This window comes from Schistocerca serialis, chromosome 12 (genome assembly GCF_023864345.2).
Source record: "Schistocerca serialis cubense isolate TAMUIC-IGC-003099 chromosome 12, iqSchSeri2.2, whole genome shotgun sequence".
Taxonomy (NCBI): domain Eukaryota; kingdom Metazoa; phylum Arthropoda; class Insecta; order Orthoptera; family Acrididae; genus Schistocerca; species Schistocerca serialis.
The window spans coordinates 102,930,504-103,074,682 of record NC_064649.1 but is presented as its reverse complement, the minus strand read 5'-3'; the positions used below and the strand labels follow the sequence as shown (position 1 = coordinate 103,074,682).

The 144,179-nt window shown below is 42.4% G+C and overlaps 1 protein-coding gene and 1 long non-coding RNA gene across 2 annotated transcripts; both read left to right on the top strand.

Moving 5' to 3' along the window:
• Positions 1-38,487: 38,487 nt before the first annotated feature.
• LOC126428182 (uncharacterized) lies at positions 38,488-39,231 on the top strand. Its single transcript, XR_007576788.1, has 3 exons — positions 38,488-38,689; positions 38,848-38,954; positions 39,131-39,231. It is a non-coding gene; the product is annotated as an uncharacterized LOC126428182 (long non-coding RNA).
• A 2,063-nt stretch (positions 39,232-41,294) lies between these two features.
• Positions 41,295-136,951, top strand: LOC126428181 (uncharacterized). Its single transcript, XM_050090096.1, has 6 exons — positions 41,295-41,436; positions 126,900-126,980; positions 130,085-130,319; positions 132,062-132,295; positions 133,236-133,924; positions 134,947-136,951. Exons 1-6 carry the CDS (start codon positions 41,353-41,355, stop codon positions 135,775-135,777), a joined length of 2,154 nt encoding a protein of 717 aa, XP_049946053.1. The 5' UTR covers positions 41,295-41,352; the 3' UTR covers positions 135,778-136,951.
• Positions 136,952-144,179: the final 7,228 nt, after the last annotated feature.

Genomic DNA, 144,179 nt, shown 5'->3' with positions numbered 1-144,179 from the left:
TTAGTTCAGTAGAAGCAATCCATCAGATGCACCCAGCAATGTTAAGCAGGTGCAGACGCCAACAAGTGACTTCATTTCAGGAAACAGTTCATCAGTTGCACCCAGCAATGTTGAGTGCAGGTGCAGACACCAACAAGTGACACCATTTCAGTAGGAGTAGTCCATCAGTTGCACCCAGCAATGTTGAGTGCAGGTGCAGACACCAACAAGTGACACCATTTCAGTAGGAGTAGTCCATCAGTTGCACCCAGCAATGTTGAGCAGGTGCAGACAGCAACAAGTGACACCATTTCAGTAGAAGCAGTCCATCAGAGGCACCCAGCAATGTTGAGTAGGTGCAGACAGCAACCAGTGACTTCATTTCAGTAAAAACAGTTCATCAGTTGCATCCAGCAATGTTGAGTAGGTGCAAACACCAACAAGTGACACCATTTCAGTAAAAACAGTCCATTAGTGGCATCAGCAATGTTGATCAGGTGCACACAGCAACAGGGGACATCTTTTCAGTAGAAGCAGTTCCATCAAATTCATTAGCACTGATCACTCTGTTCATCAGCAGAAATTGAACACGACCAAATGTCACACATCATGTTGAAAAGTGCAGGTAACAGTTCAGAATATTTATCTTCACTAATCAGACAGTTCAGGTATGAACAATAGTTTGAATGCACATACAGATGCTTTTACAGTAACATACAAATCACAACAAACACACAAATGATATCAGATAATTATCCTATTAACTATTACAATACACAAATACCAGTAAACCTATATTATTCATGGGTGTCAGTGCAAGCCACTACAAACAAATAAAATAATATTTAGGAGATAGGTGGGTAGGATTAGGAAAGGAAAACACACAAAACACACTCACGCATCTCTCATCCACATTAAATACTACTGTGTAATTGAATAGTGTTAATTGTGTAACTGAAATTCTGTCTAAATCTGATGTTCATCATGTGTATCAAGTAGTACTGGCAGCAATGTATAACAGTCAATAATAGTTAAGTCAACGTCATAGTCATCATGTCAAGACCAATGTTTGCCAAGCCAGATCAAAATGTACTGTTGTTGAACAACTGTCAGTGAGCCAAGATATGCAATTACTTCCTCTCTCCAAAAAAAGTATATACTGCTTAGTTATTTAACAAAGTGTGTGTATAGACCATCTTCCTTCTATTTTAGTGTTCTAGTCTGCTCTCTTCATCCTCCTTGTTCCATAAGACCAACCAAAAAAATATGCTCCTCACTTACTTTACCTCTTATACACCAAAACTTCGATAATCATCAGCATCACATAATCTCAATACGTCACTAATACTTCTTCAATACGTCGATACATATAACTCTTATCATCAACATCATTTACCTTACCTCTTGTCCACAAACAACTTCATATACTCTCAATACCTATAATAATACGTCGATAAATATAAACCTCAGCACCAATATCATTTCACTTCCATAACAACTCTTTCCTCTAGTCAGTCTCCTCGAACAAGTACAGATAAAATCCTAATGCAAACCTCAATTCAGCATCCCATACAATTCGAAGACACAGTGTCCACACACAACCTCTGTGTAATCCATCTGACCCAATCTTCTACTCATTATAAATTATAAGATACATTTTGGTTCCTTGTCCATCATTAAATAAAAGAAATGCATACCTGACCTCTAACAGACTTAGTTTGAATAACTCTCAGTAATTAAGTACGATTACGGAGTGTGAATGATCATAATATTTCACAGTGTGTACACCACTTCAAGAATCATAGCAGAAGCAAACATGTGGACTATTTTTTGTGTCAAGTGTCACTTCCTATTTCAATTGCTCACGAAAAATGCAGTGTAATAATTGTCAATGGTCTAAACCTAGTATTGGTATGTCATGTCGTTAGCTTCCTTCCTATTAGCATAAATTTATACAGCTTCCATAAAACCTCAGCTCATGTGACTTCAATGACTTTCTTGTACTAATGTCGTTCGTCGAATTATAGCAGTGAATTTTCTTATCTTAAAAATATAAGGCACTGAGCGTAAGCAAAACAAGCAATAGCGAGTAAATAGACCAGTAAAGAACAGAATGTCAACAAGTGGATGCAGCACAATTCCTACAACGAGGCTCTGCCAAGCGAACAATCTATAATTAATACAGTAATGTGACCTAAACTCTATGTTCATACACAGTATATCAGCATTTCTATATACCAAATTAAAGAGCAGTTATGGCAACAAAACAGAAATGTGTAAATATGCAATCCATGCAAAAAGCAGCAAACATATATCTTAAGTAATAAACAGGTTATTAGCAACATATCAGCATAAGCAAATAAATGTTCATATGTCATCTTAATAAGTAAACATGGAGGCGCAAGCAGATAAATCACAAAGTATAACTTACATACCTAACCACATCAGCACAATAAATCAGGTTACCATTACAATTTAAATAAATAAGCACTACAGACACATAATAAGAAAATATGACATCAGTGAAAAAGCATAGCGGCTAAGCGATGCATAATATATACAAGTCACAACACAGTTCATTAATCAATAATTGTCAAAATCAGTAAATGTATACAAGCACGTCGCTTCACACGTAAATTCATAGAACATGAAATTTAGCACAAAGTATGAATCACGTAATCGCGAGCAGCAAATTACGTCTCAAGTACGTACCTAAGTGGAAATAGGTTACCTGTAAATGAACTCAATGAATAGTTACCCTTTTTTAGTTTATTAGTTTCTTCTTCGAAATTACATTCTTCCTGAAAATTTCTCGATAGCAGGTCGTCTTAACGTCGGACACGCACAGAATTTACCTGAAGGTCTTAAATATTTTATACAACCGTATCCTGCAAAATACTGAATGTTAATAACACAATTCAACAAGTCCTTATAGCTTTATACAGAATTTAGTCGGAGAAATTAGACTGTGTATTTGTTTACGGCTGTCAGTGCATTCGCACTGAGCGCTCGATCAGCTGTAGGCGCGTGACGTAGGAAGCAATTGTTTGCGGTCAACGACTGCCTTGTGCGGCGCGCAGACTTCACTGTTGCTTTGAGTATGTGCCGCCGCCAAAACACGGCGCGGTATCCTTGTACTCTCCGCATGTTTACATCTAGCTGTTAGTTTCTCACAAGTATGTCATTCCACAAAAATCTTTACGTTTGATATATGATGTATTCCTTTAGAGCGTCGTGATTTAAGAGTTTCTACTTCGACAGTGTTATCATGTATAATTTTGCGAATTCTATATGGACCGTTATAAAGCAGAAAAAATTTGCGACACAAGCCTTTTCCTTTGTGAGACAAACGGTGGGACTTAATTAATACCTTCTGACCAACTGACAAATTTTTTAAACGACCAGGACGTTTCGCCGATTTCTTTCTTCTAGCAGCCGCGGATGCAATATTTCGTAGAGCCATGTTCACAACTTCAGAATGCCGTAGTTTCCGTGAAGGTGGAAAAGGAACTATTTCAGAAATGCGATTTGTCGGTGCTTTATTTTTTAATATCAATAGAGGCGGTAAAGAAGTTGAATCATTAGGGAGTTCATTCAGAATGTTTTGAAAAATATGAAGATACTGATCCCAAGTTCTGTGATTCTGATGACAATAAAGACGGCACAATTTATTGATTTCCTTCATCCATCTCTCTGAAGCGTTAGATTGAGGGTGAAAAAGTGAAATGAAGATTGGTTTAATTTTACGACGCTGAAGAGTACGAAGCCAAATTTTAGAACGAAACTGTGATCCATTATCTGATATAACTTTGTCAACATGACCAACTTCTTTAAGAAAATGTTTGATAAAAGCGTTAGATACTGAACGAGCTGTTGCTTTGCGTAACGGTGTAAAACACACATATTTTGATGTCAGTTCCACTGCTACGAAAATGTACGCAAAACCATTAGTAGAACGAACCACTGGACCAAACAAATCGACTGCAGCCATCTCCTTTAATTTCGCTGGAATGATGGGAAACAACGGTGCTCTGTGAGAAATCGTTGGAGGCTTAGCCATTTGACATAATTTGCATTTGGCAAGAACAGATCGAATACGTTTTTCCATATTACTGAAATAGCAATTTTCTCGTAATTTGTGAAAGCATTTTCGGGGACCAAAGTGTGCATAACTGAGATGCGTATACCAAATCAATTTATTGACCCACTCATCAGGAATACAAACTAACCAAACGGAGTTGTCGACCGATTTTCGTTTAAAAAGAATGTCATTGCGAACTAGATAATGCTGTCTAATCGCCACGCTCTCCTTTCTCCTCCACTTCTCCTTAATGTCCTTCCAGATTGGATCCTTATTTTGCTCCTTAGCGATGTCCTGGAGCGAAGACGAAATAAAGTTCTCAAAAGCAACACCTTGAATATACATCAAACAAAAATTGTTTTCTTTGCAGTCCTCTTCAGCACTTTGTTTCAAACCCATAGGTGCACGTGATAAAGCATCAGCAACAGTATTTGAAGAACCCTGTATGTAAACAATACTAAAGTCAAATTCCTGTAGGTACAACGCCCATCGTGACAATCTGCCGTGAGTTAATTTTGTTGACATAAGAAATTCCAGAGCTCGATGATCGGTGTAAACCTTAGTATGTCTGCCAAACAAAAATGTGCGAAATTTTGTGAAAGCCCATACAACAGCCAAAGCTTCAAGTTCCGTAATCGAATAATTCTTTTCTGATTTAGAGAGAACACGACTTCCAAATGCAATAGTCTTCTGTACTACAACGCCGTTTTCTTCTATCTCTTGAAATAAGTGTGCCCCTAGGCCTTTATATGATGAATCCGTTGCCAAACAAAATTCCTTAGATAAATCCGGATGTGAAAGAAGTGGAGCAGCAACTAAAGCATCACGAAGTTGTTCAAATTCTGACTGAGCTTCCTCATCCCAACACCAATTAGATTTCTTTCCAGATAGTTCACATAAACGTGGTGTGGCCAAATCGTCCAATTTAACAAAGCGTCGAAGAAAATTACAGACACCAAGGAAACTACGAACATCACGTTTTGTAGTAGGAACAGCATAATTACGAATAGCATCTAATTTTTCTGGATCAGGAAGAATACCTTCTGTAGAAATAATGTGACCGAGAAATTTCACCTGAGAACGACCAAATTCTGATTTTTCCAAGTTCACTGTCATGCCAACTCGTGCAAAAATACGTAACAATGAATCCAAAATTTTGTTGTGCTCACTCCAAGAACGTTTAGCAATAAGAATGTCGTCAACATAAGAAGTAATATTGTCACGAAGATAAACAGGTAAAATTTCATTTAAGCTACGAATGAATGCTGCTGAAGACACAGTAAGTCCAAACGGTAATTTCCGAAATTGGTAACAGTTACCAAAAGCTAAAAAGGCAGTATATTTTCTACAATCAGGGTGGAGTTCTATTTGCCAAAAACTTGCGCGCATGTCAATCGTGGACAAAACTTTAATTCCATGGAAATGTTGAAGAAGTTCATCTAAATTTTGTGGGCGGTCAGTTTCAGGAATAATGATATTGTTTATCTGTCTGGAATCCAGAACCAGACGAATTGATCCATCCTTTTTAAGAACAACGTGTAATGGGCTAGTATAAGGACTGACTGCAGGCTCAATAATGCCCTGATCTAACATGTACTGAAGTTCATTCTTAACCTTGTCTCTGTAAGCCAAAGGAATAGCGTACGTTTTCCCGCGAAATGGTGTGTGTTCTTTCACTTTAAATAAATATTGTAGGCCTTGTATAGTTCCTGTGTGATGACTAAACACTGTAGCATGTGAAGTCAAAATGTGGTGCAGCTCTTCTCTTGCAACGTCATCTGGCACTTCAGCTTTCTTAACCTTCTCTTTAATTAACTCTTCGCTATTAATTATCTCATCCATCGCGTCTCTGTATCTATTGTCATTATCATGAATAAACACATTGTCGTCATAATGCTCAACGAAAACACCAGAAGTAAGAAACCTTAAACATTTTGTATCTGACTCAGATCTTGTTAAACACTCGAAAAATTTTAAACATTTCGGCATTCCAGCAACAGTCAAATTTACACTTCCTTCTTTAAAGTTCAAAATTGCCTTATGTGCGTTAAGAAACTCCATACCTAATATAATTTGTGTACTGAGTAATGGAACAATAATAAAATTAGCAGAAAATTCGTATCCTTGACAAACGAAATTTAAATTGGTCTGTTGTTTGACCTCCACACTTTTTCCAGAAATCGCACCTCGAATTGTAGTTTTAGAAATAGGTAACACAGGACAGGCAATAGTTCTTTCACATATACGAAAAACTGATTCACTAATGACATTCAGTGGGCTCCCAGAATCTAATACTGCAGTGAACTTATTCTTACCCACACATATTTCAATAACAGGGTGTAAAAATGCGTCTACATTATTTTCCTTTTCGCCTAATAAAATATCTCTCATGTCTTCCAGGCGTACGTAGTGTAAAGTCGTAGTGTCATTACTTTCTGAACCGTCTATATTGCTGCCAGAAGCCGAAGCTATAAGTCATTGTCGATTGTTTGCGTCACGTCTTTGAGTATTCGCGTCATTTCGCGGATCCATTTCTACGATTTGCACTTGTCTCTCTGAAATTCTGTCACGTGGAGGATGCCAATTAGGTCCCTCCTGTCTGTTAGATACAAATTCTTGGTTGTGTCTGTTATTAAAATTTCTGTTTTCCTGTCTGTCTGCATAACTACTTCTTGTGTAATTTCGACTGTCATTTCTGAAATTATTGTTGTATCTACTACCCTGACTATTTCTGTAGTAAGAATTTCTATTACTGTATGAATGATTTCTGTCCTGATGATACCGATTACTATTTCCGTATGATTGATCATTCCGGTACGAATTACCGCTATTGTCTGTGTAATTTCTGTTAGAACGTCTGTTATTGTCATAGGGCTGGTATCTATTGTCGTGTCTGTTACGTCTATCGTTCTCAAAGTTACTCACATAACGCCCGTTCCGATCACTATCTCTTTTCTCTGGAAATCTATTGTAAATACTGTTACTGAAAAATTTACAAGAGGTCCCGTCGTCGTTGTCATACTCAAGTTCTTGCAACAAAGTCTTAAAAGTCTCGATGTCGTCCTTACATCTTCCAGCTAAAGCAATTTGTCTTATGGATTGTGGCAACTTAGTTAAACAAATGCGAATTAATTCAGTCGGGCTATAAGGGTTGGACAGGAACTGATTCTTTCGAATCATGTCTTCAAAGTACTCTGCCGGCGTGCGGAACTCAGACTGTTTAAAATTACGCTGCATAATCAGACTATGTTTGACTCTGTCTTGTGTGTTTTCGGACCAATATGCCGATAGAAATGCATGATAAAAATCATTTAAATTATTGCAATCTCTAATGAGTGCGCGCATCCGCGTCGCCGGTTCGTTTTCTAAATATCCACACATAAATTCTAGTTTGTGACTTAGTGGCCAATTTGGTGGAAGTGCGTACATAAATTGATCTAGCCATGCACATGGATGTATGTCATTCTTAGAATTGCGGAAGATCTTAAATTTCCGGACAGTCAAAAAGTGTTTATAATCAAAGTTTTCGCCTCGTGGCGACAAAGACCTACCGCGTCTGTCCCGGTCCGAATGTCGATTATTGTAAAGTTCGCGCGCCTGGCGCTCTCTTGTTGCATCCCGTAAATGAAACAAATTATTTTCTTCAAACCCCTCTGCTACCTGTGATTCTAAATTTCTTCTGCTATCTTTTCCTACAATTTCCCCTTCGATCAGCTTGACTTGCTTTCGTAATGCCTCAAATTCCCTTTTCACGCGTTCATTAAATTTTCCCTGATTTTCAACATGCTTATTTATGTTCTGGTATTCTTCGGTTTCTGAAAATGGTAATGGAGCTGTATCATCCGAATCTCTGTCCCCATGTAAACTAAGATTTGTCAGTTTATCTGAAATTTCCTCCACTCTTTCCGATAAGTCACCAAATTGTTCTTTCTGTTTATTTACGTCTTCCGTAAGTGTCGCGACTCGGGTTTCAGTATTGTCACATTTGGTAGCTAGCTGTTCATATTGTTGTGTTAGATTATTTATTCTGTCATTTGGTACGGATTCCTCGATTCTTTCAAATATTTCTTCCTTATCCTTTGCACGCTGTAAATTTAACTCTGAAAAATTCTGTACTATCACGCGATCTCTTTCTTCCTGTTCTCTATCCTGTTCCCTTTGTCTGATTTCCACTGCAATTAATCTATTATTGTGAGAATTCAGAATCGGTTGTACTTCTTCCCTGATTTCTTTCTTTAATTCATCTTTCATATTTTTGAAACATGTCCCTATTCGTGAATCTATCCGTGTTTCCAAAGTTCCCATCTCTGTTTTAAATTCAGATCCTAACCGAGTTTCCATTGTTCCCATATCAGTTTTTAATTCAGCCCGTAAAGTTCCCATCTCTGTTTTTAATTCAGATCGTAACTGTGATCCCAAATTTAATATTGCACTCATCAACTGCTCCGTACTAACTTTTTCGAAATTCCTTTCGCCCCTAACATTTCCCACAAAACTAACTTCCTTCTGCATAGCCATAAAGCTATCTGTGTTCGATACTATTTCAGGATCTTCTATCGCTAATCTCGTATTCTGTGAATTTTCTGATTGAGAAAAATTTTGAAATGGTTCTGGACTATTTTCCCGACTTATTACATTGTTTTCAACTCCATCATCCACCATACTGTTTTCCTGTGTTGGCGAGTTCGCCATGTCAACAATTTCGTTATTCTCACTATTCATCATTTTCGCCTTTTTCATAGATCGCGTAATCATTTACAAAATATACGAAAGATTCGTCACTGTACGAAAATTACACACAATGACTCTTTATCTCCAACAATACTATTCACACTAGATGTCTCCCTCAAACACGATTAACGAACAATTGAAATAATTGCACAAAATTGTCAAACGCGTATACAAGGCAATAAAAATTAAATTTTGAAAAATACCATTAGAAGAATGCCAATTACCAAATCTACACACTCAATACAGACTACAATCACTAAACTCAAAATTACTACAACAATACTACAGTCTACAATTTTCACAATCAGAAAAATTCCAAGGGACGATCCTGGCAGGGTCGCCACGTGCATGGGGGCTTAATTTAATATATATAATTGAAAATGATTTTAGTAGCTGTCTGTCCGATTACGTAAGTCTCGTAATCGGTTGGCCCTGACTAGAATTGTTACGCTATCTGACTGCAGAGAACAATGTAAGAAAATTTTCGTAAATACAGTTAATTAATTAAGACCCCAGCAACTATAAAAATCTACGAAACCAATGAGCACAAGAGTAACTGTTCTGTATGTGGGAGTGTGACTCAACGCCCACATCTGGCACGGTTCTTTTCCAACAAGACAAGAATTTTGATACCAATTATACTGACGTGACAAAAGAAATTTAGAAAAACTATAATTACGCAAGAAAACCAAAATTCACTCTAATACAAGAACTCGAGCCAGATGCTTTGTTGACTGAACCTGTAGTGACACATTATTTCAGATACACAACTAATAAAAAAAAAAAACATTGTAATTTTTACCTTCATATATATTGACGAAATGCACTCATTACAATAACATCTGCTATCTCTCCCATCAAATAACTGCATAAAACATGGAACAACGCTCTTTACTACTACATCTCGCTCCAACTTCACGACAACCACGAGCTCTGCCCACGCACACACTGTCTCTATGAGTTCTTAACACACACTGTCCTCTCCGATGTCACAACAAGCACTGACTGCCACGAACTCTAAACAGGCACTGTGGAGGCGGCTTAATAGTACTCTTTGGCGCACTCTCTGGCGCAGTGTAGCCACCTTTCATATGCCCCTCCTCCACAGGCCAGAATTTGATGGTATTTTTGCCAGCATTGGTGGTGAAAATACCACCAAATTCGTCCACAATAATACAGACAAAAATAAAGATAATATTAATACCTAAACATCACATAATTAGTTAAAATTTTGGCTTTGCACTGACCTTTTACTAACCTAATATATGAAATACAGTAAGCAATACAACTTCTTTTCATACATGTGACTTTACATAATAGTTTACACAATATACAAAAAATCAGTTTATACAAATGTTCACATAAAATGCTTTCAATGATTAGTTTATACAAAAAAAAGATACTAACAGGTGACATCTTTTCAGTAAAAGCAGTCCATCAGTTGCACCCAGTAAAGTTTAGCAGGTACACCCAGCAACAAGTCACATTAGTTCAGTAGAAGCAATCCATCAGATGCACCCAGCAATGTTAAGCAGGTGCAGACGCCAACAAGTGACTTCATTTCAGGAAACAGTTCATCAGTTGCACCCAGCAATGTTGAGTGCAGGTGCAGACACCAACAAGTGACACCATTTCAGTAGGAGTAGTCCATCAGTTGCACCCAGCAATGTTGAGTGCAGGTGCAGACACCAACAAGTGACACCATTTCAGTAGGAGTAGTCCATCAGTTGCACCCAGCAATGTTGAGCAGGTGCAGACAGCAACAAGTGACACCATTTCAGTAGAAGCAGTCCATCAGAGGCACCCAGCAATGTTGAGTAGGTGCAGACAGCAACCAGTGACTTCATTTCAGTAAAAACAGTTCATCAGTTGCATCCAGCAATGTTGAGTAGGTGCAAACACCAACAAGTGACACCATTTCAGTAAAAACAGTCCATTAGTGGCATCAGCAATGTTGGTCAGGTGCACACAGCAACAGGGGACATCTTTTCAGTAGAAGCAGTTCCATCAAATTCATTAGCACTGATCACTCTGTTCATCAGCAGAAATTGAACACGACCAAATGTCACACATCATGTTGAAAAGTGCAGGTAACAGTTCAGAATATTTATCTTCACTAATCAGACAGTTCAGGCATGAACAATAGTTTGAATGCACATACAGATGCTTTTACAGTAACATACAAATCACAACAAACACACAAATGATATCAGATAATTATCCTATTAACTATTACAATACACAAATACCAGTAAACCTATATTATTCATGGGTGTCAGTGCAAGCCACTACAAACAAATAAAATAATATTTAGGAGATAGGTGGGTAGGATTAGGAAAGGAAAACACACAAAACACACTCACGCATCTCTCATCCACATTAAATACTACTGTGTAATTGAATAGTGTTCATTGTGTAACTGAAATTCTGTCTAAATCTGATGTTCATCATGTGTATCAAGTAGTACTGGCAGCAATGTATAACAGTCAATAATAGTTAAGTCAACGTCATAGTCATCATGTCAAGACCAATGTTTGCCAAGCCAGATCAAAATGTACTGTTGTTGAACAACTGTCAGTGAGCCAAGATATGCAATTACTTCCTCTCTCCAAAAAAAGTATATACTGCTTAGTTATTTAACAAAGTGTGTGTATAGACCATCTTCCTTCTATTTTAGTGTTCTAGTCTGCTCTCTTCATCCTCCTTGTTCCATAAGACCAACCAAAAAAATATGCTCCTCACTTACTTTACCTCTTATACACCAAAACTTCGATAATCATCAGCATCACATAATCTCAATACGTCACTAATACTTCTTCAATACGTCGATACATATAACTCTTATCATCAACATCATTTACCTTACCTCTTGTCCACAAACAACTTCATATACTCTCAATACCTATAATAATACGTCGATAAATATAAACCTCAGCACCAATATCATTTCACTTCCATAACAACTCTTTCCTCTAGTCAGTCTCCTCGAACAAGTACAGATAAAATCCTAATGCAAACCTCAATTCAGCATCCCATACAATTCGAAGACACAGTGTCCACACACAACCTCTGTGTAATCCATCTGACCCAATCTTCTACTCATTATAAATTATAAGATACATTTTGGTTCCTTGTCCATCATTAAATAAAAGAAATGCATACCTGACCTCTAACAGACTTAGTTTGAATAACTCTCAGTAATTAAGTACGATTACGGAGTGTGAATGATCATAATATTTCACAGTGTGTACACCACTTCAAGAATCATAGCAGAAGCAAACATGTGGACTATTTTTTGTGTCAAGTGTCACTTCCTATTTCAATTGCTCACGAAAAATGCAGTGTAATAATTGTCAATGGTCTAAACCTAGTATTGGTATGTCATGTCGTTAGCTTCCTTCCTATTAGCATAAATTTATACAGCTTCCATAAAACCTCAGCTCATGTGACTTCAATGACTTTCTTGTACTAATGTCGTTCGTCGAATTATAGCAGTGAATTTTCTTATCTTAAAAATATAAGGCACTGAGCGTAAGCAAAACAAGCAATAGCGAGTAAATAGACCAGTAAAGAACAGAATGTCAACAAGTGGATGCAGCACAATTCCTACAACGAGGCTCTGCCAAGCGAACAATCTATAATTAATACAGTAATGTGACCTAAACTCTATGTTCATACACAGTATATCAGCATTTCTATATACCAAATTAAAGAGCAGTTATGGCAACAAAACAGAAATGTGTAAATATGCAATCCATGCAAAAAGCAGCAAACATATATCTTAAGTAATAAACAGGTTATTAGCAACATATCAGCATAAGCAAATAAATGTTCATATGTCATCTTAATAAGTAAACATGGAGGCGCAAGCAGATAAATCACAAAGTATAACTTACATACCTAACCACATCAGCACAATAAATCAGGTTACCATTACAATTTAAATAAATAAGCACTACAGACACATAATAAGAAAATATGACATCAGTGAAAAAGCATAGCGGCTAAGCGATGCATAATATATACAAGTCACAACACAGTTCATTAATCAATAATTGTCAAAATCAGTAAATGTATACAAGCACGTCGCTTCACACGTAAATTCATAGAACATGAAATTTAGCACAAAGTATGAATCACGTAATCGCGAGCAGCAAATTACGTCTCAAGTACGTACCTAAGTGGAAATAGGTTACCTGTAAATGAACTCAATGAATAGTTACCCTTTTTTAGTTTATTAGTTTCTTCTTCGAAATTACATTCTTCCTGAAAATTTCTCGATAGCAGGTCGTCTTAACGTCGGACACGCACAGAATTTACCTGAAGGTCTTAAATATTTTATACAACCGTATCCTGCAAAATACTGAATGTTAATAACACAATTCAACAAGTCCTTATAGCTTTATACAGAATTTAGTCGGAGAAATTAGACTGTGTATTTGTTTACGGCTGTCAGTGCATTCGCACTGAGCGCTCGATCAGCTGTAGGCGCGTGACGTAGGAAGCAATTGTTTGCGGTCAACGACTGCCTTGTGCGGCGCGCAGACTTCACTGTTGCTTTGAGTATGTGCCGCCGCCAAAACACGGCGCGGTATCCTTGTACTCTCCGCATGTTTACATCTAGCTGTTAGTTTCTCACAAGTATGTCATTCCACAAAAATCTTTACGTTTGATATATGATGTATTCCTTTAGAGCGTCGTGATTTAAGAGTTTCTACTTCGACAGTGTTATCATGTATAATTTTGCGAATTCTATATGGACCGTTATAAAGCAGAAAAAATTTGCGACACAAGCCTTTTCCTTTGTGAGACAAACGGTGGGACTTAATTAATACCTTCTGACCAACTGACAAATTTTTTAAACGACCAGGACGTTTCGCCGATTTCTTTCTTCTAGCAGCCGCGGATGCAATATTTCGTAGAGCCATGTTCACAACTTCAGAATGCCGTAGTTTCCGTGAAGGTGGAAAAGGAACTATTTCAGAAATGCGATTTGTCGGTGCTTTATTTTTTAATATCAATAGAGGCGGTAAAGAAGTTGAATCATTAGGGAGTTCATTCAGAATGTTTTGAAAAATATGAAGATACTGATCCCAAGTTCTGTGATTCTGATGACAATAAAGACGGCACAATTTATTGATTTCCTTCATCCATCTCTCTGAAGCGTTAGATTGAGGGTGAAAAAGTGAAATGAAGATTGGTTTAATTTTACGACGCTGAAGAGTACGAAGCCAAATTTTAGAACGAAACTGTGATCCATTATCTGATATAACTTTGTCAACATGACCAACTTCTTTAAGAAAATGTTTGATAAAAGCGTTAGATACTGAACGAGCTGTTGCTTTGCGTAACGGTGTAAAACACACATATTTTGATGTCAGTTCCACTGCTACGAAAATGTACGCAAAACCATTAGTAGAACGAACCACTGGACCAAACAAATCGACTGCAGCCATCTCCTTTAATTTCGCTGGAATGATGGGAAACAACGGTGCTCTGTGAGAAATCGTTGGAGGCTTAGCCATTTGACATAATTTGCATTTGGCAAGAACAGATCGAATACGTTTTTCCATATTACTGAAATAGCAATTTTCTCGTAATTTGTGAAAGCATTTTCGGGGACCAAAGTGTGCATAACTGAGATGCGTATACCAAATCAATTTATTGACCCACTCATCAGGAATACAAACTAACCAAACGGAGTTGTCGACCGATTTTCGTTTAAAAAGAATGTCATTGCGAACTAGATAATGCTGTCTAATCGCCACGCTCTCCTTTCTCCTCCACTTCTCCTTAATGTCCTTCCAGATTGGATCCTTATTTTGCTCCTTAGCAATGTCCTGGAGCGAAGACGAAATAAAGTTCTCAAAAGCAACACCTTGAATATACATCAAACAAAAATTGTTTTCTTTGCAGTCCTCTTCAGCACTTTGTTTCAAACCCATAGGTGCACGTGATAAAGCATCAGCAACAGTATTTGAAGAACCCTGTATGTAAACAATACTAAAGTCAAATTCCTGTAGGTACAACGCCCATCGTGACAATCTGCCGTGAGTTAATTTTGTTGACATAAGAAATTCCAGAGCTCGATGATCGGTGTAAACCTTAGTATGTCTGCCAAACAAAAATGTGCGAAATTTTGTGAAAGCCCATACAACAGCCAAAGCTTCAAGTTCCGTAATCGAATAATTCTTTTCTGATTTAGAGAGAACACGACTTCCAAATGCAATAGTCTTCTGTACTACAACGCCGTTTTCTTCTATCTCTTGAAATAAGTGTGCCCCTAGGCCTTTATATGATGAATCCGTTGCCAAACAAAATTCCTTAGATAAATCCGGATGTGAAAGAAGTGGAGCAGCAACTAAAGCATCACGAAGTTGTTCAAATTCTGACTGAGCTTCCTCATCCCAACACCAATTAGATTTCTTTCCAGATAGTTCACATAAACGTGGTGTGGCCAAATCGTCCAATTTAACAAAGCGTCGAAGAAAATTACAGACACCAAGGAAACTACGAACATCACGTTTTGTAGTAGGAACAGCATAATTACGAATAGCATCTAATTTTTCTGGATCAGGAAGAATACCTTCTGTAGAAATAATGTGACCGAGAAATTTCACCTGAGAACGACCAAATTCTGATTTTTCCAAGTTCACTGTCATGCCAACTCGTGCAAAAATACGTAACAATGAATCCAAAATTTTGTTGTGCTCACTCCAAGAACGTTTAGCAATAAGAATGTCGTCAACATAAGAAGTAATATTGTCACGAAGATAAACAGGTAAAATTTCATTTAAGCTACGAATGAATGCTGCTGAAGACACAGTAAGTCCAAACGGTAATTTCCGAAATTGGTAACAGTTACCAAAAGCTAAAAAGGCAGTATATTTTCTACAATCAGGGTGGAGTTCTATTTGCCAAAAACTTGCGCGCATGTCAATCGTGGACAAAACTTTAATTCCATGGAAATGTTGAAGAAGTTCATCTAAATTTTGTGGGCGGTCAGTTTCAGGAATAATGATATTGTTTATCTGTCTGGAATCCAGAACCAGACGAATTGATCCATCCTTTTTAAGAACAACGTGTAATGGGCTAGTATAAGGACTGACTGCAGGCTCAATAATGCCCTGATCTAACATGTACTGAAGTTCATTCTTAACCTTGTCTCTGTAAGCCAAAGGAATAGCGTACGTTTTCCCGCGAAATGGTGTGTGTTCTTTCACTTTAAATAAATATTGTAGGCCTTGTATAGTTCCTGTGTGATGACTAAACACTGTAGCATGTGAAGTCAAAATGTGGTGCAGCTCTTCTCTTGCAACGTCATCTGGCACTTCAGCTTTCTTAACCTTCTCTTTAATTAACTCTTCGCTATTAATTATCTCATCCATCGCGTCTCTGTATCTATTGTCATTATCATGAATAAACACATTGTCGTCATAATGCTCAACGAAAACACCAGAAGTAAGAAACCTTAAACATTTTGTATCTGACTCAGATCTTGTTAAACACTCGAAAAATTTTAAACATTTCGGCATTCCAGCAACAGTCAAATTTACACTTCCTTCTTTAAAGTTCAAAATTGCCTTATGTGCGTTAAGAAACTCCATACCTAATATAATTTGTGTACTGAGTAATGGAACAATAATAAAATTAGCAGAAAATTCGTATCCTTGACAAACGAAATTTAAATTGGTCTGTTGTTTGACCTCCACACTTTTTCCAGAAATCGCACCTCGAATTGTAGTTTTAGAAATAGGTAACACAGGACAGGCAATAGTTCTTTCACATATACGAAAAACTGATTCACTAATGACATTCAGTGGGCTCCCAGAATCTAATACTGCAGTGAACTTATTCTTACCCACACATATTTCAATAACAGGGTGTAAAAATGCGTCTACATTATTTTCCTTTTCGCCTAATAAAATATCTCTCATGTCTTCCAGGCGTACGTAGTGTAAAGTCGTAGTGTCATTACTTTCTGAACCGTCTATATTGCTGCCAGAAGCCGAAGCTATAAGTCATTGTCGATTGTTTGCGTCACGTCTTTGAGTATTCGCGTCATTTCGCGGATCCATTTCTACGATTTGCACTTGTCTCTCTGAAATTCTGTCACGTGGAGGATGCCAATTAGGTCCCTCCTGTCTGTTAGATACAAATTCTTGGTTGTGTCTGTTATTAAAATTTCTGTTTTCCTGTCTGTCTGCATAACTACTTCTTGTGTAATTTCGACTGTCATTTCTGAAATTATTGTTGTATCTACTACCCTGACTATTTCTGTAGTAAGAATTTCTATTACTGTATGAATGATTTCTGTCCTGATGATACCGATTACTATTTCCGTATGATTGATCATTCCGGTACGAATTACCGCTATTGTCTGTGTAATTTCTGTTAGAACGTCTGTTATTGTCATAGGGCTGGTATCTATTGTCGTGTCTGTTACGTCTATCGTTCTCAAAGTTACTCACATAACGCCCGTTCCGATCACTATCTCTTTTCTCTGGAAATCTATTGTAAATACTGTTACTGAAAAATTTACAAGAGGTCCCGTCGTCGTTGTCATACTCAAGTTCTTGCAACAAAGTCTTAAAAGTCTCGATGTCGTCCTTACATCTTCCAGCTAAAGCAATTTGTCTTATGGATTGTGGCAACTTAGTTAAACAAATGCGAATTAATTCAGTCGGGCTATAAGGGTTGGACAGGAACTGATTCTTTCGAATCATGTCTTCAAAGTACTCTGCCGGCGTGCGGAACTCAGACTGTTTAAAATTACGCTGCATAATCAGACTATGTTTGACTCTGTCTTGTGTGTTTTCGGACCAATATGCCGATAGAAATGCATGATAAAAATCATTTAAATTATTGCAATCTCTAATGAGTGCGCGCATCCGCGTCGCCGGTTCGTTTTCTAAATATCCACACATAAATTCTAGTTTGTGACTTAGTGGCCAATTTGGTGGAAGTGCGTACATAAATTGATCTAGCCATGCACATGGATGTATGTCATTCTTAGAATTGCGGAAGATCTTAAATTTCCGGACAGTCAAAAAGTGTTTATAATCAAAGTTTTCGCCTCGTGGCGACAAAGACCTACCGCGTCTGTCCCGGTCCGAATGTCGATTATTGTAAAGTTCGCGCGCCTGGCGCTCTCTTGTTGCATCCCGTAAATGAAACAAATTATTTTCTTCAAACCCCTCTGCTACCTGTGATTCTAAATTTCTTCTGCTATCTTTTCCTACAATTTCCCCTTCGATCAGCTTGACTTGCTTTCGTAATGCCTCAAATTCCCTTTTCACGCGTTCATTAAATTTTCCCTGATTTTCAACATGCTTATTTATGTTCTGGTATTCTTCGGTTTCTGAAAATGGTAATGGAGCTGTATCATCCGAATCTCTGTCCCCATGTAAACTAAGATTTGTCAGTTTATCTGAAATTTCCTCCACTCTTTCCGATAAGTCACCAAATTGTTCTTTCTGTTTATTTACGTCTTCCGTAAGTGTCGCGACTCGGGTTTCAGTATTGTCACATTTGGTAGCTAGCTGTTCATATTGTTGTGTTAGATTATTTATTCTGTCATTTGGTACGGATTCCTCGATTCTTTCAAATATTTCTTCCTTATCCTTTGCACGCTGTAAATTTAACTCTGAAAAATTCTGTACTATCACGCGATCTCTTTCTTCCTGTTCTCTATCCTGTTCCCTTTGTCTGATTTCCACTGCAATTAATCTATTATTGTGAGAATTCAGAATCGGTTGTACTTCTTCCCTGATTTCTTTCTTTAATTCATCTTTCATATTTTTGAAACATGTCCCTATTCGTGAATCTATCCGTGTTTCCAAAGTTCCCATCTCTGTTTTAAATTCAGATCCTAACCGAGTTTCCATTGTTCCCATATCAGTTTTTAATTCAGCCCGTAAAGTTCCCATCTCTGTTTTTAATTCAGATCGTAACTGTGATCCCAAATTTAATATTGCACTCATCAACTGCTCCGTACTAACTTTTTCGAAATTCCTTTCGCCCCTAACATTTCCCACAAAACTAACTTCCTTCTGCATAGCCATAAAGCTATCTGTGTTCGATACTATTTCAGGATCTTCTATCGCTAATCTCGTATTCTGTGAATTTTCTGATTGAGAAAAATTTTGAAATGGTTCTGGACTATTTTCCCGACTTATTACATTGTTTTCAACTCCATCATCCACCATACTGTTTTCCTGTGTTGGCGAGTTCGCCATGTCAACAATTTCGTTATTCTCACTATTCATCATTTTCGCCTTTTTCATAGATCGCGTAATCATTTACAAAATATACGAAAGATTCGTCACTGTACGAAAATTACACACAATGACTCTTTATCTCCAACAATACTATTCACACTAGATGTCTCCCTCAAACACGATTAACGAACAATTGAAATAATTGCACAAAATTGTCAAACGCGTATACAAGGCAATAAAAATTAAATTTTGAAAAATACCATTAGAAGAATGCAATTACCAAATCTACACACTCAATACAGACTACAATCACTAAACTCAAAATTACTACAACAATACTACAGTCCTACAATTTTCACAATCAGAAAAATTCCAAGGGACGATCCTGGCAGGGTCGCCACGTGCATGGGGCTTAATTTAATATATATAATTGAAAATGATTTTAGTAGCTGTCTGTCCGATTACGTAAGTCTCGTAATCGGTTGGCCCTGACTAGAATTGTTACGCTATCTGACTGCAGAGAACAATGTAAGAAAATTTCGTAAATACAGTTAATTAATTAAGACCCCAGCAACTATAAAAATCTACGAAACCCCAATGAGCACAAGAGTAACTGTTCTGTATGTGGGAGTGTGACTCAACGCCCACATCTGGCACGGTTCTTTTCCAACAAGACAAGAATTTTGATACCAATTATACTGACGTGACAAAAGAAATTTAGAAAAACTATAATTACGCAAGAAAACCAAAATTCACTCTAATACAAGAACTCGAGCCAGATGCTTTGTTGACTGAACCTGTAGTGACACATTATTTCAGATACACAACTAATAAAAAAAAAAAACATTGTAATTTTTACCTTCATATATATTGACGAAATGCACTCATTACAATAACATCTGCTATCTCTCCCATCAAATAACTGCATAAAACATGGAACAACGCTCTTTACTACTACATCTCGCTCCAACTTCACGACAACCACGAGCTCTGCCCACGCACACACTGTCTCTATGAGTTCTTAACACACACTGTCCTCTCCGATGTCACAACAAGCACTGACTGCCACGAACTCTAAACAGGCACTGTGGAGGCGGCTTAATAGTACTCTTTGGCGCACTCTCTGGCGCAGTGTAGCCACCTTTCATATGCCCCTCCTCCACAGGCCAGAATTTGATGGTATTTTTGCCAGCATTGGTGGTGAAAATACCACCAAATTCGTCCACAATAATACAGACAAAAATAAAGATAATATTAATACCTAAACATCACATAATTAGTTAAAATTTTGGCTTTGCACTGACCTTTTACTAACCTAATATATGAAATACAGTAAGCAATACAACTTCTTTTCATACATGTGACTTTACATAATAGTTTACACAATATACAAAAAATCAGTTTATACAAATGTTCACATAAAATGCTTTCAATGATTAGTTTATACAAAAAAAAGATACTAACAGGTGACATCTTTTCAGTAAAAGCAGTCCATCAGTTGCACCCAGTAAAGTTTAGCAGGTACACCCAGCAACAAGTCACATTAGTTCAGTAGAAGCAATCCATCAGATGCACCCAGCAATGTTAAGCAGGTGCAGACGCCAACAAGTGACTTCATTTCAGGAAACAGTTCATCAGTTGCACCCAGCAATGTTGAGTGCAGGTGCAGACACCAACAAGTGACACCATTTCAGTAGGAGTAGTCCATCAGTTGCACCCAGAAATGTTGAGTGCAGGTGCAGACACCAACAAGTGACACCATTTCAGTAGGAGTAGTCCATCAGTTGCACCCAGCAATGTTGAGCAGGTGCAGACAGCAACAAGTGACACCATTTCAGTAGAAGCAGTCCATCAGAGGCACCCAGCAATGTTGAGTAGGTGCAGACAGCAACCAGTGACTTCATTTCAGTAAAAACAGTTCATCAGTTGCATCCAGCAATGTTGAGTAGGTGCAAACACCAACAAGTGACACCATTTCAGTAAAAACAGTCCATTAGTGGCATCAGCAATGTTGATCAGGTGCACACAGCAACAGGGGACATCTTTTCAGTAGAAGCAGTTCCATCAAATTCATTAGCACTGATCACTCTGTTCATCAGCAGAAATTGAACACGACCAAATGTCACACATCATGTTGAAAAGTGCAGGTAACAGTTCAGAATATTTATCTTCACTAATCAGACAGTTCAGGCATGAACAATAGTTTGAATGCACATACAGATGCTTTTACAGTAACATACAAATCACAACAAACACACAAATGATATCAGATAATTATCCTATTAACTATTACAATACACAAATACCAGTAAACCTATATTATTCATGGGTGTCAGTGCAAGCCACTACAAACAAATAAAATAATATTTAGGAGATAGGTGGGTAGGATTAGGAAAGGAAAACACACAAAACACACTCACGCATCTCTCATCCACATTAAATACTACTGTGTAATTGAATAGTGTTAATTGTGTAACTGAAATTCTGTCTAAATCTGATGTTCATCATGTGTATCAAGTAGTACTGGCAGCAATGTATAACAGTCAATAATAGTTAAGTCAACGTCATAGTCATCATGTCAAGACCAATGTTTGCCAAGCCAGATCAAAATGTACTGTTGTTGAACAACTGTCAGTGAGCCAAGATATGCAATTACTTCCTCTCTCCAAAAAAAGTATATACTGCTTAGTTATTTAACAAAGTGTGTGTATAGACCATCTTCCTTCTATTTTAGTGTTCTAGTCTGCTCTCTTCATCCTCCTTGTTCCATAAGACCAACCAAAAAAATATGCTCCTCACTTACTTTACCTCTTATACACCAAAACTTCGATAATCATCAGCATCACATAATCTCAATACGTCACTAATACTTCTTCAATACGTCGATACATATAACTCTTATCATCAACATCATTTACCTTACCTCTTGTCCACAAACAACTTCATATACTCTCAATACCTATAATAATACGTCGATAAATATAAACCTCAGCACCAATATCATTTCACTTCCATAACAACTCTTTCCTCTAGTCAGTCTCCTCGAACAAGTACAGATAAAATCCTAATGCAAACCTCAATTCAGCATCCCATACAATTCGAAGACACAGTGTCCACACACAACCTCTGTGTAATCCATCTGACCCAATCTTCTACTCATTATAAATTATAAGATACATTTTGGTTCCTTGTCCATCATTAAATAAAAGAAATGCATACCTGACCTCTAACAGACTTAGTTTGAATAACTCTCAGTAATTAAGTACGATTACGGAGTGTGAATGATCATAATATTTCACAGTGTGTACACCACTTCAAGAATCATAGCAGAAGCAAACATGTGGACTATTTTTTGTGTCAAGTGTCACTTCCTATTTCAATTGCTCACGAAAAATGCAGTGTAATAATTGTCAATGGTCTAAACCTAGTATTGGTATGTCATGTCGTTAGCTTCCTTCCTATTAGCATAAATTTATACAGCTTCCATAAAACCTCAGCTCATGTGACTTCAATGACTTTCTTGTACTAATGTCGTTCGTCGAATTATAGCAGTGAATTTTCTTATCTTAAAAATATAAGGCACTGAGCGTAAGCAAAACAAGCAATAGCGAGTAAATAGACCAGTAAAGAACAGAATGTCAACAAGTGGATGCAGCACAATTCCTACAACGAGGCTCTGCCAAGCGAACAATCTATAATTAATACAGTAATGTGACCTAAACTCTATGTTCATACACAGTATATCAGCATTTCTATATACCAAATTAAAGAGCAGTTATGGCAACAAAACAGAAATGTGTAAATATGCAATCCATGCAAAAAGCAGCAAACATATATCTTAAGTAATAAACAGGTTATTAGCAACATATCAGCATAAGCAAATAAATGTTCATATGTCATCTTAATAAGTAAACATGGAGGCGCAAGCAGATAAATCACAAAGTATAACTTACATACCTAACCACATCAGCACAATAAATCAGGTTACCATTACAATTTAAATAAATAAGCACTACAGACACATAATAAGAAAATATGACATCAGTGAAAAAGCATAGCGGCTAAGCGATGCATAATATATACAAGTCACAACACAGTTCATTAATCAATAATTGTCAAAATCAGTAAATGTATACAAGCACGTCGCTTCACACGTAAATTCATAGAACATGAAATTTAGCACAAAGTATGAATCACGTAATCGCGAGCAGCAAATTACGTCTCAAGTACGTACCTAAGTGGAAATAGGTTACCTGTAAATGAACTCAATGAATAGTTACCCTTTTTTAGTTTATTAGTTTCTTCTTCGAAATTACATTCTTCCTGAAAATTTCTCGATAGCAGGTCGTCTTAACGTCGGACACGCACAGAATTTACCTGAAGGTCTTAAATATTTTATACAACCGTATCCTGCAAAATACTGAATGTTAATAACACAATTCAACAAGTCCTTATAGCTTTATACAGAATTTAGTCGGAGAAATTAGACTGTGTATTTGTTTACGGCTGTCAGTGCATTCGCACTGAGCGCTCGATCAGCTGTAGGCGCGTGACGTAGGAAGCAATTGTTTGCGGTCAACGACTGCCTTGTGCGGCGCGCAGACTTCACTGTTGCTTTGAGTATGTGCCGCCGCCAAAACACGGCGCGGTATCCTTGTACTCTCCGCATGTTTACATCTAGCTGTTAGTTTCTCACAAGTATGTCATTCCACAAAAATCTTTACGTTTGATATATGATGTATTCCTTTAGAGCGTCGTGATTTAAGAGTTTCTACTTCGACAGTGTTATCATGTATAATTTTGCGAATTCTATATGGACCGTTATAAAGCAGAAAAAATTTGCGACACAAGCCTTTTCCTTTGTGAGACAAACGGTGGGACTTAATTAATACCTTCTGACCAACTGACAAATTTTTTAAACGACCAGGACGTTTCGCCGATTTCTTTCTTCTAGCAGCCGCGGATGCAATATTTCGTAGAGCCATGTTCACAACTTCAGAATGCCGTAGTTTCCGTGAAGGTGGAAAAGGAACTATTTCAGAAATGCGATTTGTCGGTGCTTTATTTTTTAATATCAATAGAGGCGGTAAAGAAGTTGAATCATTAGGGAGTTCATTCAGAATGTTTTGAAAAATATGAAGATACTGATCCCAAGTTCTGTGATTCTGATGACAATAAAGACGGCACAATTTATTGATTTCCTTCATCCATCTCTCTGAAGCGTTAGATTGAGGGTGAAAAAGTGAAATGAAGATTGGTTTAATTTTACGACGCTGAAGAGTACGAAGCCAAATTTTAGAACGAAACTGTGATCCATTATCTGATATAACTTTGTCAACATGACCAACTTCTTTAAGAAAATGTTTGATAAAAGCGTTAGATACTGAACGAGCTGTTGCTTTGCGTAACGGTGTAAAACACACATATTTTGATGTCAGTTCCACTGCTACGAAAATGTACGCAAAACCATTAGTAGAACGAACCACTGGACCAAACAAATCGACTGCAGCCATCTCCTTTAATTTCGCTGGAATGATGGGAAACAACGGTGCTCTGTGAGAAATCGTTGGAGGCTTAGCCATTTGACATAATTTGCATTTGGCAAGAACAGATCGAATACGTTTTTCCATATTACTGAAATAGCAATTTTCTCGTAATTTGTGAAAGCATTTTCGGGGACCAAAGTGTGCATAACTGAGATGCGTATACCAAATCAATTTATTGACCCACTCATCAGGAATACAAACTAACCAAACGGAGTTGTCGACCGATTTTCGTTTAAAAAGAATGTCATTGCGAACTAGATAATGCTGTCTAATCGCCACGCTCTCCTTTCTCCTCCACTTCTCCTTAATGTCCTTCCAGATTGGATCCTTATTTTGCTCCTTAGCAATGTCCTGGAGCGAAGACGAAATAAAGTTCTCAAAAGCAACACCTTGAATATACATCAAACAAAAATTGTTTTCTTTGCAGTCCTCTTCAGCACTTTGTTTCAAACCCATAGGTGCACGTGATAAAGCATCAGCAACAGTATTTGAAGAACCCTGTATGTAAACAATACTAAAGTCAAATTCCTGTAGGTACAACGCCCATCGTGACAATCTGCCGTGAGTTAATTTTGTTGACATAAGAAATTCCAGAGCTCGATGATCGGTGTAAACCTTAGTATGTCTGCCAAACAAAAATGTGCGAAATTTTGTGAAAGCCCATACAACAGCCAAAGCTTCAAGTTCCGTAATCGAATAATTCTTTTCTGATTTAGAGAGAACACGACTTCCAAATGCAATAGTCTTCTGTACTACAACGCCGTTTTCTTCTATCTCTTGAAATAAGTGTGCCCCTAGGCCTTTATATGATGAATCCGTTGCCAAACAAAATTCCTTAGATAAATCCGGATGTGAAAGAAGTGGAGCAGCAACTAAAGCATCACGAAGTTGTTCAAATTCTGACTGAGCTTCCTCATCCCAACACCAATTAGATTTCTTTCCAGATAGTTCACATAAACGTGGTGTGGCCAAATCGTCCAATTTAACAAAGCGTCGAAGAAAATTACAGACACCAAGGAAACTACGAACATCACGTTTTGTAGTAGGAACAGCATAATTACGAATAGCATCTAATTTTTCTGGATCAGGAAGAATACCTTCTGTAGAAATAATGTGACCGAGAAATTTCACCTGAGAACGACCAAATTCTGATTTTTCCAAGTTCACTGTCATGCCAACTCGTGCAAAAATACGTAACAATGAATCCAAAATTTTGTTGTGCTCACTCCAAGAACGTTTAGCAATAAGAATGTCGTCAACATAAGAAGTAATATTGTCACGAAGATAAACAGGTAAAATTTCATTTAAGCTACGAATGAATGCTGCTGAAGACACAGTAAGTCCAAACGGTAATTTCCGAAATTGGTAACAGTTACCAAAAGCTAAAAAGGCAGTATATTTTCTACAATCAGGGTGGAGTTCTATTTGCCAAAAACTTGCGCGCATGTCAATCGTGGACAAAACTTTAATTCCATGGAAATGTTGAAGAAGTTCATCTAAATTTTGTGGGCGGTCAGTTTCAGGAATAATGATATTGTTTATCTGTCTGGAATCCAGAACCAGACGAATTGATCCATCCTTTTTAAGAACAACGTGTAATGGGCTAGTATAAGGACTGACTGCAGGCTCAATAATGCCCTGATCTAACATGTACTGAAGTTCATTCTTAACCTTGTCTCTGTAAGCCAAAGGAATAGCGTACGTTTTCCCGCGAAATGGTGTGTGTTCTTTCACTTTAAATAAATATTGTAGGCCTTGTATAGTTCCTGTGTGATGACTAAACACTGTAGCATGTGAAGTCAAAATGTGGTGCAGCTCTTCTCTTGCAACGTCATCTGGCACTTCAGCTTTCTTAACCTTCTCTTTAATTAACTCTTCGCTATTAATTATCTCATCCATCGCGTCTCTGTATCTATTGTCATTATCATGAATAAACACATTGTCGTCATAATGCTCAACGAAAACACCAGAAGTAAGAAACCTTAAACATTTTGTATCTGACTCAGATCTTGTTAAACACTCGAAAAATTTTAAACATTTCGGCATTCCAGCAACAGTCAAATTTACACTTCCTTCTTTAAAGTTCAAAATTGCCTTATGTGCGTTAAGAAACTCCATACCTAATATAATTTGTGTACTGAGTAATGGAACAATAATAAAATTAGCAGAAAATTCGTATCCTTGACAAACGAAATTTAAATTGGTCTGTTGTTTGACCTCCACACTTTTTCCAGAAATCGCACCTCGAATTGTAGTTTTAGAAATAGGTAACACAGGACAGGCAATAGTTCTTTCACATATACGAAAAACTGATTCACTAATGACATTCAGTGGGCTCCCAGAATCTAATACTGCAGTGAACTTATTCTTACCCACACATATTTCAATAACAGGGTGTAAAAATGCGTCTACATTATTTTCCTTTTCGCCTAATAAAATATCTCTCATGTCTTCCAGGCGTACGTAGTGTAAAGTCGTAGTGTCATTACTTTCTGAACCGTCTATATTGCTGCCAGAAGCCGAAGCTATAAGTCATTGTCGATTGTTTGCGTCACGTCTTTGAGTATTCGCGTCATTTCGCGGATCCATTTCTACGATTTGCACTTGTCTCTCTGAAATTCTGTCACGTGGAGGATGCCAATTAGGTCCCTCCTGTCTGTTAGATACAAATTCTTGGTTGTGTCTGTTATTAAAATTTCTGTTTTCCTGTCTGTCTGCATAACTACTTCTTGTGTAATTTCGACTGTCATTTCTGAAATTATTGTTGTATCTACTACCCTGACTATTTCTGTAGTAAGAATTTCTATTACTGTATGAATGATTTCTGTCCTGATGATACCGATTACTATTTCCGTATGATTGATCATTCCGGTACGAATTACCGCTATTGTCTGTGTAATTTCTGTTAGAACGTCTGTTATTGTCATAGGGCTGGTATCTATTGTCGTGTCTGTTACGTCTATCGTTCTCAAAGTTACTCACATAACGCCCGTTCCGATCACTATCTCTTTTCTCTGGAAATCTATTGTAAATACTGTTACTGAAAAATTTACAAGAGGTCCCGTCGTCGTTGTCATACTCAAGTTCTTGCAACAAAGTCTTAAAAGTCTCGATGTCGTCCTTACATCTTCCAGCTAAAGCAATTTGTCTTATGGATTGTGGCAACTTAGTTAAACAAATGCGAATTAATTCAGTCGGGCTATAAGGGTTGGACAGGAACTGATTCTTTCGAATCATGTCTTCAAAGTACTCTGCCGGCGTGCGGAACTCAGACTGTTTAAAATTACGCTGCATAATCAGACTATGTTTGACTCTGTCTTGTGTGTTTTCGGACCAATATGCCGATAGAAATGCATGATAAAAATCATTTAAATTATTGCAATCTCTAATGAGTGCGCGCATCCGCGTCGCCGGTTCGTTTTCTAAATATCCACACATAAATTCTAGTTTGTGACTTAGTGGCCAATTTGGTGGAAGTGCGTACATAAATTGATCTAGCCATGCACATGGATGTATGTCATTCTTAGAATTGCGGAAGATCTTAAATTTCCGGACAGTCAAAAAGTGTTTATAATCAAAGTTTTCGCCTCGTGGCGACAAAGACCTACCGCGTCTGTCCCGGTCCGAATGTCGATTATTGTAAAGTTCGCGCGCCTGGCGCTCTCTTGTTGCATCCCGTAAATGAAACAAATTATTTTCTTCAAACCCCTCTGCTACCTGTGATTCTAAATTTCTTCTGCTATCTTTTCCTACAATTTCCCCTTCGATCAGCTTGACTTGCTTTCGTAATGCCTCAAATTCCCTTTTCACGCGTTCATTAAATTTTCCCTGATTTTCAACATGCTTATTTATGTTCTGGTATTCTTCGGTTTCTGAAAATGGTAATGGAGCTGTATCATCCGAATCTCTGTCCCCATGTAAACTAAGATTTGTCAGTTTATCTGAAATTTCCTCCACTCTTTCCGATAAGTCACCAAATTGTTCTTTCTGTTTATTTACGTCTTCCGTAAGTGTCGCGACTCGGGTTTCAGTATTGTCACATTTGGTAGCTAGCTGTTCATATTGTTGTGTTAGATTATTTATTCTGTCATTTGGTACGGATTCCTCGATTCTTTCAAATATTTCTTCCTTATCCTTTGCACGCTGTAAATTTAACTCTGAAAAATTCTGTACTATCACGCGATCTCTTTCTTCCTGTTCTCTATCCTGTTCCCTTTGTCTGATTTCCACTGCAATTAATCTATTATTGTGAGAATTCAGAATCGGTTGTACTTCTTCCCTGATTTCTTTCTTTAATTCATCTTTCATATTTTTGAAACATGTCCCTATTCGTGAATCTATCCGTGTTTCCAAAGTTCCCATCTCTGTTTTAAATTCAGATCCTAACCGAGTTTCCATTGTTCCCATATCAGTTTTTAATTCAGCCCGTAAAGTTCCCATCTCTGTTTTTAATTCAGATCGTAACTGTGATCCCAAATTTAATATTGCACTCATCAACTGCTCCGTACTAACTTTTTCGAAATTCCTTTCGCCCCTAACATTTCCCACAAAACTAACTTCCTTCTGCATAGCCATAAAGCTATCTGTGTTCGATACTATTTCAGGATCTTCTATCGCTAATCTCGTATTCTGTGAATTTTCTGATTGAGAAAAATTTTGAAATGGTTCTGGACTATTTTCCCGACTTATTACATTGTTTTCAACTCCATCATCCACCATACTGTTTTCCTGTGTTGGCGAGTTCGCCATGTCAACAATTTCGTTATTCTCACTATTCATCATTTTCGCCTTTTTCATAGATCGCGTAATCATTTACAAAATATACGAAAGATTCGTCACTGTACGAAAATTACACACAATGACTCTTTATCTCCAACAATACTATTCACACCAGATGTCTCCCTCAAACACGATTAACGAACAATTGAAATAATTGCACAAAATTGTCAAACGCGTATACAAGGCAATAAAAATTAAATTTTGAAAAATACCATTAGAAGAATGCCAATTACCAAATCTACACACTCAATACAGACTACAATCACTAAACTCAAAATTACTACAACAATACTACAGTCTACAATTTTCACAATCAGAAAAATTCCAAGGGACGATCCTGGCAGGGTCGCCACGTGCATGGGGGCTTAATTTAATATATATAATTGAAAATGATTTTAGTAGCTGTCTGTCCGATTACGTAAGTCTCGTAATCGGTTGGCCCTGACTAGAATTGTTACGCTATCTGACTGCAGAGAACAATGTAAGAAAATTTTCGTAAATACAGTTAATTAATTAAGACCCCAGCAACTATAAAAATCTACGAAACCAATGAGCACAAGAGTAACTGTTCTGTATGTGGGAGTGTGACTCAACGCCCACATCTGGCACGGTTCTTTTCCAACAAGACAAGAATTTTGATACCAATTATACTGACGTGACAAAAGAAATTTAGAAAAACTATAATTACGCAAGAAAACCAAAATTCACTCTAATACAAGAACTCGAGCCAGATGCTTTGTTGACTGAACCTGTAGTGACACATTATTTCAGATACACAACTAATAAAAAAAAAAAACATTGTAATTTTTACCTTCATATATATTGACGAAATGCACTCATTACAATAACATCTGCTATCTCTCCCATCAAATAACTGCATAAAACATGGAACAACGCTCTTTACTACTACATCTCGCTCCAACTTCACGACAACCACGAGCTCTGCCCACGCACACACTGTCTCTATGAGTTCTTAACACACACTGTCCTCTCCGATGTCACAACAAGCACTGACTGCCACGAACTCTAAACAGGCACTGTGGAGGCGGCTTAATAGTACTCTTTGGCGCACTCTCTGGCGCAGTGTAGCCACCTTTCAGTGGATAGCAGGCTGTGGCTGGAGCGCTCACGTGACATCTCACCGTTGAGTTTTCACGTGAGTGTACATAAAGATCGTACAAAATAAAGGTAAGGGACCGTCAGGAAAAAGCGTCGGCTATTTCACAAGAGAGATTATGCTTCTAAACGTACACTACTGGCCATTAAAATTGCTACACCATGAAGATGACGTGCTACAGACGCGAAATTTAAACGACAGGAAGAAGATGCTGTGAAATGCAAATGATTAGCTTTTCAGAGCATTCACACAAGGCTGGCGCCGGTGGTGACACTACAACGTGCTGATATGAGGAAAGTTTACAACCGATTTCTCATACACAAACTGCAGTTGACCGACGTTGCCTGGTGAAACGTTGTTGTGATGCCTCGTGTAAGGAGGAGAAATGCCTACCATCACGTTTCCGACTATGATAAAGATCGGATTGTAGCCTATCGCGATTGCAGTTTATCGTATCGCGACATTGCTGCTCGCGTTGGTCGAGATCCAATGACTGTTAGCAGAATATGGAATCGGTAGGTTCAGGAGGGTAATACGGAACGCCGTGCTGGATCCCAACGGCCTCGTATCACTAGCAGTCGAGATGACAGCCATCTTTTCCGTACGGCTGTAACGGATCGTGCAGCCACGTCTCGATTCCTGAGTCAACAATAGGGACTTGTGCGAGACAACAACCATCTGCACGAACAGTTCGACAACGTCTGCAACAGCATCTACAACCAGTTCGGAGACCGTGGCTGCGGTTACCCTTGACACTGCATCACAGATAGGAGAGCCTGCGATGGTGTACTCAACGACGAACCTGGGTGCACGAATGGCAAAACGTCATTTTTTCGGATGAATCCAGGTTCTGTTTACAGCATCATGATGGTCGCATCCGTGTTTGGCCACATCGCGATGAACGCACATTGGAAGCGTGTATTCGTCATCGCCATACTGGCGTATCAGCCGACGTGATGGCATGGGGTGCCATTGGTTACACGTCTCGATCACCTCCTGTTCGCATTGACGGCACTTTGAACAGTGGACGTTACATTTCAGATGTGTTACGACCCGTGGCTCTACCATTCATTCGATCCCTGCGATACCCTACTTTTCAGCAGGATAATGCACAACCGCATGTTGCTGGTCCTGTACGGGCCTTTCTGGATACATAAAATGTTCGATTGCTGCCCTGGCCAGCACTTTCTCCAGATCTCTCACCAATTGAAAACGTCTGGTCACAATACGCCAGTCACTACTCTTGATGAACTGTGGTATCGTGTTGAAGCTGCATGGGCAGCTGTACCTGTACACGCCATCCAAGCTCTGTTTGACTCAATGCCTAGGCGTATCAAGGCCGTTATTAAGGCCAGAGGTGGTTGTTCTGGGTACTGATTTCTCAGGATCTATGCACCCAAATTGCGTGAAAATGAAATCACATGTCAGTTCTGTTGTTGTTGTTGTTGTGGTCTTCAGTCCTGAGACTGGTTTGATGCAGCTCTCCATGCTACTCTATCCTGTGCAAGCTTTTTCATCTCCCAGTACCTATTGCAACCTACATCCTTCTGAATCTGCTTAGTGTATTCATCTCTTGGTCTCCCTCTACGATTTTTACCCTCCACGCTGCCCTCCAATACTAAATTGGTGATCCCTTGATGCCTCAGAACATGTCCTACCAACCGATCCCTTCTTCTGGTCAAGTTGTGCCACAAACTTCTCTTCTCCCCAATCCTATTCAATACTTCCTCATTAGTTATGTGATCTACCCATCTAATCTTCAGCATTCTTCTGTAGCACCACATTTCGAAAGCTTCTATTCTCTTCTTGTCCAAACTATTTATCGTCCATGTTTCACTTCCATACATGGCTACACTCCATACAAATACTTTCAGAAATGACTTCCTGACACTTAAATCAATACTGGATGTTAACAAATTTCTCTTCTTCAGAAACGCTTTCCTTGCCATTGCCAGCCTACATTTTATATCCTCTCTACTTCGACCATCATCAGTTATTTTGCTCCCCAAATAGCAAAACTCCTTTACTACTTTAAGTGCCTCATTTCCTAATCTAATTCCCTCAGCATCACCCGACTTAATTAGACTACATTCCATTATCCTTGTTTTGCTTTTGTTGATGTTCATCTTATATCCTCCTTTCAAGACACTGTCCATTCCATTCAACTGCTCTTCCAAGTCCTTTGCTGTCTCTGACAGAATTACAATGTCATCGGCGAACCTCAAAGTTTTTATTTCTTCTCCATGAATTTTAATACCTACCCCGAATTTTTCTTTTGTTTCCTTTACTGCTTGCTCAATATACAGATTGAACAACATCGGGGACAGGCTACAACCCTGTCTTACTCCCTTCCCAACCACTGCTTCCCTTTCATGTCCCTCGACTCTTATAACTGCCATCTGGTTTCTGTACAAATTGTAAATAGCCTTTCGCTCCCTGTATTTTACCCCTGCCACCTTCAGAATTTGAAAGAGAGTATTCCAGTCAACATTGTCAAAAGCTTTCTCTAAGTCTACAAATGCTAGAAACGTAGGTTTGCCTTTTCTTAATCTTTCTTCTAAGATAAGTCGTAAGGTCAGTATTGCCTCACGTGTTCCAGTGTTTCTACGGAATCCAAACTGATCTTCCCCGAGGTTGGCTTCTACTAGTTTTTCCATTCGTCTGTAAAGAATTCGTGTTAGTATTTTGCAGCTGTGGCTTATTAAACTGATTGTTCGGTAATTTTCACATCTGTCAACACCTGCTTTCTTTGGGATTGGAATTATTATATTCTTCTTGAAGTCTGAGGGTATTTCGCCTGTTTCATACATTTTGCTCACCAGATGGTAGAGTTTTCTCAGGACTGGCTCTCCCACGGCCGTCAGTAGTTCCAATGGAATATTGTCTACTCCGGGGGCCTTGTTTCGACTCAGGTCTTTCAGTGCTCTGTCAAACTCTTCACGCAGTATCGTATCTCCCATTTCATCTTCATCTACATCCTCTTCCATTTCCATAATATTGTCCTCAAGTACATCGCCCTTGTATAGACCCTCTATATACTCCTTCCACCTTTCTGCTTTCCCTTCTTTGCTTAGAACTGGGTTTCCATCTGAGCTCTTGATATTCATACAAGTCGTTCTCTTATCTCCAAAGGTCTCTTTAATTTTCCTGTAGGCGGTATCTATCTTACCCCTAGTGAGATAGGCCTCTACATCCTTACATTTGTCCTCTAGCCATCCCTGTTTAGCCATTTTGCACTTCCTGTCGATCTCGTTTTTGAGACGTTTGTATTCCTTTTTGCCTGTTTCACTTACCGCATTTTTATATTTTCTCCTTTCATCAATTAAATTCAATATTTCTTCTGTTACCCAAGGATTTCTACTAGCCCTCGTCTTTTTACCTACTTGATCCTCTGCTGCCTTCACTACTTCATCCCTCAAAGCTACCCATTCTTCTTCTACTGTATTTATTTCCCCTATTCCTGTCAATTGCTCCCTTATGCTCTCCCTGAATCTCTGTACAACCTCTGGTTCTTTCAGTTTATCCAGGTCCCATCTCCTTAAATTCCCACCTTTTTGCAGTTTCTTCAGTTTTAATCTACAGGTCATAACCAATAGATTGTGGTCAGAGTCCACATCTGCCCCTGGAAATGTCTTACAATTTAAAACCTGGTTCCTAAATCTCTGTCTTACCATTATATAATCTATCTGATACCTTTTAGTATCTCCAGGGTTCTTCCATGTATACAACCTTCTTTCATGATTCTTAAACCAAGTGTTAGTTATGATTATGTTGTGCTCTGTGCAAAATTCTACCAGGCGGCTTCCTCTTTCATTTCTGTCCCCCAATCCATATTCACCTACTATGTTTCCTTCTCTCCCTTTTCCTACACTCGAATTCCAGTCACCCATGACTATTAAATTTTCGTCTCCCTTCACAATCTGAATAATTTCTTTTATTTCATCATACATTTCTTCAATTTCTTCGTCATCTGCAGAGCTAGTTGGCATATAAACTTGTACTACTGTAGTAGGTGTGGGCTTCGTATCTATCTTGGCCACAATAATGCGTTCACTATGCTGTTTGTAGTAGCTTACCCGCATTCCTATTTTCCTATTCATTATTAAACCTACTCCTGCATTACCCCTATTTGATTTTGTGTTTATAACCCTGTAGTCACCTGACCAGAAGTCTTGTTCCTCCTGCCACCGAACTTCACTAATTCCCACTATATCTAACTTCAACCTATCCATTTCCCTTTTTAAATTTTCTAACCTACCTGCCCGATTAAGGGATCTGACATTCCACGCTCCGATCCGTAGAACGCCAGTTTTCTTTCTCCTGATAACGACATCCTCTTGAGTAGTCCCCGCCCGGAGATCCGAATGGGGGACTATTTTACCTCCGGAATATTTTACCCAAGAGGACGCCATCATCATGTAATCATACAGTAAAGCTGCATGCCCTCGGGAAAAATTACGGCTGTAGTTTCCCCTTGCTTTCAGCCGTTCGCAGTACCAGCACAGCAAGGCCGTTTTGGTTATTGTTACAAGGCCAGATCAGTCAATCATCCAGACTGTTGCCCTTGCAACTACTGAAAAGGCTGCTGCCCCTCTTCAGGAACCACACGTTTGTCTGGCCTCTCAACAGATACCCCTCCGTTGTGGTTGCACCTACGGTACGGCTATCTGTATCGCTGAGGCACGCAAGCCTCCCCACCATCGGCAAGGTCCATGGTTCATGGGGGGGGATGTCAGTTCTAGTATAATATATTTGTCCAATGAATACCCGTTTATCATTTGCATTTCTTCTTGGTGTAGCAATTCTAATGGCCAGTAGTGTATTTAGGTTCGCGAGTAATGCTTCGAAATGGTCGGAAGCAGTGTCGAAGTGCGATGAAAATACATACAAACATTGACAATAATCTTACGAGCGTATTATGTAAATGCATCCATTATTTTTGAGAAATGGGCCGTGACTTTATGACCGCCCTGGATTATAGACTCAGAATCACCTTGACGGCGCCATACGGCACTGAGTAAGGGGTGCCCCTCTCGGTTTTTGAAAATCAGTTTATTTTCTGCGAGTGTCTTCACACACGTCTCGCCTCTTCAGGACTTACTCAGTACTCGCCTCTTCTACTTTCTACTTAAGCGTGGAAACTAAATTAGTCATAGAATCCCATACAGTGATAGCCTGCACATCTGATACACCGGAGGCAGCATCGTAATTTTAACCAGGTCTTACATGCAAGATATTTTGTACGATCCATCTGCGCAATATTCATAGATAAATGTTAAACTAACCCATTTGAACAGTTCGACAGCAAAATACCGGGTAGTTCAAGAGCGATAGTAAGCATTTTAGGAAGTGATAGTCTAGAATAACTTCGCTACGTGTCACATGTGTATAATTTTTATTAACTACAGAGATACATCTGGTTATAGAAATAAATTTACATTTTGCGTGTCAATACTCCTGTTGCTAAGTGTCATTTACCGATTCTTACGCTATATGATCAAAAGTAACCGGACACCCACGAAAAAATACGTTTTTCATTTTAAGTCCAGTGTGCTGCCACCTACTGCCAGGTGCTCCATATCAGCGACCTCAAGTAGTCATTGGACATCGTGAGAGAGCAGAATGGGGCGCTCCGCAGAACTCACGGACTTCGAACGTGGTCAGGTGATTGGGTGTCACTTGTGTCATACGGCTGCACGCGGCATTTCCACAGTCCTAAACATCCCTAGGTCCACTGTTTCCGATGTGATACTGAAGTGGAAACGTGAAGGGGCACTTACAGGACAAAAGCGTACAGGCCGACCTAGTCTGTTGACTGACGGAGACCGCCGACAGTTGAAGAGCGTCATAATGTGTAATAGGCAGACGCCTATCCAGGTTATCAAACAGGAATTTTAAACTGCATCAGGATCCACTGTAAGTACTATGAAAGTTAGGCGAGAGGTGCGAAAACTTGGATTTCGTGGTCGAGCGGCTGCTCATAAGCCACACATCACGCCTGTAAATGCCAAACGACGCCTCGATTGTTGTAAGGAGCGTAAACATTGGACGATTGAACAGTGGAAAGCCGGCCGGTGTGGCCGAGTGGTTCTAGGCGCAACAGTCTGGAGCCGCGCGACCGCTACGGTCGCAGATTCGAATCCTGCCTCGGGCATGGATGTGTGTGATGTCTTTAGGTTAGTTAGGTTTAAGTAGTTCTAAGTTCCAGGTGTCTGATGTCCTCAGAAGTTAAGTCCCATAGTGCTCAGAGCCATTTGAACTGTTTGAAAATTCGGTGGTGTTATGATGTGGTTGTGTTTTTGATGGAGGGGCTTGCAACCCTTGTTGTTTTGCGTGGCATTATCACAAGACAAGCTATACTGATATTTTAAGCACCCTCTTGCTTCTCACTTTTCAGGGATGGAGACTGCATCTTTCAGCACGATCGAGCACCATAATGGACGGCCCTGTAATACACTGGCCTTCGCAGAGTCCTGAGCTGAATCCTTTATAACACCTTTAGGATGTTTTGAAACGCCGACTTCGTGCCAGGCCTCACCGTCCGATATGGATACCTCTCCTCAGTGCAGAATGCACTGCCATTCTCCAAGAAACCTTCCAGCACGTGATTGAACGTATGCCTGCGAGAGTGGAAACTGCTATCAAGGCTAAGGGTGGGCCAACATCATACCGATGGAGAGCGCCACGAACTTGTCATTTTCATGCAATTTTGTCATATGATGACATGATGGAGACCGTGGCTGTTGTTTGAAGACAAATGTTGATGGTGTTAGGACAGCAACCAGCCACAAATTTACTTTCAGTTCCTTTATTTATTCAAAGGAAACCGTTACCGGTTTCGAATCGTTGTGATTCATCCTCAGACGGTTTACACGCTTTCTTTATGACGTTTGGTGTGTTTTTATAGATTAATTGTCCTAAAATATAAATAAAACATAATTATAAACACGCCACACACATATGGTTGCGTTACAGATTTTCGTTCCATGTGACTTACGTGAAGCGTCGGTTTCGAGTGTTTGTTTTCATAACATTCGTCCAACCGATGTAAATGCATTCCCACTGCATCTTCGTTGTTGCACACGTCAAATGTTACGATATATCATAGCATCTGTGATACTCATATGTTTGTAAGCTCTTTGTATGTATCAAAACATGTGGTGCGTGGTTGAAATGATGTCAGGGACAAATCTAAAGAGTAGAGTGAGAACTATTTACGTGTGGAACAACGAAGATGCAGTGGGAATGCATTTACATCGGTTGGACGAATGTTATGAAAACAAACACACGAAACCGACGTTTCACGTAAGTCACATGGAACGAAAATCTGTAACGCAACCATCTGTGTGTGGCGTGTTTATAATTATGTTTTATTTATATTTTAGGACATTTAATCCATAAAAACACACCAAATGTCATAAAGAAAGCGTGTAAACCGTCTGAGGATGAATCACAACGATTCGAAACCGGTAACGGTTTCCTTTGAATAAATAAAGGAACTGAAAGTAAATTTGTGGCTGGTTGCTGTCCTAACACCAACAACATTTGTCATTTTCAGCCAGGTGTCCGGAACCTTTAATCACACAGTGTATCTAGGAAACTGTTAGCAACAGGGCATGCCCCCCTACGAGGTTTTTTGCTAGAAATGGGCGCTCCTGTCGTATGCACGAGCTTTACTCCTGAGACCTCTTGCATCAGCGATGTGGGGGTCCGGTCCCGGCGTGACGTCACAAGTGCGACGTGGAAGGCGGGCTACGCACAATAATACACACACCCCGGTCCGTCGTTGCATCAGCCAGCCCGCACTCGCCCGTCCACCGGCCAATGGCGCGCTGCCACGTCACGGGGACGCGCTCGGGGGTGGCTGGGAGCGCGCGGGAGCGGCGGCAGTAGTGATGGGCTAAACTGCGATTTTCCGATATCAGTGATTTCTGTGAATGCTACTTTTCAGTATCTGTTATTCTTAACTGTGATTTGTCGCAGTTAAGAGTCGCAGTTAAGGAACCTAAGTCGCGTATCCCTCCGCCACTGCTACTTCTGCTACTTCCGCGATTTCTGCGACTTCTGCTACTTCTGCGATTTCTGCTACTTCTGTGACTTCTGCTACTTCTGCGATTTCTGTGACTTCTACTACTTCTGCGATTTCTGTGACTCCTGCGATTGCTGCGACGTACCACCGTATGAAAAAGTTACATCTGTCCACACAGAAAATTGCATCTCAACAAACCTGTCATTGGTAAGTATGTTTTACGTTTATTCTTCCGTTGGCTTTAATTTTGTATTAAAGAAACAACTGTGAAAATATTAATAGTGTAATTAATATGCAAGTAGCCGCACAGTACCGTAATAGTTCGTGTTTAGAAAATGAATTCTAACATATTGTTATGTTCATAGGTACCTGAACTACATTTCAGTCACTCAGTAAAGTGATAATTCAAAATATCATTGTCAACAGATCTGAAGAAATTGCCAGTCTTTAGACCGTTTTCGTCAGACGACAGGTTAGTTTCTAAGCGTTTTGATGGACTTAATTACTTCAGTGAGATCGTTCTTGCGAATGTGATATAGCAAATATTAGCAAATGTGATATAGCAAATATTAGCAATCTACTCTGTCAATTATATTGCTAGTAATTAGTGACAGCAAAAATTGTTTAATAATCCTTGTGTTTTTGCAGACGCAGTTCTGACTGATTACTGGTTGCTGTACATATCTATCCACATCAAGGCTGTTGAGAGAGACTCGTGAAGATTCAAGACAGCTCTTAAAGGATTTGCAGTTTAAAAGTGAAATAATTATGAAATAAGTGTATGACTGATTAAAGTGTTTTATTGAAGTTGTTGTGCGATTTTAAAGGAATAATAAATGTTAAATACATTGAGTGAATAATAAAAATCTCATTTTCCACATGTTAAGCCGTCCTATACCCGTAATTTTCCGCCACTTATTTATTGGTAAACACTTGTTGGAGAGTGACATGCCGCCCCCCCCCCCCCTTTCTCCACAATCTTGGTGTGACACTGACCTGTAACATATCCCGAAGTCTACAATATGCATTTTGAGGCTGTTGATATGAAAGTGGGAAGTACAGATCTTCCAGTTAAATCAGGAATAGCTTAAGTGCATTACTTGAAAGTGACACAGGAAAAGCTTACTTATGTAGGTGGTAGTGATGTCGGCAAAAAGTTCTTGTGTGTGAAGTTGCCATGTAGAACACCAGGTGTAAAACTTTTCTCCCGAGTCTTGAACTGTGAGGCATTCATATGACTGTTTTCATTTCTCTACACTTATACAGATGTCTGAGTTCTGCTGTGTTAACATTGCAAAGTCCTGTAGGCATGTGGAGTATTAACCAAAACTGTCATATTGGAAGCAGAATCAAACACATTTGTTACGTTACTCGATATTTTCAGGAGAAAAAGGCAATGTCGCTTCTTATTAATATAATACATTCAGAGTCACAGCAGTATTTGACCAACCGTAACTGATGCTGAATGTGCATGTCGTCATATAATATGAAGGGCTTATTTCAATAGTGGTACAAGTCCATTACCTACACTTTTCTGTCTATAATGCTTCTGAAATTAGTGATCCAAACAAACATAAATAAAGGCTCATCTCTAGCAAGAAGCCATATGGTGAATATTTCTGGTATCTCAACTGCAGATTTTTCAGCACTCATTTAACTTTACGACTCTATATCTCAAAATTAACAAAAATGGACTTGTACCACTATTGAAATAAGCCCTTCACATGCACACACAGCACATCGATCTCGTGAGGCACAAGGCTCTCATAACGTACATACGTCGGTCAACAGATGACACTAGGAGAAGTATGTTAACTGCGCTTTTTAGTTGCTACTTGCGACTCTTAGTTGCGATTTGTCACAGAAATCGCAGTTTGACTCGGTAGCGAATAGCGTAGTATGAACTTTGCTCAACAGATGGCAGTGCTAACTGCGCTTTTTAGTTGCTACTTGTGACTCTTAGTTGCGACTTGTCACGGAAATCGCAGTTAGACCCCACAGCGTATCGCAGAGATGGACGTAGTACGAACTTTGACCCACAGATGGCACTGTTAACCGCGCTTTTTAGTTGCTACTTGCGACTCTTAGTTGCGACTTGTCACGGAAATCGCAGTTAGACTCCATAGCGTACTGCAGAGATGGACGTAGTACGAACTTTGACCCACAGATGGCACTGTTAACCGCGCTTTCTAGTTGCTACTTGCGACTCTTAGTTGCGACTTGTCACGGAAATCGCAGTTAGACTCCATAGCGTACCGCAGAGATGGACGTAGTACGAACTTTGACCCACAGATGGCACTGTTAACCGCGCTTTTTAGTTGCTACTTGCGACTCTTAGTTGCGACTTGTCACGGAAATCGCAGTTGGACTCCATAGCGTACCGCAGAGATGGACGTAGTACGAACTTTGACCCACAGATGGCACTGTTAACCGCGCTTTCTAGTTGCTACTTGCGACTCTTAGTTGCGACTTGTCACGGAAATCGCAGTTAGACTCCATAGCGTACCGCAGAGATGGACGTAGTACGAACTTCGGCCAACAGATGCCACTGTTAACCGCGCTTTTTAGTTGCTACTTGCGACTCTTAGTTGCGACTTGTCACTGAAATCGCAGAAAGCAGTGCTAAATTCGACCAATAGATGGCTCACGTCTTTCAATGTGAAATACTACTTGCGACTGCTAACTGTGACTGAAATCGCAGTTAGATTCTGTAAAGTTGCTACTGTGATATCTGTGACTTCTCAGTCACTGTGATTTCTAACAGATACGCGATTTCCTGCCCACCACTAGGCGGCAGTCTAGCCTCGACTGCGGCCGAGAGCAGACGTCGCGCCCGAGAGTGCAGCCAGGTGGCCAGTCTACGCCGTACTATGAGCGACCGGCGCGTGGCTCTCGCCATGGCCCTGCTGCACCTGCTGATAGCCAGCGCGCCCCCGTCGGCGGACGCCTCGCTGGTCAGTACTCGCGCTGGCCAGTCTCCCTCTCACGGACAGCACGGCGTGAGGCGCCCGCCCCGGCTCGCAATAGCACGGCGTAGCCGCTCTCTCGCTGGCAAAGTCACGCCACCTAAACACGGGCGCCGTCACTTTCGAGCCGGGCACGCTGCCAGCGGCGTGTGTTTATTTCCGCGTGTGGGCAACCGGCAGGCGCGACCGCGCTCACACACTGAGAACTGACCTTGAGAAACTGCGGCGGCTACCGCTTCGCCCCCTTGCCTCACGCTGTGTTGTCTGTGGGATGCGAGCCGTGCCGCTACGATAATAATACGGTCCTTGTTTACTCAATACCAGTCAACACGTGACTTGCTCCACAGCGTTCAGTTTCTATTGTTATGTTATGTTAACCGGGGACCTAGAAACGACAGAGAGACTCCGTCCCCGCCGCAGCCGCAGTGGTCCACAAGCCCACGACGACTACATCAGTCCACCCCTCCCCCGCCCCACACCGAACCCAGGGTTTCCTCCAGAAACCTGCTGATTTTCTTTCACCTAAAAATAAAACTATAAAACTGTCCTGTCTGTGAACTCTCTAATATCCAAAGTTATTAAACGAATTTCCATGAGGGCTTCACAGGTTACTTGAGCATAGGTTGGGCCAATATACAGGCTTTATTTCATCAAAAGCGGATTGAGGGGAAAAATGTAATATAAAATTAAATGAAACGACAAGTTCACTGTTACCAGTCACCGTTTTATTTATTTCCACGACTCGTTTCGAAGGTTTAAACCTCCATCATCGGGTGGATTTACATTAGTAAGTATTACATTTGTGTGTGTGTCGTAACACAACACTCCATCATCGGGTGTCGTAACACAAGAGACACACACAAATGTAATACTTACTAATGTAAATCCACCCGATGATGGAGGTTTAAACCTTCGAAACGCTTCGTGGAAATAAATAAAACGGTGACTCGTAACAGTGAACTTGTTGTTTCATTTAATGTCAGTAACAGTCACGGTAAAGCCTAACCTAAAAATGTTCTTATTTAAAGGTAATATAAAATGCTCAGCTTAGTAGCTCGCATGTTACCTCATTCAGGGCATGGTACACCAAAGAATCCGTTGTATGAAATAACACGCACGTTTCTTTTGTGCGTAGTGGACCCCCCAGGGAAAGTCTCACACCAGACGAGTGTAACCCCTATGTTTGCGTGGTAGAGTAATGGTGGTGTACCTGGAGAACTTTGCGCAGCAATCGCCGACATAGTGTAGCTGAGGCGGAATAAGGGGAACCAGCCCGCATTCGCCGAGGCAGATCGAAAACCGCCTAAAAATCATCCACAGACTGGCCGGCTCTCCGGACCTCGACACAAATCCGCCGGGCGGATTCGTGCCGGGGACCAGGCGCTCGTTCCCGCCGGGAAAGCCGTGCGTTAGACCGCAAGGCCAACCGCGCGGGCAGTTTCTATTGTTACTCCACATTGGTACAATCCGACGTACCTTTTAAAATCAAATGGTTCAAATGGCTCTGAGCGCTATGGGACTTAACTTCTGAGGTCATCAGTCCCGTAGAACTTAGAACTACTTAAACCTAACTAACCTAAGGACATCACACACATCCATGTCCGAGGCAGGATTCGAACCTACGACCGTAGCAGTCTCGAGGTTCCGGACTGTAGCGCCTACGGGTTCGATTCCCGGCGGGGTCAGGGATTTTCTCTGCCTCGTGATGGCTGGGTGTTGTGTGCTGTCCTTAGGTTAGTTAGGTTTAAGTAGTTCTAAGTTCTAGGGGACTTATGACCACAGCAGTTGAGTCCCATAGCGCTCAGAGCCATTTGAACCATTTTTGTAGCGCCTAGAACCGCTCGGCCACCCCGGCCCGCTACGTTTTAAACAAATCTCTTTGTCTCTCCTTGCAGACATTCAACATTTCCTAAACGCGCATCTAATCTGAAGCAGAAGCTAGATGACTCAGCAAAGCGTCGCAAAAGTTGAGAAAGTTCTGTCGGAATTCGTTAAAAAGTGGATGGCTTTCCTCCAGAGAGCTGCTGATTTTCTTTCACCTAAAAATAAAACTATGAAACTGTCCTGTCTGTGAACTGTCCAATGTCCAACATTATTAGACGAATTTCCATGAGGGTTTCACAGGTTACTTGAGTGTAGGTTGGGCCAACATACAGGCTTTATTTCATCAAAAGCGGATTGAGGGGAAAAATGTAATACAAAATGCTCAACTTAGTAGCTCGCATGTTACCTCAGTCATGGCATGGTACCCCAAAGAACTATTAGATGGCGCTGTTAGTTTCCTTTACGTCAGTGACAGAAGTGTTTTCCGAAGTTTATGCTTACGATTACAAACTGACATTGAATTTATTTTGTTAGGGTATAGAAATTTACTGAATTCGCTTCCTGTGTTACAAGCTAGACGAAATTGCTTTGCTTGTTCGAAAGGTTTCATTTATATTTGGCTTCCTTGTTAGGAAAAACGAATTTATTGAAAAAGTGGTGCTATAAGTGTTTCGTTTTTACCCACTGTGGTATGGAATCCTAGAAATCTGTGGTATGCTATGGCCCTTCTTTAACTTCCGTCGCGAAGCACGTCCGTATAGCTAGTTTCCGAAATAATTATCAAAAGCGCAAGTTACTACGAAAGGTTTAGAAAATTTCACCATTTATTACCTACAATGTTGATATTTAGTACATACTTCTTTCAGAATCTTTTGTATGAAATAACACGTACGTTTCTTTTGTGGGTAGTTATACAAAAGCGCACGACATGTCCCCCCGTCGGAGGTTCGAGACCTCTCTCGGGCGTGGGTGTGTGTGTTGTCCTCAGCGTAAGTTAGATTAAGTAGTGCGTAAGCCTAGGGACCGATGACCTCAGCAGTTTGGTCCCATAGTCCTTACCACATATTTCCACTACGACAGGGGCGCGTAAAAATAGTGGATATAATCGTTGCTTCGACCGAAACGTGCAGGAAGTAATGAAACAGGATGACATGACTGAATTCTACGCAGCATCTAGGCTGCCTCAAACCGAAATCAGATCAAAGGGTTAATACAGCCAGTACTAGATTAGAAACGTCTTAACTCTACAGCCATAAGTAGCCATTGAAATCTAGGACGAGGAATTCAGAACGTTCCTCCTATTATTCTGTGCACTTATCGTAATTACCGTTTCGCACACCTGCTGTCACCAATGCTTGCATAGCTTAAACTACTGTTGAGTAAAAGTCGTTTATACGAACCAGATACGCCGCGGCAGCATTCGAAAGATCGAAGGCCAGAACAATAAGTACTTAAGTAGAGGAAATTGTCGGAATAATAGGGTCTTATTCGCTAAGAAATTAATTCCTAAAATCAGTGAACGCGATTTCAGATAACCTGCGTCTTCATGTGCTGTCTTCTTGCATGTTTACATTCATCGCTTGGAATAGTAAGTCTATTCGACAGGCGTGAGTATGTCACCAGCGTTTCCACCACGTGGGCGAGTGTTTATACGTGCGTATTTCAGCACAAGACGGAAAGTGTTCGCGGAACAGATTTTCTGAAGCTATCAAACCAGCTACTCATCTGTTTACCAAGCATACTGCCTCTATACTGATGCGAATACCTCACCTATATTTAATAGTCTCTTGAGTTTTTCTATGGTTACCTCACCCGTTTTCCTCATCTCTCATGCCATGAAGACATTACGAATTCTTGATATTTCGTGTTAGTCTTTACTATGCCAGTTTGATAATGGTGTTGCCTCAATGTGTATTGTCCTTTCTCTCTACATAATAGTGACTATTATGTGTAAGGTCTGCTTTGATACTAATTACGCAGATATTGTCTGCCTTGGGTTATTGCGTCTGCTCGGTTTTCGCCCAGAGAAGTCAAGGTTTTTTACCTATGGTAATCTCGGCTTCAACGTATTAGAGAAAGGTTTTGAGGGGAAGCATAATACGCATGTGATTTTGCGCGCCGGCAGCTGTGACCGAGCGATTCTAGGCGCTTCAGTCCGGAACCGCCCTGCTGCTACGGTCGCAGGTTCGAATCCTGCCTCGGGCATGGATGTGTGTGATGTCCTTCGGTTAGTTAGGTTTAAGTAGTTCTAAGTCTAGGGGACTGACGACCTTAAATATTAAGTCCCATAGTGCCTAGAGCCATTTGCACAATTTGATTTCACGCATTTCCTTTGTCCTCTCTAAAAATTAGTGTTATTTGTTTGTTGTCAATGTATGTTTACTGTAGGCTCAAGTGAATATTGGAAAAGAATTTCTTTGTAAGGAGTAAAACGGCAAACAAATAGCTATCTCGATTAAGACAGCCACGTGCCATTCTGCAGAGGTAATATAATTGTCCCAACTGCATCTCACTTCCCTGAATGCTGACAGAGCAGTCACCGTGGCTGTTTCCATATATTTATTAGGACAGCTTCATGAAACCAGAATGAGATATTCACTCTGCAGCGGAGTGTGCGCTGATATGAAACTTCCTGGCAGATTAAAACTGTGTGCCCAACCGAGACTCCAACTCGGGACCTTTGCCTTTCGCGGGCAAGTGCTCTACCAGGAGAGCTTCTGTAAAGTTTGGAAGGTAGGAGATGAGATACTGGCAGAAGTAAAGCTGTGAGTACCGGGCGTGAGTCGTGCTTCGGTAGCTCAGATGGTAGAGCACTTGCCCGCGAAAGGCAAAGGTCCCGAGTTCGAGTCTCGGTCGGGCACACAGTTTTAATCTGCCAGGAAGTTTCAGCTTCATGAAAGTTCGTAGAGTTTGTAACCACTTAGCGTGCTCTTCGGTAGCTCTGTCGGAAACTTGATATGACCTATATAAATCAATATCTTCTCCTCACGCTGTACATTTAAATTCAGATATGCAGTGCTGTCGCACATACTTGATGACTGGCGTTACGACGTGGCTACCACGGTATCTTGTTGACTGAATATGAAGGTCTTATTTCAATAGTGGTACAAATCCATTTTTGTTCATTCTGAGATTCCTAAAGTTAAATGAGCGCTGAAAAATCTGCAGTTGAGATACCAGAAATATTCAAGCATATGGCTTCTTGCTAGAGATGAACCTTTCTTTCGTTTCTTTGTATCATTAATTTCAGAAGCGTTATAGACAGAAAAGTGGAGGTAATGGACTTGTACCACTATTGAAATAAGCCCTTCATATATCACAAGACGCCAGTTACCTTCTGTCAATATCAGTTAATACGTAAAACTTCGAACCTAAGCGAATGTATTCATTCAAATACCTGGCTGCTAGTTTAGCACTTTCACTGGCTGATATGACCACGCGACCCACAGATTCAGTCACACCCACACTTAGAAAACAAAGACTACAATAAATCATTTGAGAGGGAAAATACGCTATCACGCGACACACTAGGTCACACCCACACTTAGAAAACAAAGACTACAATAAATCATATGAGAGATAAAATACACTGTTGTAGGGATAATTACTGTCAATTAAGAGTAAGGTGTGAAAACTAGATTTATAGGAGAATTTCTCAAACATGTTTTCCGGAATGGTTACACAGAGAATAAGTGAACAGAATAGTTTTACTGACATGTGTTGGCAGATCAATGTAGCAAAAGTTGCGATCAATCGTAATAACGAAGTATTAGTGTGTGTCGCATATGACGATCTAAATCCTAACAGTAGTTAGATTAATCGTAATACTGACTAATAGATAAACATAGTGAGAGTTAGTGGCATCTCTAACTGGTCTCAACTTGAGCATCTGGCAACCACACGAAAATTGTCTCTTAACTCTTCGCAACGAGACAGGCCGGCTGCTGTGACCGAGCTGTTCTAGACGCTTCAGTCCGGAACCGCGCTGCAGTTACGGTCGCAGGTTCGAATCGTGCCTCGGGCATGGATGTGTGTGATGTCCTTAGGTTAGTTAGGTTTAAGTAGTTCTAAGTCTAGGTGACTGATGACCTCAGATGTTAAGTCCCATAGTGCTTAGAGCCATTTGAACAAGACCTACCTTTAATTCTGTCAATGAGGCAGTTGCTATAATCTCATCTGTAGCTCACACAAATCGTTTTTCAAAAATAATTCTCGTAACATCGAGGTGTGGCAGAAAAGAAAGAAGATATTACTCGCTCTGTAAACTCTGAGGTGATACACAACTCGGATTATATCATCCGATGGTGAAGTTCTCAATGTGAGGGAAAATTTGGTCTTACGGAACTTGACGTGTAAATAATAAATTAACAACGCAACTGACCTTCGGATTAACATATAACACTGTTGCTTACTTCTTAAAAGAATTACTTTCACTGTCTATATATTCGTCTCAGTACACCTTTTATTAGGATAACGTTTCTTTTGTTACGTAATACAAACAAAGATGGAGTCAGGTTTGAAGTCAGAGATTATTTATTCTCTCTCGTGATCAGACGCTCTCCTGTTTCGAAGACCGCTGACCTGCTGTAAGATGGCGGTGACAATCTTAATAATTATTAAAACAATGACCAAACTTGATGTAAAGATTTATGGCTACCTCGTCACGTCTATTAACGGCAGAACACACAAAAGACATAAACTTTAACATTTTTGAGCTGGATATGTGACTGTATCCCACCGATTTAGCAACTGATACACAGATCATGAATGCACTTTAACAATGCCAGCATCTTAATTGCGTATTAAATATGTAGCCGTCCGTTCGTTATTACACTCAAAACAAAAGGGTGGAAGCTCCCACCCTTCTAAACGCAGCTTTGTGCGAAGTAGGTGCAAGTTCAGTGTACAGAATGACTTCAGTCAAATTTCCACCCGTCAGTAACGCCAAACAACAAAGGTTACCTCGCAGGTTCGAATTCTACCTCGGACATGGATGTGTGTGATGTCCTTAGTTAGGTTTAAGTATTTCTAAGTTCTAGGCGACTGATGACCTCAGATGTTAAGTCCCATAGTGCTCAGAGCCATTTGAACCATTTTGAAAAATAAAGACCACACAATCTCTAGCTCGTCTATCACGAGAATTTGGCTAGTATTGTCCAAACTGTTCCGTATTTCCACACTACTAAAACACTCTTTTCACAAACTAACAAACTGTTCTCAAGAATTTTCCATAGTCACAACTCACGTATCTCCGTCCCTTCCTAGAACCACCCCTCGTCAGTTGTGCCATTTTCATTCGTCAAACTTTTAGAGAGATGTCGTTTTCTCTACTAGTCCTTCCAGATATCACAGGTACATTGCGAACAATATTACGACTGAAAAAGATAATATCTGTTTACATAACACGTTCTCGTTAATTGTTAGTAAACGTGAATTGCAGCCGGCCGGTATGACCGAGCGGTTCTAGGCGCTTCAGTCTGGAACCGCGCGACCGCTACAGTCGCAGGTTCGAATCCTGCCTCGGGCATGGATGTATGTGATGTCCTTAGGTTATTTAGTTTTAAGTAGTTCTAAGTCTACGGGACTGATGACCTTCGATGTTAAGTCCCATAATGCTTAGAGCCATGAATCGCAAGATAGCTGAATGCAGTTAAATGAACAAAAGAAAACGTATAGTTTTGTGTTGCTCCCTACGAGATATCGACTTAGTGAAACACTGTCACAAGAACACCAAAGAGTCAGTCACTGCGACGACACAAATTTAATTTATTAAATAAAAATAACGTCAACATACATGGCCGGGGAAAATATTGAACTTGAGCATACCGACGGGAAGTTATGTCGGACGCATCTCTCTTCGTTGATGTTTGTTTGGCAGCTACTCTATCTGAAAAGTTGACTACTCGTTTTGTGTGTGCTTACGTGATACGTTACAGTAGAGAGGTATTTATTTTAACAATAATGCGCCGTGAGGTCACCGCTTTGACCCAAAGACGGTTTCCTTTGAAGAAGTTAGGGTTAATAATTGGCAACCAATGTTGTACAATCGCAATAAAGTCATGAGATGTTCTATTGACTTCATTGAGATTGTGCGGCATTGGTTGCCAATTATTAACAAAAAAATGATCGCAGACCTCAGACGGGTTTTTATGTCCTGTATATCAAGAAGTTAGGGAACTTAGGTGCATGTTACTGCCGAGGCAGTTTACGATTGTTAGCTGATGATCACATTTCATTCATGAATAGACGCGCCCGTAAATATGGTTTAAAAATTATGATTCCATTAAAATTGACTGGATGGTATAGATTGAGAGGACGCATCATGCGACGTCAAGGTACAGTTAATTTGGTAATGCAGGGGAGTGTGGAGTGGTAGAATATCGTAGTTGGAGATGAAGACTTTAGCGCGGGAACCAGGCTGAAATGAACGCAGGCGGCAGCAGTTAGGAGCAGGTCAAGCGGGCAACCAGATCACACACTCTACACTTCCAGTGCCACGCCCGCGTTACGTTGCTTTCAGTGTTGGAAAGAGTGCGTAAAAATTTCTGGCACATCTCAGCGCGAACTAACACGCCCATACTGCAGAGGGGGTCCAAAAAACTGTATCCACTGTTTAAAAGTCCATTACTGTCATAGTAATTGACGGACTTGTCTCATCTTCGGAAGTGTAATAGATTGTAGTTCCGGCAATCGCCACACAAGCGTTGTAGTGCGGTGTTTTGTTTGATCAGATGACAGTCGCCAGATAGTCAGTGTTTTCTTCTTAGTTGCACCTAGTTACTCGAGTAAATATGGCTGGCGCAAGGCTTACATTCGATGAAAGGAAGTCAGTTTTGAAGTGGTATTTTAAGTACGAAAACATTAATGAGGTTCAACGGCAATGGCGAAATGAGTGTCAAACAGAGCCACCAACACGTTTAACGATTCGTCTCATTCGAGACAAATTTGAAACCGAAGGCTGTGTTAAAGATTTACACAAACAACTATCTGGACGACCTGTAACAGTAATAAGCCCAGGTAACTCCCGTCGTGTGTTACAACAATTCACTCGCTCTCCACAGAAGTCTGAGAGACAGTGTGCCCGTGAAACTGGAGTGAGTCGCTCAAGTGTTCGGCGAATTTTGAAGACAGCAAAGTGGAAGTGCTACATCCCACGATTGCTACACGCAATGAACGAGGACGACCCAGTAGAATGGAGTACTGCAGGTGATTTACTAAGATGGTGCGCAACGATCAAGAGTTTGCAGAGATGACTGTGCAGTTCAATCTCAATGGTACAGTAAATCGCCACAATTGCATCTACTGGGCCGCCGAAAATCCGAACGTCCATTTAGACAAAGCCGTGAATTTGCCTGGAGTAAATGTGTGGTGTGCGTTGTCTTACCGGGGCTTGATTGGGCCATTCTTCTTTGACGGCACAGTTACCGGTTTTGGTATACCTCCAGAAGCTTCAGACATCCATTTTACCTGCCATCCGAGACTTGTATGGAGACTGAAGAGTTTACTTTCAACAAGATGGTTCCCCAGCCCACTACCAAAATCGTCTTAGGGCGTATCTCGACGAACATCTACCAGGAAGATGGATAGGCAGTAAAGCTGCTGTGGAGTATCCACCACGTTGCCCAGACCTAACTCCTCTGGACTTTTACCTGTGGGGAACACTAAAGGACGTCGTTTATCGACAAAAGCCACGCACATTGGATGAACTTCGAGAATTCATCGTACATTCATGTGCAAATATCTAACTGAACACGTTGCAGTTCGTGCTGCAGTTCGGCGGCATAGTTTGTGTGTGGATGTTAATGGTGACCATTTCGAACACCTACAGTGATATCTTTAAGTTGGTCTTTAAGCTACACTTTCACCAAAAATGAGACAACTCCGTCAATTAGTTTGCAAGTTATGGACTTTTAAACAGTGGATACATTTGTTTGGAGCCCTCTGTATTACGGGCATGGTGCTACGCCTGAAATGTCACGGGAGTGGCATTCAATCTAACATTGAAAGCAACATAAAATTACGTGCATGGTACTCATTGGCGCTGAGTTGTCAGAAACCAGGTTTACGTAAGGCTCTCAAATCCGTTTCGTAAACAGATTTACCAACATCGCTTCTACGAACGTTCGTGTAAGGTCAAGGTTTTGTCGCGAAGAAAGTTCCGACATTGGTGTGGGGCGGGGTAGGGAGAAGGAGGGCAAGATCTGCCAACATCGCAAGCCAATCTATTTTCGGAGCGCTCTGTCGTCTATATAGTAGTGTATTTCGTACTTTTTGGGTCTTCGTAGTCTTTATTTATGCATTTTGGTTCCTTGGCGAATTCTATATTATTTTTGCAATGAGCGTTCTGAAAGCGAAAAATATGTAGGCTGTACGATAGCTAATCAGAGAATAATCCGACATTGTTTACAAATAAAAACAAAACTTGATGAAATAATTATTGTAAAATAATATTTTTGCAGGGAAACAGTTAACTCGACTGAAGAACTGAAATTGGGTTGTTTCTGACGTTAATCGCTACATAGGAAAAAGGCAGAACCGATAAGGTGTACAATCTATAAATATTAACTGATGTGTTTGTGTATGTACCGGCCTAGGCAGGGTATTAAAAGAAGTATCCAGTATTTGGAGAGGTCGTAAAATGGACCGAAACAGGACAGACATGTCCAGTAAACTTTGATTCGAATACACTTATGTTAAGAGTGATGAGCACTCGTACATCTTGGGAAATTTGAAACAGATTTATTCTACTGGCAAAGTCTTTAGTATCACGAACCACCTAGAGGATGCAGTACATCTACGTCTAAATGGATACTCTGCAAACCACATTTAAGTGCCTGGCAGAGGGTTCATCGAACTACCTTCGCAAATTTTCTATTATTCCAATCTCGTATAGCGCGCGGAAAAAATGAACACCTGTATCTTTCCGTTCGAACTGTTGATTTCCCTTATTTTATCGTGGTGATAAACTTCTTCAGAAACCCTTTCCTTGCCATTGCCAGTCTACATTTCATATCCTCTCCATTTCGACCATCATCAGTTATAGCAAAACTCCTTTACTACTTTAAGTGCCTCATTTCCTAATCTAATTCCCTCATCATCACGTAACTCGACTACATTCCATTATCCTCGTTTTGCTTTTGTTGATGTTCATCTTATAGCCTCCTTTCAAGACACTGTCCATTGCGTTCAATTGCTCTTCCAAGTCCTTTGCTGTCTCTGACAGAATTACAATGTCATCGGCGAACCTTAAAGTTTTTATTTCTGCTCCATGGATTTTAATACCTACTCCGAATTTTTCTTTTGTTTCCTTTACTGCTTGCTCAGTGTACAAATTGAATAGCATCGGGAAGAGGGTACAACCCTCACTCCCTTCCCAGCCACTGCTTCCCTTTCATGTCGCCGGCCGGTGTGGCCTTGCGGTTCTAGGCGCTTCAGTCTGGAAACGCGTGACCGCTACGGTCGCAGGTCCGAATCCTGCCTCGGGCATGGATGTGTGTGATGTCCTTAGGTTAGTTAGATTTAAGTGGTCCTAAGTTCTGGGGGACTGATCACCACAGATGTTATGTCCCATAGTGCTCAGAGCCATTTGAACCCTTTCATGTCCCTCGACTCTTATAACTGCCATCTGGTTTCCGTAGCCGGCCGTGGTGGCCGAGTGATTCTAGGCGCTACAGTCTGTACAAATTGTAAATAGCCTTTCGCTCCCTGTATTTTACCCCTGCCACCTTCAGAATTTGAAAGAGAGTATTCCAGTCAACATTATGTGACATATACTAAGTTTAAAAAAATTATAACTAGACGAATACTTTTTGGACTCGCTGTAAATGTAGAACACTCCACCGTTTACCAATGACGTCACCCGCCGCTGCGTTGCGTTTGCATTTAGTGAGGGTCGGGTTGAAATCGATGTGTGGATTAGCTCGGTGAGGGATTGGCGGATGTGAAGATTGCGGTCGGTGAAAGTCGGTAATACGGACGCAGGCGGCGGCGGCCATTCAGCGGTCGCGCCGTTCGGCGTGGCCTTGGAAGGGACAGCAGTGCGCGCAGTACAGGCAGACACAGCTGCCATGACCTCGGCCGCGCAGCAGCTCGTGTGTGAGTCAGCATGGCCACGCCGCCCTTATCGATCACGAGGCTGTTCTGGGCGCGAAGCATGCAGTCGCGCCGCAAGGTAGCGGTCTCTCCTATCTCCCTGTACAGCGTACGTACTCGTCGCGGAAGCAAGTTCTCGTAGACAGTATAGTACGCAGTCGGCCGGAGAGGCGTGGGAGGAGCGGCAGCGGTGGGGGGAATCGCTCACAGCGCTGTAGGGGAAGTGCCATTCCAAGCTGAAGGCTATGCTCACATTTTTCATAAATACCGGGTGATCAAAAAGTCAGAATAAATTTGAAAACTTATTAAACCACGGAATAATGTAGATAGAGAGGTAAAAATTGACACACATGCTTGGAATGACATGGGATTTTATTACAACAAAAAAAAAATACAAAATTTCAAAAAATGTCCGACAGATGGCGCTGGACAGCAAAACGTCAGTATATTCTCGAATCAGAAACATACAAATTTACAGTAGCCATTGTTGTTGTTGTGGTCTTCAGTCCTGAGACTGGTTTGATGCAGCTCTCCATGCTACTCTATCCTGTGCAAGCTTTTTCATCTCCCAGTACCTACTGCAACCTACATCCTTCTGAATCTGCTTAGTGTATTCATCTCTTGGTCTCCCTCTACGATTTTTACCCTCCACGCTGCCCTCCAATACTAATTTGGTGATCCCTTGATGCCTCACAACATGTCCTACCAACCGATCCCTTCTTCTGGTCAAGTTGTGCCACAAACTTCTCTTCTCCCCAATCCTATTCAATACTTCCTCATTAGTTATGTGATCTACCCATCTAATCTTCAGCATTCTTCTGTAGCACCACATTTCGAAAGCTTCTATTCTCTTCTTGTCCAAACTATTTATCGTCCATGTTTCACTTCCATACATGGCTACACTCCATACGAACACTTTCAGAAATGACTTCCTGACACTTAAATCAATACTGGATGTTAACAAATTTCTCTTCTTCAGAAACGCTTTCCTTGCCATTGCCAGCCTACATTTTATATCCTCTCTACTTCGACCATCATCAGTTATTTTGCTCCCCAAATAGCAAAACTCCTTTACTACTTTAAGTGCCTCATTTCCTAATCTAATTCCCTCAGCATCACCCGACTTAATTAGACTACATTCCATTATCCTTGTTTTGCTTTTGTTGATGTTCATCTTATATCCTCCTTTCAAGACACTGTCCATTCCATTCAACTGCTCTTCCAAGTCCTTTGCTGTCTCTGACAGAATTACAATGTCATCGGCGAACCTCAAAGTTTTTATTTCTTCTCCATGAATTTTAATACCTACTCCGAATTTTTCTTTTGTTTCCTTTACTGCTTGCTCAATATACAGATTGAATAACATCGGGGAGAGGCTACAACCCTGTCTTACTCCCTTCCCAACCACTGCTTCCCTTTCATGTCCCTCGACTCTTATAACTGCCATCTGGTTTCTGTACAAATTGTAAATAGCCTTTCGCTCCCTGTATTTTACCCCTGCCACCTTCAGAATTTGAAAGAGAGTATTCCAGTCAACATTGTCATAAGCTTTCTCTAAGTCTACAAATGCTAGAAACGTAGGTTTGCCTTTCCTTAATCTTTCTTCTAAGATAAGTCGTAAGGTCAGTATTGCCTCACGTGTTCCAGTGTTTCTACGGAATCCAAACTGATCTTCCCCGAGGTTGGCTTCTACTAGTTTTTCCATTCGTCTGTAAAGAATTCGTGTTAGTATTTTGCAGCTGTGACTTATTAAGCTGATAGTTCGGTAATTTTCACATCTGTCAACACCTGCTTTCTTTGGGATTGGAATTATTATATTCTTCTTGAAGTCTGAGGGTATTTCGCCTGTCTCATACATCTTCCTCACCAGATGGTAGAGTTTTGTCAGGACTGGCTCTCCCACGGCCGTCAGTAGTTCCAATGGAATATTGTCTACTCCGGGGGCTTTGTTTCGACTCAGGTCTTTCAGTGCTCTGTCAAACTCTTCACGCAGTATCATATCTCCCATTTCATCTTCATCTACATCCTCTTCCATTTCCATAATATTGTCCTCAAGTACATCGCCCTTGTATAGACCCTCTATATACTCCTTCCACCTTTCTGCTTTCCCTTCTTTGCTTAGAACTGGGGTTCCATCTGAGCTCTTGATATTCATACAAGTCGTTCTCTTATCTCCAAAGGTCTCTTTAATTTTCCTGTAGGCGGTATCTATCTTACCCCTAGTGAGATAGGCCTCTACATCCTTACATTTGTCCTCTAGCCATCCCTGCTTAGCCATTTTGCACTTCCTGTCGATCTCATTTTTGAGACGTTTGTATTCCTTTTTGCCTGTTTCACTTACTGCATTTTTATATTTTCTCCTTTCATCAATTAAATTCAATATTTCTTCTGTTACCCAAGGATTTCTACTAGCCCTCGTCTTTTTACCTACTTGATCCTCTGCTGCCTTCACTACTTCATCCCTCAAAGCTACCCATTCTTCTTCTACTGTATTTCTTTCCCCCATTCCTGTCAATTGCTCCCTTATGCTCTCCCTGAATCTCTGTACAACCTCTGGTTCTTTTAGTTTATCCAGGTCCCATCTCCTTAAATTCCCACCTTTTTGCAGTTTCTTCAGTTTTAATCTACAGGTCATAACCAATAGATTGTGGTCAGAGTCCACATCTGCCCCTGGAAATGTCTTACAATTTAAAACCTGGTTCCTCAATCTCTGTCTTACCATTATATAATCTATCTGATACCTTTTAGTATCTCCAGGGTTCTTCCATGTATACAACCTTCTTTCATGATTCTTAAACCAAGTGTTAGTTATGATTATGTTGTGCTCTGTGCAAAATTCTGCCAGGCGGCTTCCTCTTTCGTTTCTGTCCCCCAATCCATATTCACCTACTATGTTTCCTTCTCTCCCTTTTCCTACACTCGAATTCCAGTCACCCATGACTATTAAATTTTCGTCTCCCTTCACAATCTGAATAATTTCTTTTATTTCGTCATACATTTCTTCAATTTCTTCGTCATCTGCAGAGCTAGTTGGCATATAAACTTGTACTACTGTAGTAGGTGTGGGCTTCGTATCTATCTTGGCCACAATAATGCGTTCACTATGCTGTTTGTAGTAGCTTACCCGCATTCCTATTTTCCTATTCATTATTAAACCTACTCCTGCATTACCCCTATTTGATTTTGTGTTTATAACCCTGTAGTCACCTGACCAGAAGTCTTGTTCCTCCTGCCACCGAACTTCACTAATTCCCACTATATCTAACTTCAACCTATCCATTTCCCTTTTTAAATTTTCTAACCTACCTGCCCGATTAAGGGATCTGACATTCCACGCTCCGATCCGCAGAACGCCAGTTTTCTTTCTCCTGATAACGACATCCTCTTGAGTAGTCCCCGCCCGGAGATCCGAATGGGGGACTATTTTACCTCCGGAATATTTTACCCAAGAGGACGCCATCATCATGTAATCATACAGTAAAGCTGCATGCCCTCGGGAAAAATTACGGCTGTAGTTTCCCCTTGCTTTCAGCCGTTCGCAGTACCGGCACGGCAAGGCCGTTTTGGTTATTGTTACAAGGCCAGATCAGTCAATCATCCAGACTGTTGCCCTTGCAACTACTGAAAAGGCTGCTGCCCCTCTTCAGGAACCACACGTTTGTCTGGCCTCTCAACAGATACCCCTCCGTTGTGGTTGCACCTACGGTACGGCTATCTGTATCGCTGAGGCACGCAAGCCTCCCCACCAACGGCAAGGTCCATGGTTCATGGGGGGGACAGTAGCCATACACATCAATAAATATGTACATATACAGGGCTATTACAAATGATTGAAGCGATTTCATAAATTCACTGTAGCTCCATTCATTGACATATGGTCAGACACACTACAGATACGTAGAAAAACTCATAAAGTTTTGTTCGGCTGAAGCCGCACTTCAGGTTTCTGCCGCCAGAGCGCTCGAGAGCGCAGTGAGACAAAATGGCGACAGGAGCCGAGAAAGCGTATGTCGTGCTTGAAATGCACTCACATCAGTCAGTCATAACAGTGCAACGACACTTCAGGACGAAGTTCAATAAAGATCCACCAACTGCTAACTCCATTCGGCGATGGTATGCGCAGTTTAAAGCTTCTGGATGCCTCTGTAAGGGGAAATCAACGGGTCGGCCTGCAGTGAGCGAAGAAACGGTTGAACGCGTGCGGGCAAGTTTCACGCGTAGCCCGCGGAAAATTGGCTCATGCCACAACTGGAGACCGACAGCGCCGACTTCATCTTTCAACAGGATGGTGCTCCACCGCACTTCCACCATGATGTTCGGCATTTCTTAAACAGGAGATTGGAAAACCGATGGATCGGTCGTGGTGGAGATCATGATCAGCAATTCATGTCATGGCCACCACGCTCTCCCAACTTATCCCATGCGATTTCTTTCTGTGGGGTTATGTGAAAGATTCAGTGTTTAAACCTCCTCTACCAAGAAACGTGCCAGAACTGCGAGCTCGCATCAACGATGCTTTCGAACTCACTGATGGGGACATGCTGCGCCGAGTGTGGGAGGAACTTGATTATCGGCTTGATGTCTGCCGAATCACTAAAGGGGCACATATCGAACATTTGTGAATGCCTAAAAACACTTTTTGAGTTTTTGTATGTGTGTGCAAAGCATTTTGAAAATATCTCAAATAATAAAGTTATTGTAGAGCTGTGAAATCGCTTCAATCATTTGTAATAACCCTGTATATACACAAATTGTATTTATATTACATGTGCCCAGTACTTTGCAACCTCCAAGGCGTTTGGAGTGGCTTGCAGGAGATCAATCTTCGTGCAGGATGTAGGGCACAAAAGGCACTGGAGCATGTGGCTTGTGGTTTGTTCGTGACCACAATCACAGGACGTATCTTCTGTTGTGAAGCCCCATCTCTTCAGGTTGTCTCTGGATCGTCCAACTCCTGATCGTAATCTGTTTAGATTTCCACACCAACCAGCTCTCGTTGTGTCCAGGTGATTGTTCTTCAGCTTATGGCGTCTGCAGGTGAGGCGTCGACTTCTTCCCTAGCTCCAGCCTTGCCTTCTCTGGTGAAATGGTGAGCTTCTCGGATGTTCTCAGGAAACTCTTTCGCGATCTCAACCGTTGCTGTAGTGGATTATGTCCGTGCAGTGGATGGGCACTGTCCTGTTCCACTTTCAGTCTCTCCTTGTTGGCAGCCACTGTTCTGCGTATCCATGGTGGCGCTATTCCAGCCAGGCAGTAGAGCTTATCAGTTGGGGTAGGTCTTAAGCAACCTGTGATCAACCTGCAGGTATCGTTGAGAGCAATGTCTACTTGTCTGGCATGAGATGACCTGTACCAGACTGGAGAAGCATATTCATCAGTAGAAAAGCACAGTGCCATTGCAGAACAGCGAATAGTTTGTGGACGTGATCCCCACCGTGTCCCCGCTAGTTTGCGACTTAGGTTGTTTCGAGCGGAGATTTTCATTTTGAATGTCAGAGTTCTATCGGGAGTGACTCCCAAGTATTTATGTGCGTGATGATGCTAGAGTTGGATGCTTGACCATGCAATATGTAGCTCACGATTAGCTTCCCTGTTCCTTAAATGAAAGGCACACACTTGCCTCTTCGAAGGGTTTGGTCTGAGTTGGTTCCGATTGTAGTAGCTTGACAGTGTTCTAAGTGATGTTGTCAGGTTTCTTTCCACTCTTTCAAAGCATGAGCTCTGCGTAGCAAGGGCTAGGTCATCTGCTTATAAGAATCTCCTTGTCCCTGGGGTCAATGGTTGGTCGTTGGTATAGATGTTGAAGAGAAGTGGAGCCAAGACGGTTCCCTGAGGTAGCCCATTTTTCTGGGCTCTCCAGCGGCTGCGTTGTCCTTGAAATTCAACAAAAAACCTGCGGTTTTGGAGGAGGGTGTTGAGTAGTCTAACGAGGTGGGCGTTGTTGATCATCTTGTATAGTTTTGCATGGAGTAACCGATGATGGACAGTATCATACGCTGCTGTGAGATCCACGAAGACCACGCCCGTTACTTGACGGGTTTCAAAACCATCCTCTACAAACTGAGTGAGATTCAAAACTTGCCCTGTGCAGCTTCTGTTTGTTCGAAATCCTGCTTGTTCGGGTATGGGAAGAGGGTCTATTACTGGTAGGATTCTATTCAGAATCATAAGTTCGAACAGTTTATAAAGGTGACTCAAAAGGCTAACTGGTCTGAAATTCTTGGGACGATTTGCTTCCTTTCCAGGTTTCAGAAGAGCTATCACCCTGCTCTTTCGCCAGGTCTTTGGTATTTGGCACTGGTTCATGAGGTTGTTGAAGAGCTGCAGGATCCACTTTCTTGTTTCTGGGCCGAAATTCTTGATTTGCTCCATACGGATGTCATCTAGACCGGATGCTTTACCAGTTTTGCTCTCCCTAATAGCCTTGTTTAATTCAGATATCTCGAATGGGAGAGTCAGTGGCTGCTCGTGAAAATCGTGTATAAAAGGATCTGTAATGAGAGAGAGAATCAGATGCGCCGGCAGTCGCAGCATGTTGACGTTACCTGAAGAGGCGCTTTTAGTGAATCTGTATTATCAGGATGGGGAATGTGCTAGTTCAGCCTTACGGCCCTATCGCCATAGGAAGGGGATTCGAACGGGTAAAGGTCCGTTGACAAATGCAGCTGTGGCGAGAATGATTTTGAAGTTCTAAGCCACGGGTTGTTTAGACGATAGACCCCGTAGTGGCCGACTGAGTACAAGGCGTAATGCTGCTGAGACAGTTCAGGAAGAAATGGAGACTGTAGCGGGTTCGTCTATGCACGGGGAAGTCAGCGCTCGTGCAGTCGCACGTCGCACCGGCATTCCATACACTACTGTTTGGGCGTACCCTCCGATGCTATCCGTACAAAATCCATTGGCATCATAAACTGTTACCTGGCGGTTTAGTGAAGCGGAGGGCATTTGCGGTGTGGGCGTTTCAAAAGATGGCGGAAGATGACGATTGGTTGAGTAACGTGTTGTGGTCCGTCGAAGCTCATTTCACGCTCCGAGGGTCTGTCAACGCCCACAACTGCAGAATTTGGGGTACTGAAAATACTGCAACTGTCATGCAAACTCCATTGCACGACGAGAAAGTCACGGTATGGGTTGGATTTACCACATCTACCGTTATCGGGCCTTTTTTCTTCGAGGAAATGCGTGATCCTGGTTTTGTAACTGCTACCGTGACGGGTGAGAGGTACGCCGATACGTTACAGAAACACATCATCCCCAGCCTGGCTGATAAACACCTGCTGGAACGTACGACGTTTATGCAGGATGGCGCTCCACCCAATATTGGTAGACGCGTGAAAGATCTCTTGCGCGCGTCGTTTGGTGATGATCGTGTGCTCAGCCGCCACTTTCGTCATGCTTGGCCTCCCAGGTCCCCAGACCTCAGTCCGTGCGATTATTGGCTTTTGGGTTACCTGAAGTCGCAAGTGTATCGTGATCGACCGACATCTCTAGGGATGCTGAAAGACAACATCCGACGCCAAAGCCTCACCAAAACTCCGGACATGCTTTACAGTGCTGTTCACAACATTATTCAGGAATGATGGTGGACATATTGAGCATTTCCTGTATAGAACATCATCTTTGCTTTGTCTTACTTTGTTATACTAATTATTGTTATTCTGATCAGATGAAGCGCCATCTGTCGGACATTTTTTGAACTTTTGTAGTTTTTGGTTCTAATAAAATACCATGTCATTCCAAGCTTGTGTGTCAATTTGTACCTCTCTATCTACATTATTCGGTGATTTATTCAGTTTTCAAATTTATACTGACTTTTTGATCACTCCGTACAGGGTGACAGAGAAAAACAGGAAAATTTCCACAATCAAATCAAACTAGAAGTGGTGAAGGAAGGAAATTGCATTCATAGTTATTGAAACCTTACAGCTTTGCCATTTACGAAACATTGATGGCCTTTAGATGACGTCCTCCTGTACCAATACATTCGTGAAATCTGCTGTTGAGATTCGTCATTGACTGCTGCAACATTTCAGCTGGGGTACTGAGAATTGCATCCCGAATTAGCTGTTTTAACTAATCTAGGGTTCTTGGTCGAGTCGTGTAGACTTTGCTCTTGAGGTAGCCCCACAAGAAAAAATCGCAAACGGATAAATCTGGAGATCTAGGGGGCAGGGAATGTTACCGAATCGTGAGATCACACGGTTGGCAAACAATTCTCGCAGACCATTGATTACCGAGCAGTGTGTGATGTCGCTCCGTCCAGTTGAAACCAGGCTTCTTGAACGTTTGGAAAGTTGTTCAAAATGGTTCAAAGCACTATGGGACTTAACGTCTGAGGTCATCAGTCCCCTAGACTTAGAACTACTTAAACCTAACTAACCCAAGGGCATCACACACATCCATGCCCAAGGCACGATTCGAACCTGCGACCGTAGCGTTCGCGCGGTTCCAAACTTAAGGACATCACACACATCCATGCCCGAGGCAGGATTCGAACCTGCGACCATAGCAGCAGCGCGGTTCCGGACTGAAGCTCCTAGAACCCCTCGTCCACAGCGGTCGGCTAGGAAAGTTGTTCAATGCAGGTGTGACGAAAGTTCGTAACATCTCCACGTAACGATCAGCACTGACAATTACTGTGTTTCCCTGTTCATTTGCGAAAAAGTACAGTCCGATAATCCCGTGTCATGAAACACCACACCATACTGTCACTCTACTGCCGTGAAAAGGGCGTTCATGAACGTCATTAGGATTTAAGCTTGCCCAGTTATTCACATAACCTGTGAGATGAAAATGTGCCCCATCTGACAATCACCACTTGTTTGGAAATTCGTTGTTTATTTTTGTTATTTGTTGACATAATCATTAGGATTTGTGTTTTCCCAGTAACATTAGTTCTCTTTATTCGCATAATCTGTGAGATGAAAATGTGCCCCCATCTGACAGTCACCACTTGTTTGGAAATTTATAGTTTATTTTTGTTACCATTTGTTGACAGAATCCTAATCGTAACCGGTAATCGTTGTCCGTCAATTATTGCGCCATCTGTAGTTTGTAGGGATGAAATTTTAAATCGAGATGATGAATTCTGCGAACACGCTCCCGGGACATTCCAACCACTGCTGCTTGCTAGCGAATTGAACACCGTGGGTTCCGTAAGACAGACTCGCGTAAAACATCAATGAACGCTGGAAAACGCATACTTCTTGGTCGTCCTGTTAGTTTCTTCTTGGGGACAGATCCAGTCTCTTCAAAGTTATTGATCCAACATTTTACCACCTGTTTCGACGGAACGGCATTATGACGTCCTAAATTATAAAAACGTCGAAGCTCCCTCTGCGCTGCTACCAAACTATCAACGGTTTTATAAAACATTTTTATTGCTAACGAACGCTGTCCGTTCCACCCATGGAGGTAGAATAAGGGGAGATGGCGCTACAGACTTACGCTGTACGTTGTTTTGAAGCCGCCATCTTGGATCCCCCAAAACATAGCTTATTTTATATAGTAAATGTTTCACTGTTTTAGTGAACAACACAGCATAAGGAACGCAACTTCGAACTTTTTTCTGGTCTTAAATGCGTATTCGATACAGTAATACGACACGAAAATATGACGCTTCTGGCCTCAGTACTGTAATTCCTTTTTGTTCATACACTTCGAAGAACAGAGAAGAGAAGTATGTGCTATAAAAAGCGTGCTTTCGTTATCCATTTCTATTCACTCTCATTGTGTTTGTGTCGATAATTGATGAAGCTAGAACTCCAAAAGCAATGATTAATAGTTTAGAGGCACCGATTTGTATTCGTTGCATTTTCAAGTCAAATGCAAATTTTAAATGTTCAAGTTAGTAAGAAACTTACTTTATTTCCTTTCGTGCCCCATAGATGTATGCAGGAACGATATAAACAAGCCAGCTGTAATGTCAGCAAAGTGAAAGATTCTTTAAATTGCGAAGGAAAAGAACGGAATTTGTCAGGCCCATTGTAGTTAACACATCTGCTTTGTTTTTAAATTGTGCCTACCAAGTGACATTCATTGTGGCAAATAACAGCAATTTACAGGGTACTACAACACAGTGATAATCTAAATAGCCTGGACTTAGACACGGAACTTTGCTTTAACAAATATGTAACCCTTTAAGTACTTATAATTTTACCACCGTAACAGGTGTTCCACATATTTTACTGAAGATTTAATTAACTACATGTAGTTACAGTACTTTTATATTAAATTATCGCGTTTCAAAACAGTAGTCCCCTTTTGCAGGATATTTCTTGCCAGGACTTTTCAGTTACTTGGGAATAACCAAACAATGAAAACCAAGTGTATTGCTCACCTCCAGAGAGCTCTTCGCGTTGGATTGATAGGAAATCTAAAGTCAAGTCATAGAAATAAAACCATACTGTAATACTTTACAGTGCATCAGAATTTCAAATATATATAAGAAAATAGTGCTTAAATAAGTCCACTTAGGAATGAAATCTGAACGATTAGTACACCCGTATGCGACGCAAGCCGGCATTTTTTATCAAAACACTTCACGACTACACGGAATCAAACCACCAGAAACGAATGTTTTGGGGCAGCTAACATGGCGGATGTTCACTTGGGTCGGCTTAAAGTCTGTGACGTCATGACAACTTCTCTTATTTTTACCTCCATGGTTCCACCGATCCATGATAACAAAAATGGCGGACTGTTTACTCGCTGTCACGAACCTGCAGTGCTGCCACCTGCCCACGGCTGCTACAACTCATTTCAAACATTCCAATTATTCTGTATCACCCCCCCCCCCCCCCCCCCCCCCACGCGCACACTTGCACGCTGACCGTTCAAAAAGGTCATCTGTCACCTCTGCTTTCGTTAGTATCTGATACGAATTCCGTCGAAAATGCGGCGATTTATTTTCGCCTGGCTTGTTAACCATTTGTAACTCTCCGAGAAGCGTCACGAGTGGTGAATTTTGAGTAAAACCTACACATTTCTCTGATTGCCATGTAAAAATTTGATTCTTTCGCCAAAACACAGCGGAGTTTGACTGCCTCACCTCATTAACATGCTGTGCAGGCACAATTGCGAGAGAATTCTGAAACAGTTGTGTACTAAGTTTGTTAAGTGAGGAACTGGGGAAACGTAAAGTCAGTTGTTGTTGTTGTCGTGGTCTTCAGTCCTGAGACTGGTTTGATGCAGCTCTCCATGCTACTCTATCCTGTGCAAGCTTCTTCATCTCCCAGTACCTACTGCAACCTACATCCTTCTGAATCTGCTTGCTGTATTCATCCCTTGGTCTCCCTCCACGATTTTTACCCTCCATGCTGCCCTCCAATACTAAATTGGTGATCCCTTGATGCCTTAGAACATGTCCTACCAACCGATCCCTTCTTCTGGTCAAGTTGTGCCACAAACTTCTCTTCTCCCCAATCCTATTCAATACTTCCTCATTAGATATGTGATCTACACGTCTAATCTTCAGCATTCTTCTGTAGCACCACATTTCGAAAGCTTCTATTCTCTTCTTGTCCAAACTATTTATCGTCCATGTTTCACTTCCATACATGACTACACTCCATACGAATACTTTCAGAAATGACTTCCTGACACTTAAATCAATACTGGATGTTAACAAATTTCTCTTCTTCAGAAACGCTCTCCTTGCCATTGCCAGCCTACATTTTATATCCTCTCTACTTCGACCATCATCAGTTATTTTGCTCCCCAAATAGCAAAACTCCTTTACTACTTAAAGGGTCTCATTTCCTAATCTAATTCCCTCAGCATCACCCGATTTAATTTGACTACATTCCATTATCCTCGTTTTGCTTTTGTTGATGTTCATCTTATATCCTCCTTTCAAGACACTGTCCATTCCATTCAACTGCTCTTCCAAGTCCTTTGCTGTCTCTGACAGAATTACAATGTCATCGGCGAACCTCAAAGTTTTTATTTCTTCTCCATAAATTTTAATACCTACTCCGAATTTTTCTTTTGTTTCCTTTACTGCTTGCTCAATATACAGATTGAATAACATCGGGGAGAGGCTACAACCCTGTCTTACTCCCTTCCCAACCACTGCTTCCCTTTCATGCCCCTCGACTCTTATAACTGCCATCTGGTTTCTGTACAAATTGTAGATAGCCTTTCGCTCCCTGTATTTTACCCCTGCCACCTTTAGAATTTGAAAGAGAGTATTCCAGTCAACATTGTCAAAAGCTTTCTCTAAGTCTACAAATGCTAGAAACGTAGGTTTGCCTTTCCTTAATCTTTCTTCTAAGATAAGTCGTAAGGTCAGTATTGCCTCACGTGTTCCAGTGTTTCTACGGAATCCAAACTGATCTTCCCCGAGGTTGGCCTCTACTAGTTTTTCCATTCGTCTGTAAAGAATTCGTGTTAGTATTTTGCAGCTGTGACTTATTAAACTGATAGTTCGGTAATCTTCACATCTGTCAACACCTGCTTTCTTTGGGATTGGAATTATTATATTCTTCTTGAAGTCTGAGGATATTTCGCCTGTCTCATACATCTTGCTCATCAGATGGTAGAGTTTTGTCAGGACTGGCTCTCCCAAGGCCGTCAGTAGTTCCAATGGAATGTTGTCTACTCCGGGGGCCTTGTTTCGATTCAGGTCTTTCAGTGCTCTGTCAAACTCTTCACGCAGTATCATATCTCCCATTTCATCTTCATCTACATCCTCTTCCATTTCCATAATATTGTCAAGTACATCGCCCTTGTATAGATCCTCTATATACTCCTTCCACCTTTCTGCTTTCCCTTCTTTGCTTAGAACTGGGTTTCCATCTGAGCTCTTGATATTCATACAAGTCGTTCTCTTATCTCCAAAGGTCTCTTTAATTTTCCTGTAGGCAGTATCTATCTTACCCCTAGTGAGATAGGCCTCTACATCCTTACATTTGTCCTCTAGCCATCCCTGCCTATATATATATATATATATATATATATATATATATATATATATATATATATATATATATATATATATATATATATATATCCTTATGAAAAAGCACATCCTCGATACAAAAAACTGTAATGCCTTCATGCCTTCACATATGTTCTTCAAAAACCCACAGCATTATTCGTTTCACCAGCTATCGAGGCCATTAAAATTTACATTCTTTCATCGAAAAAGTCTATAGTATATTTCACTCTTACTTTCTCGCTGGCTTGGCGCGATAGCAAATGCGTGTACATCAGATCAGTTTCCGATTGCTGATAGATAGATACCTCTAAAGAAAAATCAATATGTTAGTTAAATTTATTGAATTTTTCTTTAGACTTGTGTAGAGGTATCTATCTATGTCAGTTGTTAGTTAAATTTCCAAAATACTAAAGAATTCTTTACAGACGAATGGGACTGATAGAAGCTGACCTCGGGGAAGGTCAATTTGGATTCTGTAGAAATGTAGGAACACGGGAGACAATACTGACCCTACGACATATCTTAGAAAATAGATTAAGGACAGGCAACCTACGTTTCTCGCATTTGTAGACTTAGAAAAAGCTTTTGACAATGTTGACTGGAATACTCTCTTTCAATTTCTGGAGGTAGCAGGGGTAAAATACACAGAGCGAAAGGCTATTTACAATTTGTACAGAAACCAGATGGCAGTTATAAGAGTCGAGGCGCATGAAAGGGAAGCAGCGGTTGGGAAGGGAGTGAGACAGGGTTGTAGCCTATACCGGATGTTATTCAATCTGTATATTGAGCAAGCAGTAAAGGAAACAAGAGAAATATTCGGAGTAGGAATTAAAATCCATGGAGAAGAAATAAAAACTTTGAGGTTCGCCGATGACATTGTAATTCTGTCAGAGACAGCAAAGAACCTGGAAGAGCAGCTGAACGGAATGGACAGTGTCTTGAGACGAGGATATAAGATGAACATCAAAAAGAGTAAAACGAGGACAATGGAATTCAGTCGGGTGATGCTGAGGGAATTAGATTAGAAAATGAGATGCTTGAGGTAGTAAATGAGTTTTGCTGTATGGGGAGCAGAATAACTAATGATGGTCGAAGTAGAGAGGAAGTAAAGGTAGACTGGCAATGGCAAGGAAAGCGTTTCTGAAGAACAGAAATTTGTTAACATCGAGTATAGATTTAGGTGTCAGCAAGTCTTTTCTGAAAGTTTTTGTATGGAGTGTAGCCATGTATGGAAGTGAAACATGGACGATAAATGTGGTGCTACAGAAGAATGCTGAAGATTAGGTGGGTAGATCACATAAGTAATGAGGAGGTATATAATAGAATTGGGGAGAAGAGGAGTTTGTGGCACAACTTGACTAGAAGAAGGGATCGGTTGGTAGGACAGGTTCTGAGGCATCAAGGGATCACCAGTTTGGTATTGGAGGGCAGCGTGAGGGGTAAAAATCTTAGAGGGAGACCAAGAGATGAATACACCAAAATAGATTCAGAAGGATCTAGGTTGCAGTAGGTACTGGGAGAAGAAGAAGCTTGCACAGGATAGAGTAGCATGGTGAGCTGCATCAAACCAGTCTCTGGACTGAAGACCACAACAACAGTTAAATTTCATACACATAATGTACTTTACACCATACGCAATATCATAGAGACCTCTATTTTCCATTGTACACTTCTCCGTATTTCGTGCAGTGTTTTACCTTCACGTAAATATCACAATAACCATGACCATTAACGAAATGATGGACACATCATCATGAACCTAACGTATAAATCTATAAGTGAAGCAAAACTGATTTTTTTTACCGAATAGCTGCTGTACAATCGTTTGAAAAATATTGCAGGAAGTGCCCCAGGATTCTGTTGTCTGTGACAGGCCGAAAGGTGGGAAACACTTACCGGCCTCCCCCTCCGGACAAACGAATGAACTCGCCCAGCGCTTTCGACGAAAACTGGTCAGTGCGCATCCGCGAGCATACTCACCGGTGTTATGACGTATATCCTGTGTTGCTTGGCGTGGAACTGTGTGGATCGATAACTTAGTGGGCGTCAGGCGGCCCAACCAATACTGGGGCGATCGGTGTGCTGTATGTACCGCGTGGTTCTAATTAAAATGCAGCTACTTGCGCAGGTCCGGTTAGGACTGTAATTGTACAGCAGCGAAACTTGGTATACAGGGTGTAAATTTTAAGTCGACAAACCAGAATAACTCGAAAAATAAGCTTCACACGAAAAAATGTGTAGAATCCAAAGCTGATTATTTCGAGGGGTACATCTGCTGATGCTAAAATTAGCCCGCCACCGCAGCCCTATGGGGGTGGGGCGGGAGGCAACTTTAAAATTTCAAATGGGAACCCCCATTTTTTATTGCAGAATCAGATTCTACATAAAAAACTACGTACATTTTGTCTTAAACATTTGTTTTTATTCTTGGTAGTTGGTGTTGTAATTCAAGATAATCCATGTTCTCATTTTTGCGTGGAAAATTATTATGGATAAATAAAAAATACTTATTTACTTCGCAAATTTTGATTCGCTAAAACTAAAACTCTCTCCCCATAGGGCGGGGTTTGAGAGAGAGGAATTAGAGTTTTACAAATGTTGACTCACATATTAATTTTTTCCTCAGATTCGGATAAGTTTTGTTTGTTTCGTGGTCTTGAGGCCACACAACTTTTAATTATCAAACAAATCATCTGACTAGCTAACTAATTAACGAATCATCCTACTTACTACCGAGTGAACTCATTAACTCATAGACTAAAGAAAGCAAAAGACTGAGGTAGAGACTAAGCCACTCGCTAACTAAAGATGAACGTATTCCCGTTTAAGATTTGGTGGTCTTGAAAAGGAGCGATTGGTTTCATTTTATTGTTGATTATTTGCAAATACTTGCAAGTAAATGAATTTCGGGATGCTTGTTTTCAGTGAGTCCCCTGGCCTCTCACTTTCGGCCTGCTTGTTGTCCGTAAATCCCTTGCATCTCACCGTTTTATGAAATCAAATGTTCAAAGTGATGACCAACTTCGATGCATTTATTGACTCATGCTGTAAATCCCTGCTCACATCTTGATAACATGTCCGGTGTAATTGCAGCGCATCTCTTTCCTGATAAACGATATCTTTTAGATAACCTCATGAGAAAAAATCTGGCGAGGTATGGTCAGGCGATCTTGCTGTCCAATTCACAGGACCTGCCCTGCCACCGAGCGAGGTGGCGCAGTGGTTAGACACTGGACTCGCATTCGGGAGGACGACGGTTCAATCCCGCGTCCGGCCATCCTGATTTAGGTTTTCCGTGATTTCCCTAAATCACTCCAGGCAAATGCTAGGATGGTTCCTCTGAAAGGGCACGGCCGACTTCCTTCCCCATCCTTCCCTAATCCGATGAGACCGATGACCTCGCTGTCTGGTCTCCTTCCCCAAACAACCCCCAACCCCCCTGCCCTGCCGATCCAACGACCATGGTAAAGTCGATCTGGTACATCGCGCGCTACTAATGAATAATGCGCTGGACAACCATCATGTTGGAACCACATGTTTGGTCGAAGTTCGATGCTCAGGTCTTCAAGTAGACCTGGCAGTTTATTTTCAAGTATGTTTCGATATCTGTTGCCATTCAAATTACCGCCGATAAAATATGGACCGATCAGTTTATCGCCAATTATACCACACCAAACATTAACTGACCAGTGTGGGTTCTGTTCACTCCAGTAATGCACGTAATGGCGATTAACTTCGCCGTGGTTTGTGGATGTTGTTTCATCGGAGAAAAGTATTCTGGCAAAAAAGTTTTGGTTTGTTTGCATACGTTGAACTGCCCAGTGACAAAACGAAAAAATGGTTGAAATGGCTCTGAGCACTACGGGACATAACATCTGAGGTCATCAGTCCCCTAGAACTTAGAACTATAAACCTAACCAACCTAAGGACATCACACACATTCATGCCCGAGGCAGGGTTCGAACCTGCGACCGTAGCAGTCGCGCTGTTCCGGACTGAAGCGCCTAGAACCGCCCGACCACAGCGGCCGGCCAGTGACAAAACGTTAACGGTTTTGGAAGTCATCGGCATGTATTTCCTGATGCATGGATACATGGTATGGATGAAATTTGTGGAGCTTCAGGATTTTCCAAACACTCATATGTGAAATTCCTGGTTGCCTTGATATTTCTTTTGTGCTCACATGTGGATTATGAGCCACAGCAGCTAGGACTGCCACTTGATTGTTTTCTCCACAAACAGTAGCTGCACTTTCTCCATAAATGTACACCATCTCAATTGTTTCTTCCACATAAAGATAATTCATAATGACATGTGCCACCTATTAATAAAAAGAAATTGTTCAAATGGCTCTGAGCACTATGGGACTTAACTTCTGAGAGGTCATCAGTCCCCTAGAACTTAGAACTACTTAAACCTAACTAACCTAAGGACATCAAACACATCCATGCCCGAGGCAGGGTTCGAACCTGCGACCGTAGCGGAGGAGCGGTCCCAGACTGCAGTGCCTAGAACCGCTCGGTCACTCCGGCCGGCAGCACTTAGCAGCGACATCACTCAAACAAATCAGTAACGGCTTGCACTGTACGTGCTTGAGCATTGTCCTGCAAAATGATGGTCAGGTCCTGCAGAAAGTGTCATCACTTCTGTCTCTATGCTGTTCATTTTTGGAACACAACCTACGACCAGCTTAGAGACAGTTATACCTCAATGGTCCCAGATAATGAACAAATATTATATTCCGTTCATACAGGGTGATTCAAAAAGAATACCACAACTTTAGGAATTTAAAACTCTGCAACGACAAAAGGCAGAGCTAAGCACTATCTGTCGGCGAATTAAGGGAGCTATAAAGTTTCATTTAGTTGTACATTTGTTCGCTTGAGGCGCTGTTGATTAGGCGTCAGCGTCAGTTGATGCTAAGATGGCGACCGCTCAACAGAAAGCTTTTTGTGTTATTGTGTACGGCAGAAGTGAATCGACGACAGTTGTTCAGCGTGCATTTCGAACGAAGTGTGGTGTTAAACCTCCTGATAGGTGGTGTATTAAACGTTGGTATAAACAGTTTACAGAGAATGGGTGTTTGTGCAAAGGGAAAAGTTCTGGACGGCCGAGAACGAGTGATGAAAATGTAGCACGCATCCAGCAAGCATTTGTTCGCAGCCCAGGAAAATCGACTCGCAGAGCTAGCAGAGAGCTGCAAATTCCACAATCAACTGCATGGAGAGTCGACTGTATGGAGAGACTACCCGAGGCGATGGATCGGCCGCCAGGCAGCCCGTGACAGAGCACTTCATCACTGGCCTCCAAGAAGCCCTGATCTTACCCCCTGCGATTTTTTCTTATGGGGGTATTTTAAGGATATGGTGTTTCGGCCACCTCTCCCAGCCACCATTGATGATTTGAAACGAGAAATAACAGCAGCTATCCAAACTGTTACGCCTGATATGCTACAGAGAGTGTGGAACGAGTTGGAATATCGGGTTGATATTGCTCGAGTGTCTGGAGGGGGCCATATTGAACATCTCTGAACTTGTTTTTGAGTGAAAAAAAACCTTTTTAAATACTCTTTGTAATGATGTATAACAGAAGGTTATATTATGTTTCTTTCATTAAATACACATTTTTAAAGTTGTGGTATTCTTTTTGAATCACCCTGTATTTCTCTCGCATTATTAAGGCACCGCAAACTTCCCGGTATTGAAAAAAAAATCTAAGATGGCGGCTCTTAAATACCGCAAATTCACCTCAACCATTACCAGCTCTAAAACTGTTTCGAACGCAGTGCCCTTCGTACACAAGTTATTTGCCCGTGTGCGCTTCTAGGCGCTTTAGTCTGGAACCGCTACGGTCGCAGATTCGAATCCTGCCTCGGCCATGGATGTGTGCGATGTCCTTAGGTTAGTTAGGTTTAAGTAGTTCTAAGTTCTAGGGGACTGATGACCACAGATGTTAAGTCCCATAGTGCTCAGAGCCATTTGAACCATTTGTTTGCCGGTAAACGGCGGAAGTCCGAGAGCGAGCGGTCACCCCCACCAGCTCGCGCGCCTGCCACGACAGACTCTACATCTACATCTGCTTCATACTCCGCAATGGTGTGTGGCGGGGGGGAGTACTTTCGGTACCACTATCTAATCCCTCCAATCCTGTTCCACTCGTGAATAACGCGTGGGAAGAATGATTATCGACAAGCCTCTGTATTGGCTCTAATTTCACAAATTTTCTCCTCGTAGTCAATATGCGAGATAAATGTGGGGCGAAATAATATGTTGTCCGACTCCAGAAAATTGCTGTCCCGAAATTTCAATAGTAAATCTCTCCGTGATGCACAACGCCTCTCTAGTAACGTCTGCCAGTGGAGTTTGTTCAGCATCTTCGTAACGCTCTCTCGCCAGCTAAACGATCCCGTGACGAAACGCGCCGCTCTTCGTTGGATCTTCTCTATCTCCTCTATCAGTCCTACCTGATAGGGATCCCAGATAGATGAACAATACTCAAGAATTGGGCGTAAAAGCGCCTTACAAGCCACTTCTTCCGTGGAAGAGTTACATTTCCTTAAGATTCTTCTGATGAATCTGGTGTCTGCTTTTCCCACTACCTGTTTTATGTGGTCATTCCATTTAAGATCGCTCTGGACAGTTACACCTAGATATTTTACGGCAGACGCTGTCTCCAGCTGTTTGTTATCAATAGTGTAGCTGTACAGTAGTGGATTTCTTTTCCTATGTATGAGCAATATGTCACATTTATTTACTCCCAAGTTGAACGGTCAGAGCCTGCACCATTCGTCAATTCTCTGCAGATCGTTCCGCTAATTCTTACTATCTCCTGGCGTTGCTCAAAAATGGCTCTGAGCACAATGCGACTTAACTTCTGAGGTCATCAGTCGCCTAGAACTTAGACCTAATTAAACCTAACTAACCTAAGGACATCACACACATCCATGCCCGAGGCAGGATTCGAACCTGCGACCGTAGCGGTCGCTCGGCTCCAGACTGTAGCGCCTAGAACCGCACGACCACTCCGGCCGGCGCCCGAGGCAGGATTCGAACCTGCGACCGTTGCGGTCGCTCGCGTCCAGACTGTAGCGCCTAGAATCGCACGGCCACTCCGGTCGGCCTGGCATTGCTACTTTGATATAAACAACTGCATCATGTGCGAATAGCCTTAAAGAGCATCCGACGCTTTCCACTAGATCAAACTGTCGATTTAGTTCCGTTACGAACGACGTGTTGAGTTCTATCTGCAAGAAAGTCTTGAATCCAATCGCAGGTCTGCTCCGATACTCCGTAAGCTCATTATTTTCATTAAACGACAATGCGGGACGGTGTCAAATGCCTTACTGAACTCAAGGAACACGGCATCGACCTGAGTGCCGTTGTCCACTGCGCTGTGGATCTCATTGTGGAACAGAGCGAGCTGAGGCTCCTAGGATCTCTGTTTGCGGAATCCGTGTTAATTTTTATAGAGGAGATGTTCATTTTCCAAGACCGTCATAATTTAAATATTTTCAACATTTCGTGGCCCTGTCAGCAACTATATAAATATTAATTTTAATTTTAAAAACCAACATCCTCACTTGCAAAGATTACCTAGATTTACCTCGGTTTCAGTCGGGATAATCCAACCTTCTTCAGAATAAAAGTTTTTACAGTCTGACGATAATTTATGGATTTGTAGTTTTAGCTTGACGATGTTCACTATGGACAAACAGTAGTTACTTTTATTCCGAAGAAGGTTGGGTTATCCCAACTGAAGCCTAGGTAAAACTAGGTGAACTTTGCAACTGAGGCTGTTGATTTTTTAACATTAAAATTAATCGTCATAATTCTGAGCGTAAAACATGTTCCATAATTTTACGACAGATTGACGTCAACGGTATAGGTGTATAATTGTGTGGATCTGTCTTACGCCCTTCCTCAAAAACGGGAATGACCTGCGCTTTTTTCCAATCGTTACGTACCTTTCGTTCCTCAAGCGATCGACGATAAATTACTGCTAGGGGTAGCAAGCTCTTTCGCATAATCTTTATAGTAAGGCTCTGAGCACTATGGGACTTATCTGCTGAGGTCATCAGTCCCCTAGAACCTAGAACTACTTAAACCTAACTAACCTAAGGACATCACACACATCCATGCCCGAGGTAGAATTCGAACCTGCGACCGTAACGGTCGGGCGGCTCCAGACTGTAGCGCCTAGAACCGCTCGGCCACCCCGGCGGGCAATCTTGATAGAATCTTATAGGTATCTCATCTGGTCCTCAGGCCTTTCCACTACTAAGCGATTGTAGCTGCTTTTCAGTTCCGCGATCGGTTATCTCAGTATCTGCCATTGAAAGGGTCCTGTAGCCACCTTTCATTGCCAACTCTCGTAGTGGTCAAGTCGGCCAAGAGGTTTCCGCTACTTGTGAGAAATCCACCTGCGTTAGGTTGGTGGCGGAAATGGCATCCTGGGGTTTTCCGGTCCACGCGGAGTGTGGAAGAGGCTGGAGAAGCGGGAGGCAGTCTGCCGCCGGTACGGGAAGCGTACACAGCTGTGCTCCAGTTGAAGAAGGGTGAGTTGGACTGATCGCGTGGCGCGTTGTCACATAGAGAGGGGAGCTTTTAGCTTTTGGTCTCGAATTTCGTCTTATAAAGATTTACTTGCTGGGTTGCAGCAGGGAATGCAAGGCTTTTGTAGACTTTCAGTTTGATTCCCAATGCAGTCTTGACCTTGATCCGTGAGAGGAACGCAGCACAAGGGAGTTGCATATGTTGAAGTGTCCTCGGTTCAGTGTGAGTGTTTATGTGCCTACAACTGTGTGTGTATGCTTCTAATCTTTTCCGGATCTTGGTAATTTGTGTGTATTTGTGAATTTTCTTTGTCTCATGTGATTAAAATTTGGCCACGGTCCATAGAAATTGTCTCCGCGGACCGAGTGGGCACGCGAGTCTGTTATGAAACGTATAGTATTTCACAAGCAATTGTACATAGTTAGCATGCAACAGCAGTCTATAGATGCACTACATCAATGTTTTAAGGAATAAATAATTTTGCCTTCAATCTTATCTTGTGTACCGATGTTACGTCGCCGTTACCTTCGCCATTTACCTTGTAGTTTTCCTTGTTGGCCCACCTATGGCGTTTCCATGTGCACAGGTGTAGTGATTAGTGTCCCTTTTTTTTATCTGAAACAAATGCTCTGGAATAGATCGTGTTTTCACGAATCTTGCTGCAGGCTGCACTTACGCATGGTGTTCACGACCTATTTACTTTACTCAATATTTGATTCACGAGAAGAATGCCTGGATCATATTAATAACTACATCCCATTCTTTATCAATGACTTTACAATGAATGTTCTTTTGTGAGTTTTTCTTATTAATAAATTAAGTAATTTTCCGACTCAGTGCTACCTCTTCTTTGTCGTGTGGCTAGAGTTGGTGGCGACCCTATCTTTTATATTGATTTCAGTGTCAAATAGCATTTTCTTATTCAAAGTGCGCGTGGGTCTTTTAGCTATCAGGATACATTCAAAGGGCGCTTCATGCTTCTTGCACATAGCGTCCTTTTATTCACGCTACTTACACATGAATCCTGGCAGGGTCGCCAAAAGATTAGAAGCATACACACACAGTTGTAGGCACATAAACACTCACACTGAACTGAGGACACTTCAACATATGCAACTCCCTTGTGCTGCGTTCCTCTCACGGATCAAGGTCAAGACTGCATTGGGAATCAAACTGAAAGTCTACAAAAGCCTTGCATTCCCTGCTGCAACCCAGCAAGTAAATCTTTATAAGACGAAATTCGAGACCAAAAGCTAAAAGCTCCCCTCTCTATGTGACAACGCGCCACGCGATCAGTCCAACTCACCCTTCTTCAACTGGAGCACAGCTGTGTACGCTTCCCGTACCGGCGGCAGACTGCCTCCCGCTTCTCCAGCCTCTTCCACACTCCGCGTGGACCGGAAAACCCCAGGATGCCATTTCCGCCACCAACCTAACGCAGGTGGATTTCTCCCAAGTAGCGGAAACCTCTTGGCCGACTTGACCACTACGAGAGTTGGCAATGAAAGGTGGTTACAGGACCCTTTCACCATTTCGACGTTCGTACAACGATTGAAATGAGGGAAAGTGTTACGATCCTCCGCGGTGAAACAACTTCGGAAGATCGAATTCAGTATTTCGGACTTCTGTCTGTTATCTTCCACTTCGGCGTGGTCGCCGAGAGAATGAATAGATGATTGTGAAAAATATGTTGCGGAAAGCAGGATTTGCGTCACTGGCCACTGCTATCAGTCTTAGGAGCGGCAAATAGCGAGTAGTCGACGGTCGGGCATCACAGAGCACTGCCGAAGACTGAACTTCAGAAAAATACATGTTGGGTTTGGATATACACTAATCTACGCAGCGCCACGCTATAATTGTAAATTCCTTCTTCAATATTGTATTGATATTGAGTTCTAGTTAGGGATTTAAGTGGCGCATTGATGCATTCGGTACTAGACAATACGTGGTGCATTCAAGTTCTAAGGCCGCCAATTTTTTTCTACCTAACTACTCACCCGAAATCGATGAAACTGGCGTTACTTCTCGACGTAATCGCCCTGCAGACGAACACATTTTTCACAACGCTGACGCCATGATTCCATGGCAGCGGCGACAGCTTCTTGAGGAGTCTGTTTTGACCACTGGAAAATCGCTGAGGCAATAGCAGCATGGCTGGTGAATGTGCGGCCACGCAGAGTGTCTTTCATTGTTGGAAAAAGTCAAAAGTCACTAGCAGCCAGGTCAGGTGAGTAGGGAGCATGAGGAATCACTTCAAACTTGTTATTACGAAGAAACTGTTGCGTAACGTTAGCTCGATGTGCGGGTGCGTTGTCTTGGTGAAACAGCACACGCGCAGCCCTTCCCGGACGTTTTTGTTGCAGTGCAGGAAGGAATTTGTTCTTCAAAACGTTTTCGTAGGATGCACCTGTTACCGTAGTGCCCTTTGGAACGCAATGGGTAAGGATTACGCCCTCGCTGTCCCAGAACATGGACACCATCATTTTTTCAGCACTGGCAGTTACCAGAAATTTTTTTGGTGGCGGTGAATCTGTGTGCTTCCATTGAGCTGACTGGCGCTTTGTTTCTTTATTGAAAAATGGCATCCACGTCTCATCCATTGTCACAACCGACAAAAAGAAAGTCCCGTTCGTGCTGTTGTTGCGCGTCAACATTGCTTGGCAACATGCCAGCGGGCAGCCGTGTGGTCGTCCGTCAAGCATTCGTGGCACCCACCTGGATGACACTCTCCGCATTTTCAGGTCGTCATGCAGGATTGTGTCCACAGAACCCACAGAAATGCCAACTCTGGAGGCGATCTGTTCAACAGTCATTCGGCGATCCCCCAAAACAGTTCTCTCCACTTTCTCGATCGTGTCGCCAGACTGGCTTGTGCGAGCCCGAGGTTGTTTCGGTTTGTTGTCACACGATGTTCTGCCTTCATTAAACTGTCGCACCCACGAACACACTTTCGACACATCCGTAACTCCATCACCACATGTCTCCTTCAACTGTCGATAAATTTCAATTGGTTTCACACCACGCAAATTCAGAAAACGAATGATTGTACACTGATCAAGTAAGGAAAACGTCGCCATTTTAAGTATTTAAAACAGTTCTCATTCTCGCCGCTGGCGGTAAAATTCCATCTGCCGTACGGTGCTGCCATCTCTGGGACGTATTGACAATGAACGCGGCCTCATTTTAAAACAATGCGCATGTTTCTATCTCTTTCCAGTCTGGAGAAAAAAATCGGAGGCCTTAGAACTTGAATGCACCTCGTATAGCGACGTTGATTTTGAATTTTGCTGGAAATGATTACTACACTCATGCTCATAAATTAAGGATAATGCTGATACATAGTGAAACAAGGCTCTGGTGGGAGGTTTTCGGGTTTAAATCGCCTCGGGGTATGACCCTGCCGCGCGGGATTAGCCGAGCGGTCTCAGGCGCTGCAGTCATGGACTGTGCGGCTGGTCCCGGCGGAGGTTCTAGTTCTCCCTCGGGCATGGGTGTGTGTGTTTGTCCTTAGGATAATTTAGGTTAAATAGTGTGTAAGTTTAGGGACTGATGACGTTAGCAGTTAAGTCCCATAAAACTTCTCACACATTTGAACATTTTTGGTATGACCATGCGGTGCATTTGACCTGCGGTCGTTGCACGGTGGCGCTGGCAGCGGTCCACATTTGCATAGGTGTTTTGGTGCATGTCAGAGTACGGTGCAGCCAGTAAGTGTGCAGACGTTTTCAGACGTACTAATGGTGACTTTGAAAATTGCTCAAAGAACACATATTGATGATGTTATGAGGGCTAGAATACTAGGCCGACTGGGAGCTGGTCAAACACAGCAGGTCATAGCACGGGCCTTCCGTGTGCCATAAAGCGCGATCTCAAGATTATGGCAACAATTCCAGCAGACAGGAAACGTGCCCAGGCGCTACAGTACGGGACGTGCACGGTGTAAAACACCACAAGCAGACCGATATCTCACCAGCAGTGCCCGCAGACAGCCACGGAGTACTGCAGGTAGCCTTGCTCGGGACCTTACTGCAGCAACTGGAACAGTTGTCTCCAGACACACAGTCTACAGACGACTGAAAAGACACGGTTTATTCGCCCTGAGACCTGCAAGTTGCATTCCACTGACCCCTGGTCACAGGAGAGCCCGTATAGCCTGGAACACAGTACATGGTCATTGGTACAGTGGTCCCAGGTTACGTTCACGGACGAGTCCAGGTGTAGTCTGTACAGTGATTCTCGCCGGATAAAATTGGTGTACCGCTCGTGGGAAATGGACAAATATGAAAACACAGTACAATCGTGAGCATTGTAAAATGGTCAAAACTAAAAGTGGATCTGTGGCAACTGAGATCTACGTTCCGAGATGTATATTTTACGAGCATATGAAGTAGTTGGAAGACGTGAACAAGTCAGGGAGAAAAATACTAGGTCGTAAGTAAAATGTCATTCACTAGCGTAACCTTTGGTCGGAATTTTGTAATTACAGCTGTATTTTCACCGGAAATTTATTTATTTCTCTTGTCATGTCGTTTTGTCCATATATGATGCAAAGTAGTTTGCAGATTAATGGTTTACATTATTATAACAGCTAAAGCTGCAAGGGTTTTGTTCGGAAGTTTTTAATTACATTTGCCTTTTCAAAAAAGGGGTCAAATGGCTGAGCACTATGGGACTTAACTTCTCAGGTCATCATGGCTCTGAGCACTATGGGACTTAACATCTGTGGTCATCAGTCCCCTAGAACTTAGAACTACTTAAACCTAACTAACCTAAGGACATCACACACATCCATGCCCGAGGCAGGATTCGAACCTGCGACCGTAGCAGTCCCGCGGCTCCGGACTGAGCGCCTAGAACCGCTAGACCACCGCGGCTGGCTCAGGTCATCATCCCCTAGAACTTAGAACTACTTAAACCTAACTAACCTAAGGACATCACACACATCTATGCCCGAGGCAGGATTCGAACCTGCGACCGTAGCGGTCACGCGGTTCCAGACTGAAGCGCCTAGAACCGCACGGCCACAACGGCCGGCATTTCTCTTTTCACTCGATATTTGTTTATTCATATTCCTATTGCCATTTTACTTTACCAACATCCGATATAAAGCAGGTTGCAAATTCATCGCTTGTATTCTTTGCGGTTCTTCCCGCATTGCCTCCCTTTCACTGAAGACATTTATTTTGCGGAGACATCCTCCAACTGCCATCCGAAACCCTGCCTCTTTCTGGATCTTCCACATCAAAACTGCCGTGAGGTGAGTAAACTGTGGCATTTTCTTTATTGCTTCTAAGACACAGTTGCAGAAGTCACTAAAGTTACTTTTTCATGACTTATGTGCATAGTTGTTCTAAGTCACCGAAAAACTTCCTACAATGCGTCAAAAAAAATTATCCACAATTCTTCTAGCGCGAGATATTCGATAATTAAACATTCTTTAGCCAGCCGGGGTGGCTGAGCGGTTCTAGGCGCTACAGTCTGGAACCCCGCACCCGCTACGGTCGCAGGTTCGAATCCTGCCTCGGGCATGGATGTGTGTGATGTCCTTAGGTTAGTTAGGTTTAAGTAGTTCTAAGTTCTAGGGGACTGATGACCTCAGAAGTTATGTCCCATAGTGGTCAGAACCATTTGAACCATTTAAACATCCTTTCCTGGCTGCCTTTATGTTACCATCCTGCGTATGGGTTCATCATGTTCTATGAAAGAGCAAAAGCATCATCTCCCACCACAACAAATCGCAAATCTTCACAATGAGAATCCATTTCCATTGCTTTTCTGTAACAAAAAAAGTCCGAACGTGTGTTTACAAGAGTTCGAAACTGTTGTCAACATTTTTCCAACGGTTGTAAGTTTGGCAAACTCTCCAACAGTTGCAAGTTTGCCAAACTTGCAACTGTTGTACGTTTCTGTTTGTTGGAGTTGGTTTTCGGTGTGAAGGTACCTTTAATGGGTTAAGTGTGTCTGTTTGTTTCTTTTTTACGCCGTTCTAAAAATTCGTCATTTATTAAAAACGCGCTGCTTCGGGGTGGATTAAAGTCGAGGAACGATGTTGAAATAGAAATGAGCGGAGCTGATTAGCAGACACGTCGCATACTGCTACAATATACACTACTGGCCATTAAAATTGCGGCACCACGAAGATGACGTGCTACAGACGCGAAATTTAACCGACAGGAAGAAGATGCTGTGATATGCAAATGATTAGCTTTTCAGAGCATTCACACAAGGTTGGAGACGGTGGCGACACCTACAACGTGCTGACATGAGGAAAGTTCCCAACCGATTTCTCATACACAAACAGCATTTGACCAGCGTCGCCTGGTGAAACGTTGTTATGATGCCTCGTGTAAGGAGGAGGAATGCGTACCATCACGTTTACGACTTTGATAAAGGTCGGATTGTAGCCTATCGCGATTGCGGTTTATCGTAACGCGGCATTACTGCTCGCGTTGGCCGAGGTCCAATGACTGTTAGCGGAATATCGAATCGGTGTATTCAGGAGGGTAATACGGAACGCCGTGCTGAATCCCAACGGCCTCGTATCACTAGCAGTCGAGATGACAGGCATCTTATCCGCATGGCTGTAACGGATCGTGCAGCCACGTCTCGATCCCTGAGTCAACAGATGGGAACGTTTGCAAGACAACAACCATCTGCACGAACAGTTCGACTACGTTTACAGCAGCATGGACTATCAGCTCGGAGACCGTGGCTGCGGTTACTCTTGACGCTGCACCACGGACAGGAGCGCCTGCGATGGTGTACTCGACGACGAACCTGGGTGCACGAATGGCAAAAAGTCATTTTTTCGGATGAATCCAGGTATTGTTTACAGCATCATGATGGTCGCATCCGTGTTTGGCGACATCGCAGTGAACGCACATACTGACGTATCACCCGACGTGTTGGTATGGGGTGCCATTGGTTACACGTCTCGGTCAGCTCATGTTGGCATTGACGGCACTGTGAACAGTGGACGTTACATTTCAGACCTGTTACGACCCGTGGCTATACCCTTCATTCGATCCCTGCGAAACCCTACATTTCAGCAGGATAATGCACGACCGCATGTTGCAGGTCCTCTACTGGCCTTTCTGGATACAGAAAATGTTCGACTGCTGCCCTGGCCAGCACATTCTCCAGATCTCTGACCTATTGAAAACGCCTGGTCAACGGTGGCGGAACAACTGACTCATCACAATACGCCAGTCACTACTCTTGATGAACTGTGGTATCGTACACGCTATCCGAGCTCTGTTTGACTCAATGTCCAGGTGTATCAAGGCTGTTATTACGGCCAGAGGGGGTTGTTCTGGGTACTGATTTCTCAGGATCTATGCACCCAAATTGCGTGAATACGTAATCACATGTCAGTTCTAGTATAATATATTTTAATGGCCAGTAGTGCACTATACTGTTGAGCGGCAGGCGGGAGAAGCGTCAACGCCGGCCTACTGCAGCTGTCCTTGAGCGGACATTCGGTCTAGAGGCAGGGCAGGGCAGAGAGGAAAACTCCGCTCTGTAATGTGCGTGCCGACCGCCGCCTCTGCAAACCACCGTGAGGTGCACGGCAGATGTTATGTCCTACAATACCAGTTCCAGGGTCACTTCCTGTTCCTTTCACGCGCGGAGCGCCTGTGTGTTTGTGCCGTGGCGTGCCGGCACGGAACACAACAAGACGCAGCGGTGCTGCCGCCGGCGGACGGCGGTCAAGGTCAAACAAGAGAGCGTTGGCGGGCGCCGTTGGCTGAGCGGGCTACGACTGCAGCCACGCCTGCGCACGTGTTCACCACGTGCTCTCAGGAACAGTGCCAACAGCTGGCTGCGCTACCGACACTACACTACCAGGGATGCACTAAACTGCGATTTTCCGATATCAGTGATTTCTGTGAATGCTACTTTTCGGTAACTGCGATTTGTCGCAGTTTACGAATTCACAACTTGTATCGCTGCGCTATTTCTGCGATTTTTGCCACTCCTGCCATTTCTGAGACTTAGGCGATTTGTGTGGCTTCTGCGCTTTACGCGATTTCTACGATTTATTATCGTAGCTGTTACAAGAGCTGTCTCAATGCAACCCTGAAATATTTTCCCGCCGGTATAGGCGATTATTTGTGAGGGCCTAACGTAACGTATCAGTAACCCAACTGACAAAAAGTTACCAACCAATCTTCCTCAGTTGTTACACGATATAGGAAAGATACGGTTGCCCAAAGACAAAATTTCTCTCAGTAAAACAATCAATATTAAGTACTCTACGTGATCAAAAGTATTCGGACACCTGGCTGAAAATGACTTACAGGTTCGTGGCGCCCTCCATTGGTAATGCTGAAATTCAGTATCTTGTTGGTCCACCTGATGACAGCTTCCACTCACGCAGGCATACGAGGGTTTCTTGGGGAATGGCAGCCCATTCTACACGGAGTGCTGCATTGAGGAGAGGTATCGATGTCGGTCGGTGAGGCGTGGCACGAAGTCGGTGTTACAAAACATCCCAAAGGTGAAACTTCCTGGCAGATTAAAACTGTGTGCCGGACCGAGACTCGAACTCGGGACCTTTGCCTTTCGTGGGCAAGTGCTTTACCAACTGAGCTACCCAAGCACGACTCACGCCCGGTACTCACAGCTTTACTTCTGCCAGTATCTCGTCTCCTACCTTGCAAACTTTACAGAAGCTCACCTGCGAACCTTACAGAACTAGCACTCCTGAAAGAAAGGATATTGTGGAGACATGGCTTAGCCAGAGCCGGGGGGATGTTTCCAGAATGAGATTTTCACTCTGCAGCGGAGTGTGCGCCGATATGAAACTTCCTGGCAGATTAATACTGTGTGCCGGACCGAGACTCGAACTTTGCCTTTCGCGGGCAAGTGCTCTACCACACGTCAGTCACTCGACACAGCGATTGTTCAAGATAACGGTGCCAGCAGAACTGGAAAGTGGCCACAGCGTCTTTACACCGTCTTCGTCAGAAGTGAATGAATGAACGTAAGGGCATCGTTTATGCAAAGTGAGTAACTTCCCACCACTCAAGTGCTTTCAGTACCAAAAGTATTAGCAGTTGTATAATGCGAATTATATTGCTAGTGATTAGTAGCAATATAAAAGTTTAAAAATCCTCGTGATTTTCGAGACGCAGTTCCCATTTCGATAACTGGTTTCTCTATGTACCCATTCATATCCAGAACAGATAATCATGAAGATTGAAAACGATTCTCGAAGAATTCGCAGTGTAAAAGAGCTACAACTGATAACATAAATGTGCAATATGAGTATTGGTATAGCGTGTCATTGAAGTCATGTCGGCTGTGATGACAGACTGGCTTGTAGCGTAGCCCAAGGTCTAGGTTAGACTGTAAGTTTTGGTGTTTTAAGATTGATGACGTGCAAGTGGAAACAGTGGAAGGCACTGACCTTACAGTTGCAAGTTGACATTGGGAATAGTACTGATGCAGCATTTTAAAATACAGGGAAAAGTTTAACTGCATATTGTACTGTCGGAAAAAAATGTCTTGTGAATACAGCTGTTAACCATTTAGTAAAAGTTGTATACTGGACACCAGATTGCATTTTTTGTAGTTTATGTGCGATATATATGCATCAAAATACACAATGGAGACTTATCCGTTATCTGTTTTTGAAATTACCCTTCAGTTTTAGCGGATGAAGAGTGTGTTGAAATATGTCACGAAAATTCCAGGCTACGCTATACGTTTGTCTGTTAGCACAACCTTTTTTCGGTCTTCACGTTTGTCGGCTGCACCAATTCTCAACCGAGTATAAAATTTTTCTCAAAGCTGCAAATTAGCTTCTTGGTTCATTTCTTCGACCATAAGCATGTAATACATCCATATCGTGAGACACAAGGTTCTCAGAACGAATTACAGACGTAGGACAACAGTTCGCGTACGGTATCTAATGTTAATTGCGCTTTTTAGTTGCTACATGCGACTTCTCACTGAAGAGGAAGGAGTACAAAATTTGGCCAGCAGATGGCACGCGGCGTTGAAATGTTAACTGCACTATTTAGCTCCTACTTGCGACTTGTCACTGAAGTCGCAGCTAGACAGCAGGGTCACAGGAAGAAGTACCAAATTCGGCCAACAGATGGCACACAGTGTTGAATGTTAAAGGCTACTTGCGAGTCCTATAATAGTTGTGACTGAAATCGCAGCCAGAGTTGTTATTGTGATATCTGTGACTTGTCAGTAACTGTGATTTATAAGAGACGCGAGTTCTTGCCCACCCTTACGACGCAGCGTCTGAAGCAGCGTTTCTGTGCACCGGCGTTCAACACTGCTGGCGCCTTTGGTACTGTTCTCCGCCCGTTAGCAAGTGTGCAGTGTTTCGGTAAAAGCAAGTCTCAGAGTAGAGGGTGGGACTGGAATCCATCCTTAGCCGACGCATCCACCAGCAGCTCCGCCAGCACCGCCTCCTTCCCGCTACCCAGTGTGGCTTTCGGCCGTCCTTCTCTGCCGACGACCTTCTTCACCTCACTCATCTCCTTGCCGAACAGCTCAACTCCCGTCGATCCGCCATCTTGCTCTCCCTCGACCTTGAGCGTGCTTACGACTGTGTATGGCATTCCGGTCTCCTCTTCAAGCTCCAAACCTTCGCCCTTCCCCATTAACTACATCCGTCTGATCGGCTCCTTTCTCTCTCACCGTCCTTCCTACGTCACCATCCATAACACGGATTCCTACACCTTTTTTCCCTCCGCCGGTGTGCCCAAAGGCTCCGTCCTCTCCCCCCTTCTGTACCTTTTGTATACGGCGGACATGCCGCCGCCGTCACCCCCCCCCCCCCCCCCCCCGGCCACCTTCTCCAGTACGCCGATGACACCACCATCCTTGCCCTCGCCCCGACCCTACAACGCTGCCAACACCTTCTCCAATCCCATCTTGACCGGTTCACCACTTGGTGCAACCAGTGGTTGCTCAAGGTCAATCCTTCCAAGACCCAGGCGATCATTGTAGGCAAAACCACCCCTTCCTTCCGTCTCCTCGACTTCTCTATCACCATTTATGGTTGTCCTGTCACCCTCACCTCCACCTTCAAGTACCTTGGCGTCACCCTTGACCATCGCCATCTCCGGACAATCCAAGCCAAGGCACACTTCCGCCTCCACCTCCTCGAGCTCCTTTCTGGCCGCACATGGGGTCTGGACCTCTCCGCCATCCTCCACACCTATAAATCCCTCATCCGCCGTATCCTCTGCTACGCCCATCCTGCATGGATCTCCGCCCCTCCTACCGTTTACAAATCCCTTCAAATCCTAGAACGCCATGTGCTCCGCCTCGCCTATCGTTCCGTCTCCCCTCCCCCACGCGGATCCTATATGACCTTATTCCGTTCCCGCACCTGCTCCTTTTCCTCAAATGGATATGGATCCTCTACACCTCCTGTAAACTTGATCCCCTCACCCACTTGTCTCTCCCATACTCTCCCACCCCCGTCCACTGCTGCGCCTGTATTCCCACGTCCCACCTGCTCTCCATCTCTCCACTCTCCATACCATCGCCCACGGTCGCTTCCACCAACTACCCCGCCCTGATGATGCCCTCATCCCCTCCATCTACCCCTCCTATCGACTTTGATCCTCCCCCTCCACACTCTGTGTTTCCTTAGGGCACCCTCTCTCCCTTCTCTCCCTCCTTCCCTCATCCCCCTGGGCTTCCCCTACCCCTGTACTTTCTTTCCTCCCCTCCCATCTCCTCTGCCACTGGCAACTACACCCTCCCCTCTCCCTCCTCCCCCAACTTTTTCCCTTTTGGCAGGTCCCCGGACTTCCACACGTCAAGTGAACATTCGCACACTGGAGATCGTCCCCATCGGTTCTTTGTGTGTGTCATAATGTTACTGCTTTAGTGTTTTCACCGCCCACACTCCATCGTTCAAGTGTGTCGTTTCAGTCATCAATGTCAGTGTACAAGTGCTGAACGTTATTTTTTTATTATGCCCCACCTGTGAACGGCTCCATGTTTTTTTACTCAAGTGTCTACGGTTTTTTGTCCACCATTATGTTTTGTTCTTCTGTGTCTTCCTTGTGTCTAGTTGCTCTATCTGTGGCCGAAGAGCGGCGTAATATTGCCGCTGCCGGCCCACCTTTTGTGTAAGGTATTGAAATAACAATAAAGAAAAAAACAGAAGATGAAAGCATTAGCGAGGCAGAGTTGTCACTGAACACAAGTCACAGGCTCGGGTAGCTTTACATCGGTACAAATAAATTTGATTTGTTTCCGTGCTAATTGGAGCGTGGTATTTCCGAGTGTCCTTTTGCGTGTTGACTTTAAACTGTGTTTGCTGCTTTTTTCGCGACGGTAATTTCTGACGACAGTGGCAATTTGGAGCTGGTGCGGCGAACTGTTGGTGGTGGACATTTGCAGTCCAGCGGTCGGACTTCAAATTGTCAGGGCCGTGAGCCGAGAAGCTGAAAACCGTCTGGCGGCTCAGAGCGAGGCTGGCTACAGTGACGTGGAAACGTAGCGGAGCAGCCGTCCTCACACGGGACGAGACAGCTAACGTTGCGGACGCGGACAGGGAGCCCACGAGAAGACAGCGCCTTCGCGCAGGCTCACGGTAAGACCTGGCTGGAGTGATCTGCGCTCTCAGCTCTCCCCGGCGGCAGTTGTCGGCTTTATTTGGCTCGAGAACCACACAGTTTCCTTTCGAAAATGGGCGCGCTTGTAATTGTCGAAGAAGAACGGAGAAAATCGCGAAGAAGATTCTGGACTCGTCGACGACTTCAACAGCGAGTTGTTGCTAGAGGAACGCTACAGCGACCAGAGATCCGTGCTAGTAGAAGCTACCAGGTAGTCGTTAACTCAACTGCATTTTCATTCGATTTTCGGTTTTAAACTGAATATACTGAGTCCGCTATAAAAATGTATACCTCTTTCTCCGGCTCTATCGAGATATCGGTATTGTCGTTTGATTTGAGTTAGAAGTGTGTTGTAGTATGATCTTTGGCTCCACTGATGTTGGTACTTTCATCTGGCTGGCGTGATCTGCGCCGTCAGCTGTCCCCGGCGGCAGTTGTCGGCTTTATTTGGCTCTAAAACCACACAGTTTCCTTTCGAAAATGGGCGCGCGTGTAATTGTCGATGAAGAACGGAGAAAATCGCGAAGAAGATTCTGGACTCGTCGACGACTTCAACAGCGAGTTGTTGCTAGAGGAACGATACGTAGTGCTATACAGCGACCGGAGATTCGTGCTAGTAGAAGCTACCAGGTAGTCGTTAACTCAATTGCATTTTCATTCGATTTTCGGTTTTAAACTGCATATTCTGAGTCCGCCATAAAAATGGTTTCACTCTTTGTCAGGCTTTATCAAAATAACGATATTGTCGTAGATCTGAGTTATGAGTGTGTTGTGGTATGGTCTTTGGCTCCACGGATGTTAGTACTTTCATCTCGGTATTGAGAATGGCTGGAGCACGTTTGACATTCGAGCAACGAAAATGTATTCCGAAGTGTTTGAAGCCATTTGGACTATTTTTCCACCATGACTGTCTCAAATATGTAAAAGTTTTTTTTTTTTTAAATTACCGCTACCAGTAACAAACTTTGTCAACTATTGTATTACTTATTTATTTAGCGACATATTTCGAGGGAATACCTCATCTTCAGGCTAAATGGCATTACAAAAACAACTTTACAATAAGGTCATACTGATGTTACATACTCTTTTCTTAAATGCTGTGGTCATCCTGTGGAAGAAGAGAAAACTTAGTAAGAGGCGATGTCACTTTGGAAGCTGAACTGATGTTTGCACGAAAATGTTTTGTAACGGTCACTCACTTTGTTCTTCTGGCGTGGCAGTCTCGTTGTGATTTGTTGCAGTGTATCCATTTCCGTGGCTCTTGGTCACCGTTCACAAATTGTCACTAACATAGCAGGAACTTGGAAACACGATCACCAACAGTTCTGTAGTGCATTGGACAAGATGGTGGACGAAAGACAGCTGGTTTCGATTTGACTATCGATTTGTCGATCTATGTGGTGTCGGATGTTTACATGTCTTCTGCACGTCTTGTTATCGTATTACAGATGGAACTGATGTAGAAATAGGAACTCTATTAAACAGATTCAATAATTTACACAACAACATCCAGTTCACAACAGAGCATGAGAAAGATAACAAAATTAATTTTCTAGACATGACAACAAGTAACACAGACCAAACCCAAAATATCAATGTATACAGAAAACCAACAGACACAGTCATTGATAAATCTTCCACACATCCCAACTCACGTAAACAAGCTGCTTTCAGATCCTTCTTAAACAGAGCACAGAAATTCCCACTTAATGCTGCCGACTATGAGACAGAAATGAACACTATCGAATACATTGCACATAACAATGGCTATCACAAACATGAAATAGACACATTATCACAACGCACAGCTAAAAATAACAACAAGCAATGTGACACAGCTTCCTTATACAACATCAAAAAACCCAATTATATAACGTTACCATATTTAGGTGTCATATCAGACAAAACAGCCAAGATGTTTAAAAAAACAGACATCAGGATCACCTTTGCCACCAACAACAACTTAAAAATGAAACTGATACATGAAATCTCATATCCCACAGAGAAACTTAACAAAGCAAGAATTTATAAAATTACATGCAGTCATTGCCACAAATATTACATTGGTCAAATGGGAAGAAATTATAAAGAACACATTGACTGTTTCAGACTTGGTCAACCGAATAAATCAACTATAGCGAAAAATATAAATGAATTGGGACACAGTGTACTACATAATTTAGAAAAGAGCTGGAAAATGGCCATCTTGGAAGAAATAGAAATATTCATCCTTGGCCACATGGGGAATAACGAGATCCTGAATGAAATGACAGACTTCAAAAATTCACAGTTCTTTTCCAATTTCACTACAGTACTCATAGAATAAAAAATACATAGAATAAATACCGGGTGATCAAAAAGTCAGTATAACTTTGAAAACTGAATAAATCACGGAATAATGTAGATAGAGAGGTACAAATTGACACACATGCTTGGAATGACATGGGGTTTTATTAGAACCAAAAAATGCAGAAGTTCAAAAAATGTCCGACAGATGGTGCTTCATTGATCACAAATAGCAATAATTAGCATAACAAAGAAAGACAAAGCAAAGATGATGTTCTTTACAGGAAATGCTCAATATGTCCATCATTCCTCAAAAATAGCTGTAGTCGAGTAATAATGTTGTGAACAGCACTGTAAAGCATGTCCGGAGTTATGGTAAGGCATTGGCGTCGGAGGTTGTCTTTCAGCATCCCTAGAGATGTCAGTCGATCACGATACACTTGCGACTTCAGGTAACCCCAAAGCCAATAATCGCACTGATTGAGGTCTGGGGACCTGGGAGGCCAAGCGTGACGAAAGTGGCGGCTGAGCACACGATCATCACCAAACGACGCGCGCAAAAGGTCTTTCACGCGTCTAGCAATATGGGATGGAGCGCAATCCTGCATAAACATCGTACGTTCCAGCAGGTGTATATCAGCCAGGCTGGGGATGATGCGATTCTGTAACATATCGGAGTACCTCTCGCCCGTCACGGTAGCAGTTTTGCTGTCCAGCGCCATCTGTCGGACATTTTGTGAACTTTTTTTTTTTTTTTGTTCTAATAAAACCCCATGTCATTCCAAGCACGTGTGTCAATTTTTATCTCTCTATCTACATTATTCCGTGGTTTATTAAGTTTTCAAATTTATACTGACTTTTTGATCACCCGGTGCATAGAATAAAAAATACATAACTCTAGCTCCAGCAATAGCTTAGAAATATGTGAAATAAATAGTTTATATCATGATGTGTTCAACAATGTTGTAACAGGTGCTCAATTTGTAAAGTATTTCGTCAACCTACATCTGTAATACGATAACAAGACGTGCAGAAGACATGTAAACATCCGACACCACATGGATAGACAAATCGATAGTCAAATCGAAACCTGCTGTCTTTCGTCCACCATCTTGTCCACTGCACTACAGACATTCATAGACGTATGGTCACGACACACTACAGATACGTAAAAAAACTCATAAAGTTTTGTTCGGTTGAAGCCGCACTTCAGGTTTCTGCCGCCAGAGCGCTCGAGAGCGCAGAGAGACAAAATGGCGACAGGAGCCGAGAAAGCGTATGTCGTGCTTGAAATGCACTCACATCAGTCAGTCATAACAGTGCAACGACACTTCAGGACGAAGTTCAACAAAGATCCACCAACTGCTAACTCCATTCGGCGATGATATGCGCAGTTTAAAGCATCTGGATGCCTCTGTAAGGGGAAATCAACGGGTCGGCCTGCAGTGAGCGAAGAAACGGTTGAACGCGTGCGGGCAAGTTTCACGCGTAGCCCGCGGAAGTCGACGAATGAAGCAAGCTGGGAGCTAAACGTACCACAGCCGACGGTTTGAAAAATCTTACGGAAAAGGCTAAAGCAGAAGCCTTACCGTTTACAACTGCTACAAGCCCTGACACCCGATGACAAAGTCAAACGCTTTGAATTTTCGGCGCGGTTGCAACAGCTCATGGAAGAGGATGCGTTCAGTGCGAAACTTGTTTTCAGTGATGAAGCAACATCTTTTCTTAATGGTGAAGTGAACAGACACAATGTGCGAATCTGGGCGGTAGAGAATCCTCACGCATTCGTGCAGCAAATTCGCAATTCACCAAAAGTTAACGTGTTTTGTGCAATCTCACGGTTTAAAGTTTACGGTCCCTTTTTCTTCTGCAAAAAAAAGGTTACAGGACACGTTTATCTGGACATGCTGGAAAATTGGCTCATGCCACAACTGGCCGACTTCATCTTTGAACAGGATGGTGCTCCACCGCACTTCCATCATGATGTTCGGCATTTCTTAAACAGGAGATCGATGGATCGGTCGTGGTGGAGATTACGATCAGCAATTCATGTCATGGCCTCCACGCTCTCCCGACTTAACCCCATGCGATTTCTTTCTGTGGGGTTAAGTGAAAGATTCAGTGTTTAAACCTCCTCTACCAAGAAACGTGCCAGAACTGCGAGCTCGCATCAACGATGCTTTCGAACTCATTCATGGGGACTTGCTGCGCCGAGTGTGGGAGAAACTTGATTATTGGCTTGATGTCGGCCGAATCACTAAAGGGGCACATATCGAACATTTGTGAATGCCTAAAAAAACTTTTTGAGTTTTTGTATGTGTGTGCAAAGCATTGTGAAAATATCTCAAATAATAAAGTTATTGTAGAGCTGTGAAATCGCTTCAGTCATTTGAAATAACCCTGTAAATAAGCAATGCAACAGTTGACAAAGTTTGTGACTGGTAGCGGTAATTTAAAAAAACCTTTACATATTTATTGCGAAGTGGTTTTTCAAGTTTTATAATGCCGTTGAAGAGCAACGCCAGTGGAGGTGGGAGTTTGAAAAAGAACAGCCAACCCGCCAACCAAACGCATCGTTGACATGTTTGAATTGCACGGAACGATTTGTGATATTCACAAAGGAAGATCAGGAAGACGGTATACAGCTGCGGGTCCTGAACTCGTCAGCTCTCGTTTCGGAAAAATTTGTCAATTCTCCACAGAAATCTGCTAATCAATGTGCACGTGAAGTGAACGCAGCATTTCATTCTCAATGGAGCGAAGTCTTCCGAGGTAAGAGTGATTTTAGGTGTGCCGCAGGGGAGTGTCGTAGGAATGTTGCCTTTCACAGTATATATAAATGACCTTGTTAATGACATCGGAAGTTCACTGAGGCTTTTTGCGGATGATGCTGTAGTATGTCGAGAGGTTGTAACAATGGAAAATTGTACTGAAATGCAGGTGGATCTGTAACGAATTGACGCATGGTGCAGGGAATGGCAATTGAATCTCAATGTAGACAAGTGTAGCGTGCTGCGAATACATAGCAAGAAAGATCCTTTATCATTTAGCTACAATATAGCTGGTCAGCAACTACAAGCAGTTAATTCGATAAATTATCTGGGAGCGGGCATTAGGAGTGGTCTAAAATGGACTGAGATTCATTGGAAGAATCCTAAGGAAATGCAATCCGAAAACAAAGGAAGTAGGTTACAGAACGCTTGTTCGCCCACTGCTTGAATACTGCTCAGCAGTGTGGGATCCGTACCAGATAGGGTTGATAGAAGAGATAGAGGAGATCCAACGGAGAGCAGCGCGCTTCTTTACAGGATCATTTAGTAATCGCGAAAGCGTTACGGAGGTGATAGATAAACTCCAGTGGAACACTCTGCAAGAGAGACTCTCAGTAACTAGGTACGGGCTTTTGTTGAAGTTTCGAGAACATACCTTCACCGAGGAGTCAAGCAGTATATTGCTCCCTGCTACGTATATCTCGCGAAGAGACCATGAGGATAAAATCAGAGAGATTAGAGCCCACACAGAAGCATACCGACAACCATTCTTTCCACGAACAATACGAGACTGGAATAGAAGGGAGAACCGATAGAGGTACTCAAGGTACCCTCGCCACACACCGTCAGGTGGCTTGCGGAGTATGGATGTAGATTTAGGAGTGGGGGTTAGCAGTAAAAGTGTACAAAGAATTCTGAAAGCTGCAAAGTGGAAATTTTACATTCCACGATTACTGCACGCGATTAATGATGACGATCCTGATCGCCGAATGCAATTTTGCGAATGATGTCAGCAAATGGAAACTGATGACGAACAATTTGTGACGAAGGTAGTGTGGACTGACAAGGCACAATTTAAACTTAATGGAACCACGAATCGGCATAACTTTATGTACTGGGTACCGGAAAATAAGCATGTTCATCTACATCTACATTTATACTCCGTAAGCCACCCAACGGTGTGTGGCGGAGGGCACTTTACGTGCCACTGTCATTGCCTCCCTTTCCTGTTCCAGTCGCGTATGCTTCGCGGGAAGGACGACTGCCGGAAAGCCTCCGTGCGCGCTCGATTCTCTCTAATTTTACATTCGTGATCTCCTCGGGAGGTATAAGTAGGGGGAAGCAATATATTAGATACTTCATCCAGAAACACACCCTCTCGCAACCCGGACAGCAAGCTACACCGCTATGCAGAGCGCTCTCTTGCAGAGTCTGCCACTTGAATTTGCTAAAGATCTCCGTAACGCTATCACGCTTACCAAATAACCCTGTGGCGAAACGCGCCGCTCTTCTTTGGATCTTCTGTATCTCCTCTGTCAACCCGACCTGGTACGGATCCCACACTGATGAGCAATACTCAAGTATAGGTCGAACGAGTATTTTGTAAGCCACCTCATTTGTTGATGGACTACATTTTCTAAGGACTCTCCCAATGAATCTCAACCTGGCACTCGCCTTACCAACAACTAAGTTTATATAATCATTCCACTCTAAATCGTTCCGTACGCATACTCCCAGATATTTTACACAAGTAACTGCTACCAGTGTTTGTTCCGCTATCATATAATCGTACAATAAAGGATCCTTCTTTCTATGTATTCGCAATACATTTGTCTATGTTAAGGGTCAGTTGCCACTCCCTGCACCAAGTGCCTATCCGCTGCAGATCTTCCTGCATTTCGCTGCAACTTCTCTGTATACTACAGCATCATCCGCGAAAAGCCGCTCGGAACTTCCGACACTATCTACTAGGTCATTTATATATATTGTGAAAAGCAATGGTCCCATAACACTCCCCTGTGGCACGCCAGAGGTTACTTTAACGTCTGTAGACGTCTCTCCATTGAGTACAACATGCTGTGTCCTGTTTGCAAAAAACTCTTCAATCCAGCCACACAGCTGGTCTGATATTCCGTAGGCTCTTACGTTGTTTATCAGGCGACAGTGCGGAACTGTATCGAACGCCTTCCGGATGTCAAGGAAAATGGCATCTACCTGGGAGCCTGTATCTAGTATTTTCTGGGTCTCATGAACAAATAAAGCGGGTTGGGTCTCACACGATCGCTGTTCCCGGAAATCATGTTGACTCCTACAGAGTAGATAATGGGTTTCCAGAAATGACATGATATGCGAGAAAAAAAATTAAAACACTGATAATGGCACTTTAAAGCCGAAATCATGATCGTGAAAATGTAACACTGCAAATAAAAAACAGTCTAATGGCGGTACTGACTTTAAAGAAATAAATATTTGCCAACGTTGACATAGAAATATGGCAGTGCAATACCGGTGTTACCAGCGGTAGGAACAGTAACGAGTTACGTCTTGGGATGCTCCCGCTGCGGTAGGGCTGTGGGCTATTCTCGGTTGTGACGTCACGGATGAACAGCCGTTCAAACATCCTGTCACGCCGCGTGACTTGCAGTTTCTGTGCTCGTATCAAGAGGTGGGTTATCTGCGTGGCATTCCCAGAGCCTGCGCTGCCGACGTTGCTTCTCATCCATCACGACCCTCAGCTGTATCTGTAGCTTTAGACATGTGTTGTATCTGAAGGTTCTTAGCGACGTGTGAAAGGGCACGTAATGCAGTGGAAACGAGGCTGTGATCAGACGATGCTAGCAGAGGTCTCTTATAATAAATGTAATACGAGCTATTAGTGGTGGTAGCAGTAGGACGATGCTGAATATTATAAAAGGCCGTTATCTTCCGCCATCGTCTTGAAATATCAAAATAGGCGATCAATAACCAGTCCAGCTGCCCAAGAAAAAGTAAAATAAAGAATTAAAGAATAATAAATACCATAACTTTTAAATGTGACAAAGTCAATATACAGGGTGAAAAGTATTTAAACCGACAAACTCTGGGAGGTTGTAGGGGACATCAAAACAAATATTTTTCCCTAGTGTCATTTTTTCCTATGAGGATCATTTAAACTGGTGGAGGCCGTATTACTCTCTTCAGTCCTTAGAGGCCATATTACGATCTTCAGTTGTTAGAGGGCGTATTACACTCTTCAGGTGTAGGTAACTGCTGTCCACCAGTGTAGTAGTGCATTGTCTCTGTTTACTAATGTGGCGATACACCTGGAGTGAGTACACTGATATGGTTGGTGCGTACTACGTAGCGCACCACAACGGACGAGCTGCACAGCGGGTTTATCAACAAAAATATCCTAATCACCGTATCCCGCATCATACGACCTTTGCTGCTGTGTACCAACGTCTGCGTGGGACCGGCTCATTTAGCAGATTACCTGGACAGGGACGCAGTCGCACGGTAAGAACGCTGCAATTTGAGGAAGTTGTCCTGCAGCATGTGGAGCGGGATCCTTCAATCAGCACGAATCAGACGAATGTAAGAACAGTCCTTCGAGAGCAATTGTTACGTCCATTGCACTTAGAGCGTGTCCACAACCTGGAACCAGTTGATTATCCCCCCAGAGCACAGTTTTTTCAGTGGTACCTGGAACAGTATGAAATGTATCCTACATTTCCATCCTCTGTGTTATTTACCGATGAATCAACGTTCAGGCGTGATGGAGTCTTCAACATGCACAATTCGCATGTCTGGAGTGAGGATAACCCGCATGCCACAGTTACTATCGCTCATCAAGTGTCGTTCTTCGTTAGTGTGTGGGTCGGTGTTGTTGGGGACTGTTTAATTGGGCCGTATCTGCTACCTAGGCCATTAAATGGGAGGCACTCGCCAGAGCATTGCCAGAATTGCTGGAAGACGTCCCGCTCCCTACAAGACAACGCATGTGGTTCCGACATGACGGGGCATCGGCACATTTCAGTCGTCGTGTGTGTCGATTCCTGGACCGACGGTTCCCAGAAACGTGGATTGGCAGAGGTGGTCCTGTACCGTGGCCTGCTCGATCCCCACATATGTCCCCTCTAGACTTTTTTGTGTGGGGAGAGATGCGCAACCTTGTTTACGCAACTCCTGTTGCATCAGAAGAGGATCTGGTTGCCCGGATAGTAGCAGCAGCAGCAAGAACAATTCGGGATACTCCTGGGGTTTTTGCCCGTGTCAGACAGAACATGATCCGACGGTGTAACCTTTGTTTACGTGTCAATGGAGGCATTTTTGAAAATCTATTGTAATTGAAATTGGGTTGTGTTAACGTGTTGTCTCTTGATCATAACAAAATGGAAAAGTGTTTGTTGGTTTAATTAATTTGCCGCCAGAGAAATCTTCCTCTACCGGTTTAAATACTCCTCATAGGAAAAAAAGACATTAGGGAAAAACATTTGTTTTGATGTCCCCTACAATCTCCCAGAGTTTATCAGTTTAAATACATTTCACCCTGTATATTTTCCTTGTGGAGCCGGCTGGTGTGGGCGAACGGTTCAAGGCGCCTCAGTCAGGAATCGCACGACCGCTACGATCGCAGGTTCGAATCCTGCCTCGGGCATGGATGTGTGTGATGTCCTTAGGTTAGTTAGGTTTGATTAGTTCTAAGTTCTAGGGGACTGATGACCTCAGAAGTTCAGTCCCATAGTGCTCAGAGCCATTTTTTTTCCTTGTGGACTTGCGTCCGAACTCAGGACTGGTTTGATGCAGCTCCCCACGCTGTCACTGGATAACTACCGCAGTGTACATTCACCTGTTCCCTGTGTCTGTGCGTTGTCCCACCACTACAATTTTTATTCCTGCCATTTCTTTCCAACACCAGGTTGTGAGATACACTATGTGATCAAAAGTATCCGGACACCTCCAAAAACACAGGTTTTTCACGTTAGGTGCATTGTGCTGCCACTTACTGCCAGGTACTCCATATCAGCAACCTCAGTAGTCATTAGACATCGTGGGAGAGCAGAATGGGGCGCTCTGCGGAACTCACGGGTTTCGAACGTGGTCACGTGATTGGGTGTCACTTGTATCATACGTTTGTACGCGATATCTCCACACTCCTAAACATCCCTAGGTCCACTGCCCCCGATGTGATAGTGAAGTGGAAACGTGAAGGGACACGTACAGCACAAAAGCGTACACGCCGACCTCGTCTGTTGACTAACAGAGACCGCCGACTGTTGAAGAGGGTCGTAATGTGTAATAGGCAGACGTCTATCCAGACCATCAAACAGGAATTCCAAACTGCATCACGATCCACTGCAAGTACTATGACAGTTAGGAGGGACGTGAGAAAACTTGGATTTCATAGTCAAGCGATTGCTTAAAAGCCACACATCACGGGGGTAAATGCCAAACGACGCCTCGCTTGGTGTAAGGAGAGTAAACATTTGACGATTGAACAGTGGGAAAATGTTATGTGGAGTGACGAATCACGGTACGCATTGTGGTGATCTGATGGCAGGGTGTGGGTATGGCGAATTCCACGTTAACGTCATCTGCCAGCGTGTGTAGTGCCAACAGTAAAACTCGTTGGCGGTGGTGTTATGGTGTGGTCGTGTTTTTCACGGAGGGGGCTTGCACCCCTTGTTGTTTTGCTTGCCACTATCACAGCCCGAGCCTACATTGATGTTTTAAGCACCTTCTTGCTTCCTACTGTTGAAGAGCAATTTGGAGATGGCGACTGCATCTTTCAACACGATCGAGCACCTGTTCATAACGCACGTCCTGTGGCTGAGTAGTTACACGACAATAACGTTCCTGTAATGAAGTGGCCTGCACAGAGTCGTGACCTGTATCTTATAGTACACCTTTGGGATGTTTTGGAACGCCGACTTCGTGCCAGGCCTCACCGACCGATATCGATACCTCTCCTCAGTGCAGCACTCCGTGAAGAATGGGCTGGCATTTCCCCAAGAAACCTTCCAGCTCCTGACTGAACGTATGCCTGCGAGAGTGGAAGCTGTCATCAAACCTAAGGGTAAATTCCAGCATTACCGATGGAGGGCACCACGAACTTCTAAGTCATTATCAGCTAGGTGTCCGGATACTTTTGATCACATAGTCACGTGTTTTAGTCAGACTGGGCCAGTAACAATTTTTCTCGCAGTTAAGTTCCGTACCATGAACCGTGGACATCACCGTTGGTGGCGAGGCTTGCGTGCCTCAGTGATACAGATAGCCGTACCGTAGGTGCAACCACAACGGAGGGGTATCTGTTGAGAGGCCAGACAAACGTGTGGTTCTGAAGAGGGGCAGCAGCCTTTTCAGTAGTTGCAAGGGCAACAGTCTGGATGGTTGACTGATCTGGCCTTGTATAACTAAATTCCAGGGTTTAAATTTGCGCATAGAAATTCCACACGAAAGGTACACGAAGTCTGTCAAATTGACATTCATTGCTGGGAACTACATTTTTCTTATCAGCACTCAGAACACATTCGATTTTAACAGACACTTTAAGTATTTCATTGAAGAAATCACAACGTTCCTGAAGATTTTCCTCTGAATGATACTGTTGTTCGAAAGCAAATCGTCGTCTTTTTCGTTTATTTCTTGATCTGTACCACTGACACCTTCCTCCATAGACCGACTAACAATTTCATCCAATTCGAGAAAGTTTAAAAACTTACACATCCATGCGAACGCATTTTGAGCTATAGGGTACCAAATGGTTCAAATGGCTCTAAGCACTATGGGACTTAACATGTAAGGTCATCAGTCCCCTAGACTTAGAACTACTTAAACCTAACTAACCTAAGGACATCACACACACCCATGCCCAAGGCAAGATTCGAACCTGGGACCGTAGCAGCAGCGCGGTTTTGGACTGCAGCGCCTTGAGCCACTCGGCCACAGCGGCCGGCTATAGGGTACCGTACTGAAGAAAACAGGTACGTAGTACACGAGGCTCCAACACCTATCAAGAACACGTGTCAACAATAAACATAAGGCGATAACGCAACCGACAACAAAACATCGTAGGCTTGGCAATTCAAGAAGCGTACGGGGAGTATAGAAGCATTCCACCACAACTGGCCTTGGAGAGCGAGTCCTAAAATTTTCGCGTGGTCTGAGAAGATCACACCTCGTGAGTTAAGGGTTTGGACAACACACACACACTCATGCCCGACGGAGGACTCGAACCTCCGAACCATAACAAGGCTACTTGGATCGCGCGGCGCGGTTTTTTTAAGATTTTTTTAAATATAAAAGGGTGCAGTCAAGGGTGACACCGAGGTACATATGGTACTAGTTGTCCGTGTCTCGGACGGCTTTCAGCGAGTCGCAGACCACGGGAACTGGGAGAATGCCTGGTCGAACGCGTTCGCGTGCTTCCAACGGCCGCAACTGTTCCTGAAACGGACCGGAAGTCAGCGCAGCTGGCAGGGCGGAAGCCATGCCACGTGACTGTTGCTACGCTGGCAGTTCGGCTTCACGCACCGGCCTGCCGTTGCTCTTATCTCAGATAGCAGAGCTGCACTTATCCGACATGGGCGAGACGTTTGCAGCTGTAAAAATTCTTATCAGATGTAACAGGCGACCTGCAACCGGAGGTTGCAGACACAGACATCTACATCTACATTTATACTCCGCTACGGTCGCAGGTTCGAATCCTGCCTCGGGCATGGATGTGTGTGATGTCCTTAGGTTAGTTAGGTTTAAGTAGTTCTAAGATGTTAAGTCCCATAGTGCTCAGAGCCATCTGAACCATTTCAACTCCGCAAGCCACCCAACGGTGTGTGGCGGAGGGCACTTTACGTGCCACTGTCATTACCTCCCTTTCCTGTTCCAGTCGCGTATGGTTCGCGGGAAGAACGACTGCCGGAAAGCCCTCGTGCGCGCTCGATTCTCTCTAAATTTACATCCGTGATCTCCTCGGGAGGTATAAGTAGGGGGAAGCAATATATTAGATACCTCATCCAGAAATACACCCTCTCGCAACACGGACAGCAAGCTACACCGCTATGCAGAGCGCCTCTCTTGCAGAGTCTGCCACTTGAGTTTGCTAAACATCTCCGTAACGCTGTCACGCTTACCAAATAACCCTGTGGGGAAACGCGCCGCTCTTCTTTGGATCTTCTCTATCTCCTCTGTCAACCCGACCTGGTACGGATCCCACACTGATGAGCAATACTCAAGTATAGGTCGAACGAGTATTTTGTAAGCCACCTCATTTGTTGATGGACTACATTTTCTAAGGACTCTCCCAATGAATCTCAACCTGGCAACCGCCTTACCAACAATGAATTTTATATGATCATTCCACTTCAAATCGTTCCGCACGCATACTCCCAGACATTTTACAGAAGTAACTGCTACCAGTGTTTGTTCCGTTATCATATAATCATACAATAAAGGATCCTTCGTTCTATGTATTCGCAATACATTACATTTGTCTATGTTAAGGGTCAGTTGCCACTCCCTGCACCAAGTGCCTATCCGCAGCAGGTCTTCCTGCATTTCGCTGAAATTTTCTAATGCTGCAACTTCTCTGTATACTACAGCATCATCCGCGAAAAGCCTCATGGAACTTCCGACACTATCTACTAGGTCATTTATATATATTGTGAAAAGCAATGGTCCCATAACACTCCCAGAGGTGACTTTAACGTCTGTAGACGTCTCTCCATTGAGAGCAACATGCTGTGATCTGTTGGCTAAAAACTCTTCAATCCAGCTACACACCTAGTCTGATATTCCGTAGGCTCTTACTCTGTTTATCAGGCGACAGTGCGGAACTGTATCGAACGCCTTCAGGAAGTCAAGGAAAATGTCATCTACCTCGGAGCCTGTATCTAATATTTTCTAGGTCTCATGAACAAATAAAGTGAGTTGGGTCTCACACGATCACTGTTTCCGGAATCCATGTTGATTGCTACAGAGTAGATGCTGGGTTTCCAGAAATGACATGATATGCGAGGAAAAAACATGTTCTAAAATACTACAACAGATCGACGTCAGAGATATAGGTCTATAGTTTTGCGCATCTGCTCGACGACCCTTCTTGAAGACTGGGACTACCTGTGCTCTTTTCCAGTCATTTGGAACCTTCCGTTCCTCTAGAGACTTGCGGTACACGGCTGTTAGAAGGGGGGCAAGTTCTTTCGCGTGCTCAGTGTAGAATCGAATTGGTATCCCGTCAGGTCCAGTGGACTTTCCTCTGTTGAGTGATTTCAGTTGCTTTTCTATTCCTTGGACGCTTATTTCGATGTCAACCATTTTTTCGTTTGTGTGAGGATTTAGAGAAGGAACTGCAGCGCGGTCTTCCTCTGTGAAACAGCTTTGGAAAAAGGTGTTTAGTATTTCAGCTTTACGCGTGTCATCCTCTGTTTCAATGCCATCATCATCATCCCAGAGTGTCTGGATATGCTGTTTCGACTGCGTCCCTACGGTGTATCGTCTCAGTTGTGCGACTGGGTTCGTGATTTCCCGTCAGACAGGTCACAGTTCGTAGTAATAGACGGAATATCATCGAATAAAACAGAAGTAATATCCGGTGTTCCCCAAGGAAGTGTTATAGGCCCTCTATTGTTCCTGATCTATATTAACAACATAGGAGACAATCTGAGTAGCCGTCTTAGATTGTTTGCAGATGATGCTGTCATTTACCGTCTTTTAAAATTATCAGATGAACAAAACGACTTGAAAAATGATTTAGATAGGATATCTTCATGGTGCGAAAAGTGGCAATTGACTCCGAATAAAGAAAACTGTGAAGTTATTCACATGAGTACTAAAAGAAATGAGCTAAATTTCGATTACGCGATAAGTCACACAAATATGAGGGCTGTAAATTCAACTAAATACTTAGGGATTACAATTACAAATAACCTAAATTGAAACGATCACATAGATAATATTGTGGGTAGAGCAAACCAAAGACTGCGATTCATTGACAGAGCACTTTGAAGGTGCAACAGGTCTACCAAAGAGACTGCTTACACCACGCTCGTCCGCCCTATTCTGGAGTATTGCTGTGCGGTGTGGGATCTGCATCAGGTGGGACTGACGGATGACACCGAAAAAGTACAAAGAAGGGCACCTCGTTTTGTATTATCGCGAAATAGCACAGATAGTGTCACAAACATGGTACGTGAATTAGAGTGGCAATCATTAAAACAAAGGCGTTTTTCGTTGCGACGGGATCTTCTCATGAAATTTCAATCACCAGTTTTCTCCTCCGATTGCGAAAACATTCTGTTGGCACCCACCTACATAGGGAGAAATGATCATCACGATAAAATAAGAGAAATCAGGGCTCGCACAGAAAAATTGAAGTGCTCGTTTTTCCCGCGTGCCGTTCGAGAGTGCAACGGTAGAGACAGCATGAAGGTGGTTCATTGAACCCTCTGCCAGGCACTTTGTTGTGAATAGGAGAGTAACCACGTAGCTGTAGATATAGATGTAGAAAGTGTACAAGTATATGGCGTTTGTATCTTCTGAAACCCATGTATGGACCAGAGTAGTGCACTGAGCGGGAAGAAAAGTGGCGAAAGGAAATTTGACTATCGTGCTCAGTTAGTTTTAAAAGTAAAGGAAGGCTTCGGTCTCGTCATCCACTGTGGAATCTTAAAGGATGTTAAAGCAACGGCTTTAATATCTATGCATGCTGGAGACACAGACAGCAGACTAATGCCACGACGGAGCAGCATAAGATGCCCTGCATATCGTCAGAGCCACGCGAATCTGAATTCGCGCGCAAGATCTGATCGTTTCTTAACCGAATTAGAACCACACTGACAGTGTGCCGATTCTCAGCACGAGTGGAACAAAATAGCTTCTCCAAGTTGTTCCGGCGCTGGAAAGCAGACTATTCAGCACGTAGTTGCTTTCCGTCGCTATCCGACACAGCTCTGGTGATGAGGGGGGATTAATAGATTACCTTCGTGGCCTAGACATTAGTTAGTAATCTAAGGTAATTTTCAGCATTAATTTTTAGTCAAGTAATCATATGCTAAATAAATAAAACTAATTAAATAAAAGGAATATGATTTTTAAACAGAGATTACAAGCTTTCCTATGTGAGCAGCAACTGGTGCAACACCCCCCCCCCCCCCCCCCCCCCGCACGTTTAGTGGTAACATGGGCCAGTGCACAGGCCGTTAAAACAGAAAGAAGGTGTACTGGACTGTGAAAAAAAAAGCAAAATAGAAGCAGTGAACGGTATTAGAACAAGGTGCGCAATATGGAACAGGCATAAAGAAAAATGGCGTTATGGTTAAGTGGTTACGTTCTTGGAATTCCACGCGGACGAGTCGTGTTCAAATTTCCCTATCGGTAAATTTTATTTTATTTTTTTTCCACTGTTAGCGTAATTCTGATTTGTGTCTGTATCATGGTGTAACGTACGTTAGTAAAACACAATTACACTATTAACAGGCGCAAGGAAGTGGCTTTCCAATAGGAACCCAAATCTTTGATGGTAGCCGACTAGTAAACCGAATCCTCCACCGGAAACCACGTCTGATGTCTCATGCACGGCATTAGTGACAGTGCGTGGTGTCATATGATAGGAATCTCTTATCGACCCACCTACCTACTGGCCATTAAAATTGCTACACCAAGAAGAAATGCAGATGATAAACGGGTATTCATAGGACGAATATATTATACTGTGATTACGTTTTCACGCAATTTGGGTGCATAGATCCTGAGAAATCAATAACCAGAACAACCACCTCTGGCCGTAATAACGGCCTCGATACGCCTGGGCATTGAGTCAAACAGAGCTTGGATGGCGTGTACAGCTGCCCATGCAGCTTCAACACGATAGCACAGTTCATCAAGAGTAGTGACTGGCGTATTGTGACGAGCCAGTTGCTCGGCCACCATTGACCAGCCGTTTTCAGTTGGTGAGAGATCTGGAGAATGTGCTGGCCAGGGCAGCAGTCGAACATTTTCTGTATCCAGAAAGGCCCGTACAGGACCTGCAACATGCGGTCGTGCATTATCCTGCTGAAATGTAGGGTTTCGCAGGGATAGAATGAAGGGTAGAGCCACGGGTCGTAACACATCTGAAATGTAACGTCCACTGTTCAAAGTGCCGTCAATGTGAACAAGAGGTGACCGACACGTGTAACCAATGGCACTCCATACCATCATGTCGGGTGATACGCCAGTATGGCGATGACGAATACACGCTTCCAATGTGCGTTCATCGCGATGTCGCGAAACACGGATGCGACCATCATGATGCTGTAAACAGAACCTGCATTCATCCCAAAAAATGACGTTTTGCCATTCGTGCACCCAGGTCCGTCGTTGAGTACACCATCGCAGGCGCTCCTGTCTGTGATGCAGCGTCAAGGGTAACCGCAGCCGTAGTCTCCGAGCTGATAGTCCGTGCTGCTGCAAACGTCGTCGAACTGTTCGTGCAGATGGTTGCTGTCTTGCAATCGTCCCCATCTGTTGAATCAGGGATCGAGACGCGGCTGCACCATCCGTTACAGCGATGCGGATAAGATGCCTGTCGTCTCGACTGCTAGCGATACCAGGCCATTGGGATCCAGCACGGCGTTCCGTATTACCCTCCTGAACCCACCGACTCCATATTCTGCTAACAGTCATTGGATCTCGACCAACGCGACTAGCAATATCGCGATACGATATACCGCATCGTGATACGCTACAATCCGACCTTTATCAAAGTCGGAAACGTGATGGTACGTATTTGTCCTCCTTACACGAAGCATTACAACAACGTTTCACCAGGCAACGCCGGTCAACTGCTGTTTGTGTATGAGAAATCGGTTGGTTGAAATGGCTCTGAGCAGTATGGGACTTAACTACTGAGGTCATCAGTCCCCTAGAATTTAGAACTACTTAAACCTAACTAACCTAAGGACATCACACACATCCATGCCCGAGGCAGGATTCGAACCTGCGACCGTACCGGTGACGCGGTTCCAAACTGACGCGCTTAGAACCGCACGGTCACACCGGCCGGCGAAATCGGTTGGAAACTTTCCTTATGTCAGCACGTTGTAGGTGTCGCCACCGGCGCCAACCTTGTGTGAATGCTCTGAAACGCTAATCATTTACATATCACAGCATCTTCCTCCTGTCGGTTAAATTTTGCGTCTGTAGCACGTCATCTTCGTGGAGTAGCAATTTTAACGGCCAGCAGTGTAATTTCTACGACTGGTAAGCGAGTGAGATTTGCCTGCTTGCCCGATGTAGTTCTTCGTACGAATGTTATCGCTTCTAAGGAAATCATGTAAACATAATACTTTGTCACATAAGCTGCAACAAATGAACGCAACAGTTTCACAATCACACAGTTTCTCTTATACTGTCTAAACACTATGCTTTTATCGTTTTTGCAGTTGCGTTCCGTTTTGGACGTTTTGACTCTTGAATTCCATTGTTGTAACATAGTTCTCACTAGTTCATTTGTTGCTTTCATTTCTGACACGTCCATGTGATATCTCGCCTGCTCTCACTATTCATCACATTTATTTGCGACGGTAACGTATTCATACCACGACTCATAATCTATAACCAATGTATAGTACACTGACGAGCCAAAGAAACTGTTACACCTCCCTAATATCGTCTAAGGCCCCCGAGAAAACGCAGAAGCGCCGCAACGCGATGTGGCATGGACTAGACTAACGTCTGAAGTAATGCTGGAGGGAATTGACACAACCATCGGTAATTTCCAAGAATGATTGCCTATCGAAGGCGCGGGGTCAAAACGACACATATCGAACGTGCGACTGTAAATCGATCATGCGATTCTCGTAGCGGGCGGTAAGAGTTATGTTGACGGTGGTCACTACAGCAACGACAAAAGAAGAGCGTTAAAAAAATACTTGCATTTACAAAGGACACGACTTACCTTATTCGTCGTCGGTGTTATCGTCACGTGAAAGTCCATGTGATGCGTGCGCTACAGGGACAATTCCCTTGTTCCCATGGCCTGGGTAAACTCTGCCAATATCACGCAAGAATATCGGCAGAGTGTCACATGCGTTGATTTTTCCCTGCAAACGCAAGTTGTGAAAGTAGAGGTACTGAAACAAGTACAGTTCGTCTCGTTGTCCTGGATGCCCTTCCCTTTTAATGGAAGACTTCACAGATTTACATGTTGTGGTCTTCAGCCCTGAGACTGGTTTGATGCAGCTCTCCATGCTACTCTATCCTGTGCAAGCTGCATCATCTCCCACTACGTACTGCTTAGTGTATTCATCTCTTGGTCTCCCTCTGCGATTTTTACCCTCCACGCTGCCCTCCAATACTAAATTGGTGACCCCTTGATGCCTCAGAACATGTCCTACCAACCGATCCCTTCTTCTAGTCAAGTTGTGCCACAAACTCCTCTTCTCCCAAATTCTATTCGTTACCTCCTCATTAGCTATGTGATCTACCCATCTAATCTTCAGCATTCTTCTGTAGCACCACATTTCGAAAGCTTCCATTCTCTTCTTGTCCAAACAATTTCCATAGCCGCTCGATATTCTGTGTGTGGGCACTGGAGTCATCCGAAGACACAGGGTGGTTCACGAATTCGTGGTCGAATCCTTCAGCTTTCAGAGTCTTGTACGACTGAAACCTGTCTTTAATGACTTTAGTACCAGGGAGTATGAAGTGCTTTACCAGACCCGGAGAAAAGAGCAAGTAAATGAAACACGGGAAACAGATAAAAATGACGATCACAAGTAATTGATCATAGCGCCCGCCACGAGACTCGTATGATCGATTTAGAATCGCAAGTTCGATATATGTCGTTTGGATCCCGCGACTTCGATAGGGCAATCATTATTGGAAATTACCCCACCATCCTTCAGGGCTGTCCATAAATCCGCAAGAGTACGAGGAAATCTCTTCTGAACATTACGTTGCAAGGCATCCCACATATGCTCAATAATGTTCATGTGTGGGGAGTTTGGTAGCCATCGAAGGTGTTTAAACTCACAAGAGTGTTCCTGGAGCCATTCTGGACGTGTGGGGTGTCGTTCTGGAGGAATTGCCCGAGTACGTCAGAATGCATAACGGACATGAATGAATGAAGGTGATCAGACAGGATGCTTACGTAGGTGTCACCTGTCAGAGTCGTATCTAGACGTATCAGGGGTCCCATATCACTCCAACTGCACACGCCCCACATCATTACAGAATCTCATTATCACACTTGCCGAATATGGTCTAGCTAACTGGCGCTCTGTTTCTCTCGCACCTCAAGTTAATGACGTCACATTGCTTCGTAGAACGATATAATTTTGCAGGCACATTGAGTGGTATACACCGACTCAGAAAATGTCATGGGATAGTGGGATGTCGCAGGTGCATTGTATGCGCACGACACTTTCCCTACGCAGTGTGTTGCGAATAGTAGGCATATTAGCAGTAAAAAAGTAATAATTTAAAACATCGTGCTTGATGCTGACATTTGCATGAAAAGCGAAAATGTACTTAACATTTTCATATCTCATCGAGAAAGATTATTTTTATATAATCTTCATAAGCCGTAAATTCACACTAATTAACATTTTGTCCTTTGTGGGCACCACGGAAGAGACGAAAACAATTGATTTACCTTCGATCTTCCATCGCTGCTCGGCAATTAGCTCCGCGAACATAAATTTCAAAAGGATTGGTGGCAATATTGAAGAATGGGATACAGCTCATCAGATTTGACCAGTGACGTCATAGATAACTCGTACACAAACAGTTGAAAGCATAAATAAATGTTCAGAAAAAAAAGAAGAATGTTTGCCTATGGAAGCCGCGGGAACCAAACGATAGATATCGAACGTGCGAGTCTAAATCGGTCACGCGACTGTGTGTGTTTATAGTGGTCACTAAAGCTACGATAAAAGAAGAGTCACTAAAATTACGGACGAATGAGAATGTCGTCATGAGAAGCTCCATTTGATGTGTATGTTACAGGAAGCATTCCCTTTTTGCCGTAACCTGAATAGACTCTGCCAATGACACGCAAAAATATCGATAGTGTCACATTCGTCAACTTTTCCTTGCAACCGCAAGTTATGGAAATACAGATACTGAAACAAGTTGAGTTGGTCTCTTTCTCTTGGACGCCCTTCCCTTTTAATGGAAGATTTCACTCATTTCCGCCGGCCGCTGTGGCCGAGCGGTTCTGCGCGCTTCAGTCCGGAACGGCGCTGCTGCTGTGGTCGCAGGTTCGAATCCTGCCTCGGGCATGGGTGTATGGTATGTCCTACGGTTAGTTAGGTGTAAGTAGTTCTAAGTCTAGGGGACTGATGACCTCAGATGTTAAGTCCCATAGTCGTGAGCCATTTGAACCACTGATTTCCACAGCCACTCGATGTTCTGCGTGTGCACACTGGGATCATCGGAAGACACGAACTCTACAGACTGGTTGACGAACTCGTGGTTGAATCCTTGTGCTGTCAGTTGAAACGTCCCCTTAGAAAAATTTCTGAATTACTGTGCTGATAAACCTCTGACATTATTTGCTTTTCAAACAGCTGAGCAAAACTGAACGTACTCAAACATTCACTAAAGTGACACACAATACTTTTAGCGCAACGCAATCTGACTTTCAAAAATCCCTACAAAAAAATGGCCCTGACTAACATTAACCTATGCGTTTCACAAATCGCTTACCTCACAAAAATCTTGGTTACTCGAACTACTGCAATACAACGAGCGCTACTACTGCCAGCTAAATAAAAGATTCAAACTACGGAAGGCACTAACTACTGATAGGCATAGTTAGCAAGTGAAAGATTTTGATAGAGAACAAACGATGTATTTACCTTAATAGTCATAATATATATAGCAGTTCATGACATCCAGTCTTACAAATTTCAAAACTCCGCCATCTCTCTCCCCACATCCACCACTGCTGGCGGCTCACCTCCAACTGCGCAACGCTACGCGCTGTTCACATCCAGCTGCCCAACACTACAATGGCAGACAACAATGGAAATTAGCCACAGACTGCACACAGCACAGCCAGTGATTTTCATACAGAGCGCTACGTAACGTTGCCAATAAGAAAACATAAACAGCCTACTTACACAGTGTCTTGTAGGACCGAAAGCCGTCTGTAATAGCTTTGTTACCGGGCAGTATAAAGCGCTTTATCAAACCGACTAAAGTTACCTTGTCTCTGGAGAACACTCTTATCACAAAGCACTTCCGGGACTGTCGTAGAATACCCAAGTATGTTTGATTTCATTCTTTAAAGGTCGTCCTTTCTGGTTTTTCCTTCTTGCTATGTACGATTCGTCCACTTTATTTCGGTCTGAGGCACCTTGTCACGGTCAGCGCGGCTCTCACCGTCGGAGGTTCGAGTCCTCCCTCGGGCATGGATGTGTGTGTTGTCCTTATCGTAAGTTAGCTCAAGTTAGATTAAATAGTGCGTAAGCTTAGGGACCGATGACCTTAGCAGTTTGGTCCCATAAGATTTTAACCACAAATATGCAACTTTATTTGGTCCACCGATTGGTACAATGTCATTCATCACTATTACATAACAAATTTCTCTGCAAAACCCGAAATAGTCGCACACGGTATTGGTAGATAAATCAATTTCCGGTGCTGTTGTTTGCAGGGTGCTGACCCTAATTCAGCAACATACAAGAATTATGATGGTATGTTTCGATAATTTGAAATACTCGCACCATATATTCTTCTTGACAGTCATTCGTTTACCACGGTTTCCACAATGAAATTGTAAAGCTATTGCACTATCAGTACTCTTCTTACGGACTTTTACAGGCTTCGTTCGCCCCACCGTACACCGTCCCTCCTTTCGTCGTCCGGTATTAGCCCATATTTCCGACAAAAATTCAAACAAAAAATGGCTCTGAGCACTATGCGACTTAACTTCTGAGGTCATCAGTCGCCTAGAACTTAGAACTAATTAAACCTAACTAACCTAAGGACAGCACACACATCCATGCCCGAGGCAGGATTCGAACCTGCGACCGTAGCAGTCCCGCGGTTCCGGACTGAGCGCCTAGAACCGCTAGACCACCGCGGCCGGCCAAAAATTCAAACAATTTTCTAAATCGCGTAAACATGGAATTAGATTCTTCCACGTGAGGCTATCGGCTGAAGAAACGTCTACAATACCAGACATCCCACTCACTACCGATGTAAATCCTTTAGGTTTCCCTAGAAACTCACAAATGATTTATCATAACGTCCGGCATCATAGTCGCGTGATCGATCTAAAATCGCACGTTCGAAACCTGTCGTTTGGAGCCCGCAGTTTCGATAGGCAAACATTCTTGGAAATGACCAAGAACTGTAGGACAGGAAACAGAGATCGTAGACATAAATCACATAAAGCCATACTTGTAGTTATAGAGCATATATAACATTTCCGTATCTCTGCCGTGTTAAAGGCTTGAAACCAACAACAAAGTCACGTGACTCGGTGTTAGAAAGCAGAGTTCCGGTCATTACGCGTTGTGGTTAGTGGAGCTGACACAGTTTCTCTCATATCTAGCTAAATTCAAGTGTTGATTTTGACAATTCGTCGAACTGTACTACAACAGTTACACATGTAGGAGTGCGGTTAACCTAGTTTCTCCGAAAGTCCTGATAATAAATGAGCATCGTTGTTACTTGGGGGTCAATTTGAAATGTACTGATGGTTCTTTTTAATAAGCAACAGAATGACTGTTCTTTAGTGAATACTTTCTTTTTTGTTTCGCTGCGAATTATTGTAGTTCACCGCTTCGGGAGTGGAACACAAAATAAGAATTTCGCACGATTCCGCAAGAAAAAGTGTGAAACGTTTTAATATGATTTAGTAAGAAAGGAAATTCGTTTATGCGCATAATGTCAGGTATTTACACAAGATAAGCGCATATTTCTGGTTTTTGCCTAATCCAGTACAAATACCGAAAAGATATCAAGATAGAAAGCATAATATATTATAAACTGTTGATTATGTTTGTGTAGTGAGCTAGAGATTAACGATATGTCGTCTCAAAATATTAGCCATTCATCAATTTTACATCCAAGGGCCAACGCCCATCCTAACTTTCAACTTGTGGAAATACTTCTGCAAGGATTTTCAAATAGTTCCCTTTTACAATTGAGATTTTCATCTGTTTGTGAAGTGTGTAGTGTCAAAAGAAGACTTCTGTAGGCTTATATGAAGGTCATTAACTAAGTTGCTATTACAAAGCACAAAATTTGACCTGTAACAAAATTACACTGTAGATTGAGAACCCTCAGGGATGTGGGATGAGTGAAGACCTACAGTAACAATAAGCAAATTGTAGACATTCTGTATTAGCATTAATGTACCCATCTCTGTACTACATAGTTATATTCATACTTGCAGCAGCTAATTAATTACAGTAAAAAGAATGCTGCCACTCTGAAAACAACTGCTACATCCATAGTTATTCTAAATACTTGCTGTTTGCCTCCCATTGATAGCTCAGTACTAACTTAATTACATTCGAATTTTGTTAGCTAAATAGTTACTTGTGTCGGCAAAAACTGAGTCTTGCTTGCAGTGCATTACTATTTAACATATAGCTTTACAACTTAAATCTGTGCCTACCAAGTAAACAACAGAACTTTTTAATTACCGAATCTAGATCTTCATGTAATATAGGGTGGGTAATTTAAGTATAGTTTTCTTTTGAAATAGTAGAAATTTCCAATTTCTTGCTCTATGTTACAGGGAAGCTTGCTGAATAATATACCTTTGCAGAAGGATTCATTACTCCTCTCGGAACACTATGCAACAATGCGAAGCACACATGAAAATTATTTTGATTGCCTTGTATTGTGTTAAGTACATCACAGCTCAGCTGAAAATTGTTTTTGTTGTAACAAGAAAAACTATAATGGCGTACAGGTAGTGTGGGGCAAGAATTCCAAGAGCCTAAAAAAGCATTCTGCACAGTGTGTGGTTATCTGCCTTACACACCAATCTTACTGCTCACTTCTGGTGAACAGATACTGTTTACTACACATGGCCAAACACTATATCTACTTAAAATGCCCTGCCGCAGAGGACTGAATTACAGCAGAGTGAAAATAAGCCAACACCAATGCCCAACACAACCCCCCCAAAAAAAATCATCATTTACATGGACAACAATGTACACCCTAACACTTCATACAGACATCAGTCAAGCTTGTTTGTCTTAACATTATTGTAAATTTCGTTACAGATGAAGTGCTCTCTCGGAGGAATAAGGTAAACAGCCTTTTTTTAAACAGGATCATTATCAGTGCCATAATTTTTTTAGGATCAGCAACAGGCTATATTATGTGGTTAAGGTTGCAGCTTTTTCTGGTAAAGTTCAGGGGTAGTACATTTCTAATGTGAGTACATTTTCACTTTCTGACCTCGTGCCAAAAACCTGCACCGAATTCTAAAATCAGGAATAAAAATAAAAATAAAAGTACTGATGGTAATAATACAACCACTTAATTTACGACAGAAAAACAGCGCTAGTGCAGAATTTGTATCCTTGTACTGTGGAAATTTATTACTGTATCGCTTAACACAGATCTTTTAGAGTGAACTTTATTTAATCCAATTTTTGCTGCAGTGGAAGAAGAAAAAAATGTAGTCCAGTCTTCTTAAAAATTAAGATGATAACACAGTTTTAAGGCATATAAATTTGGAAACTGATATTCTGAATTACACATGGGAACAAATATAAAGTGTTAATTTCTCACTTGTTAGCGACAGAGTTTTAAAAAAAGATACAGAGAACGTTCATGTAAACAAAAAATAGGCAACTTGATCTCTGCAGCTGCCACCACATGTTATGTAATTCTATTTTCAAAAAATCATAAAATCACTGATTAGTAAACAAAGCTATTTTTGTGTGAACACTTCTAATCAGAGCATGGTGTAGTTTCTTCCTACGGACTCTCTGTTATATCCTAGCCAGGAATGCCACCCGAGCCCGCTGCCAAAAGGTTGGCAGCATCAAAGTCCGGACGCCGTCCGCATAAGCAGCGCCAGCGAGACAGGAAATCGCCGCAAGTCTGCGCGAGCCACCGCTGGCTTCTGGGTTCTTAAGCGCTGGAGTCGCGAGCGCTAGGACAGTTCTGTATTCGCCGCTCAGTTGTATACTCGCCACCGAATTGTGTACTTGCTAGTCAGTTGTGTGTTCATCGCAGCAGAGTTGTTGTTTGTCGTCAGCCGACGCTGACCTAGCCGCTCCGACTGGAACTAGACAGATTTCTGTAGACACGGCGTTCACTACTGTATTTCTGTATCTTCGTTAATAAAGATAAGTACCGACTTTTATTTAATCAGAGTGTTTGGGTTTTCATCTTTCTGTTCACTGTTCCAGCGGACCGGTCGGCCCGCTATTAAAAGTGTGGCGGTGACTTCGTAAGCCGTTTCTACAGCGAATTGTTTGTCCCTACGAACGCCGCCACAAAACTCTCATTTCATCATGTAGATTTATTTTGCTATACTCAAAGATTATAGCTCTTTTGCAGTTGAAGAATGTGATTATCAAGGGGGTACTGTATCAAACATGTTTATTCAGATAAGGAAAACATTACTCCTCAGGTCCTGCAAAGCTGAGGTAACTAATTTCTGAAAAGGGTTTTACAAATTAAAAATGCGCATTTGTTCAATACTTTCTGGCCCATTTTACACACGTATTCATGATAATCGGACATGAGAGATAAGCCAACTCTGTTTTTTCTGTTCAAGATACCAGTACTAGAAATTTTAGAAAACGATGAAATTGGCCACAGGTGGCACTCTAGTTTTATTTATTGTTTCCGAGCCAAATACGAGGGGCGTTTGAAAAGTCCGTGCAAAACTAAAAACTACTTACGTGTTTGGGGTCAACATTTTTTTATTTTTGGACATAGTCTCCTTTTAGACTTATACATTTCGTCCAACGCTGTTCTAATTTTTTGATCCCATCCGTATAGTAGGAATTGTCAAAGTCTGCAAAATAGCTATTAGTTGCTGCAATCACCTCCTTGTTTGAATAAAATCTTTATCCCACGAGCCATTTCTTCAGATTGGAGGGTCAAGTCTGGGGAATAGGGGAGATGTGAAACGGGCTGGAATCCTATTTCCATTAATTTTGCGACCACAACTGCTGAGGTCAAGTCTGGAGAATAGGGGAGATGTGAAACGAGCTGGAATCCTATTTCCATTAATTTTGCGACCAGAACTGCTGAGGTGTGTGCTGGTGCATTGTCGTGATGGAGAAGGACTTTTTTGCGGTCCAATCGCCGGCGTTTTTCTTGCAGCTCGGTTTTCAGACGGTCCAGTAACGATGAATAATATGCACCTGTAATAGTTTTACCCTATTCCAAGTAGTCTGATGAGAATTATCCCTTGCGAATCACAAAAGACAGTCGGCATAACCTTTCCGGCCGAGGGAATGGTCTTCGCCTTTTTTGGTGCAGATTCTCCCTTGGTTACTCATTGTTTTAGGTTGTTGTTTGGTCTCAGGAGTATAGTAATGTATCCATGCTTCATCCACAGTGACGGAACGACGCTTAAAGTCCTGCGGATTCTTCCTGAACAGCTGCAAACCATCCTTGCAACACTTCACGCGATTCCGTGTTTGGTTAAGCGGAACCCATTTTGCGGATAGATTTCTCATGTTCAAATGTTTATACAAAATATTATGTACCCGTTCATTCGAGATGGACACAGCACTAGCAATCTCACGCACCTTAACTCTTACAAACTCTTATAATCGAAGGTGCAGAGTCACCGTAATGTTTATCAAGCTTCTCTTTAGTCTCCTGAGGCGTTTTGCCTTTCATAAAGTAATGTTTAATCACCGTACAAAATTCTTTTTCATCCATTTTTTGACAATCACTCGACTTCCTTGATTCACACGAATGCCAAACACAAAGAAATATGCCAATATGGCTGAAACTTCGCATGCGTTCTTTCCAAAGATGCTAAACATGACCTCGATGCGCGCCGGTGGTCCAATCTCCCAGACTTTGCACGGACTTTTCAAACGCCCCCCGTACAAAGTCTAAGAACAGATAATAGATTTGTTTATAAATAAATAAATCTTCTGCTACCAGTCACGATTTTTCTTTATTTTAGTATTCGCACGACGCGTTTCGAGAAATAATTCCCATTTTCAAGTGCGTTTTTTGTCTGTATTAAGCCATTTCTTTTGATGTTGTTAGTGTGTGTGACTCTGCTTCATTTTGTTGACTTTTACTGTAATACATACGAAAGACGCGATTGTTTAGTTGGGTATCAATTCTTTTTGTGAGGTTAGTGGCTAACATTTAGAAGAATTTGTACTTACAGTTTTCTAATGGTCCAATTGTGTAGAGTCTCACACACACACACACACACACACACACACACACACTTAACATCACACACAACTTGTTGTACACATTACACATCGGAAATATCTTCTATAAACAAAACAGTTACAAAGATCTTCTTACAGGTAGTCCACAGAGATAACATTAAAGGTCTTCCACAGATTATGATATGCTTTTGTACAGAGGTTATTTATCTTAACAATTTGGCTTATAAATTACTTATATTGATTGTACAATTGTGCTTATTTCTATGTTTTACTATTTTTATTTAAGTATATTATCGAAACATGTGAAGAATTTCACTGATTCACTTTCAAGTTTTTCATTTAATATTTTATCTTCATATTTTCTGTAATGTGAATATACCTCCAGTTCTTCAAGCAAATCCATTTTATGTCCTTCATTTAGTCGGTGGAATACTTTGACATTTTGCTCTAATCTTCCAAATGGGTGTCCTGTATTATGTAAAGAAGAAAAAGAGAAAAACAAATGTATATCTAGCATTCCATACATAGGCAATGTATCACAAAAGACTGCAAATATTTTCAAAAATCACAGAGTAAAAATTGGGTATTCTACATCTAATAAACTACAGCAAAAACTAATACCTAATATAAAGTGTAATCATGATCTATATTCAGACTCTAGAATATACCAGGTAACATGCCAGGAATGCTCCAAGTTCTACATAGGACAAACAGGCCGAAATATCAACACCAGGTACACAGAGCACATTAGAGCATACACACACAACAAACACACTACATCAGCTATAGCAACATACATACATAATACAGGACACCCATTTGGAAAAATAGAGCAAAATGTCAAAGTACTCCACCGACTAAATAAAGGACATAAAATGGATTTGCTTGAAGAACTGGAGGTATATTCACATTACAGAAAATATGAAGATAAAACATTAAATGAAAAACTTGAAAGTGAATCAGTGAAATTCTTCACATGTTTCGATAATATACTTAAATAAAAATAGTAAAACATAGAAATAAGCACAATTGTACAATCAATATAAGTAATTTATAAGCCAAATTGTTAAGATAAATAACCTCTGTACAAAAGCATATCATAATCTGTGGAAGACCTTTAATGTTATCTCTGTGGACTACCTGTAAGAAGATCTTTGTAACTGTTTTGTTTATAGAAGCTATTTCCGATGTGTAATGTGTACAACAAGTTGTGTGTGATGTTAAGTGTGTGTGTGTGTGTGTGTGTGTGTGTGTGTGTGTGTGTGTGAGACTCTACACAATTGGACCATTAGAAAACTGTAAGTACAAATTCTTCTAAATGTTAGCCACTAACCTCACAAAAAGAATTGATACCCAACTAAACAATCGCGTCTTTCGGATGTATTACAGTAAAAGTCAACAAAATGAAGCAGAGTCACACACACTAACAACATCAAAAGAAATGGCTTAATACAGACAAAAAACGCACTTGAAAATGGGAATTATTTCTCGAAACGCGTCGTGCGAATACTAAAATAAAGAAAAATCGTGACTGGTATCAGGAGATTGATTTATTTATAAACAAACCTATTGTTTCTACAGTCGCCGGCTTTCAAAAACCATTTATAATGGATCAAATCACAAAGTCTAAGAAACTAGATTAGGTATGTAATCACAGTCGTTATTTATTACAACGGCAGAGCAATTAGCACTAGTAGGTGTACCAATCTGAATGTGTACCAAAAATCTCTTGGGAGCAGCTTCAGACTGCTGGACTGATGTTCTGCCCCTCCATGACTTATCACAGCCTTAAAAAAAAACACTTCCAGCAGGCCTTGAGTGAGCTTATACGCCAGTACGAAAGTGCTTCGTGGTGCAGATCTGCCTCTGGCAGCGCCATAAACAACTAAAGATGAATGTTGACTGTTAATTGTACCGATAAAATCTGTTCTTGTTGAGTGAGCCATTTAAGATTACCCAGGAGATTTTTTCAACGTAAACTGGCAGTCTTTTACTTGCTTTACATACCAGTGTGGTGTCACCGCCAGACACCACACTTGCTAGGTGGTAGCCTTTAAATCGGCCGCGGTCCGTTAGTATACGTCGGACCCGCGTGTCGCCACTGTCAGTGATTGCAGACCGAGCGCCGCCACACGGCAGGTCTAGAGAGACTTACTAGCACTCGCCCCGTTGTACAGCAGAGTTTGCCAGAGATGGATCACTGACAATTACGCTCTCATTTGTCGAGACGATAGTTATCATAGCCTTCAGCTACGTCATTTGCTACGACCTAGCAAGGCGCCATAGCATTTGATATTGAGATTATAACATGTACCGTCAAGAGCGATGTGCACCAATTGTTGATTAAAGTTAAGTGTTATATCAACTACGTACTTTATTTGCTACTATTAATTCCCTTAACTGTTCCAGACCTCGCGCCAGTCAGCGTGTAATTAAACGCGTGCATTTCGGCCTCCTCTAGCAACACAGTGTTGGCTCTTCTGCCAACACTTCAACCAGCATCATTAAGTGGCAAAAGTCATAAAATATAAACTATTATTTTGCGTCAAAACCGAACCTTCTGATTATAAATGTATTTAATTTCTTGTAAAAGCATTGCAAAACATTGACACGTTTTGTTGGTGAATCGTCAGAAAAGTAATGTAGCCTGCCAAACTGATATTTTGCGTTCCACTCCTGTGGAAACGGTGGACTAAAAGACTCAAAGGGCGACAAAGGGGACTACTGCAGAACGGGTTACAACCCGCCGGCTTTGACCAATGGCGTCAAAATTTGCCAGAGATGATTTATTACACAGATTTAACAGCAAGGCTTCATAAACAAAGGAATGCAGGAGAGAGAAAACAGATGGTAGACAAATATCACGTACATTAATATTTTGAACAGAACGTTATGAATGTCGCTTGTTTGAGTCCTAGTACTTCTGTAAAAAATAAAGAAAAAAGGGATAGAGGTAACGTTAGCAAGGAATACCTCAGTTGACATATATATGAGCTGTATCTCGAACTTCAGTCGATCTGTATAGGCCGGCCGTTGTGGACGAGCGGTTCTAGGCGCTTCAGTCTGGAACCGCGCTGCTGCTACGGTCGCAGGTTCGAATCCTGCCTCGAGCATGGATGTGTGTGATGGATGTCCTTAGTGCTTAGAGCCATTTGAACCATTTTGATCTGTGTAGGTTAGCTGCAGTACGGGATACGAATGTAACGTACGTCGATTTCTTCGTTTTCGTTAGCATTAGTGTCCTATTCTTCACTTGATCTATATAGGTAAGTGATAGCAGTGCTACATATGTCGATTTTTTCGTATAGATAGCACCGGAAGACAAAACTTATCTTACGCAAACTTCTCCGCCAAAAGTCCAAAACTCGCCTTGAAAGATGTTAAGAAAAATCACATACCCACATACACAAGAAACACAACATCACAAAAAAAAACACACATACATACAAATATATAACCCCAGAAGTTCACATCAACGAAATGAGGTAAAATAATGTAAAAACTATCCACAGAAGAAAATAAAGAATGATGGATCAACCCCAAAAAATCCAAATCAGTATTTTAACCATCCCGACAAATTCACGCTTTTTCTTAATTATCAGTTACCTCCCCCCCCCCCCCCCCCCAATCCCAACCTGAAATTAACTGACAAATTTTGGAGGACGCCTTTGCCCAACACGTTTAAGGAAACACTTAAATGAGGTATATGTATCGGGTAATCTACGCCTCCATGAATATTCATCTCAATGGCTCTGTAAACTCGAAATGCGTCTTTTCCCCCTCCCTACAACATATGTTATGGCTGATCAATAGCCTGCTATACTATTAGTACAGTCCCCAGTTCATAAAGATCTGAATTCATTGTTATGATTGACGACAAGATGGTGAAAACCCCTATTCCCCAAATCCGTATATGAAGAAAAACATCGGATATAATTACAGATCCCTCTGCAACATGATTTTCAATTAATTTCATCAAAACTTTCCTCGTTCGATTTGGAACTACTTCAAAAACTACATCATCATATTGTGGGCCTGTACCCGGCCGAAGTGGCCGTGCGGTTAAAGGCGCTGCAGTCTGGAACCGCAAGGCCGCTACGGTCGCAGGTTCGAATCCTGCCTCGGGCATGGATGTTTGTGATGTCCTTAGGTTAGTTAGGTTTAACTAGTTCTAAGTTCTAGGGGACTAATGACCTCAGCAGTTGAGTCCCATAGTGCTCAGAGCCATTTGAACCATTGTGGGCCTGAAATTACAGCCCACCAAATCCATAATCCCATAGCAGGTTCCTCTCTGTTGTACTTGGTTTTGCCAAAATGAGACTCATCGATTTCGACTATAACACACAGCCCCCCCCCCCCCCCAAAGGCCGCCTATGCTTTATATATTCCCCACAAACTTCCCTACGAAACGAATACCAGTTTAAAACGGTACACTCACTCACACGGCATTCATGCACACACAATCACACAGGATACTTCAACCACCAACAGTATGTAATTTTTATTACATCCCTCAAGGCCAGCTTCGATTTCTCAAACCATGTTCCTCGTCTAATTCAGCGTCATAGTCGATTCTTGCTACATCTCCATATTAATAAGTCGTGAGTACGACGAACAGACAAACTTATCATGCGCATATGTTTGCCGCACTCACGACATCGAACGTAATCAGCAAGAAGATCAGACATTTGCAAAAATCGAATGGTTACCATCATATCTACGCACAAAGCCTGCTTTAAGTCTTCCATATTTATGGGAACAGATAAATTCATACCTACAAACGAAAATCAAAAACAAAAAATGATTGTAAATGAAAACCTATTCTCCCAAATTATCTCAAACTCACTAAGAATGAAATTATTTACGCCAATTGAAACGAAAAAATGTTATGCAATGTCTGGTGCTGTCTTATAAAAACACACTCATTTATTTCAGTTTACAATGATGGCGCTTATCCACAGCAGATAACCGATTTATTATCTATGGCTCTAAAGTAAAGACCTGAATATCTATGAGTAACCTATGACGTCATTGGACAAAGCCGACGGGTTGTATCCCGTTATTCAGTTGACCCCCAATAAATACAAGTATTCACTCAAGAACTGTAATTTTGTTGCTTATAAACAGAACTGTCGGTACGTTTCACCTGGCCACATGTATAAACAATAACCATCGCATTAATGTTAGGAATTTCGGAGGAATCTGGTTAACTGCACTACTACATAGCGTTATTTTCTTGTTAAAACCAATGCTTGATTCCAGCTCAAATGAAAAAAAAAAAAAAAAAAACCTGGAAGTGACAACTCCACTCCACACAATTCGTAATAACAAAGTCGGCGTCCTGCACCAAGTCATGTGACTTTGATGTTTCAGCATAATGACGTCGCGTGCAGTCTGTTATCTATGGTCCATGCTTGTAATCATCATCAAACTATGCATCCATAAAATGGTGGCTAAATGCACAATCGGAGCTTTAGCTTACTCGACTAATAAACCAGAACTAAAAACTTATCTCTGCTATTATCTGCGTCGCCGCAGAGAGGGAAACATTTGAAAATCCACAGAGTACAAAGTGCAAATCGCTATCGCTACCTTACCAGAAGTGGCAGAGGACAGCGTACTTAAAATACATCGTAAGGAAAATGTCTTTCCTACGCCGGAGGCGGCAAAATGAAACTAAAATATTACAACCGATAAACTTTTTTCCCTTACATCATTTTGTGAGGGACGTTAGGGAGATTTAGCTTCGAAAAGGTTTGAAATTGTAAGATGCAAGTCGCTAAGTACATTCATTCTCAAGTACTGGATGAAGATGGTCTGCGTATTTGCGCGCGTTGGGTTACGCCGCTGGTGTTAAAGCTGTAACGTGAGAATATACCTTTTAATGAGTCCGCCTGCTTAGCTGGGTGGTAACGTGCTCGCCTACCATGCAAGTAGGCGCGGGTTCGATACCCAGCCGGGTCGGCGATTTTCTCCGCTCGAGGAGTGGATGTTGTGTTGTCCTCTTCATCATTTCATCGTCATCACTGGTGCGCAAGTCGCCTAATGTGGCGTCGAATGAAATAAAACTGGCGCCTTGGCGGCCGAAGTTCCCCGAATAGGGGCCTCCCGGCCAACGATGCCATACGCTTATTTCCATGTACCTCTTAAGGAACACTAAAAACATTTAAATTGGAATCACAGTTATACAGGGTGATTCAAAAAGAATACCACAACTTTAAAAATGTGTATTTAATGAAAGAAACATAATATAACCTTCTGTTATACATCATTACAAAGAGTATTTAAAAAGGTTTTTTTTTCACTCAAAAACAAGTTCAGAGATGTTCAATATGGCCCCCTCCAGACACACGAGCAATATCAACCCGATACTCCAACTCGTTCCACACTCTCTGTAGCATATCAGGCGTAACAGTTTGGATAGCTGCTGTTATTTCTCGTTTCAAATCATCAATGGTGGCTGGGAGAGGTGGCCGAAACACCATATCCTTAACATACCCCCATAAGAAAAAATCGCAGGGGGTAAGATCAGGGCTTCTTGGAGGCCAGTGATGAAGTGCTCTGTCACGGGCTGCCTGGCGGCCGATCCATCGCCTCGGGTAGTTACGGACAGATAAGTGCCAATGTGGTGGCGCTCCATCCAGTTGATTGTGGAATTTGCAGCTCTCTGCTAGCTCTGCGAGTCGATTTTCCTGGGCTGCGAACAAATGCTTGCTGGATGCGTGCTACATTTTCATCACTCGTTCTCGGCCGTCCAGAACTTTTCCCTTTGCACAAACACCCATTCTCTGTAAACTGTTTATACCAACGTTTAATACACCACCTATCAGGAGGTTTAACACCATACTTCGTTCGAAATGCACACTGAACAACTGTCGTCGATTCACTTCTGCCGTACTCAATAACACAAAAAGCTTTCTGTTGAGCGGTCGCCATCTTAGCATCAACTGACGCTGACGCCTAGTCAACAGCGCCTCAAGCGAACAAATGTACAACTAAATGAAACTTTATAGCTCCCTTAATTCGCCGACAGATAGTGCTTAGCTCTGCCTTTTGTCGTTGCAGAGTTTTAAATTCCTAAAGTTGTGGTATTATTTTTGAGTCACCCTGTATATGAGCTGATAGTCAAAATGGTTCAAATGGCTCTGAGCACTATGGGGCTTAACATCTGAGGTCATCAGTCCCCTAGACTTAGAACTACTTAAACCTAACTAACCCAAGGACAATACACACATACAAGCTCGAGGCTGGACTCGAACCTGCGACCGTAGCAGCAGTGCGGTTCCGGACTGAAGCGCCTAGAACCGCTCGGTCACAACGGCCGGCGCCCGCATCTCGTGGTCGTGCGGTAGCGTTCTCGCTTCCCAAGCTCGGGTTCCCGGGTTCGATTCCCGGCGGGGTCAGGGATTTTCTCTGCCTCGTGATGGCTGGGTGTTGTGTGCTGTCCTTAGGTTAGTTAGGTTTAAGTAGTTCTAAGTTCTAGGGGACTGATGACCATAGATGTTAAGTCCCATAGTGCTCAGAGCCATTTGAACATTTGAACAACGGCCGGCGATAATCAAGATTTTGTTGACCCTGGAAGCCGGTAAGATAGGCAACCTGCAATTGAAAGTGTGTGCCGTGAACGGGATTAACTGCTTAGATACCAGTATGTGTAACCAGAGGCAGAAATTACGCAGGAGGAATGCTCAGTATTTAAGTGTAGTTGCGTAGGACCAAAAATTGTTTTCGTTAATGTTAACATTAACCATGTTTACATGTACTGTAAGCTGACTTGTTCCACATCATTTCGATAAAAGAATCGTTCAAATGATCTACGGAACATGTAACTATTTATTTTCTGTATGGTTCACTACGTTGTCACTGTTTGCAACGTATCACAGTAGTGTGGAGGAACTTGAGACGAGCAATTTGATACGGGACACTTGTGGTCTATCAAGTGGAGAAACTATATCAAATTGACCTTCAAAACCTGCCTGAGCTACAGCGCACGGGTGTTGCGCGAGATTTTCAGTACCACCTGTTTCTCTTCGCGCAAACTATCAGTTCAAATGGCTCTAAGCACTATGGAACTTAACATCTGAAGTCATCAGTGCCCTAGACTTAGAACTATTTAAACCTAACTAACCTAAAGACATCACACACATCCATGCCCGAGGCAGGATTCGAACCTGCGACCGTAGCAGCAGCGCGGTTCCAGAGTGTAGCGCCTCGAAGCGCTCGGGCAGAGCGGCCGGCAAACTGTCAGTCATACAAGAAAAATGAATAGGGCCTTATTTGTATTTAACTTTGTACTGAGATATACTTTTGCTGTACGCCGCGGTTTTCGAGTCATTGAAGAAATACGTATAATAGTGACATTAAACGTGTTCTATCTCGAAAACCAATTCGGAATGTGGCGTATATCCGTATGAAGTTTATTGCTTCAAATATTCCACAATATCGACAGTTACTTCTTTTATCAGAGGACATGTAAGAGGAGAAAGTGAAGTTCGGCAGTGAAGCAAGTAGCCTACGGGAAATAATGTAGCATATATTAACGAAACGTTGAAATTGTGCACATCTGCACGGGAAGCGTGTCAGCGCAGTTCTGAGACAGAACGGATTTCGCTAGCGCCCGCAGTAGAGCGGGCGCAGAAGACACACACACTACACAGGCAGGCAAGACAAGCTGCGACTTGACGGGACCCCCACCTCACAGCGAATTTCGAGGAAAGGTCCTGACAGTGCCTCCCACCGCGGCCACGCTATGGTTCCCCCCCTCCTCGCGATGCTATTGGCTGGCCCTGACGTCAAGGAGCTATTTTCAGCCGTGCCGGATGTCTGATAAAAGAGCGAGATTGTTCGCGCACGAGGCAGAGAGAGGTGGTGTTTCGTTGCGAGTGGATGTATTTTCGACTGCTGTCAACGTACTCACGAGTGACCGGGCACCACAGCTGCGTCCAATTGCGATCAGTGTTCCACCTGCCTGCGTTGTTCCGAACACCACACAGCCGCACCAGAGCAGCAGTAACACCGTAGCCGACCGACACCGCACTGTCACAGACAGGGAAGGTAAGTTCGCCGCGAGACACTTATGACTCTTGTCCTTAACCTTGGATGGTATAACAAGTTACCTGCCAGCAGTAAATAGAAGAAATAGCTCACCGCGGGGGAGAAAACCACCGTAGCGTGTATTATTCGAGTTATGTCGAATGTCAGATTCAAAGTGGACAGACATGTGACATGTTTTAGGGGATTGCGCAACATTGCGCAATACTTGCAAAATTCTGCAAGTCACGTGGATGTTGCCGTAATTAAGTCTTACGCATTACTAGTTCACGTAATTGAAATAAGAGGACGGGAATTACCGAGAATTTGTCTTCTGATGGAAATCGGCTTAACATGAGTGGCAATGTTCTGTTCTGACGCAGGTCGTCTCACCGTACTCCGCTATTTCGGCAGTTCTCTAAACACAGTTCTTTCGCCGTATACTCCACTTTGTTTATTTTAATATGCTGTATTTCATTAGTGATGGCAAATCGTGTAATTTTGAATTTCAAAGACGAAAGTGTAGTGGAAGGCGCGTTTGTTACTGGAAGCGACAAGTTTTACCTTTACCGACGAACGTACGTATGCGATTTATAGCTTGGAGCATTTGCGTTTCTATTTGTACTTATCTTGATTGAGTTTTCAACAAGAAATGACCGCGCGTCGTAAGTGTTAATTCATTCTCTTCTGTATCGAAGTGTAATGCTGATGCCACCGTTGTGGTATTTGTAAACCGAACGTCACGGTGTTTGATAACTGCAGTTCAGGTTTACACCGGCTGTGCGTTTTGCGTCTTAGAACATTGCGAGAGCGAAGAATTCTTTTCCTTTCTGTGAAAGACTGAATAGAAAGACGGCGGCCGGCATAGAATGGGTCGGAATTTCTAGATCAGAGCGCAGCGCGCTGCCGTTACGTAACGTGCAATCGCCTGGGCGCAGCCGGTGATAACGCGTGTTTCTACTTCAATTCACAGGGCGGCTTCCTTCAAACATTCTGTGTTGTAGTTGCTGCCGTGTAGTGGAAGAATCGTCCAGAGAACTGAAATTTCACTTTTGATTCCTGTAACGGCCGGGTAAGCAAGTGTTCACAGCCAAGCAGACAATAACCAACTTCGGGTATAAGGTATCTTGTAGTCGGAGGGGACAGGATTAAATGACGATAGGCGCAAAGTGAGTCATCTGAGAGTGGTCAGCCGCTGCGACACTTCTGCGAGACAAGTTTATATTCTGCTCCACTGCAGACTCGTTGCTGTAGTCCGCATTTTCCCTGAAATAAGACTGTAAAACTGCTTACGGAGCATCCAGAGGGTGTGCAGTGGATCATCTCTTCCACGTAGATTTTTGAGCAAGACAATGTGACACAGCTACTAGCGAATCACGTCATACTTCATTTGCATCATTCTTCATAATACGTGTAGTACAAATCGGGGTAAAAGCAGCGCAGTGGACCACTCCTTTCGTCTCTCTTATTTGCTTCACAATACTCCTCGGAAACTTGTCCATTGTCATATATTTATCTCTGTAGTGTAACGTTTTATAACGAAAAGTTCGTGAAATAAGCACCGGACGGAGTCACTGGGCGATGTTACAGAGCAACCTTCTATTACAAACTTTATTTCACATTCGCATTCGTCGGCTTCCCAACTCATCACAAAATTATCATCTTAGAGCATAACATAACGCTTGGGCAATGGGACATATCAATCTTATCACTACAGCTATGGTTTCAGTGGAGGTCCACTATCGCACTGTTGCCCACATTCGAATAGTTTCTCCACTTTGTCCCCAGTAATGTATAGAGCAATGCTGTGACAATCTAAGACGTACCCTCGACTTTAGGGTCTTATATGAGGTGATTGTTTTCAGATGTAAAGCAAATAATTAAGTAATATTGATGAGAATGACTGTGTGTTCATTTTTGATGATCTGAAGTTTTTCTTTGATACTTAGTGGCAAGTGTTTGATTTTGCAGGTACGATGTCTCTGTCTGAGGTGTTAAAGCATTCCACCAACATGGGCGTCTTTTTTCTGTTACAGGTTGAGAAAGACTCAACTATCCCTTTAAAAAAGCAAGCGCAAGTCGCCACCATTCGTTGTGCACATCCTGACAGACTAAAGGTAAGTAAAGCAACTCATTTCTGATTTGCTACCTAGCTGGTGAAATTAATTTGTTTTCTTCACTTGCCTATCAGTATTTCTATTTATGTTGTTTTAACAGTTTTTTTCTTTCTGCAGTAGAAGGGATAAATTTTCTGTTCTGGATTTTTCAGTTAACTTCCTTGTTAATTGTCCTAAGGAGTAAGTACTGTGTAGTTGAAACTGTATCGATAAAAGTGAACATTGTACTACCACTAATTTCTAAAACGAGGTTCTGTTCATACAAAAGCCAAAAAAACTTTTTTTATTTTCCTCAGACCTGTCCACAAAAAGATCTTCTGTGCATTTGTACATTTTTTTGCTGATGTTATATACTTGCATTAGAGAGCATGATTTTTTTCCACTGGACTGTGTTGGTTACTGGGTAACGCATTGTGATGTTTTGAACCCACCTTCACTTCCCATCCTCTTGTTGTACTTCTTGTCTCTGAGCACAAGTGTTTTGTCAGAGGTTGGTAAAACAGTGTCAGTGGCCTGATCACATTTTCAAAGTTACCTTTAAATTACCAGATTTGTGTTGCTCCTGTATTTGTGTGTGTGTGTGTGTGTGTGTGTGTGTGTGTGTGTGTGTGAGAGAGAGAGAGAGAGAGAGAGAGAGAGAGAGAGAGAGAGAGAGGCAAGCAGGAGCACACTTGATGAAATTAGGTTGCACATAGTGTTTTATGTGCAGCTTTTGCAGTGACCAACATCGCCCATGTGAAATAAATCGTACTGCGATGGTAGTACATTGTAAGATGCAACTGCAAATTGTTGCCCAAATATATATGTGGTAGTGACCAGGCTGCTAGATATTATTGTTCCTAAGGGCGGGGTAGGCGTGGTGCGGCGGTCGCACGGTTCGGCTCGCCTCCGGAGGCCGCGCCAGCCGGGTGCCCGCCCGCCTGCGCCTACCCCCGACAGCACTGTTTGTGTTTGTCTCCTCTTGTGTTGCTAACATTGCTGGCTTCTTTTTTAAAGGTGCCTATATTTGGGCAGCAGCAGTACGCACCCTACAAAGTCAACTCCTAGAAAGTTGTGGTGCTCGAGACGAGACTCGAGTCTTAAGCATTCACGTCACCTCGGTTAACCCATTATTTCCCAATGTGGTCCAATCTTAGCACACCTGTGGACTATCTGGTAACATTTTTTGAACTTTCTAATCTTTTATATTAATTTTTTGATGGGAGGAGGGGGGCAGTCAGGGGAGAGACGACCTGGTATTGCGACGACACTGTCCAGAGCTTTGAACAGTGATGGTTGGGTTAGGAAAGAGAGAGAGAGAGAGAGAGAGAGAGAGAGAGAGAGAGAGAGAGAGAGAGAGTGTGTGTCGCAAAAGCTCTGGAGAGAAGCGTGCTTCACCAGAATCTCTCGCCTGTCTGCTGCTGCCTTCTCGCCATAATGATCATCTCGAGTTAAGTTCAACCTCTCTGCAGAATAACCAGGCATAGCCAGTTTCATTGGCTATCTTGTGTTAATAGATAATGCAGACTCCCTCCACTTCAATAGTACTTTATTCTGTGGCAGTACTTGAACACAGTTGTAGGCAGCAGACACTTGGCCTCTGTTATTTATGAGTGCTGCTGCAACTGCACTGTACAGTCTGCCATATTTTGTGCTGACATTTGGAACAAACTGTAACTTTCAGTAATTCTTGTGAACAATCACATTAGTGAAGAAAGTATGTAGGGAATGCAAACAGGCTGAACTGACTGATCATTTTATTTAAGGTGGAACACTGCATTATTCAGCTTCACCGTTCTGTTGAAAAAAAAAAGTGAAATTGTGGTCATAGTTGACTTAATTTGGAAATTATGTTTCTGTTAAAGAAATGCAGGTGAAGCATAGTTTAAAGCAGTGTGTGAGAAATGAACTGGAAATGAACTTGTTCTCAGATTTTTCATTAATTACTAAAATTATCATTACAAATATTAGTTGATTGCAGTTTGATGATAGTGCTAGTCTAGGATGGCGTTGAATAGAGTAGAGGTTTCATTACTCATACTGGGTGTGGTGTGGCAACAGAAGAGAACTAACAGATGTTGTTAATAACATTTTATTCTACCATAATTGGGATATTTCGCATCATCTGCCACTGGCATACTGATTTTACAAATCGTGGTCTCCTCTTCACTTTTCTCGTACTGCTGGGATAGGGGTGGTTTTGTGGGAGGAGACAGCGAGGTCATTGGATTAGGGAAGGATGGGGAAGCAAGTCAGCCGTGCCCTTTCAAAGCAACCATCCCAGCATTTGCCTGGAGTGATTTAGGGATAGCATGGAAAAACTTAAATCAGAATGGTCGGACACAGTATTGAACTGTCGTCTTGCCGAATGTGAGTCCATTGTGCTATCAATTGCTGGGATGTTTGATGGAATTCCCGAAATGATGATGTTGACAGAAATACATGGGTAGAATTATTCTGAAGTAAAACTGAATTAGGAACGTGAAGTGTAAATACTACTACCATTTGGAAAGTACATAAAGCTTCATTTCCAGTTCAGAGAATGCTACTTTCTATTGTTAGTTGTTGATTTAATGACATCTCACGCTACACTACATTTTCACACATACAGCACACACTTGGCCTGTCTCAGAATTTCTGCTGTCAACACTACCACTGAACTTTTACTTCCGCCTGTTCCTTCTCCTAAATAGTGCTATGTAAAGCTATACATAAACAAAGTGGTCACAATCACAACAGTGTACATTTCCAGGAGGTGGAAAGTTGTTTCATATTACTGAGCATGGATATGGCCAGCAAATTACTTTCAGGTTTTGCACCATTAACTCAATTGTAGATGTGCTATTATGAAAGCACCCCCCCCCCCCCAACACAAAAAACAAACAAACACAGACAGACACACACACACACACACACACACACACACACACACACACACACACACACACAGACACAGACACAGACACACACACACACACACACACACACACACACACACACACACACACACACACACACACACAGAGAGAGAGAGAGAGAGAGAGAGAGAGAGAGAGAGAGAGAGATTGTTACCCTCTTGTTTTTTCAGAATACTCATTTTGTGCTTTTCTTTTTATTTCTAATAGCAATCGTCTGCAAGATGTCACCCGCTCAAGCCAGCACCTGCGTGGTCCTCGCTGCCTGCCCTCAACGGAGAGAAGCCACCCCTCGGCAGGAGGAATGGGCTTCCCAGTGGGGTAGGAACCCACCGTGCCTTGAAGCGGGCTCAGCCGTCACCTTTGCCGCGACCCGTGGACACCGTACCCACTCTCACGCCCTCGCCACCCTCGTCGGCGAGCTGGGCGGCTTCGCCGGAGACTCGTGAGTATAGAATTGTTATGTCCTCTCTCACAGGCGACAAAGATTCTCCTTTTCTCTGCTAGATTCACACCTCTCTGTTTCTCCCATCTTATTCACTTCCATAAGCGGTCTCTTCCCCTTCTGTACTGCCTACTATTTGCGGGTTTCAGCAGAGATTTATCCACAGGGGAGGGGGAGAAACTGAAATTGCTGTTTTCGATATTTCAGTTGGGGTCAATTTCGTGATGTGCAATGCCACAAGAGCTAATTATTAGAGGTGACACAAAAAACATACCTGTCCTAGACAACTGATGGCCATCCCACTCACTTTTAGAATGCATGAAAATCCTGTGGTGAATAAAAGCTCTGCACTTATACCAGGAGTGCAAGGGCCCCCCTCGCCCCTTTTGCAGACAACTGTGCTACCACACCTTCCCCTCACCCATTCACATTCACCGCCATCATTTCTGCTAACCACTTCCATCACCATTGCCATGCCACATTGACTACCTACCTTCCACATCTTTTTCTTCCCCTCGGCCACCCTTCAGTCCCTACCAACCCTCCCTTTCCTACATTCACTACCATGCATCCCCTTACCCTCACCCCCCCCCCCCCACAACCACTACCATCCCTCCCTTCCCCTCTCCCTCACACAATCACTACCCTCCCTCCCTTCCCCTCTCCCCAACCCCTCCCACAGTCATTACCATCTCTCCCTTCCCCTCTCCCCCACCCCTCCCACAATCACTACTATCCCTCCCTTCCCCTCTCTCCCATCCCTCCCACAATCACTACCATCCCCCCTTCCCCTCACCCTCCCACAGTCATCACCATACTTCCCCTCCCCTCTCCGTCACTGCTTCCACATTAATTACCATCCCTCCCCCATTCCTCTCCCCTTTCACGTTCACTCACATTCATTCTCGTCCCTGGTCCACTCAAGTCTCCTCCCTTCACACCTTCCACACTCATTCCTGTTGCCTCCCCTCATCTATCCAAAGTTCACACTCGTCCCTGTCCTGTATTCAACTCACTCACTCCACTCAAGATGACGACTCATCCCAGTCAGCAATAGGTTGTATATTTGAAGTGTTCTGCAGAACAACATTCCCTGAACTCCTGTGTCACATTTTGTGTTAATGTGCATATTGACCATTTGAAGTCTCCATTGTAGATGAGTAATTGTCTTTCTTTATTCCATTGTATGAGATACATTAAGTTGAGTTCATGAGTTGTGCATTCTCAATAGATTTAACTGACTAGGGCATAAAGGACCCTATTAACTAAGTTCTGTGAGTGACGTGGGGCAACTTTATTTGTTGTAGGCATACTATAAGGCTGCTCCAAATAACAAAAGGAGAAACCTATTTGCTGCATTGGATGTTTTAAAAAATGCTGAATTAATCCTGTTCCAACACAGTATCTGTGTACTGTTGAACCTCTGAAACAGAGATAAATTTAATGTTACTAATACACAATCAAAAAATTTGCTACTGCTGAACATATTTTATCAGGTAGTGACAGTGAACGAGCAATTAGATTATAGTTAGTTGAAGGTGAAAATTCGGACATTGTTAGGTGTGAATTTCGTCATTACACTTTTGGTGTAAATGTTTTTCTGGTTGGAATTCAGATAAAAAAGTAAAATATACAGTATGCAGAATTACTTCTCTGACTGAGTGGTTCTCAAGTTTAGAACAAACACCAGGTTCTCAAGTCTTTGGAGTCGGTTGTAATTTACGGTGTCCTCTCTCCCACAGTGACATCGCCGATGTCAGCGTCCATGTTCTTCGCAAGCTCCGCAGTCGCTCCTCAAATGGGAGAGTACGTGGGTACTCCAGAGGATTCGGAAGTGATCTCTTGCTGGGGCGAGCAGCCTCCAGACCTCGTGACGGCAGCCAGTTGCATGGAAAGCTTCATGGACCTGAAGCAGTACTGCAACACATCAGCCTTCACAGAACAACCAGAGGGTGAACTCAACACCCCAATCATAGGTGAGACTCACACATACTATATCCCAAGTTCTTTTAGAATTCTAAGATGTAGATCAATGTTAACGAAAAATGGAACAACAAAAGAAGAGAGAAAAAAAATATGAAAGTTAAGAGTTTGTCTCCAAAAGGTCTACGGAAACTGGGCTCTAACTCTGATCAGACAGGTACAGGGAAAGGAACAGATTATGACATTCATTTAAGGAAAAATATCACACGAGGTGATTTAGGGAACTACAAAAAATCTATATCACAGTGAGCAGTTGCTATTTAAATCCTATTCCTCCCAGACCGAAGTATTGTGTCTTAATACAGTTTACCGGTTTGTTGCCTATAGAATTTCACTACAGAGATAGCTGCTATGAACATAAAGCAGCTTAAAGTGAGCCTGAACAAATGAAGGTAAAACCATTATTATTGTGAGTGGGAGATTGGTAAATAAATTTATAGTGACCTGAGAAGAAAACAATGATGAACTGTGTCTGTATTGACACCCTGTGGTCGTAGGTTACCAGTGCTGAGGTAATGTGTGCTCTTTCGGGCAGATCTATCTGTGAAAACTGGTGACACATTAGAGACAACTCGTGTCGTGCCTGGTGTGGACAATGGCCAATGCGAGGAAAGGTCTTTCTGTGACTTTGCATGTCTATCGACTACTTTTTGCGCCAGTCGTGGCGTCCAGCTGGCGTCCTGTCGGTGTAGTCAGTTGTCGGCCTCTTGATACAGGCAGTAGCAGCACACATTGCATGTTTATGTGCGCTGCTAAATGTGATATATGTTGGGATATCCTTCGAAAAAATCACTATTTTTATCGTACCATTTGTAAAAGTTCTAATTCTCACACTTGTCATGTATGAAATATGTATAGTGCACAGCAAAATACTAATCAATTATTTTACATAAGATATGGTAGTATGGAATTAATTACTATATTCTTTTTCAGACCTTACCAAGGAACCAAACTTCGACATACCGTCTAGGACGGTCCCTGGAAATGACTCTGTCGACTACTCGTGGAGACTAAATGATACTATGGGATTAAATGATAACTACAGCATTGAGGGGTGGAAGGAGACAGAGGAGTCAGATGCCCCTGCAGAAGAAATGGATAGAATGATTAGTGACAACAACTATAATAATAATAATGATGATGACAACAATAACATTAATGTGGGAAGAGACTACACAGCCAGTGAATATAACCAACTCGATCCTGCCCGTTACTCTCACGATGTGACATTCGGCAATGCTGCTATGCCGTTATTCACGAAGTCGGAACTCGCAGGCACAGAGACGTACACTACTACCACTACTGCGATGACAGGTGACGAAGTGTTTCTCGTGGTCGACCGCGAAGAAGTGGTTCCACCAGTTGCCGAAGAAGTGATAGTGAAGAACGAAGGGTGGCCGCAGCAGACGGGCCGCGTCGTCGAGTCCGACCCGAGTCCCGTACCGGACGACCCTGCCGGACCGAGACACTCCGCACCGGCTCGCCGGCGGCGCGGCCTCAAAGTCGAGTTGCCGGTGCCGAGTGTCTCTGCGGTTGCTCTGCAGGTCACTCCGGGCACTGCTTCGGGAGACCTGTTCCAGTCGGTGCCGCAGGACTTCGATCTCATGAAGTTCCTCTTGGAGGTGAGCAAAAGTAGCATATTCTTCTAGCAAATTCTTCTTGTCTACCGTGTAACTGTTGATAGCAGTTGCTGGACACAAATGTGGTGTGCACAGACAGAGGCACGCGTGTGGCGCACTGTACTGGAGAGAGGCCGAGAAACATGTAGCTGGTGTCACCTTCGTGTTTTCTGCCTTCCCCACTCCATTTGTTTGCGTTATCCTCTTCTGCTCATCCTCTACTAAAATGGTACTACACTCTGCGCATTTTATTTGTTTGTGTAATACTTAGTGCATTTCTTTCCTGTCATCCACGGTAAGGGTGCCCATACCCGGGGTTAAAGGGGGCTGCGCCCTCTCCCCCCTACTTCTCAAGGAAAGAAAAAAAAAATGTATAGTTGGGTGTTTTTGTCGTAAAAATGATTTAAAAGTCTGTATCCCACCGGTTTTTGATGCATTTGGAACTGGAACTTTATTATGGCTACTTACGAGTCACCTTTTGTCTTTGTACTCTCTGGTTTGTCCTCCCACCCCACCAACTATTGGATGGGTACTCTTCCTCCATAGAGTACACATACTGGCTCTGTCGCTATAACAGTAATCACCCTAATTAAAAAATTATGCCAAATGTTTACTGTGCATCATGAAATTTTTGCAACTGACTGAACTGTCAGACAGTAGCACAGTTCTTAACAGTATCTTAAGTGAACCTACTGCCGGCTTTCTCTTTGCACACCACTCTGTCTGCAGTTCAATGTTTTCTTCACTGGAGTCTGTTATGTCCCTTCCCTTAACCTCATGTAGCGTGCAATACTGCTGTTCACTTGCTAAGATGGAAATGGCAATAACTGTAGCAGTTTACTGACACTGTCGGGTACACGCTTGTTTCTTCATTTGTGTACTCGCTGGAAATTGCTATTTAATTGTACATTCAGAATAAAGTATAAATTTTCTCAGATGATTGCACAACTTAAATTGTGTGGAAATTAGTGATCATTTCTCACATTTCTGCTCTTGATATTGACCCAATTCGATTATTGTTACAGGACGGAATGCCCGAGGAAGTTCCGGATCCGTTGGCAGCCCTGTGCAGAGACGGGTGGGTGCCCAACTCGAGCACAGCTCGTGTTGCGCCCGCCGGCGAGAAAACTGCCCCTTCGGACGTAAAGGGCGACTTACCCGACGTAAAGAATGACTTACCCCTCAGTGCCGACAAAGGACGGGACGACAGGACGGTGGAGACCGACCGGCAGCACGACACGGGCAATTTGCGGGACACGGACCGGCAGCGGGAGAAGTTGCAGCTGGTCATCCGTAAGACCGACAGCCCGGACGGCCACGAAAGTCCATCGTACGCCGTCGTCCAGAGGCCGCAGAGGGCGGCTTCGAGGCGAGTCCTCGAGGCTATCAAAGAAGAGCTGCAAGACGACTACGGAGAAGAAGAATACTTGCCGGACGACAGCGAGTACGGAGACGAGCTCGAACGGGAGTCGGGCGACGGTCGGCGGACGACCGGGAGGAAGCGGCGGGCGCCCCGCGGGACTCGCCGGGAGAGGACGCGGCACGAGCCTCCCAGGCAGAGGAGGCGGACGGTCTCGACTTCGTCGGCTGACGATGTCCCGATCTGTCGCCGGTACCGGGAACTGAGAGACAAGAACAACGAAGCGTCACGGAGGTCTCGTGAAAACCGCAAGATGCGTGAAGCCGAGATGCAGGAGCAACGTGAGAGGTTGGAGAGGGAGAATGCCCGGCTGAAGGTCCGTGCGGAGGAGTTGGAGAGGCTGGTGGACGCCCTGCGTAAGGCGCTCGTCGCGGCAGTGTCGACGTCTGCCAGCAGGCGGAGCACCGCGGAGGCGGAGACGCGGACCGAGGACTGAGCTGTGCCCGTCCGCCTGCAGGTGGGCGGAGGGCAGAATGAGGTGTATTTCTAAAGGGCCCCGGGCAGGGTGCCATTTGTATCGTCCGCCGATGGAGTTTGTGTCGGTGGGGTCGCAGGAGAATCGGATCGGTGAAGGCGTTTCGGAACGGGTGGGCAGTGAGAACTGTTTGGGAGGAATTAATGGACTGTTTCCGGGTATATGCCACCGACGTTTCGGTACCGGTGGTTACCGTCTGGCTGACAGTCGTACACGTGGATCTGATGATCGGGACTCTGTGTTCTGAGGAAAACTGGGATTAGTTTGTGTAGTCTCTGTGTGTTGTAACATTCACTGGTATACGAGCGGTGAGAGATACTTAAGTATTGCTGTATGCATAGCGAGTAAAACTGTCATCATTAAGTTGATTTTGTAACATCTGATATTGTAAGTAATTTAAGAGCAGGAATAAGTGAGTTGTCAATTGTAAGTAGTGCACAGTATGTAAGTTGCAATAAGTGAAGGTGATTTACACTGCAGGATGAAGGTAAACATGTATCAGTACAAATTTTGTGTATTGTGGAAAAGACTGACTAGAGGAACATAGTTCTTTTGGGATTAAAGGAACAACAAGCACTTGGAAAGTTTTGGGGGAAAGTTTTTGGCTCTTCAGCATTTTTGTTGGTATTCTTATTTTCTTCCTGTAGTTGATGTGATTGACTCAGGAGCTGTGTGAAGTGTAAGGGAGACAGCATTACTTGTGCATTATTAACATCACATAACTGAATTTCCCAAATACGGTTTTAGCATTGTTTCTAATGTGTAAGATTCCATGTGTTGGAAATAATATAAATGAGTAGCCATAATAGGCACAATGTAAAGTATCCCATTGATACCTTACGAATTTTTAAGTTACTTTTCTTGCCAGGCAAGTATTTGTAGTGGCTTGGTATTGTAAATACTGATGATGTACATTGTCTTCTAACTTTTGAGAAAGATCACTGTCTGACAGTGTTTAGCAATCAAGACCTTTTTATTTACATGGTACAATGCATGTACAATCTTCTTTATGTCTATTAGCATTTTTAATCACTGGTTTTATTCTGTGCAATCTTTGAACAAATGCATGTTTTATTAGTAATCAGTCTGGTCAATGTGGTTAAAAGTGCAAAATAAAAGTTTTATAACAACTTCACTCCATTGTATTTCATCCAACTAACCCACAATCAATTTACAACTTCCTTGCTATGGTATAGAACAGTTCAGTTTATTGTATTGCCACAGAATGTTGCAGACGTGTTGAAAGATTAAACATTTTGTCAAACTGAGAAGTTAATATGGCAGTTTTGCGTCTGGGCACAGTTAGAATCTCAGGCAACCAAAGTAATTGTTTGTGACAGGCATAAAATTTTGCTAAATAATTCACATGTCTCCGGAATATACGGCTGTGCACACTCTGGCTTAGGTCTTGCCTCAGGAAATGAATGTAGCATACTGTGTTAGGCTGTGGAAGTAATTAACGTAGGAGTGTCAGTGTCTGGATAGGGAGTAATTTTAATTCACATTTCACTGGGTTTAATCGTGAGGCTTTTCTGGTTGTTTATTTTATGTGGATGACCTAAAATTTAATTTGAATCAGAAGCAGAAATGGTTTGTTTTTGTACGAGATATTTTGTGCCACAAGAAGGAAAGGAGCATCGACAAAGGACTGTAGTAAATGATGAAAAAGACAGTGGTTTTACTCAATGCCCTTGCTTTAAATTTTTACACTACAGGTGTTAATGAGCTGCTTTTAGAAAATGACTAACCGAAGCATATTCTGGCAGATTGTGAATGGATGGAACAAGACGTGTAAGTGAGACATCCCTAGAACAAATGTCAATGGTTCATCACTGTAGTATACGATATGTAGTTCATCCTCGTTTTTCAAACTTTCATCTCTATGCAAGCATTTAAAAAAGGCTTGAAACTTGCAACTGAACAATTAGCAGACCTGGTAAAAGGAAAAAAACACAGTTGTCACATGCTCAAAAACAAGAGTACATCAGAGATTCTCAGCTGTAATTAAACTTTTGTAGCTTGAGTAGATTTTGTAACTGTGAAATTTTAAACTGGCAGTGTAATCTGACAGCAATTAAATGCTTTGTCGTTGGGTACAGTTCTGTTGCTCTTTTTAATGTGGGTGCCTCCATGACTGAATTAATTGTTACTGTATGTCCTGTTCTAAAGATAATAGGATTTACCAACAAGCAGAAAGTGATGCTTACAACTATAGAACTCAATGTCTTGTTCACATATTAGTTTATCAAAATTCATGAACAGTCTCTCGGATCCAATGACTGCAACGGCAACATGTAGTCAGTATTGACTATGAGCTTATATGTCACTGCTGTACTCCTACAGTCTGCGTTAAAAGAACAGTAGAATCGTAAAAATGACAATTTAACTGCTGTCCAAATTAGCTAAATTAATAGTTTCGACACTGCAGTTTTACAGTTTCATGGTTACAAAAGTTTAATTTTAGCTCATTCATGACTACAGCAATATTGGCATATCTGTACCTAGGAGATAATACATTACATCATATTACGTCAAAGGTGAATTATAATATTTAGTTGTAAAAAAAGTCACTAAATTTGTGTGATTATTAGTTTTGTGATGGCAGTATTTCATAAATACAGTATCACTTGACAGTTATTACCTTTTATCTATATCATGTAGTGGCTGTGAAGTAACCTAACTTCTGTTTCTGTGTCAGTAAACATACCATCTCTCTCAAAATCTTCAGCAACTGACACTTAAGAGCGAATAATTTGATGTCGCTTAATGATGTGAATGTAACATTTTGCATATAATTTATATTCCTTTATAAAGTTATCTTCCATGAATAATTTTCATTTTCTTTTCCAAGTAAAATTTGTTACACGAAGTGTTGAACCTTGTAAGATACAGTGCATTTAAGTTACGTAACACAGTTGTTGCTGAACAGTTCCCTTTTTTTGAACATGTTATCAGAAAATCAATTTCAGAAATCCGTCAAGTGATATCTTTCTTTGAACAAAACTTTTTGGTGCTTTTGACTATCGTAGTGAATAAGTTAGAAAGAGCAAACAGCTTGAGGAATGTCAATATTATTTTATGTGGGATTTGTAATACAACCTACCCGAGGAACGATTCTGGTCGCTACAGGAGATTCAGTGGTCGTCATTGCCAGCACGTCTACTGGAAAGAGAGCAGTTTATCTCAGAACTTTGAGTTGATTTGGCAGTGATGCAACAAGAGTTAGCAGTATTGCATGCTGCAGTCTGCAGCAGTAATGCAGCATTACAGCTGAGCTTCCCAAATCGGTGGAAACATCCAGGACATATTGCAAGTCTGATTTGAGATTACTCGGGTCTAGCAGTCTCCAAGTGCTTCCGTTCTTTGGAGACTGGGGAAAAAGCATTCAGACAACCTGAGAGGTTCTGAAGCAGTCTGACAGTACAGCGTATAACGTGCAAGCTGAGAATGTGAAGGTAAGTTCCATCTTATAGCTGGGTTGTAGTCGTGTGATAGGAGAATGTCAGAAGTGGTTCAGACCTCTTTGGGAAGCGATTAGCAGACGGGCAGTACTTTTAAACTTAGCAAAGGACTCTGTGATGTCACCTGTGGCTTAGGCCATTCGGGGAAGGATCTTGGGAAAGAAGATCGCGTGGTAATGGTACAGGTAACAATTTGAACTGGAAGCTTGATTAAATAACTGAGGATAACATCAGACACATTGCTGAGAATGCCCCTCTCACTAGACTGAACATCAAGATGACCTGAACTGGAAGCTTGATTAAATAACTGAGGATAACATCAGACACATTGCTGAGAATGCCCCTCTCACTAGACTGAACATCAAGATGACCTACCAGTGGGACAATAAGCCCGAGATAAAGCATTTGGTGGGATGTGTTAATGTAGACTAGGGCTGTCTATAAAATATCGATAAACATCAGTGATACTTTTTCCCCTGATTTTTATTGATATCAAAATGACAATATTGAGTGCCAATATTCTAATTTCATTTTTTTACACAATTTTCAGTAAATATTTGCAGTTGTTCTTTTGAAATTGCAGTAAAACATAATTTTACTTTCGCTCTGCGCAGGATTCTTACTACTTTTTGAGCTTTTTTGTCATGTCCAATGTTTCACTTCGACTGTGTGGAGCAAGTATATGTGACTCAAAAGAAGAAGAGCTCTTGGTTGCATTGGGGGGGGGGGGGGGGGGTCGGTGGTGATGTAAATGGAATAACAAGATTTTCTATGTGGAAAAATAGCACACCAGTGTTGTTAAAAACAATTTTTAATGCAACTGGAGTGCTCTTTCTTCACATCTTCATTCTTCAAAAACAGTTGTTGAAAATGATGAACAAAAATCTAAATGAAAAGACTGGTCTTCACAGTGGACCTAGACACATGATGAGGAATATTGACGCAATCAGTGCTCGACGGTACCGACAAAAATGGCAACGTTTAATTTCACCGCATTATTTTGAGACTACAACTGCCAGGGTGCTTGCATTGGCAGAAATGAAAAAATAGGGAAGTCAACAAGAAGTATTCCGAACAAATTTGATGTATGACGAAACAACGACGGACCCATCGGACACCTTTTACTGTGCCATTTATATCCAGTTACCATCGTTAGCAAAGTGGTTACCACCAAACTTGAATGGGCATTGATTTCCTTTCAAATTTGCTGTACAGAGTACCTAATAATAAATCAGTACTGAAGTATACAACTCTAAAACGCAATATTTTACAATGTGCAGCTAATATTATTATAGGCAGGTATGTTGATATTTTTTCTGTCGATACATCAATACTTTTTCAATACAATGAGGGGTGGTAACAATGTTTTTTTAAATACTGATATATCGGATCCCTGATATTTTTAAAAATATCAACATTCCTAATGTAGACCGTAGAGCATGAAGAATGAGTCGTGGGAGGGTGACTATCACAGCGCCCCTCAATCGATCGCATTGTACATGACGCGGTTTGCATTCGAGAGGGGTTACTTACAGGACTGATTGCCAGATCCATCCAGTCCAGGCATAGTAGTAGCTGTGATATCCCAGTGTGTTCATTAGACCTTTTAAGGTAAATTCACACAAAAAATAGAGCTGCAGAACAAATAAAATTGTACTTGAAACTACTAATAGTACAAGAAAACACTTCACTTTGGACAAAACCAAAGATATTCAAGAACATGTATTTAGTGTAGCGGTCGCACAACTCTTTTGTTCGAGAGCCAATACTGGCATTGTGCGGTGGCATCACAGGCCACATATGTACCGATCTAATTATCAGTTGGCAAGCTACATGTTAGTACATTACAAACCACCTGATAAGACTACCTATAGCAAGGGTATGATAGGTTGGGTTACTGGTCCCCCCCCCCCCTCCCCCCCCTCGAGTATTGACAGTTAAAAGTCAGCATCACTTGGAACACTTTCTGTCTACTGTTCTGTGTTTCAGATAGCCACCATCTTCAGCAACCCCAAAACTGCGAGACCGTAATTGCCTGATGAAGTACTGTTGTCTGAGTGAATGGAGCTTAACTGATTAATATTAGTAATTTTATTTGTATTTAAATACATTCTACAGTATGAGACACAATCAAAAATGTTTACTAAATGTTTTTAGTGTCAGTTTTCCTCTACCCATTACATTATATTATAACAATCTTAATTTAATGTCATATTGCTTGCGAAAAATATGCACCACATTTAGAGGTGACCATCTATAACGCATAATCACTAAATCTGTGTCACCCCCCTTTAAAATTAATAACTAATCCATGCCACTCCCCTTTGAAATTAATGACTGATTGGAATGAGACACGCACACCTGTGAGTAGTCAGTCTTTGAAGCATACGTAGCAAAAGAAATTCATGACTGTATAGCCACACTATTGATGACAATCTGCTGAAAACAGTATCTACCACACAATATCTAGGAGTAAGTATCCACAGTGGCCTTAAATGGATTGACCACATAAGACAAATAGTGAGAAAAGCAGATGTCACATTCAGATTCACAGGAAGAATCTTACGGAAATGTAACTCATCCACAAAGGAAGTGGCTTGTAAGGTTCTTGTTCAACAAATTCTTGAGTATTATTCATCTATCTGGGATCCCTACCGAGTAAGACTGATAGAGAGAGAAAGATCCAACATAGAGTGACATGGTTCATCACAGGATCCCGTAGTCAGTGTGAAAGGATTATGGAGATGTTCAACAAATTCCACTGGCAGACATTAAAAGAGAGGCGTTGTGCAACACAGAGATTTACTTTTGAAATATCAAAAGAGCACTTCCCAGTAAGAATCGGACAAAATATTAGTTTTCCTCACATGTTGTTGTTGTTTTGGTCTTCAGTCCTGAGACTGGTTTGATGCAGCTCTCCATGCTACTCTATCCTGTGCAAGCTTCTTCATCTCCCAGTACCTACTGCAACCTACATCCTTCTGAATCTGCTTAGTGTATTCATCTCTTGGTCTCCCTCTATGACTTTTACCCTTCCACACTTCAGTACTAAATTGGTGATCCCTTGATGCCTCAGAACATGTCCTACCAACCGATCCCTTCTTCTAGTCAAGTTGTGCCACAAACTCCTCTTCTCCCCAATTCTATTCAATACCTCCTCATTACTTGTGTGATCTACCCATCTAATCTTCAGCCTTCTTCTGTAGCACCACATTTCGAAAGCTTCTATTCTCTTCTTGTCCAAACTATTTATCGCCCATGTTTCACTTCCATACATGGCTACACTCCATACAAATACTTTCAGAGACGACTTCCTGACACTTAAATAAATACTCAATGTTAACAAATTTCTCTTCTTCAGAAACGCTTTCCTTGCATTGCCAGTCTACATTTTATATCCTCTCTACTTCAACCATCATCAGTTATTTTGCTCCCCAAATAGCAAAACTCCTTTATTACTTTAAGTGTCTCATTTCCTAATCTAATTCCCTCAGCATCACCCGACTTAATTTGACTACATTCCATTATCCTCATTTTGCTTTTGTTGATTTTCATCTTATACTCTCCTTTCAAGACACTGTCCATTCCGTTCAACTGCTCTTCCAAGTCCTTTGCTGTCTCTGACAAAATTACAATGTCATCGATAAACCTCAAAGTTTTTATTTCTTCTCCATGGATTTTAATACCTACTCCGAATTTTTCTTTTGTTTCCTTAACTGCTTGCTCAATATACAGATTGCATAACATCGGGGAGAGGCTACAACCCTGTCTCACTCCCTTCCCAACCGCTGCTTCCCTTTCATGTCCCTCGACTCTTTATAATTGCCATCTGCTTTCTCTACAAATTGTAAATAGCCTTTCGCTCCCTGTATTTGAAAGAGAGTGTTCCAGTCAACATTGTCAAAAGCTTTCTCTAAGTCTACAAATGCTAGAAACGTAGGTTTGCCTTTCCTTAATCTTTCTTCTAAGATAAGTCGTAGGGTCAGTATTGCCTCACGTGTTCCAACGTTTCTAAGGAATCCAAACTGATCTTCCCTGAGGTCAGCTTCTACCAGTTTTTCCATTCGTCTGTAAAGAATTCGCGTTAGTATTTTGCAGCTGTGACTTATTAAACTGATAGTTCGATAATTTTTACATCTGTCAACACCTGCTTTCTTTGGGATTGGAATTATTATATTCTTCTTGAAGTCTGAGGGAATTTCGCCTGTCTAATACATCTTGTTCACCAGATGGTAGAGTTTTGTCACGACTGGCTCTCCCAAGGCTGTCGATGTTCTAATGGAATGTTGTCTACTGCCGGGGCCTTGTTTCGACTTAGGTCTTTCAGTGCTCTGTCAAACTCTTCACGCAGTATCATGTCTCCCATTTCATCTTCATCTACATCCTCTTCCATTTCCATAATACAGTCCTCAAGAACATCGCCCCTGTATAGACCCTCTACATATTCCTTCCACCTTTCTGCTTTCCCTTCTTTGCTTAGAACTGGGTTTCCATCTGAGGTCTTGATATTCATACAAGTGACTCTCTTTTCTCCAAAGGTCTCTTTAATTTTCCTGTAGGCAGTATCTATCTTACCCCTAGTGAGATAAGCCTCTACATCCTTACATTTTTCCTCTAGCCATCCCTGCTTAGCCATTTTGCACTTCCTGTCGATCTCATTTTTGAGACGTGTGTATTCCTTTTTGCCTGCTTCATTTACTGCGTTTTTATATTTTCTCCTTTCATCAATTAAATTCAATATTTCTTCTGTTACCCATGGAGTTCTACTAGTGCTCATCTTTTTACCTACTTGATGCTCTGCTTCCTTCACTATTTCACCCCTCAAAGCTACCCATTCTTCTTCTACTGTATTTCTTTCCCCCATTCCTGTCAATTGTTCCCTCATGCTCTCCCTGAAACTCT

Coding starts and splice junctions, on each gene's coding strand:
- LOC126428181 (XM_050090096.1), top strand. CDS start 41,353: ATGAGCGACCGGCGCGTGGCTCTCGCCATGGCCCTGCTGCACCTGCTG. Junction 41,437..126,899: donor CGTCGGCGGACGCCTCGCTG/GTCAGTACTCGC, acceptor TTTCTGTTACAG/GTTGAGAAAGACTCAACTAT. Junction 133,925..134,946: donor TCATGAAGTTCCTCTTGGAG/GTGAGCAAAAGT, acceptor TTATTGTTACAG/GACGGAATGCCCGAGGAAGT.